The 144,179-nt window shown below is 39.6% G+C and overlaps 1 protein-coding gene across 4 annotated transcripts; it reads right to left on the bottom strand.

The window, feature by feature from the left end:
• Window positions 1–45,174: 45,174 nt before the first annotated feature.
• On the bottom strand, window positions 45,175–128,270 carry FBXW11 (F-box and WD repeat domain containing 11). 4 transcript variants are annotated; one of them, XM_070933043.1, is made up of 15 exons: window positions 128,022–128,270; window positions 113,343–113,422; window positions 103,227–103,328; window positions 75,765–75,827; window positions 73,980–74,205; window positions 60,387–60,573; window positions 59,503–59,593; window positions 55,080–55,217; window positions 54,462–54,580; window positions 53,570–53,819; window positions 52,109–52,227; window positions 50,826–50,936; window positions 50,644–50,722; window positions 49,998–50,185; window positions 45,175–47,603 (listed from the first exon to the last, which is right to left on the bottom strand). In XM_070933043.1, the coding sequence occupies exons 3-14, from the start codon at window positions 103,275–103,277 to the stop codon at window positions 50,024–50,026; spliced, it is 1,596 nt and encodes a 531-aa protein (XP_070789144.1). In that variant the 5' UTR covers window positions 103,278–103,328; window positions 113,343–113,422; window positions 128,022–128,270; the 3' UTR covers window positions 45,175–47,603; window positions 49,998–50,023. The 4 variants fall into 4 exon arrangements, with proteins under 4 accessions (XP_070789144.1, XP_070789143.1, XP_070789145.1 ...); XM_070933042.1 differs by lacking the exon at window positions 128,022–128,270 and having other exon boundaries at window positions 113,343–113,490; XM_070933044.1 differs by lacking the exons at window positions 103,227–103,328; window positions 113,343–113,422.
• Between the last annotated feature and the right edge of the window lie 15,909 nt (window positions 128,271–144,179).

The following is a 144,179-nucleotide window of genomic DNA, read 5'->3' as shown; positions in this document are numbered from 1 at the left end:
GTATATATTGTGTGCTCATGTATTGTTGTGGTTGAAGCTGAAGTAGTCATTGACAGGTAGGACATTGTAGCAGATGATTTTATGAGCTATGCTTAGATCATACCGAAGGCGGCATAGTTCTAATCCTTTTTTATTCAAGACTGTAAAAATAACCAGGATTTAGAATTATGTCAGTATTTTGGACTCTCCCGTGCACTCCATTCAATGCACCGATGGTAGTGTTTTCAACAGTTTAATTCACATATGGCCCGTTGAGTCATCGCCATCTTCCTTGGGCTAGCTTGGGTTCTATCCACCAACAAGGAATACTGACTGGCTCAGCTAAAGTTCCTGACAGGAAATATTGCCAGCCTTTTTCTTCTTTTTGTAATTTCAAGAACTTGAAATTCAGAAACTTTTTGATGGAGGAAAAAGCTCAAGTTCCTTATCTCCACTCTACAGAGTGCAAAATTGGTTTGCTGCAATCATGTCATCCCAAGGAAGGAAGGAAAGATTAAAGTTGTTATGCCAGATAGCTTAATAGCAGGGCGTAGAAGAAAGAAAGCCAAAATCTAAATTATTCTTTCACCAGCCCCAGATACAGTATCCCCAGCCTTGAAGTACACTATCTATTATTGTACTTCAGTTATTTAGCATCATAAAAAAGGGTACTTGTAATCATAATCCCATTGTAGACTTTGGCCCTGAAGTTTAAAATAGCTAGACTGAGGAGTCTGAGCAGTTACAATTCTGGCTTCAGTTACTTCTGTTGTAGAGAATGAGCTTTACTTGCCTACTGTTGTAGAGAATGAATTTTAGTTCGTGAAAACTCAGTTGTAGTGTCCTTTTTAAGATGACCTAGATTCTTTGCTGCAACCGTTTTAGAACAGCTCCCAGAGCTTGGGGCTACAAAAATCTGGACCATATTAGATGGTAGGAGAAAGATAAAGAAATCACTCACTCTTTGCTAACGTTTAGTGGTGATCATTTGCAGGAGCCTCATATCTTGCAGGCAAAACCAGTTCTTGATTGTTCTGCTTTCCTGTATAAAAAAGTGGGAAGGACCTTCAAATGAACATTTTGCCCCCAGGAACTGAGTCTTAAAAAAAAGATTCTGAAAGAAGATGAATGGATATTGCCACAAGAGTAAGACAACACAGAAATAAAACAACTGTCTATTTAAGATGTAAATGCTCAATATTTCCATTCACAGTTCAGAGAAATTAAAAGTGCAGTATGGGCAACCCATCATGTTCTGGACTATTTTAGTCACATTTTTATAGCTGCCATCTCACAATAAAGTGACTCTAGTGGTGTACAATAAAAGCAATTATAAAACCAAAATGTTAAAACAGCTACAATGAAGAGAGATCAACAATATTATCAATAACAACATAGTGAAGAAAATTGATATAAAAACAAGGCAGCCGTCTCATCAAATCATCAATTCCTTGAGATCACCAGACCTATTGGCACAGGCATGTTTAAGAGAGTCATTAAATCACCTGATAGAGTTGCCCCAAATGATTTGTGCTCTCTTAATCACTACAAAAACGATGATTCTCCCACATTTCAACTGCTAAAAGTATTGTACAGACATACTGTATATTCAGTCCAGGATCATATCTGATTTTTGAATAGAATGGTAGGGAGCATGAGCAAGGCAAAAGAGGTAATGAAGGGAAAAATATCAAGCTGCACTGATATTTTTTGTATGCAATATTTAAAGACAGATCCAGAAATTACTCTTCTTCGGAAGAAAATATAATGAAAGATACATTAGTGGAAGAGCATGTGTTTTGTGAGCAGTGACTCCCTTGATCAATTCCTGAAGAGTTGAGATAGAACTGGCAAAGTTTCCTCTGAAACTCTGGAGAGCTACAGAGTGTAGATGATACTGGAGGGAGCAATGTTCCTACTTGCTTTTAGACAGCTTCTACCTTAAGTACAAAAATAAAACTTAGGCATTTTGCTATTGTCAGCATAAAATCTCACACAACTTTATGGCACTTGAGTTCAGCGCATTGTGAAGAGTCAGAGTTGGATAAACGTGGACTAACACCCATCATCCTTTTTATTGGCCATTGCGTTTGGAGACTATTGGGAATTTGAGGTCAATAATGGAGGGCTACAGTTTGACAGTTTGGCAGTTTGGTGGGAAGGTAACAGCGTTCCGTGCGCCTTTGGCATTTAGTCATGCTGGCCACATGACCATGGAGACATCTTCGGACAGCGCTGGCTCTTCAGCTTTGAAACGGAGATGAGCACTGCCCTCTAGAGTCAGGAACGACTAGCACATATGTGAGAGGGGAACCTTTACCTTTACCTTACAGTTTGGCTACCTGTAATATAATGTTTTGTTAGCTGTTATGCAACAGTATACAGAGCAACCGCCTTTTCCTTCTTTAGTTTTGGATGTGGTTGCACTCCCCTAATAGAAAAACACTTTATATGTATGTGTGTACACACACACACACACACACACACTGTATAATAGTGCATTTCTTTGTTTGGACTATATAATTTTATTTTAAAAACATTTAGAGAGTTCACACATCATACGAATCGTATTGTGCTTTTTGATTTGACTTATTTCATCCAGCCTTTGTGGTTTGTAAATAGCGGTCTAGGACTTAACACAACACAAGATTCGAACTGATAGAGGTTTATTGATGGTTGCTATTCTGGCTCACCATGTTGCATGAACCTGACCCATTGTCTCGTACGTTCATCCCCCCTGCCCCCTCCCCAAGATGGAGTTTTACAGATCTGTGGCATATGGAACTATTTACCACAAAGCTGAACAATAAAAGAGAAGGCCAACATCTCAAGCTGATTCCAGGTAGATAACCACAGAATGCGCCTCGCAGTGATGCAAGCCAGGCCTAACAGAGATAATTTATGAACTGAGCCCTTTCCAAGAGATGCCCTCAGGAATACAAAAGGTCTGCACTATTCTTCACCTAGTTTCATTTTCTGAAGATTATTTATTATGCTCTTCCATCATTATGCTACACTTCTTCTCAACTTCATTGCTTAACATTTTACCATTTCCTTACTGTCTGTAAAGCAATCCGACAGGGGAAACAAACGGAATTTGCACGCGCTATTTCCTTCATATCTTTTCACAGTATGAACCTTTTCCTTTTTAAAAAAAAAATCCTACATATTATTCGGTTAAAAAAAGATATACCGAAATTCCACGCATATTCGGCCAAACTTTCTCTGCCTGTATGTGAGGCAGTGCTTACTTATGAGGCTGGAAGGGGACAGTATTTTAAGATGAGTCGCAGCAAAGCTTTCCTTTCACCAAATCACCAGGGATGTTGGCAGAGAAAGTCAAAAAAGACAGGGGGCTGGCTGTGACTGTGCAGTTGAAGCCCTGCCCTTTTTTGAAATGGAATGCTTTATTTGGCCAGGTGTGAAGAGACACACTAGGAATTTGTCTCCAGTGCAGAAGCTCTCAGGGAACATACAAAACAACACAAACATCATCATCATCATCATCATCATCATCATCATCATCATCATCATCATCATTATCATCATCATATCTATAGGAGGGGGAAGTAAAGAAGATAGTAAGAAGGATAAATAAAAATACCGCAGTTAGTCCTTGACTTATGACCATAAATAAGCCCCAAATTTCAGTTGTTACGTGAGACATGAGTTTTGGCCCATTTTATGACTTTTCTTGCCACAGTTGTTAAGTGAATCTGGCTTCCCCATTGATTTTGCTTGTTCAAAAGGTCGCAAAAGGTGATCACGTGACCTTAGGACACAGCAATGGTCATAAGTTTGAACCAGTTGCCAAGCCTCTGAATTTTGATCACATGATCATGGGGATGCTACAAGGATCACAAGTGTGAAAAATGGTTATAAGTCACTTTTTTCAGTGCCACTGTAACTTTGAACGGTTATAATTCCTTGTTTTTCTGACATGCCCCACACCCATCCCTGCTTGTCATGTTCATGCTGGTTTTTGGAATAATCATCTGTCTGAAAAATATTAACCAAAAGAGTAGTTTTACTCAGTGGACTTCATTAAGTAAACCTGAAAGAAAGGAGGGAGAGGAATTAGGGTTTCTTCATTTCAAAAGTGCCATAGATTTTGCCTACCCCTTGTTTTCTTACTGAAGATCAACCATAGGATCCCAGGATTGTGCAGTTGTAGAGAAATGGTCCTTGTATCCCAGATGTATTCAGTACCCGGAGAGATTGTTGGCAGAGTTTGGGATGTTTTAGTTCACTGGGCAAGGGGTTGCACTAAATAGCCCCTTCCAACTATGTGATTCTGTGTTTTGATAAACCCCCAAATCTGAGGAGAGATTGTTCAGTGAAACTGATCTGACTGCTCAGCTTCTGCATAGAGGGCTGAATTTTGTTTCTCCAGAACATTAACTTAATTCTTAAAACACATACTGTGAATATCCAGCATAGAACTCCCTTAAAACCTTGAAAGTTTTTAGGGGGGAAGAGGGGAAGAAAATTGAAATAACTAGGAAGATTTAAAAAAATCACTGCACCGCAAAAGAAGATAATGGTAAATTGCTTCCTTGATGCCAAGAAAGTGTTACCTGGATACGTCGGTGGAAATTATTAGGACTTGAAGAAAATTCCACCTTTTTGGAGTAGCACCTGGTGATCATAGACTTAAAATATTGGATGACTTGTTTAAGCTTCTTGGCTCACTTTGGACTGCTTCTCAGGGATCCATGTTTGTTTTATAGAAAAACGGTTTTGAAATAAAGCTGTACTTTTAAAATATGGAATACATCCAAATTGGGTGCACGCGTCTAGTGTAAAATACTAGAGTTCAACATTTATCTATATATTACTAAAAATCTTCTTGTCGTGACATTTAACTGAGTGCATCTTGGGGCAACAATTTTTAAACCAAGCTACCTCAACTGGGTTTACAAAATACAAGGGACCCATGACTTCTGAGGGAATGAATTTGAGGGAGGTTGTGAGTTCTTCAATGCTACCAGCTGCTGATGCACTGCTGCACTGCTGCTGTGGTCATGTGATCTTCATTTTCAATGTTCTGTGACCGTTTCCAAGCCAGTCTCATGATCTCTATGAGCCATGGTGGTGCAGTGGTTAGAATGCAGTATTGCAGGCTAACTTTGCTGATTGCCAGCAGTTCGATCCTGACTGGCTCAAGGTTGACTCATCCTTCCATCCTTCTAAGGCCAGTAAAATAAGGATCCAGATTGTTGGGAGCAATATGCTGACTGTGTAAACCGCTTACAGAGGGCTGTAAAGCACTATGAAGCAGTATATAAGTCTAAGTGCTATTGCTATTGCACTTACATACTGCCTCTCCAAACAGCACTAACTGCTTACCTGCGGGAAGGGAAGGGAAGGGAAGGGAAGGGAAGGGAAGGGAAGGGAAGGGAAGGGAAGGGAAGGGAAAATTTCTGATTCTCCCTGCCAGATTCCCACAAGGAAACTCAATTGGGAAGCCTCCAGGAAATCAGAAGCCTTAACAAATATTAACAAGCTCAGCTCTGTGATCTTAATTAGCCAAATAGAACCTTCTTGGTGCTGGCAGCTCCTTCTTGAAATTCACTCAGTTTCATATTGAAGGAATTGTTGTGCAAATGCACACATAGGTTAGGAAATGAACTCTTTATTATCACTTATTACTAATTTGAGAACAGTCACTATCCAAAGCCGTTGCTAAACGAGAACTACCTATTTTATACAGATCTCTATTCCTCCTAAACCTTTTTATAGTAAAGAATTTCATGGTATCTTTAACTTGAGTCTCCTAATTTAAAAGTTTGAGCGCTTCATGTTTATTGTTGCTTTTATTGTATTTTGATGAGATCTTTATTTGTGAGCCACCATAAAATGTCTGATAGCATGCAGCTTTAAAGAAATGAAATAAAGCCAAATTAAAAAAAAAATCCAAGAGTAAAACTTCTCACTGTATGAAAACCAGCAGGTTTTGTCTGCCAGCAATACTGCATCATTTGCTCTTGCCTCATACGATAACCTGTTATCCAGGGGCTTTCTGCTGCTGGAGATCTGCCAGGCCACCACTTCTTGAGACTCACATTATACGGCATGAGATGTATCTTTACATAAACAACAAAGTCATGGAATCGTGGAGTGACAGAAAGTAAATCCAACACTAATCCTCAACTATTAAAAATATCATTGTGGATCTATATGAAATCAGCCTAACATCTGGAGATCAAGTTGTAAGAGATGTTGTGTCAAAGCCGTATCATTTCACGAGAAACAGCCAGGACGTTTGCCAGTGAGTGAGTGAGTGAGTGTGTGTGTGTGTGTGTGTGTGTGTGTGTGTGTGTGTATGCACACGCGCTGAAGAAGCATTAAAAATATTACAGATTTTGGCCTCTTCCAAGGGCCAGGAAAGTCACCCCCTCCTGTCAGCTCCCATTAACCACCCTTCTTCTTCCAGCTCTCAGCTATGTGTTCTAGCTGGGTTTCAGAGGAACCCTTGAAATGGTGAGTCCTTGGGGAATTCTAATTGAAAATTCACATCTGCCAACAATTACACTAATTCACCAATGCATAGAGAAATTTTGCTAGCTTGTACAAAATTGCAAATGTAACATGGCATTGGGATTTCAAGTACACAGATAAGTCTGTTGTTATTTCAGTCACACATTATGTATTGCCAACTATATTGTCAAGAGGCAGCAGGCTGTTATCCAGCATGGCTTGGTATCCGTCTATATCCTCCATATTGCCTATATATTTTCAGTGGGGCTATAACTTAGTGGCCTCAGGATGTTTTTGGCTTGTGGAACCCCTCCATAGGTTTAACTTCTGGCATTACCCCCGAAAACACCACCATCTTATGTAGTAAAACTGTGGGAAGTAGTAAGTACAAAACTTTAAAAATTATAGATTACTCAGACATAAGTTCAAAAGTAGCTTCCTATCCTATTTTAATGTAGGAGGAAAACATTTAACAATATTAAAAGTTTTCTCACACGCAGAATAAAAGCCCTTCTATGAAGTGCTCTGGAAAAGTTTATTGAAACATTATGAAATAAATAAATGTCCATCAGGGAACCACATGGGAACCTGTGGTTGGGAATCCACAGGCAGAATTTTTGAACTTGAAGCCTAACAAATTCAAAGGTAACTGTGTCAAGGATCAAAAGTAGTCTACTTCTTGAAGATAAGCAAGGCGAACCTTGGAGGAGCCATGTTTCACATGTCTGCCGACTTTTCTGTGGGAGAGGACCATTCTCACCCAACATGCAACTTTTACTGTAGATTTTCTAAAAGGAATAATGGGACTTATTTTACTTTACTCCAGATTATTCCGTCCACACATCCTGATGTGAGAACTACTTGTAATCTTGAGGATACGAATGTCTACTGTCATCCTCAGCCAAATGCATCTCTTCTCATCTTTTCTAGTTTGCGATGTCAAAACTTGAGCTTTCCCATTTCTGCCAGCACAAGCTAAGCCAAATGGCCCACCTGCTAAACTTCATTTGTTAAAGGCAATGCCCTTTGTCAGCCCTCCTGGCTAAACCAGACAGGCACGTGACCAGACAAGCTAATTCTACTTTATTGTAAGGCTACGTTAACAGAGTCTTGCAAGTCTGAAAATACAAATCTTCCGCTGTTTCCTTTTTACAGCCTGACCAATTTAGAGCTGGTCCTTCTTAAGGTTCTTTCTCTGACCATTAAACATCTGTAGATTCCTTTGCTTTTTAGCTGATCGTTCCCCAGGAAGCATCTCTTCCCCTTGTCCTTCAAGCTCATTCCCACATACGATTATACCCTTGCTCTGATTGGCTAGTGAGTGTGGTGGCAAGCATGCTCCTTCCCTTGTGGTCACCAGACATTAACTTCCATGCCCATTTCATCCTGGGCTGTCGAGCTGTTAGTCCCCACTTTAGAAAGAAACTTCACATGGTAAAACGGTCATCCCCATCCATGAAATAGTGGACTTTTTTTTTAACCAGTCTACCAGTGGGCCATTTAAATGCAGACCTTTTGTTCATTTTTTTAAAAAAATGAATTATACATCAAAGCAGTGAGGGAGTGCTCCTTTTCTATATTGTAATATAATTGTGTGTGTTTCTATGCACCCACTTGCCCGCAACATTGCCTTGCAACAGTTGTCCATCTGGGATTGGAATTCAAATTGGCATATGTTGATCAATTTCTCCCTCTATTTCAAGTGTCAGCAAGAATGGGAAAATGATAGCAATGTGTGTTATTTTTCCACTGGTACAACTCCAACAGAGTTTGGACTAGATGATCTCTGCAGTCCCTTCTAGCCCTATCATTTTGATTGCTAGATGTTATTTCTTCATGCAAATGAAAACCATATGTCCTCAAAGACTCACCCAACCCCCAAAAGGAAAGCAATTCAACTTGCCTTCCTGGAAAGAAGCCAATGGTGAAGAAGTAGGGGGATCCACCAATTGGGAGCTGTGCTAAACTCTGTCTGAGCAAAATACTTGGCCAGTTTCATTCCTGAAGCTTGAAATCCAGACAGTGATTTCATAGGCTGGCTTCATTTCCAGCTGGTATCTGCTTGGGAGACAAGCAGCTTAAAGGCTGCCATATGGGAGAGCCTCTTAGTCCAGAAGCATCTGCAGAATCGACAAGTGTCATCGGAGTGACAAAACGTATGTCATGACATTGGGATGCAGGCATCCATGCAATGTTGCCACGCAACTTTATGATGCATGTTTTATCATTTTATCCCTCTTGGTCTCTTTCCTCCCCACAAATGCCCATCCTAGTCTATTAACCAAGCCTCCTTCTTTGGCCTGCCACGCATTAACCTTCCCACTCTTAATGTCAGTAGAGGTGGACAGTATGTACTGTATGTATGTATGTAAGTGGTATGTATATATTTATAAAGTTTATTGGCCACCCACAAGGGTGTGGTTTACAATCATATAAGATAAAAATATGTATGTATGTATGTATGTATGTATGTATGTACCGTGTTTCCCCGAAAATAAGACACTGTCATACATTTTTTTTGAACCCTGAAATAAGCACTTGGCCTTATTGCCATGCGCTCAAAAGCCCGATTGGGCTTATTATCAGGGGATGTCTTATTTTGGGGGAAACAGGGTATGTATGTACATATAAATATACATACACACAAACACATATGTATACAGGTAATCCTCAACTTAAGGATAGGGTGTATAAATTCTTTGATAAATAATAATCAAATAAAAATAATGGATATCTATGTAAAGCCTATCTCTTTTACCCAAGAGATGAGTACCTGTCACTTCCACCTTTTCAAGCCTGATAATATACAACATTTTTCAGCTCATAGAGTAAGAACAATCGGCCAGTCAAAAATGATGGATGTAAAGCAAGCAATAGCAGAAAAAAGTAGGTCTCCAATATCTAGAATCATCCAAACAACCATCTTCCAGATATGAGAATCTCTTCAAAATGTTCACATCTACTTCTGGGGGTGGGGGTGGGGGGAGGGAGTGTCATATCAGGAGAACAACCATATTTATTGTTGCTCCAACCAAATCCACTACATTCCACAACATTAGTAGAATGGAGTATTTCAATATTCCTTCCCCAAAGGACAAGGAATGGAGAGTTCTGCTAAAATAATTTGCTCTTAAATAGAAATTAGAGCTACAACTCTCTTTTCCTTCCCTTCTCATTCCAGCATTTTCATTATACAGGGGAGAAACATATTGATTTTCTGCAAATGCACACCGTTTCATTCTAGAGTGGGACCATCAGGAGTCCAAGAATCTCAATGACCATCAGACAGTAGCAAGGAATTTGTCTTCTGAGCCACATTGCTGACTTCTAATGGTGGACCAGATGAGGTAGTTTTTTTTTTTCCCCATTCAATCATGTTCAATTCTTTGGTGATTACCTGGAGAATTCCCTGTAGTTTTCTTGGCAAGGTTTTCCAGAAGTGGTTTGCCATTGCCTTCTTTCTGGCTCTCCTGGTGGCTTTATTTCACTCCAAATATGGACTCATCAGCACATCTTTGGGAGGGTCCATCTTTGTATTAATTTGTATCAGAGGAACTCTGGTTTGCTTGAATGACTCCCAAATCCAACTACACCAGCTTAATTCAGTTTGAGATTGTGTGTAATCAGTGCACAGATTTAGTTTCACCATATACTTGTACTTGGAGGCCTAAGGTATTGGATGATGGCTGCCTCAGCAACTGAGCTTGACAGCACTGAGAAATGCGCTTAAGGATATGTCCCCATCCTTGCTTGGTCACTGAGTCATTCATATTGCCATGGTTGCCAGGATGAGTCTGCTTATTTATAAAATTCTATTAGGATTTATCTTTCTCTTCTTCTTCAGCCCTGAAAATACATTGAATATAGTGACCATTTTACCAGCATGACATTATTATCTCTCCTTCCCTTCCCCACCATCATATTATACAAAGGAAAAGATGCCTAGTTATATTTCTGTACAAGATCTTAGTCCCACTTCAGAAATACTTTTGGTTCTGCTTGATAGCTGTGTCAGAGGGTTGCACTGATTTATTGCTGGCTCAACTACAGTGTCCCTGGAATTGTTCGAGAACTTAGAAGGGGAGAAGAGTGCTAGCCAGCAGCCCTCTATATGAAGTTCTTCCATTGCCGTTTTGCACTTCCATTTTCCACTTGCCCTAACCTCACTGGAGAGCAAAGGGCCATAGCAATGAAAAGCTCTTCCTTTCATAGCAATTCCTCTTCATTCTCCCAAATCCTTCCTTTTTTTGCTGTAAGGATAAAGCTTGGGGCCATTTGGAACACAAAATCAGCAACTGCTCACATGGAGGTGTTCCACCAAACATCATTCCTTGTCTGCATATCAATAATAATTGGGGAAACTCTCCGAGCTATAGAAATATGTGTCTCTGCTCTGGCAGGGCTGAGAAAATATTCTAAGGAGAACAAGCAGGCTATTAGTTGGGTTGTGGTGGTGTTATCTCCTCATTATATTTACTAAGACCAAAAGGAATGTTGAGCTCCTCTTCACTGAATGTTCAAAGCAGAGGAAGGACAACAATTATTGGGGATGATTTAATTTGAATTCTGCATTGAACAAGGAGTTGGAAGGATGGTCTGCCTAAACCCCTTCCAATAAAACGATTTGATTAACAGATACAATATGTCTGTCCCCATCCAAATAAAGGGGATGTATCCATTATTTGCTGAGAATTACATCCACCGAAACAACTGAAGTGCTCAGAAGTGTCCCCTCTTAAGAGAAGATCCATGTACATAGGAGGAGGGACAGAAGAACGAAGGAATGGGGTATTTCTGATTACTCTTACCCAGCCTTGGCCAAGAAAGGATTAGTCCTGAAAGGCATTTTATAGAAATGCTAGCTGAGCATTAATAATGTGGCTGAATTAGAAGCACATGTGGCGGAGAAGAAGTGTGATATAATTGGCATGACAGAGACTTGATTAAAGCAAGACATTGACTGAGAGATTAAATTACGAATATGAGTGTTGAGTACAGAGGAGGGATGAGGGAAAAAGCAGGAAGAGGAAATAGAGAACATTGTGTCAGCAGAAGCAACAAAACAAGTGAAGAGAAAGAAATAAAAAGAAGGAAAGAAAGAAGGAAGGAAAGAAAGAAAGAAAGAAAGAAAGAAAGAAAGAAAGAAAGAAAGAAAGACAGACAGACAGACAGAAAGAAAGAAAGAAAGAAAGAAAGAAAGAAAGAAAGAAAGAAAGAAAGAAAGAAAGAAAGATGAAAGGAAGCCTAGGGATGGCAAAGTTTTCGTCAGATGAAACCACTTCATCTGCAATGTACAACCTATACGGAGGCACAGAACCTGAGACTCTATATAAAATGTGAGGTACCGTCCCATTTCAAATTGAAGTGTTTCTGTTCTGGAAATCCAAATAGCCCTAACTGATGAATCAACTTGACTGTTCTTCTGGCTTTGTTGAGAATCAGTCTGCTCTCCTCAATTAAATGCAAACTCAAAAGTAGAAGGGGCCAAGAGACAGACTTGCAGTAATACTATATGGCCTGCAATTCTTCCCTTGCCTGTGTTTAGTCATTCATTTATTCATTATGTCCATTGTTTGTTTTAAATCAAGAATGAGATCAGAGGAAAATCCATCCATTGAGTTTGCTACACTTAAAATTAAAATGCCATTTCTCTGCTCATATACCAAGTGCAATAAGGGAAGGCAATAACAAGCTATTTATTTTATACACTTCTGCCAAAACTGATGCATTCATAACTATATCATGAAACATAAAAGCAATCATTTTAGATTTATGAACCCCCACATGAAATCTTGCATCTATTATACATCTCATTCTAGGGGTGGATTAGCATAATAAATGTCCCGCATTGGATGTTTAATTGTTCAAAAACTGCTCCAACGAGAGGATTTCTCTTCCCCGTTGCACCCTACTTCATCTCCACAATTTGCACTGGAGGTTTTAAGGGTACTTGTGGGCTGCCTGAGTGTCCTGCAGACATTGTTTCTTATTTTGGCAAATATGCACAACGTATTTCATCCACAGGATTTGATCCACCAGAGAAAGAGCCTTTCTGTGGGAAGAATTTGTTTCTACTAAGGGATAAAGATCTCTGCAGGGTTGGATGTCACGAATGTTAGTAGAAATGAAGCCGCTATAAAAGCTGAGCCTGTTTCAACTCAGTTAATCAGACTTGGTGTCATGTACAGCCAGATCCTGCCACCCACCGTACAATAAATAGAAATTCCAAAAAACGCAAACTGGGAGGATCTGATCCATTAGAGAAGTTATCTTTCTTCAGAACTAATTAATCATCTCCCTCCAAGGGACCTTCTCCTGGTAAGGAGACTAAAAACGTTTCGTGCCATCCGGCTTTTTATCACAAAGGCACATCAGCGCCTTCATATATATTTTTCTCTCTCCTGAAATAGCTGTCTTCATTTAATCTATAGAGTTATAAATCAGCGAGCTCAGTTGCTAAGTGACAATGATGCATTTACAATGTCCAAGCACTTATAAGCGAGGAAATGAATAATTACCAGTGTCATCATCAATCTTTCACAAGCCAGAGAGTAAGTCACAGACTCATTATTTTTAAAACCAAGAGCAAAGAAAAAGCCCTACTTTTACCATCCTTCTAAAGCTGCCCTTGAAAGGCCCTCATCAAGGGAAGGCTACACTTCAGTGCAATGCTAAAGCAGCTGCCTTTGACCTGGGAATGCAATGCATGCAGATTCCGAAAGTCCCAAACATGCCCTGAACTGCTTTTGCATGAGTCTGTGCCGATTCACATGTAGGTTTCAAGAATTCTGAAAATCAAGCTACAAATAATCGAATGTTGACTGTTCATTAACACTAGAGTTTTGTGGGGGGGGGGTTGATTCCACAGAGTCTAATGTCCTTAGGTGATCTTGTCCCACAAAATACATGGATATCCTAGTTTATGGTATCGTCTCAGATTGAAACTACTAGTAAATGCAATTCATGAAAGTGCAGCTCAATGGCTAAATCCGTGCTTTACATGAAAAAGATTCCCCTGGTTCGCTCCTGATCATCTCCACTTCAATGATCAGATAGCAAGTGATGGGGAAAAAAATCTTCTCCCTGGATTACCTGGAAAATTGTTGCCACTCAAAGGATCGTGGGATCTATATGGTCCAATAGTCTAATTCAAAATATAGCAATTTCTTCAGTCTTTGTCTTTCTTTCTTTCTTCAGTTTTCACATTAGACAGGTAATCCTCAACTTGCAACCATTTGTCTAGTGATCATTCAGAGTTACAATAGCATGTTTTCACATGACCATTGCAGCATCCCCATGGTCATGTGATCACAATGGTCATGGTCATGTGCTCATAATCCAGGCACTTGGCAACTGGCATGTATCTATGACAGTTGCACTGTCCCTGGGGTCATGCGATCATCATTTGTGACCTTGCCAGCCAGTTTCTAACAAGGGGGAAAGCCACATTCACTTAATAACTGCAGGGATTCACTTAGCAACTGTGGCAAGATACTAAAATGGAGGCACAACTCAATCAACGAGTGCCTTCCTTAGTAACAGAAATGTTGGGCTCTATTGTGGTCATAATACGAGGATTATCTGTATCAGGTCTGGAAGGAGTATTACATAACCTGAATAATAGGCTCTTAAGAAAACATGCCAAAGGTTTGAAGGGGGTGGGTGGGAATCATTTCAGATGTAAATAAAGCAATAACACAATTTCACTCTAGACAACAGCTAAAGTTGCTGTTTAAAAAAGTGACAACCAGAAAGCAACAGAGACTAGAGTAATCTGTTAAATTTTCAGAAGATGAACCTCAACCAAGGTATCTTAGCTCTCTAACAGCCTGCTTATAAACCTTTTTAAAGACTTTTTAAAAAAAAGATTTCTTGTGATAATTCTTTAAGCTCAGCAACCTAACAGGAGTGGTTACAGTGGCCTTTCATTTCCAAGAGGAGCACCTGTCTCAATGGCTTCTCTCTCCGTTTTTATAAAGTCTGCAGTCCTGATGTTTGTAGCTGCGTTCTCATCTTGTCCTTATTCAGCAGTTTCCAGATACAGAGAGGCTTCTTAAAATGCCAACTCCTCTACTCAGCCAGGGAAAAATATATGGCCAATTTAGAGGTTGACACCATAGCGGATCTCAAAACCTCCTCTTGCTATGCCAAGCTCATTCGCCTCCCCCTGTAGCACAGCCGTGTCTTCGCCTGTTTTGTTTTGGGATTATAGCTTCAGCTTGAGAAAACACTGCTTTGAATCAACCAAAGAAAAACATATCACTCATTGGAGAACAACTGATAAAATAAATAGAACTATGCTAAGCTAAAATAACCAATTACTTCTTTAACCATAATCACTGCTAGACGTGAAACGTGTAAGATTTCCATGCACATTAAAAGACGAGTATGCTGGGATTCTCCCCAACATATGGATTATGCAAAAATAACTTGGAGACCACCTGGAGTTTACATACCTCATTTTCTTTCTTTCTTTCTTTCTTTCTTTCTTTCTTTCTTTCTTTCTTTCTTTCTTTCTTTCTTTCTTTCTTTCTTTCTTTCTTTCTTTCTTTTTTAAAAAAAGAGCTAATAATGTCTGGAGCTTTGTGAAGCATTTAGGGTTCCATCCAACAGAAAAATCTTCTCCATATGGGTAATTGTATCCATGTACTTGATGATTATGCTTCAATTTATGACCATTCACTTAGCAACAGCACCAAAAAAAGGTGACTTACAACTGGTCTTCGTGCTTACAACTTTTGGAGTGTCCCCACGGTTACGTGATTGTGATTTGGGTGCTTGGTAATCGACGTGCAGTTAACCACGATTGCAGCATCCTGGGCCACGTGATACCTCTGGTCCCAGATTGGATCTTGCAACATTATCCTGGGGCACGTATATTTGTCTTCATTCACATGTCTATCATTTACAGTCTTTCCAGCAGGCTTCCAATAAGCAAAGTTAATAAGAGAAACTGGGTTCGCTTAACAACTGCAGGATTAATGGCCCTGGCAAAAAAAAGCTTGTAAAGTTGGGCGAGTTCACACAGTGGCTCAAATAATGATTACTTTGCTTAGTAATGGAAGTTCTGGTCCCAATTACGGTTGTAAGTTGGGGACTACTTATACCACCAATTAGGTCAGTGGTGAAATCTAAAATTTGTTACTACTGGTTCTGTGGGCGTGGCTTGGTTGTGGGGGTAATGTGACTGGGTGGGCGTGGCCAACTTTTTTTTTTTTAACTTTTAAAACCATTTTTTCTACCACCTCTTCGGCCGAAGAGCTTGTAAAAAAAATGCTTTTAAAAGCCTCTGACGATCCCAGCTGAGTTGCCTGATCGGCAGAGGCTTTTAAAAGAAAAAAAGCCTCTGCTGATCAGACAACTCAGCTGGGATCGTCAGTGGCTTTTAAAAGAAAAAAAGCCTTTGACGATCCCAGCTGAGCCACGCGATCATCAGAGGCTTTTTTTTTTTTTTTTACTTTTAAAAGCATTTTTTTTGGCCAAAGAGGTTGTAGAAAAAATGCTTTTAAAAATAATTTTAAAAAGCCTCTGATGATCGTGCGGCTCAGCTGGGCATGTGGGGGGGGGGCAAGGATTTTTGCTACCGGTTCTCCGAACCACCCGCCTCCATCACTACCGGATCAGGCGATCCAGTCCGAACTGGGAGCATTTCACCCCTGAATTAGGTGTTGATTCCAGACAGTCACATAGAATTTTCTCCAGGATAATCTGTCCTAAATCTGGTCTACCAGGTCATCTAAAAGTTCACCCACTGCTACTGTAGTGGAGTCCTTCCATCTTGTTGCTGTTTGTCATCTTCTCCTCCCTCCTTTTCCCTTTCTCACATTATAGACTTCTCAAGAGAGCTGGATATGCATACCATATCCAAACTAAGGTAATTTGAGCCTGATAATCTGTGTGTTAAAGAGCTTCAGGTAGATTTCTTCAGTGCTCTACCATGTGTTTGTTTTCTTGGCTATACATGTTATTTTCAGGAGCCTTTCCAAGATGAAAATTCAAAAGCATTAATTTTCTTGTATCCAAATTTTACTTCCATATAGCCACAGGAAAAAACAATGCCTGCACAATTTTGACCTTTGTACTGTAGGTAGGTAGGTAGGTAGGTAGGTAGGTATTATAACATCTGAATGTCTTTTCCAAGGCCATCATTGCTACTCCACCAAGTGCTAGTCTGTGATGTGCTGATTCCTTTATTGTTGATGGTCAATCCAAAATTTCAAAGCTGTCCATCCCTTCAATAGCTTCATTGCCATTTGTTAAGCTGTTTGCTCTACCAGTTGTCATTACTTTGTCAAGTCATGCGTCTTGACTTTCATTACTATAGCTTCCAGATCATATATATTTTTAACTATCAGAGTAGTGTCAGCAGAATAGCACAGCTGACTAATGTCCTTTCCTCCAATTTTAAAACCAACTTGGTAATGACTGGAGGGCTGATTTAAGTTCAGTACTAGAGGCGCTTGTAGGTAGAGATACAGTATATTTTGGATGCTGACATTTCAATATTTCAGTATACTTACATTGTTGATTTTCTTAGAATCAGTTACTATATATCCACTTGTGTACTTCTGCATATTAATTTGAAGTTGGAATATCCTTCTGAATTTGGACATATTTTGGAAGACTTCCCTTATTTTTTCATGTCTTTTTCTATTTTTGATATATTTACAGATGTTGTAATGCTGCAACTTATCTCTTCCAAGAGGTCTCTGAAATTCTTTGTTAAGTTCTATCTATTTATCTATTAATATATTATATATTATATATATTTTATATTAAGTTCTATCTATCTATACATCTTTCTATTTCTTGCCTTTGGCTTCTCTTCTCCTCGGCATTTGTTCTGAAACCCAGTTTTCTTATGTTTCTTGATCTTTGGCAATCTTTTTTTTTCATATTCATCCTTGACTTCTTCAATTTTATTCCACAATTTATTTATGTATGTATTTATTTATGTATTTATCCAATTTATTGGCTGCCCATCTTACCCCAGGGTAATAATTCCTTTGGTGAGCCAGTACTTCAATTCTTGATGTTCACCTTGAAAATGGTGGGCATCTGCTCAAGATTGTACCATGGCTTCCTTCTTCTGCTTTAGGCTGACATGGAACATGCACATGAGCAGTTAGTGTTCTATTCCATAGTCAGACCCTGGCCATTTTTTGCTGTTAAGGTTAGGATCTTACACTAATAATAAAGTCAATTTGATTTGTTTGTGTGTCATTTGGTGATGTCCATGTATAAAATACCAGCAAAGATGAATTTGCTGATGTCTATATATAGAAATATTCTTAAATGTTTTTAAGAAGAGACTGGACAACCACTTGTCTGAAATAATATAGGGTTTCCTGATTGAGTAGGGGGTTGGACTAGAAGATCTCCAAGGTGCCTTTCACCTCTGTTATTCTGAAATAATAACTGGATTGGCAAAAAAACCCCAATAAGTCATTATTTTGATTCATTTCACTTTCCTAGCTCATACAACTTAGCTACATTTTCTTCCTTAATACTCCAAACTTTGGCATTCCAGCCTCCAACCACAAGTACTGTAGCATATATTGCATATTATTCAGTTGATTTCAGATTAAACTCAATCATAAAATTTGCGAACCTACTCTTTTGCATGAGTGGTTGGAGCACAAACATGGAATAATAGAGTTGTTCGTGGTCTAATTGATATTATTTGGTTATTTATTTCATTATATCCTTATACTGTCCATATCCTTCCAGACTATGAAAGCAACACTGTTTTTCTTTGTTGTTGTTTTGTGTGTGTGTGTGTGTGTGTGTGTGTGTATGTGTGTGTGTGTGTGTGTGTCCTGAGTGGCAAACAGATGATCTTCCAACTGAAAGTTATGGTCCAACTCAATTCAATATTCAATGTGTAGTGTCACTATTTTGAGCTTTTCCATGTTCATACAACTGATGTATGGGGGCATGACGGCTCAGGGGTTAAAGATACTGAGCTTGTTGGCTGGAAAGCTGACAGCCAGCGTTCAAGACCCAAGCCCTGCACAATGGGTGAGCTCCCATCACTTGCCCCAGCTCCTGACCACCTAGCAGTTCGAAAGCATGCAAATGCAAGTGGATAAATAGGTACCATTTCAGTGGGAAGGTGCTAGAGGCCTTGGTGTATAGTCATGCTGGCCACATGAGCACGGAAGTGTCTTCGGACAACACTGGCTCCCTTGGCTAAGAAACCGCTCTAGTTGCATGAACATACATATGGGGTTTATCTTGCAAGCAGTCCTATCCCTGTTAGTCTGATGCCAGGGCATGGAGAGAAGCAGAAGGTGGGGAGAGTGATAGTGTTTTAAATCCCAATCTCTGACCCTCCAATTAGAGACTGGTGGATTCAGGGGAGAGACTGGGATGAAAGAACCAGATTCTCCCACTGCTGAAAGCAAAATGTCTCTGGAAGACAATGACCAGGGATGAGGCTTGTTCACCTCAGACTAAAGCTGCTGGGCAGAATCCAGACTCTGCCCACATCCCCAACAGCATCATCAAGGAGGCATCATAGATCATACGCAGAGAAACATGTGTGCCAAGAGGAGAAGCTTTGATCTGCGTGCTACTACCAGACACCCTGCCAAAGTCAGCACAGCATAGCACAAGCTTTTGCTGGGGAAATGCAGAATGCCAACGTGCAAGGGAAGTCGCTCTGCCAGGAGGCTAAGGGATTAAGCTGCTTTGGCATTCTCATGGGCTCAACAAGAGTAATGTTAGAAGCCTTCTTTGGTTGCCATCTGTCAGACTCAAGAACCAAAAAAGACATATGGTGATTCTTCCAAGCAGAGTTCTTTATTGTTCCTATAGACAGAATCTTGCCAAATCGAAGCTATTATCCACATCAAGAATATACTCTGAGAACTGTTAGGGAAAGACTGTATACACCAGTGGTGAAATGTAAAATTTGTTACTACCAGTTCTGTGGGAGTGGCTTGGTGGGGGGGATAATGTGACTGGGTGGGCATGGCCAACTTTTTTTTTTTACTTTTAAAAGCATTTTTTCTACAACCTCTTCGGCCAAAGAGGTTGTAAAAAAATGCTTTTAAAAGAAAAAAAAGCCTCTGATGATCGCGCAGCTTAGCTGGGATGTCAGAGCCTTTTAAAAGCATTTTTTCTACAAAGAGGTTGTAGAAAAAATGCTTTTAAAAGGCTCTGACAATCCCAGCTGAGCCGCATGATCATCAGAGGCTTTTTTTTTTTACTTTTAAAAGCATTTTTTCGGCCAAAGAAAAAAATGCTTTTAAAAGTTAAAAAAAAAAGCCTCTGATGATCGCACCGCTCAGCTGGGTAACGGGGGTGGGCAGGGATTTTTGCTACCAGTTCTCCGAACCACCCACCGTCATCACTACCAGATCGGGCAATCCGGTCTGAACCGGGAGCATTTCACCCCTGATATTCACCCTCTTTCTCTCACACAACATATCTGCACTGAGTTGTCTCTTATTTCTCTGGAATTCATCCCCTCCCTCCTGGGGATCCAGACTACTATTACATGTCCTCTTTGGGATGTAGAAAGATTGCCTTACAGGTAGTCCTCAATTTACAACCATTCATTTAATGACTGTTCAAAGTTACAATGGCACTGAAAAAATGACTTACGACTGATCCTCATACTTATGACAGTTGCATCATCCCCACAGTCACATGATCAACATTTGGGTACTTGGCAACTGGTGTCAAGCTTCAAAAGCCGCTTTTTTTTTTTTTTTTTTTAATTTGATTTATATGCCGCCCTTCTCCGAAGACTCAGGGCGGCTTACAATGTGCTCAGCAATATTTTTGCTGTTGCAACTATTATCGCTTCTCAGCTTGCCAACGAACTATGGGGGGAAGGAAGAGGGAGATAGAACTTAGGTTTCAGACACCAAGATGCCAGGCGTGAGAACCAAGGGCATTTCGGCAGGTGTTTATCAGAGCCAGAAAGACTTTCTCACAACAATACCAGGAGACTCAATTTGACAATGTGACCTGCTCTAATTGGAAGGAGGCAGAAGCTGAACTTTGACTATGTAGGTTTGCGGGGGAAATAGCCAAATCTGGTTTTTCCCTCGTCAGTGCCAAAATGATGTACTCAATAAAGTTTTGCATTAAGAGATTGGATCGTCTCAGCCGTGCTTACTTTGGTTGGGTTCGTCAGTTGGAACTTTGACAACTGGCATGTATTATCACAGTTGGAGCATCCCAGGCTCATATGATCACCATTTGCAACCTTCTCAGTTAACTTCTGACAATGGGGTAGCCAGATTTGCTTAACAACCACTTGATTTACTTAACTACTGCTGTGATTCATTTACAACCATGGTTAAAACAAAATATTGTAAAATCAGGTGCCACTCACCTGACAACCACCTTGCTTGCAATGGAGATCCAGTCCCAATTATGGCTGTAAATTGAGGACTTCCTGTATTTCCTACTGTTTTGTGACCAAATCCCAAACAAATATGGCTAGTTATGCTAAAGTTAAAAAAAAATTACTTTCCACACTGCTGCTGAAAATCATGCTTGGATAGTTATGTTAACTTACATGCACCCAATGAAAGAAATCTTAAAGCTTTTAATCAAATAATTCATCCATTCAAATAACACTGATTTGTGTAGGAATACCTACCTTGCTATTAAATTATGTTTGTAACACAAACCCCATTCTCCCTTCTTACAAGAAGAAAACTTCTTAAGCCATAGTGCAGTTTTATGGAGTTGTCTTAGCACCATTTGGGACTTGTAAATTATGGTTTATGAGCAAGGACAATTGTGCTTAAATAAGATGCTGTATCATGTTTTAATCAACAATTGGTTATTAAATAATGGGCTTGGTACCTACAACACCCATATTACTGACAAACCAACACTATTACTGCTTTGCATGCCATGCAAACAAAGTTTGTATCTTCAAAGATGATCCAATCAGGGTTAAAACAAATTCCTCTGGATCCAGGCTCCTATAATTGTACGCAAGGGAAATACAGTGAACATAAAAGTGAAGTTGAGTTTTTTTCCCCTATTGCATAAGGCAAAGCTTCTGTGAAATAGTTTTGTGCAAAATAGTTTCCTTCAATTAGCCGAGGACAACTTTTTATACATTCACCTGAAGAAGCTAAAAATATTTGCCGGGTTATAACATTTCCCATTGCTCATTTCCATCATTTGCTTTTTTTAAAAAAATTCCTGAATGCAGCAAAAGAGCACACCAGGGAAAAAGCTCATCTGCACCGGACTGCTTACTTGTCTAAAGATGGGGATTTACTCATCCTGAAAGGAGCAGGGGAAGAAGAAAGAGAGAGAGAGAGAGAGAGAGAGAGAGAGAAGGAGAGGAAGAGGGAGAGGGAGAGGGAGAGGGAAAAGGAGGGAGAAAGAAAGAAAGAAAGAAAGAAAGAAAGAAAGAGAGAGAGAGAGAGAGAGAGAGAGAGAGAGAGAGAGAGAGAGAGAGAGAGAGAGAGAGAGAGAGAAAGAAAGAAAGAAAGAAAGAAAGAAAGAAAGAAAGAAAGAAAGAAAGAAAGAAAGAAAGAAAGAAAGGGTGCAGAGAAGAGCAACAAAAATGATTAGGGGACTGTAGCCTAAAATATATGAAAAACAGTTGCTGGAATTGGGTATGTCTAGTCTAGTGAAGAGAAGGACCAGGGGAGACATGACAGCAGTGTTGCAATATTTGAGGGGCTGTCACAGAGAGGAGAGGAGTCAACCAATTTTCCAAAGCACCAGAAGGCCAGACAAGGAATAATGGATGGAAACTGATCAAAGAGAGATTCAGCCTAGAAATAAGGAGAAATTTCCTGAGAGTGAGAACAACCAACCAATGGAACAGCTTGCCTTCCGAAGTTCTGGGTGCTTCATCCCTGGAAGCTTTCAAGAAGAGATTGGACAGCCATCTGTCAGAAATAGTGTAGTAGGGTTTCCTGCTTTTTTTGGGGGGGGGGCTGGACTAGATGACCTACAAGATCCCTTCCAACTCTTGTTATTCTGAGCGTTCCAACATGATCTCTCTGCTTGCTTCTGGCTGTTTGAAGGGTGGCACCTTCTAGGAGGAGCCTCGCCCCACGGTTGCCCCGAAGGCATCACGTCCAATCCCGAGAAGCAAAATAAGGTGGGAAGTCCGTGTGCCAAGGGGGCTTACAGGGAACGTATGGCATATGGCAGGAGAGAGAGGGAGAGAGAGAGACAGTCAGTCATGCGCCAGGAAGGAACAGGGTGGAGGCGACGCCTGTTTCCACCAGGAGCGGAAGGAACAGACGTGGCGCGGTGCAATGTTTCTCTCTGGCACAAACTGGCGGCAGCTGCAGCAGCCCCCGTCGTCCCCCGTCCCCCTCCCCGGTTGGCTTTCCACCTGCTGAAGTTGGGGGCCAAAAAGAGTGCCCGCCTTTCCCGCCCTGAGCAAACAAGAAGTCCGAGCGGCTCCCCTCCGCCGCTTCGAGCAAGGTGCCAAGCGTGCCTTGCCTGAGGCGAGCTCAGCAGATGGCTTCCTCCTGCGACCAAAAACCCAAGGGCGGGCGGGGGGGGGGGGGAGAGGGGGGAAATAAAATAAAAATAAGCCGCGACCTTTTTTTTTTCCCGTAGGGAAACAATGACATCCAGCGGAAAGTTCGGTTAAACACAGTGGGGAGGGGGGGGGAAATGGAGGAAGATTTTTCACATTTGGAAAACGAAAACGGATCCTCCCTTCTTTCTTTAGGACTTAAAACTCTTCGTCCCTTGCAAGAGAGGGTGGCAGGCTGGTTTTTCTTTTAAAGTGCTCCGTTGCACTTTCCCCGTAGAGCCGGTGCAGTTGGCTATATTGACGATGAGAAGTGGAGATGATTTGTGAATGTTGTTTTGAGATTTTAGATTGTCTTTCTGATAGTTTTTAGTTATGGTATTGGTTTGCTATTTTTCATACTGATTTTTTGGTTATTTCTAAGGCAGCCAGGTAGGTAGATTAGATTAGATTAGATTAGATTAGATTAGAGTAGAGTAGAGTAGAGTAGAGTAGAGTAGAGTAGAGTAGAGAAGAAGGAACATTTTATCGTATGTGATGGTCATGTAAAAAATAAAGAACAAATAAAAACACTAGAAAGAAATGTATCAGAATATTCAGAAAATTCTAAAATCAAAAAATAAATTGAAATTTGTACTAGGTATAATTCCAGAAAATATAACTGAAAAATAACACTATTTAGTAAGATATGTGATGACAACTACAAGGACAAATTGGGCGGGGACATGATGACTTTCCACAATAGTAGACTGGGAGGTCCAAATTGGAGAGTATATATACAGTATATCCTTATGATTTATACTGATATTGTTCCTGATTGCTTATTTGTACCCTATGACTATCATTAAGTGTTGTACCTTATGATTCTTGATGAACATATCTTTTATTTTATGTACACTGAGGGCATATGCACCAAGACAAATTCCTTGTGTGTCCAATCACACTTGGCCAATAAAAAATCCTGTTCTATTCTATTCTATTCTATTCTATTCTATTCTATTCTATTCTATTCTATTCTATTCTATTCTATTCTATTCTATTCTATTCTATTATTTCCATAATCCTGTAAAACCTAACCAAATTTAAGCAGAAATGGTTCCCTTATGTATTACACACCGTATAGCAAGGCAGAAATAGACATTTGAAATGTAGTATTAAGGAAAAGATGTAGGAGATCTGATCAAAAATACCCAGTGAGATAACATGAACTAATATCAACAATAGCCCTCAACGTGCAATGTAAAATACAAGTATTTAGATCAGCCATTGGAAAAAGGGAAAGGGAAAGGGAGAAAGCATTACTAACAATCTTTATATGATGTTTTCTTTTACTCTATTTTAATTCAGTAGCTGTTTGTTCTGTGTTTCATATTTTTAATGTAAAAAAAACTTAAATACATTTTAAAAATGATAAAAAAGTTTTTCTCTGAATCAGATCTATTTTCTATTCAAGGAACAGTACATAAATAACCACTGCCCTATGTTGTGGCATAAATTCCATTAGTTAACATTACATAGGATTGGGGGGACACATTTATTTTTGGTTGTATAAAACAGCTCAGTAATTTTTTATCATAAGTGGGCAAGATTCCTAATAGAGAACCTGTTTGAATTTCCTTCCCTTGGAGGTGTTTTAGGAAGTTTGGAATTGATGCTTAGACATCAGACTGAGTTTTTACTACATACGTATTTCAAATACTTTCACAGGCATTCTAGCTGCATCTTGATCCTTCTTCCTTGCTTTCTTCCTAGTGGTGCTTTTAAATTTTGTTTTACTGCATCCGTGGCTATTTCAATGTGACTTTGGACCCCATGTATACATTCAGAGGTTACGGTGAAATGAGTCAAAGGGTTTTCCTCTAGAAAACACTACAATAAAATAAAACAGACTTCTTCTGGTATTGGAGCATCTGTGACCTTTCAGATGTATCCTGAATTGTAAGGGCCAGATTGACAACCTTGCTCGTAGTTAGCTAAGCTGACAGCTCCATTAAGGTTGTCAAAATAGAGCACAGGGTCTCCTTAATTACCCTTCCACATATGAAGTAAGATCCTTCATCTTTCTGTGAAGTTGCTGCATTTGGTTAAGTGTTAAGGATCTTAACCAAAGATCCTTAACACTTAACCAAGCCACAAGCAGCATGGATACACATAGAAATGTTGGGAGTTGTAGTTCAACAACACATAAAGAACCTCCTCTGTTCGTTCTTGTAACTCTGACAGTAAATGGCCTAAGCAAAGCTCCTGAAGGAAGGGGCAACGGTTCTCCCATTCTGCCCTAAAGCAGCTGCAGGAATGGGCTGTTCTGCTGTAAATCAAATTCCTGGACTGGGAGCAAAAATATGGAAGAAGACTTTTGGCTTCCTAGTCACAACCATACAGCAGAATCACCAGGTGAAAATCCTGAGGCCAGTTTTACAACAGAAGAGATGTTCTTTTTGGGTTTTTTTTTAACCTTACTGTTTACCTTATGCTCTCTTAAACAAGCCCAAAGCCAAAATAAATGGGAACCAAATAACCATTTCATTAACTATATTCCAAAGGTACTAATAACAGATAAGGGAGCTATTTGTTCAGGATGGGTGAGAGCAGGAATAGAGAAACACAAGCAATCCATGACCTGATGAAAATATTTAGTGGTGTAAAGGTGTATTTTGTGCGTGGCCTGGTTTATTCTAAAAAGATGATTATCAGCAATGAACATTTTATCCATGGACAGTGATAGGATGCTATCTGGTTATTTCTCAGTTTTCAAATGTGTTTTCTGTCAGAGCTTAAGAAACACGGTGGTCCTTTAACAGTAAGGAACAAGCAGAGAAACAGGGAGGGAGGAAGGAAGGCTGATTTTAGAATTGCAATTTGACTGAAAGAATTTGCTGTGTCTGTTTGCTTTCACTATTATATTTGCAAGCCCATATCACAATGTCATCATAAGCCTTCAAAGTTGTGTCATTCAAAGAATCCAAACACAATAGCATTTCTTCTACATTATTTGCAGAGAACACATAATGCAAATCTTGTGGTGGTGCAAGACTTTCAGTCTTCCTTACTCCACCCCAACTTTTTGTATCTCTCAAAAGCACCCAGGCATGCACATTCACAGACAACTTTTTTTTTCCTGCTGGGTCCCCACAATCTTGACTACATCTCATTTTAGCACCAATGTGTGCATAAGGGACATGATACCAATACGAATCCACTTCTAAACATAGTGATATCAAAACAATATGTGGTGTTATCATGTGTGACAATTAGGGTATAAGCTGCACAAATACATAATGAGTGGAGTTGGCATTGCAATGTATGCTTTGTCATTTGTCCTTCTTCCTCAAGAATGCTTATGAATAATCTATGGCTATATTGATGTGATAGCAAGGTTTTCTTCTTCATTCAGACATTATTCAAGATTTCTCAAAGCTGTTAGGTTTTTGTTGCCAATTAACTGGGGGAGAGGAGTCAAGTGACTGCAGTAAAATAAAACAGAGGCAATAGAAAAATTATTGTATTAGGTAATTAAAATAAGGGGGTTTAGTGGCTTTCATGTTATCTCAGCTAGTTTTAAATATTCCACTACTTCCATTTAAGTCTCTGTTCCCAAGTAAAACAGTGTTTAGCTTTTGCAATCAACCTCGCCCAGACCTCTAACCATCCTGTGGCAAACTTCTGTCCAATTTCCAAGCCAAAAAAGGTTTCCAGAACAAACCTCCAAAATGTCTGAGGTTTCCCCATCTCTGCAAAAGCCTCTTTCCAAGAGCACACTCCCAGTAATTTTGCATGCAGCCTTATAAATTAACCATCATGTAGTCAGAAACATGTCTGGTTATTATATTTTATAATTAACTTCTGTGTTCTTGGGAAGTATTAAAACTGTGATGGAACAAAGCTTCAAACACATTCAGGGTTTGTTTGTTTTTTTTCTGCCCTGATCTAAACAATTCACAAAATGGCAGTTAGGTGGTGATTTCTTACATGCAACATGGTTTTTCACTTGGTAAAACTGAAATACTATATTCAGGAAAATCTGTCCTTTCCACATCTGGCTAGTGCCATCTCTTAAAACAGTGCAGGAGCACAAAATGCTTTCCTAGTTAACCTTTTTTAAAAAAAGATGTGAATGTATTTTTATGTGACTTCCCATAGAATGTTCTTCCTGTAGCTTTCCAAGCATGATTTTGTGCCAGACATTGTTATTTGACCTTTGACCTTGCAGACCAACCTAACTTTTGTTCTTGAAGAGTCTTCCATTTCAAATGTCAAAAGGGTGAGTAAAGAGATTTCATTCAAAAATGAAATTCATTGGAGCATGGAAAGCCATATTCAGCATCAAATTATGAATAACTATCCAGCACCTGTATATTCCGTATGCCTGAATCTTTGTTGGAGATGAATGAACAAACCTATCTTGTTCGTAATTACGTACCCCATGGCTTGTTTTGATTTTAAGTCATTAATAAAATGTATTGGTGACACTCATGAAAAATCAGTTGTTTTTCTAATTGAAGCGATTGAAGGTTAGGACTTAGAAGTTCTATTGCTATGCAAATACAATTTAATGCAGTAAGGAGAGTTTTCCAAAAAGAAGAAAAATAAACATTGCAAAATCAGGACCAAACTCTTTGATGAGGATCCAGATTGTTGGGGGCAATATGCTGACTTTGTAAACCACTTAGAGAGGGCCATAAAGTACCATGAAGCGCTATATAAGTGTAAGTACTATTGCTATTGCTATTAGAAAAGTCTTGATACATCCAATAATTTGCTTTACCTCCAATACAGCTCTGACATTCTACAGAACCAAAAGATTTCTCGCTGCCCATATGGTTGGAAATGAAAACGGGCTATTATCCTCAGAAAGGTTAATCAAGATGCATTTAAATATACCCTTTCTGATATACTTTTATTCTTCTCTAGGGTTCACAGAGAGGCCTGTGGCTAATTATTTTCTTATTTTAGCTTCTTCTTCACCAAATCTGTTATGGCAACTGCTGGCTTAGACATAAATGCAACCACCAACAGTCTTGTTAAAGGATTGTGAGTGGATTACAAATCCCATTGTTCCTTGTCATTGGCCATGTTGACTGGTGCTGGTGGAATCTGCAGTGCTAAACTCTGATTGGAGGCGGATATAAGGCAGATCAGGATTTAACAACTTATCTAAGAGTGCCTGGTAAATTAAATAGAAGGAGGCGCTTCTTTAATAATGACATCTCTCTTCTTACAGCTCTGCCTAAAATGCCTCCTGAGTCTTAGGTACCAATTTTTGGCTCATGTGAGACCATTCATTTCAGTTGCAACATTTCCAGGGAACATTCTGAGTTCAGAGCACAGTTATTCTTTCTACATCTACACATAAGCATGTTTTTTTCCAAGTAAAAACTAATTTACAGATAAATATTTTTCCTATTTCAGCTAAACAATATATGGTCTAACATCTATACTATTAGGATTGGTCTAGATGGACTGATATTGGCCTAAAACAGTTGGTGGTAACGTTAATATGTCAGGAATTCAGGTGGCATTCCACAGCCTTCTGAAGCTGGTGAGGATTTATTGTTTCTCGGTGAACTCGCTCTTCTCCTGTCTGTCTCCAAAGATGGCCTAAAGGAAGGTGAAAGACAGGAGGCTTCCAAGGTCAACAGGTGGCACATTATGGAATGAATGTTGTTATGCATGTCTCTTCAGGTGAAGTTGAGGTCAATCCAGAGGGTTGTTAAATGGGTAGTGTCATATTGTTTATTTTTCTGTCAGAAGTCAGGCAAATGTTATTTGAAATTTTACAGAACTCATACTGAACTTCTCTCTCAGGGAGGTGAAATATCAAGGCCAGGGATGGGAGGGTTCCACTATTTTATCGAAGAATCCCAAGTTACAATCGTACAACCCATACTCTTGAGCTAAATTCAAGAAGAACTGTTTACGATAACCTTCCCTACTTTGACGCTCTGCAGATACATTATGAAAAGTTGTAGTCTGACTTACCTATAGGGAATCAGTGTGGAGAAAGCTGCATAGATTATGATTTTCCTGTATGAAATAAGCACACAGGAAAATTGTGGTAGGAAACCCCAATCAAATGAAGAATAATTAAATGAACAAATATTTACAGATGTGATAATTGCCACAGGAGATGTTAACTCTCAATTATCAAACTTTAAAAGGGTTCAGATGGGTTATGCATCACTATGAATACCTTATTTCTCATCATAAAATTTCCACTGCTTTTATCCCTATTCTAACTTAATCTCTACCCCTACCGAGGGTGGGGTATTATTAGGGTGAGGGTGTTATAGTCTGGCTTTAAGACAAAGAGGTAAGATATATGGCCAGGGATATGTCTCTTAAAAACTCTGCTTCTCTTCAAGGAGATGTGAACATCAATATTTAAAAGGCACTTCTAGTAATTGTTAGGACTTAGATGTAAGGCAGTATCTGCTATTGGGTTGCGAGCCCAAACTTATAAAAAGGCAATCTGATGTTAGATCAATGAGTACTTCCAAATACTAATCTGATTTTTTTATGCTACCTAGTCCCCCAAACATTAAATATTACATGTCCAATCTGTCCCAAAAAGATTATCCCTACCTTCTTTGGACTTAGAGTCAATTTATTGTTTGCCATTCAATCTGTCTATTCCTGCATCCACACACTGGTTTGGAGAGTATCTGTTGTATCTACTAGATTCAGTGCAGTAGCTCTGGGAATCATCTTATCTTTTTCCAAATTGCTGGATAATCTCATCCAATGCAGTGCTCTAATTCAGATGCTAAATGACACAGGAAAGAGAGCTGTAGGATCTTGAAGTACAATTGCGTGGCGTGAAGCAATCATTCCCCAACACAACCATATGGGCATGGCTAGTAAAAAGAGAACGAAACAGGGAAACCACTTCAAAGAAATAATCCAAGCTCCGAACTGGGAGAGCCTGCCCAGAAAGACATCATAATTTATCAAAGGCACCAAAAGCTGTTGAAAAGTCTAAGAGGATCAAAAAGAGTAATATTTCCCTGTCTTCTTCTCTGTTCCAGAGTCAGACCTGGATCCAGATTGAACTGAGAATAGAAAATCAGCTTCCAAGAATATTTGAATTTTCCTAGAATAACCAACACAAACACCTTGCCTAAGAAGAAAAAGTAAACAAGTGGCCATAATTAAGTATGAAGAAATACAGATCACAGTAGAGTATTGAAAACCCAGAACTTTGGGTGACTTTTGATCAATATTTCAAGCTTTCTTTCTCATGATTCAATATACACCATTGTTAACATCTCAATACTGAGGTCTTCCATCCGTCCCCTTCCATGAAATATTTCCTCTCCTGCTTTCCAAAATTCAGCAATTCCAGGATAGCTTCTATTGTAAAACTTGCAATATTTATGTGGGAAGGGAACATATTTGCACAATAAACATTTACACAAAACGATCTTGAAAACGACCATGACTTGAAATTGGCTCTGACACTTTGGGATGGGAAGATCTGTGTGATGATCATCGGCAACCTCTGGCTGACACGTCTTTCCTAGATCAGATTGTCATCTTCGGCTGGAGGATATTACAAGCTCCTTCCTTGAACTGAAAATTCTGCTGAAATAGACAAGATATCCAACTGAGAGGGAACAAGCATGAAAACAAGAAAGAGGACAGAAAGTGATTGGGCAGGTGAATTATCAAAAAGAGGAAGGCAGGTGATTTCAGAAGGGATTAAAGAAACAGGCTAGCTTCTTGTAGGTGTCTCAATTTTTCCAAGTTTATCTTCTGATATTTTATCCACCATTAGCATAGTTCTGGAAAAGCATCTGAAGCTGAGAGGTCATTACAGATTCAGGAAATATTAAATCCAACTACTGAGGAGAAACTGTTTAATCAACAAGGGAAAAAATCCATTTGATTTATCATGTAGACGGAGCCCAGACTAAGGCAGTGAGCAGTGCTATCATCTTATGTGGTCAGACATGGCCTTCTGTCTGGGCAATTACTCACAATGTTTGCTTTTCCTCCTTTGCTGCCTTACTCATTTGACCCCTCCCTTGTCATGATTGCTTTAGTCTCCTTGATACACCATAATTTATGTATTCTAGGGTGAGGCTTTCATGCCTTTGTCTGTAACCTGAACTAAGGAACTGGGTTATTTTTGCCTGCTGTTTCTTGCCCATCTGGTGCTCACATCAGCTGGAATCTCACCTACCTGTAGAACTTACAAACTACAAAGCCACAGCTGGTAACTAAGCAGAGGTCATTTATCAATCTGCTCAGCTTCCTTCCTTTGACTTAGTATGAATGTTGTTGGCAATGGAATCTTTTCATCAGCCTGGCTTTTTAACTCTTCCACAATGAAAGGCACAACTTTTACATTTAGCTTTTCTCCACTTACCAGGGAGTTGCATCCAGATTTATCTGCAAGTATAGAACTAAATTGTGAAAGGCATGAGGCTAGAAAACAGAAGATCATGAGTTTTAGTTCTGCCATAGGTACAAAGCTAATAAGGTGAATTTGGCCCAGTCTTTCAGCCTAGGAAGCAAGTAATGGCAAACCACTGAAAATGTTACCAAGAAAACTAAAGGGACTTGTCCAGGCAGACACCAGGAGCCACTCTATATTTATGTACACGACAGAGGTGGGTTTCAGCAGGTTCTGACCAGTTCTGGAGAACCGGTAGCAGAAAGTTTGAGTAGTTCAGAGAACCGGTAAATACCATCTCTGACTGGCCCTGCCCCCATCTATTCTCTGCCTCCTGAGTCCCAGCTGTTAAGTTGGGTGAATGAGGATGCAGCAAGCCAGGCAGTGAGTGACAACAGCTCTGTTTATTAGGGTGAGAACCCAGTGACTAACCTAGGGAAACAGCTCCCTTTATATACCTTGCAGCTGTGGTGGTCAGCCAATCAGCTGAGGGTCAGTTAATTCAAACTGCCCGCCAAACAAACCTATTTACATAACACTCCTCCCCTCCCAGAAGTCACTTTGGGTGTTATTTACATACAAAGTCTTTCAGGTGACCAGGCCGTGTACGTAGCCTTGTCGACCTGCGCAGTTCAGTCGGAGGGGCGGCGTCGAGCAGTTTTGAGGGACTCCCTGTTTCTCCCTGCTCCGCCAATGGAACCTCCGAGATCTCCTCGTGGGCGGTGACTTCTTCAGCTGGCGGGAACTCCTTGCTGGGCTGGCTCCGGATGCCATGATCGTCAGCTAAGTCTTCTGCTGCACTCGGGCTTGACTTAGTTTGTTGTTGTGGCTGGTAGTCAGGGGGTGGCTCGTTGAAGTTTTCCTCGGCATCAATTGCGATTCGCCTTTGCAGTTGGTCTATGTGCCTCGGCCAAAAGCTCCCATCCCCCATGTCTACCCTCTACGATTTGGGCCCCGTAATCTCCGTGATTGTCCCTGTTTCCCAGAGTGGGCCCTTCCCGTAGTTTCTGGCGTGGACTGGAGTCCCTATGGTGAATTCCCTGAGTTTCTTCTCCCCCCCCCCCCTTTGAATACCTTGGGGGAATAATTGGGATTCAGCCTATCCAGTACCCCTTGGAGCTTCCTCCCCATGAGTAGCTCTGCCGGGCTTCGGCCTGTGGCTGTGCAAGGCGTGGAATGCTGGGCTGTTAGGAACCTATCTATCCTTTCCTGCCAGTCTCCGGGGCCTAGGTGTGAGAGGGCCTCCTTGGCCGTTCTTACGAATCTCTCAGCCTGTCCATTACTAGCCGGATGGAACGGGGCCGAGAGGATGTGTCTGACCCCCAATTCTGCTAAATACCCTTCGAACTGTGTGGCCGTGAACTGGGGCCCATTATCTGACACTAAGATGTCCGGTAACCCATGCGTCGTGAATAACTGCCTCAGTTCCCTAATAACTGCGTCGGTGGTAGGGGCCTTCATGAGCTTAATTTCCAGCCACTTGGTAAAGGCATGTACTATGACCACGAATGTCTGCCCGTGAAACAGCCCCGCAAAATTTATGTGGATTCTGGACCAGGGTCCCTTAGGTCTTTCCCACTCCCTCACCGGTGCCGTTGGTGGATCTGGCCTAGACTCTTGGCAGGGCTGACACTTCCCCACCCACTCGGTAATGTCTGCGTCCATGTTGGGCCACTAGGCGTAGCTCCTGGCTAGCCCTTTCATCCGTACAATTCCTGGGTGCGCCTCATGCAACAGTGTTAAGACCTTTTCCCTTAGGCACAAGGGAACAACAACCCATTCGCCCCATAGCAAACACCCCCCTTGCATTGTTAGTTCGTCCCGTTTGCCGGCATACTGTTTGAATTCTCTGCTCCCAGTTTTTTCCGGCCACCCCCTCGTCACCCAACTTGCGACTGTCCGGATCACGTGGTCTTTGTTGGAGACTCTGGCTACCTCTGCTGATGTAATGGGCCCCGAGTCCAAAATGTCTATCAGCAGGATGGGGATGCCAGGTGTGGGGTCGTCCAGCTTGTCTGGTAGTGGGCAGCGGCTGAGTGCGTCGGTGTTCCCCATGTCCACCCCTAGTCGATGTACCAGGCGATAGGAGTAGGCTGGAACAAATTTGTTAAAATTTTAATTCCAGATATAATTTTCTTAGGGAAGACAATTGAAAATTGGCCGATTAAAACTAATATAAGTCGTGATAGGGTAATGGAAGATGAAAATATACAAACTATAATAGATTGGTTAAAAACTTCAGAAAATGAAAGGAGGAAAAAAGAAATCATTGAAAAATTGGGTTTAGGCTGGTTTGAAAAAATACAGATAGAAAAATGGACTAAGAAGGTAAGGGACAATTGTTCGATAAGTAGAAGTAAAACTGAATTTGAATATTTAGTATTCCAAATTATGAAAGATGAAATTGGGCTAAAGGGACTCGTTAGTAAGATATATAAGATTATAAATTTTGATGGAAAACCACAAAGGGTGATGAAGATGAATTGGGAAAAAGAACTTAATATTAAAATATCAGATTTAGATTGGAACGTGAATTGGAAGAGTAGAATTATGAAGACTTTATCTGTGAGGATTAAAGAGCATAATTATAAGGTTGTTTGGAAATGGTATTTGACTCCATTAAGATTGTCATTGATGGATAAAAAAAATTAGTAAACAATGTTGGAGATGTGACATGGAATTAGGGACTTATGAACATATGTGGTACAAATGTGATAAAGTTAAAAAGTTTTGGCAACAATTGGAGGAAATGATATTTGAAATGATGGGGAAAGCAATAATATTGAGACCAGAAACTATATTACTGTTGATAATTAAGGAAATAGAACCAACAAAATATGAGAAAGAATTGATTAGAATTATGATTATAATGGGTAGAATTATAATAGCCAGATATTGGAAATTAGATGTGAATTTTAGAATAGAAGAATGGTATTGTGAAATGTGGAAATTAGCTTTAAATGATAAAATGACATGTGATATTAAAATTAGAAATGGTGACTATAAAGAAGATATTTTCTGGAAAATTTGGAAACCATTTGTGGACTATGCGCTGGGAAAATTGGATGCTTCAGTACCTGTACCCCGAGAACGTGGATTTTGGCGATCATGAGGATATATCCGAAGAACCAAATCTTCCTTTCTTATGTATAGCACAGGGTGAAATATTGTATATGTTGTTTGTAATGTTAGTAATTTAAAATATAAAATGAATAAAAAAATTTAAAAAAAAAAAAAGGAGTAGGCTGCGAGGAAGATGGCCCAGCATGTCATCCTGGGCGATAGGGCTGCCGGTGTGGGTCGGTCTCCTGCGAGGAGACCCAGGAGCGGACGATGGTCAGTGATCAGGTTGAAATCCCTCCCGAACAGCTATTCGTGGAACTTCTTGACTCCCAAGATGGCGGCGAGGGCCTCTTTGTCAAGCTGACTGTAATTCCTCTCAGCGCTTGACAGAGTTTGGGAGTAGTAGGCGATGGGCGCCTCTAAGCCATTCGGGAGTCTATGGCTCAGGACAGCTCCCACGCCGAAAGGGGATGCATCACAGGCTAAAACAAGGGGAAGCGTTGAGTTGTATTGAATCAAAAAACTCTCGGCTGATAGCAATTTCTTGATATTTGCAAACGCCCTGTCCTCGGCCTTCCCCCAGGTCCATGTGGACTTTTTTGCTAACAGTCTGTGTAGGGGTTCAGCCACTGTTGCCTTGTCCTTTAAGAAGATCGCATAAAAGTTAAGCAGTCCCAGGAACGCTTGTAGTTCTGCCTTGTCTTTAGGGGTGGGGGCTTCTTGGATTGCCCTGATTTTACTCTCGGTGGGGTGTATGCCGGTGCCATCTACTCGGTTTCCCAGGAACTCTACGGAGGGGACAGCGATCATGCATTTGTTGCGTTTAACCCGGAGTCCAGCCTTTCTGAATTTTTCTAACACCATCCTCAGCCTCCCCCCCAGTTGTTGCTCATCTTCCGCCATGATGAGTACATCATCGAAATAGGGGACTACCCCGGGGATCCCTTGCAGTAGCCGCTCCATCGTACTTTGAAAAAGTCCAGGGGCTATGCTGACTCCGAATTGTAGGCGCGTGCACTTGAAGGCGCCTCTATGTGTTACGATAGTCTGTGCTTCCACAGTAGCGCCATCTACCGGTAGCTGCTGGTACGCCTGCGCAAGATCTAATTTGGCGAAGATCTTGCCGGGGCCCAGGGAATGCAGGAGATGGTGCACAATTGGGACCGGATAAGCGCTTTGTTGCAGGGCCTTATTAATTGTGCATTTATAATCGGCGCATATGTGCACTGACCCATCCGGTTTCACGGGCGTCACAATCGGGGTCTCCCATTTGGCGTGGTCAACTGGCATGAGCACCCCTTGCTTTATTAGCTTGTCCAATTCAATGTCTATTTTGGGCTTTAGGGCGAATGGCACCCTCCTAGGCTTTAAACGGATTGGGGCAATGTTAGGGTCGAGGTTGAATGAAATAGGGGTCCCCACATACTTGTTAAGCCTTTCGTCGAACACGTCCTGGAACTCTTGCATCAGGTCGTCCCTCAGGGTGCTCTGGATGTTCCTCACTCCGGTGAATCCCATGCCCAGGGCTCGAAACCAGTCCATGCCCAGGAGGTTGGGAAGCTTGCCGCTGACGATGGTGAGAGGGAGCCTCTCGCTGATCTCCCCGTATCGTACTTGGAACTCACCTATTCCTTCGACTGGGATGCAGTTCCCTTGGTAGTCCTTAAACCGGCGTCGCTGTGGTTGAAGCTGCCACTTGTGTGCACTGGGGATGGCTTGCTTGAGGTTGGCCCACAACATGATGGATATAGGGGATCCTGTGTCGATCTCCATCTGGCACTCGCGACCCTCAATCTTGACCATGGTGTATTTATTAATTTATTTATTTATTTATTTATTAATTTAATTTGTATACCGCCCTTCTCCCAGAAGGGACTCAGGGCGGTGAACAGCCAAAATTAAAAAACATACAAATGCAAAAGTTTGTATTTATGTAGGTCTTCTCGCCGGGTGATGTGCAGGTCTGGCCGATGTGGATGGTGTAGGCCTCGATGTCTTCGACTTTCGCGCCCCTCCAGTTTCTGCCATCTTTATTGGATCTCTGGCGCGGCACCATTTCGGATTGGCTGGTTAGGCCACATGGTTTGTGGCCCTTCACTTGCTTGGCTCTGCAGACTCGAGTGATGTGCCCCTTTTTCTCGCAGAACTGGGAGATCGCATCCCGGAACTTGCAGTTCTGCCAGAGGTGGGGGCCTCCGCAGCTGGCGCAGTCGTCTCTGGGTCCCCGTCGGTCCGGTCTGGACTGCTCGGTGCGGTAGACTTCTCCCTCGGACTCCTCTTCGCTCTCGGTACTCACGGCCTCACGGTGCACAGTTGCCGACCTCTGTGCTGTCCGGCCATGGATGGTCCCCTGCAGTCTCTTGGCGGCCTTCACGGACGACTCTTGAGCTCTTGCCTCATCAAGGGCGATGTGCAGGGTCAGGTTCGACCTCGCAAGTAGCCTCCGTTGTAGCCGGCCATCTCTCACTCCGCACATTAGTTGCTCTAGGAGCATCTCATCCAGGTCTCGGTATTCGCACTGGTTTGCGGCCTTATGCAGGGCGGCGACGTACTCGCTGATCGACTCGGCATCCTGCTGTAGCCTCTGCCGGAACTCATAGCGTTGGACGTATTTGGAAGGCGTTGTGGCATAGTGGTCTTTCAGCAGGGTCTGCAGCGTCGACCATGATATGGTGTGGAGTGAATTCAGCTCCGCCAGGGCTTCGGCTGTGTCGAACACTCGTGGTCCGCAGTGGCTCAGGAACAGGGCCTTCTTCCTTATGTCCGGTAGTCCTTGTAGGTCGTTGGCCACCACGAAGCACTCGAACCGGGACATGTAGGATCCCCACTTCTCCTCCTTGGGGTTGAAAGGCGCTGGCGGGGTGTAGGCAGACATCCTTCGCAATTCGCCCATGCTCCGCTCGCTCGCCTGGCTGGATTCTGCGGTCGGTCGTTCCGCTTCTCTCTCGGAACGTGATTTTGGCTCTTTTTGGTTGTGGCTTCAGCTCTTCCCTTGGCTGCTGGCCTCAAAATCCCATCCTCGTCGCCAATGTTAAGTTGGGTGAATGAGGATGCAGCAAGCCAGGCAGTGAGTGACAACAGCTCTGTTTATTAAGGTGAGAACCCAGCAACTGACCTAGGGAAACAGCTCCCTTTATATACCTTGCAGCTGTGGTGGTCAGCCAATCAGCTGAGGGTCAGTTAATTCAAACTGCCCGCCAAACAAACCTATTTACATAACACCAGCTGATCGGGAGGAAATGGGGATTTTGCAGTAACCTTCCCCTGGAGTGGGGAGGGAATGGAGATTTTACAGTATCCTTCCCCTGGAGTGGGGTGGGAATGGAGATTTTACAGTATCCTTCTCCTGCCATGCCCACCAAGCCATGCCCACCAAGCCCCGCCCACAGAACCGGTAGTAAAAATGTTTGAAACCCACCACTGGTACACGACATATGACTGAATTATGTGTCCTTGCCCAGAGAGCACAGTGCAATGGCATCATCCTCCGCAAACTGGACCAACATACACATTAACTCCTCCTAGTTAATGTCACACATTTAGGATCTTACTAGAGATCCCTCAGTGCCCAAGGATAAAAATGTATTCCTGCCCTGTCCTGCCCTGCCCTGTATACAAATCCGTTCTCTCATTATTTTGCATGCAGGAAAGTATCCACTTTGCTGGTTTTCCTAGTAGGCATTGTTACATGAGAATATTTATTCCAAAGTTTAAGTTCAGCCTTAAACTCAAGACTGCCCCCCCAAAAAAAGTGAAATCCAAATATATACCCAAAGATATCAGATAAGAAGAACTAGAAAGAAATATAGTAAACCTACTTAACATTTATAAACTTGATAAACAAAGACAACATTTTGGAAATTCAGGGAAGTTGTAGAATAAATTCTGCAACAGCACAAAGAAGACAGCCAGAGGTCATAATTGCAAAATACATGTATCTTTATTCATAGAGGCAGTTTAAATATAGGCAGATCATAACCCAATATTGGTAAGACTAAACAGGAATTCCTTGATCAAGTAGGTGGAGACTTAATGAACAGTTAGGACTACATGAGGATCTCAAACTGAAGTATCCTCAGAAATTGAATGGTTTCTTCTGGATTAATTTTACTTCTAGCACCTCTTAGCTAGAGTATGGGAGGCTAGTAAAACAAGTCATGAGGTATTTCTTTATCTCTCTAGCATCAAACAGGAAAAAAAAATCTTGGCAAGAGCAGAGAGAATTATCTGGAACAATTGGGAATAAGCCATAAATACAAACCACTTTTAGATTTAGAGCAAAACATAAAAGCAATACAAAACCACTTTGAGATTGGTTTATCTGCCAAAGCTAAAAGAAAGAACTGAATCGTCTTCTAGGTGCTACATTTTTATGTTAGATGGCCAAGATGCATCATTTCCTATTCTTCATTTTGATATTTGAATAAACACAAAGGCAGCATAGGGTGTATGTGAACGTGCTCTATCTCGCTCTCCAAGGCTAAGGGATGGACACCAGATAAGACAATTCCTGGAAGATAGGTGGTGAAAGGTGGTGAAAGCAGAAATGATCAAGTTGATACTCCAAAATAGGAGATAAAACCAGAAACATGAAATGCTGGAAGGCTTTTAAGAGAGGAGTTTCAGACTTTTATTCCATAGACATTAGTATTTACTACAGGTTTCTGGCCATGTTTTCCATTTCTATGAGTTTTAGCCAAGAAATATTTGTAAATGTTAGAGTTTCCTTGAGTCTGTTGGTATCTCCTTCATTGTGTAGCTAGGACTATTTGGACAATCCGAAATGAATGTGTTTGTGATTGGCGTGAACGAGGCAGAGTAGAGCAATGGTTCTGAAAAAGCAAACATGATTATTATAAGAGCTATCTTAACATTACACACATAAAGCCTTTTGTAGTGTTTAACTGGACTGAACCGCTAGTTCCATGATGGCGAACCTATGGCATGGGTGTCACAGGTGGCACACGGAGCCATATCTGTGGGCACGTGAGCGTTGCCCTACCTCAGTCCAGCACGCATGTGTGTGCTGGCCAGCTGATTTTTGGGCCTTCCGGGCCCACTGGAAGTCAGGAAACGAGCTGTTTCAGGGCCTCCGGAGGGCCTCTGGGGGGTGGGGAAGACCATTTTCGCCTTCCCCAGGCTCCTAGAAAGGCTCTGGAGTCTGGGGAGGGCAAAAAAATGGACTGTGCCATTGCATGCCAAAAGCAGGGGGAGAGCGGGGGGGGGGGGTCATGCACGCATGCGTGGGGGGACGGGGCACATTGAATTATGGATGTGGGCTCACACACGTGCAACACCCCCCCACACTATCCCCACTTTTGGCACGTGACGGCAAAAAGGTTAGCCATCGTTGCGCTAGTTGGTTAATCATTAAGGCTAGGAAAAATTAGTTGACCAATGACAAATGGTATTTTTAACACTTACAACTAAACAATATATAAACTAAAACTTCAAAAAGATTATGGAATTATATCCCTTAACTTTTAAACTGCACTTTTTTCAGCTGTGTGTACGTGTGTGCTTTAATTCTCCACTTAAGGACAAATAGAGTGTTTTTGTTTCAGTGCAACTATTTGAAGACTTTTAGTTCCATATTACCTATGGATTATTTGGGAGATGAGGGTGAAGCCCTTCTACTCCAGGTGTATGGAAAGTGGGTAAAACAGTGTAGTACAGGTAGTCCTTGACTTACAACAGTTCATTTAGTGACCGTTACGATGACACTGAAAAAAGTGACTGATGACCATTTTTCACACTTATGACCGTTGCAGCATCCACATGGTCACATGATCAAAATCCGGATGCTTGACAACTGATTCACATTTATGACGGTTGTGGTGCCCTAGGGTTATGTGATCCCCTTTTGCAACCTTCTGACAAGCAAAGTCAATGGGGAAGCCAGATTCACTTACCCATCGTGTTATTAATTTAGCAAGTACAGTGATTCATTTAACAAATGCAGCAAGAAAAGTCGTAAAATGGGTCAAAACTCCCTTAACAAATTTCTCACGTCACAACATAAATTTTGGGCTCAGCTGTGGTCGTAAGTCAAGGACCACTTGTACTGGAGATTTGTTTACTTGTTTATTTTATGGACTGGGAAAGAAAGAAGCTTAGGAGCAAACAGCACTTCAAAAAAAGAGCCCGTCAGAAGTTTAGTGTCAGCACGTCAAGATGCATTTATCCTAGTGCTGACATAAGAAGGAGAACGCAGGCGTCTGCAACAAGACGATTGCCTTTCACCTACTTATTTCTTCTGGAGATAATGTCCCCTAGGAGATGGATGGGAGGGGGGAAATTCTTTGAATTGGAGCAGTAGATTAGGGGTGAATGATTGGGAAGATGGCCAATGAATTTAGAGGAGTGGGGGAAGGAAGAGGAGGGGTTTTGGGTCGGCACATCAGTGCCGGCTGCAATGAGTCGGTGTAAAAAAGTGCTGTGCTTAATAAAATGGGAATTTGTTTTATAAAAGACTTTGTTTGTGATGCAATTTATTTGAAGACAGCCTGAAAACCTGACATTTAGTGTCCATGTCTGTCACTAAGTGTTGTATCTAATATTTTATGATGAATGTATTTTTACAATGATTATGATAACGATCTATCGCTATTGTTGTATGTACACTGAGAGCTTATGCACCAGAGACAAATTCCTTGTGTGTGTATGTATTTTTCTTCAACCGGGTATTTTCCTACGTAAACCAAGTTTCTCAAATTGCAGCCATAGCTCAGTGAAATCACATCCACTATCCTAGGCTTCTTCAGACTGCAAGCATGCATTTTGCTGCCTATTGGGAGACTAATATAGATCTATTTCGGACTGATTGGTCCTCATCAGTTAGCCACACCCTTACCATATGTTCCCTCCTGGTAGAGGCTAAGTATTTGCTTTCTTCTCTTATTGTAGGTTTTTGTATGTGAATACATACATACAAAACCTACGATAAGAGAAGAAAGCAAATATATATATATATACTGTATTTCTGCTAGTTAGAAAGAAGAGTATATTGGAATCGCAGAAGAAAACTAACATGATACCCAGCTTCTTTGACTACGATTAGAAACAGAAGCTTAGGCTGAATGAACCCTCAATCTCGATCCAACAGAACCCAAATTCAGCTTTGAACTCGATGTTCCTGCATTCATTCGTTTTTGCAATACGGTTTCACATCAGTAATATTTTATTTAATTATTTTATGCTGTTGTGTGTGTGTGGGGGAGTCTGAATATTTTTAAAAAGAATGCTATATACACATTTGTTAATTTGTTGGAACATTTCACTTTTAAAGACTCAAAGCCTGGTATGTGTTCTTAAAAATATTTCCATATGCTAAAGGTATGCAAGCTTTATGCCAAAAATACTGGCTATTAGAGCACCAAGCCGATGCCTTTTTTTTTTTTTAAAGATCTGAGGAGGGGGCAACTGCTGCAGAAACTAGGTATTCACAGAGGAACTAAACTATCCTTAACTACAGTCACCTCGCAATGACCTACAACTCCTCAAATTACAAGAATGAAAAAAAAGAAAAGGTTATTAGTAAATCTGAGGCCAATTATGGTGGGTTTTTTTTTTCCTGGAGACATGATGAAATTTCCTGAAACAAAACACTTTTGCAACCTCTCTAACATATTTCTAACTTTGGTGGAAAAATAAATAATCTCCTTTTTTTTATCTTCTCATTCCTGAGGTGCAAAGCTAGCCCATTTCTGTTTATGCAGATGGAGGGGAAACACCCCAAGAAACAGCCAAGCAGCAGGAGTCCTGGCATAAGCGAATTGAAATGGAAAGTTATTTTCAGGGCTGCTGATTTGTCATCGAAGGAGAAAGAGAATGGGGGTGCTGGGAGTAATGAAAACTAAAAGAAAGCTGTTTTTTTTTTAAAGAAAAAAAACCCTGGATCGTTATCCATACAAACTGTTGTATTTAGACCTTTATTTTGCTCCATTTATCTCCCCCGACCCTCCTCCCCGCCAATAATCATGTAAGGATACTTGGAGTGTCATAGAATTGCTGTGAAAATGGCACTGTCTTTATTTGCCATCAGTATTTTAAAAATGAAATTGCCAATACTGTTAATTATTTTGCACAAGGGTAAGGGGTGATCAGTTGGCATACTCTGTACAATTCTGTTCATGGCATCATTTACTGAAGGAAATGCAGACAAGGGTTTTTTAAAATGACCAGGGGTCACTCTGAAAAGTGGTGTTCAATAGTTAGGAGAAGATATTTATAATGTATGCTCTGGAGAAAATTGATGTATTGTTCTCCTTTATGCCCTGATGCTAAAATCCATGATCATCCAATAGGTTAAACGATGGAATGAGTGGAGATTTCAATCCAATCCTACAACAACCATCTAGTTGCTTAGTAAAAGTGCTCCCAGATGTTGGAAGGGTATAGAATCTGGGACCTCTCAGATCAACTCATACGTAACTTGTATCCAGTATGACCAAACAGTGAGGCCAAACATTGTGGTTCAGCAATATGCAGAGAGCCACTAGCTCTCCACCATGGTCTAGCTGGAACATGATGTAATATTTAAATTACATGCCTTTCACATAATAGCTGGTTGCCGTACGATGCTGATCTGAATTCAGTCTGAATTCAGGTCTTTATTTTTGTTTCAGCACAACCTGGTCTTGATTTCTTGTTTCAACAGAGCTTACGCGACTGCCTGGTTTTCTCCAATTCCCCTTTCTTAATGCATCCACCCACAAACCAATTCTGCATACAAGTCCCACAGCCCCTCAGGAGAGGCTTCCATATGCTTCTGCAGCTCTTAGGAAGCTAAGAGCTGGGACTAGCCCTGTGGCTGATATGTTGCATTAAATATGCCACACCTCTCAATTCTTATCAATTTCATTATCAAAATTTGATAACAAGCACATTTAGCAGAATCATATTAACTATAGAATGTAAAGATCAGAAGGGACCAGATACAGTATCACTCAGTTCATCCCACTCTCCAGTGCTGCGGTCCTGACAGTTAGAACAATTAGTGCTATTTTTCCTGACAGTTAGAACAATTATTCAGTGGAACAACTTGCCTCCAGAAGTTGTAAATGCTCCAACACTGGAAGTTTTTAAGAGGAGATTAGATAACCATTTGTCTGAAGTGCTGTAGGGTTTCCTGCCTAAGCAGGGAGTTGGACTAGAACAGCGGTCACCAAATGGTAGTCCGTGGACCACTGGTGGTTCATGAGAAAATGTTGGTGGTCCGCAGAAAAATTATTTGCATTTTTTTATATTGCAGTAAATCAGGGGTCCTCAAACTACAGCCCCTGGGCTGGATACATGCAATGAACATTTGTGTTGTTGCAGTCTCCCCCTTCGGGAGTTTTTTGTATGGGTCAGAGGGGGGAAGAAATTCCGACTTGGGGTTTGCTTCAGCCTCCTGGCATGGGGCTTTGGGCGAAGGCTGGAGGGAAGTGCCACTGGTGGCGAAGAGCCAAAGGGTCTTGTTCCAATGGGACTGCATCATGGCCTAGAACTGGCTGGCTATCTCAGCCAGCTGAGCCTCCAGGTGCTGGCACCTGGCCTTGCACCCCCGCAGGGCTTCCCTCTGCTTGGAAAGTCTATGCTCATAGTCCTCAGTGAGGTGCTTCGGCTGAGCTTCCTTCTCATTCAGATCCAATTTGAACTGAGCCAGCTGTTTTGCCAACTCTTTCTCATGGTGGCTGCTTAGCTCCAACAACTGCTTCCTATTGGGGACCTAAGAAGCCCAGGCAGGCAGGTGAGGAGTAGCTGGGAGGGGAAGGGTGAGTAGAGGCCGGCGAGGTGCCCCTCAAAATGACATCGAGTTGGCCACGCCCATCGTCACATGACCACCTAGCCACACCCACCCAGCCAGTCATTAGGCAGATCATATTAGTGGTCCACAGGTTTTAAAATTATGAATTTAGTGGTCCCTGAGGTCCAAAAGGTTGGGGACCCCTGGACTAGAAGACCTCCAAGGTCCTTTCCAACTCTGTTATTCTATTCTATTCTATTCTATTCTATTCTATTCTATTCTATTCTATTCTATTCTATTCTATTCTATTCTATCCAATGACAAATAGTGATCCAGCCTTTGTTGAACAGCTGTTAGAATTTTTTATTGTCCTACCAAAATTAATTTAAAACAAATTTTAATTGATTCTGAAACAATTCTGCCCAGAATTCTACATAGCAGCCCTTCAGATACAATCAGATACTATCTCAGTATTCATTGTTAATTGGTTCTGGGAGGCCCAATGAGTACCAAACGATGAGGACCAGGACAAAAATCCAGCATTGGAATGCGTCAAGTACCAAATTCAATGTTTCAAAGCAGTTGAGCACCAAGGTACCACTGTACTTGGAAGATAGCTGCCACACCTCCCTACAGTTTTCTCCAGGTTAAACATCCTTAATGCACCCAATCCCTTCTCAAGTTTTTTCCTTGTAAGCTCTTTATTGTTTTTCCTTGGACATGCTTGTTTGTCAATCTCCTCCCTAAATCTCAGTGCCCAGAACTGAAACCCTATATTCTAGATATGGTCTAACCAATGAAGGGGAAAAAATTTTTTTTGATGCAGTCTAGGATTGCTTAGGATTTTTTTGTTGTTTTTGCTTCATTTACACTGTTGGCTTGTGTTCAATTTGGGGATTACCAAGACGTCCAGTTTTTTTCTGTATGAGTATTTGCTGTTTCCCAAACTATACATCATTTGTAAATTTGATAGCTGTGTTTGGAAACCTCTTATCTAAATCCTTTACAAATGTGTTGAATAGCATAGGTTACATGTATAGAAAGATGTAAATTTAGAGGGTTTTTTTTATTAAGCACATTCCACAGTACAAAGCCTTATATCATGAACAATATCTGTACATTTCAACAGTTGTCCGATAAGCTGTTCATACACAAACTTTCCAAACAGGTAACTGGCAAACATAATTACAAGTTAGAATAAGACTATCCCAGTGCTTTGAAACATTAATCTAGCAGTAACATACAGCTGTTCAGTAATGATTAGCAAAACAAAGTCCAGAGTACAGCCGGTACTATCATTCATCCCAGGAGTCAAACTCCTCGGGTGTCAGTTACAAATTCCACGGCTACGTTACACCAAGCACAATCAAAAGTACTTTAGGCTGCATCTTCAAATACCATCATTTCCCATGGAAAAACATGAATTTCATCTTACACATGCATTAAAAATGGATGGTTGTCCGTAAATACCCTTTTGTTTTCAGCGCTGCAGTATCAAGTCTTTCGTGTTGCAGCTATTAGGTGACATGGGGATGAGGGGGGAGGGGAGGGGCGAAGGGGCAAAACCGTTTCTGTAAAAGTGGCCCATCTCGACATCTGATATGGGAAAGTGTCCTCTTAAGCATTTTTGTAGATTGGATCAGATCCGTGTAATATATCTTTTTTCCCCCTCCGTGTTCGGAAGAAGAACTTAGGAGCCCAACAGAATTGACTGGGAGGTGAAGGCTGGAAACCAGAAGCAGCTCAAGTTGTACCTTTCTCACATCCGGCGTGTGCTTTCGTTTTTTTATTCGACAGACAAACTAGATGGTGTGCAAGTGAAATAGCCAACCATAAGCTGTTCCACTAAATAAGCAAAATTCATTCATTGGTCATTTATATTGGTTATTAACATTCCTTGACCCCTCAACAAAAAAAAAAAAGAAAAAAAAAGAAAAAAGAAAAGAAAAAAAGGAGGGGGGGGAATAAGAGAAGGAGGGTATCAGCAGTGGCAGCAAAAGGAAAGCAGACAGAATACCACATGATATCACCCACATCCATGCCAACAATTGCTCCTGGACCAACCAGTATTTTTATTTATTAATATCTTCTAAAGAACATTAAGAGAAGCTATTGAACAATGTTGCTGAGCAATAATTTAAAAACATGGAGACAATAATTTCGAATGAGTTGTTTTTGTAATCGGGAGATACTGAATCAATAGCCATGGCCAGTCATAGTTAGAAAAAAATCCACGGTGCCATTTACTGCTAGGTTACTCCAAATAAATGGTAAGGTGCACCAATCATCTCCTCTAAGGTCTCAGTGGAATAGCAATTCATCTTCCAATTCAGCATACTGGCCTGGAAATCACGGACAATTCAAACAGATATTAAAAGGGTTGATGTCTCTTCAACTTTAGACAGTGGTTTCAAGATGATTTGCAAATATTGCATTGTGGAATAGTGAAAGAAATTTCAACTTTTTTTTTTTAATAAAAAATGCTTCTTATGTTTAGAAGTTAACATTAAGATATGCCCTCCCAATTAAAAAGGAAGAAGAAAATCCTAATGAATGCCAACGCTCTCCCTTTCACAGAAAAATGTTTCTAATACATCCCAACTCCATATGGCGCCAGTAGTAAGAATGCCTGGGTACTTAAAAGCACCTCCCTTGGCATCTGTATACAGCATCAGAAGGCCCCGACTCCCAGCCCTTGGAGGTTACAATGTTTTATGTACATTATATCTACATGCTTATACAGGTACAGTATTGTAAAGAATGAGGCAAGCACACAGGAAGGATCTGACTATACCAAACATTAGGAGGAAGAGAAAGACAGTTGTAGTATAGAGTACAATTTAAAGAAAAGACAATGCTGTACATCTAGTTTTGATAATCTAGCCCAATTTACAATCTTTAAATTAAAGCAAATTACAGGTGCAGAAATAAGTAAATTATTGTCCAAAAGGTTGCTGAACCATTCCAAAGTATTTCTACCAGTCCAACTGAGACTCTGAGCAAACACAGCAGGATCCGCATTAATCGTGAAATGTAAAAGCTGCGGGATGAGGCGATTTTGAAAGCAAGCTCTGTACATTCTGGGTTATGCGTTTGGCACCCACGTTTCACTGAGAATGTTTTTCTTCTTCAGAGTCAGACAAAAAGTGCAAAGCAAATATAAATTAGGTCAAGTCCATCCTTGACATCTGATTTACTCCTGGAAAAACAAGCCATAAGTTCAGTGTATATGGGCAAATTACTCATGAAGCTTTGGATCTTGCACTGTGGTGAGGGAGAGGCCGAACTCAGTGAATTCCTAGTCAATTCCTTAAGAGACCACCGAGTGGAGGAGGACTGGAAAAAGTTACATTGAGATAAAGAATTGTGCCGCTTTACATCTACACAGCACCTAAAACCACTTCCAACTTTAGCTGTGGCTATTGTCTTCAGATGTGTGATAGCCAAATGTCCAGTAGTTCAAAGACTGTGGAATCCTACAAAAAAAAAAAAAATCACTGGTTTAAAATTAAGTTAAAACAATTATGTCTTATAGGGAGATAGAAGACTATGAACTAGAAATCTAATAACAATGAAGGACAGGTCATCAGCTTCTGTAGTTGAATTGAGTCAGAAGGACCACCTGCACTAGAGGTCTCTTTGATGCACCCACTGGAGATACTTGCCACCATTTAAAGACAATGATTTTAAATTCAATTTGGCTTACTCTGCTTTCCGCCCACTTATAACAAATAAGATTGTTTGATTCCCTTAAACTTTGATTGAAATTTGTTAGCTGCTGTAGGATGCCAGGCCCAACACAAAAAGACTTGGATCAAACAAAATAAAGTGCCTAGCAAGAATGTTACTGTTTAGAGTTGGGAAAATAAGATCAACATCGATGTATGTTTGATCATACCAGGGTCATGTTATGCCTAATAGGTAATTGGAGACATAAAGAGTTCCATACCAATAAAGAATTATTTTCTCTACCAAGATGCTCAATTTCTACTCTGAGCATGGAGTAGGAAAGTCAGCCCTGCCCACATCATGCCACAGCACTGCCAAAGCAATTAGTTTCTTCATTAGCCTGCTAAGAGGTTTTCACCTTAAATATCTTCTTCATTCATGCAGAAGCACAAGGAACTAGCACTGTGTATAAAACTTTCCCTTGATCATTAGTACTATTTATTGTCATTTTATATGATGTGTTATTTTACACGTTTATAATGCCTGGCTTAAGAGTAATGGTATGATATCAGTGCATCCTTCTGACAATGAAGGCAATAGCAGAGAGTGAAGTAGTTGTAACAGAGGAAGAGTAATAAGACAATCAAAACTTATTCACTCTTCTGAACATCTCTTCAATTAAAAGAATTTGAATTCTTACATCCAGTCAATACTCTTGCCATGTCCATAATAATTATAACGAAGATTTTATGAACAATTTAATTGTGATTAAAGAATTCAAACATTAGATTGTCTTAGGTCTGATCTATCTGGGCTGCATAAATCACTAGATGGTGGAAAACTTCAACTCTTTGCTGCCATCTAGTAGTCATCTGGATGTTTGCACTCTAGATATGTTTAGATCGGGGCAGTGGTGAAATGTAAATTTTGTTACTACCGGTTCTGTGGGCATGGCTTGGGGGCTAATATGATTGAGTGGGCATGGCCAATTTTTTTTTTTTACTTTTAAAACCATTTTTCTACAACCTCTTCAGCTCGAAGAGGTTGTTAAAAAAATGCTTTTAAAGCCTCTGCTGATCCCAGCTGCCTTGCCTGATCGGCAGAGCTTTTTCTTTTTTTTAAAGCCTCTGACAATCGCAGCTGACTTGCCTGATCGGCAGAGGCTTTATTTTTACTTTTAAAAGCATTTTTTCTATAACCTCTTCGGCTGAAGAGGTTGTAGAAAAAATGCTTTTAAAAATAAGAAAGCCTCTGATGATTGCGCGGCTCAGCTGGGCAATGGGGCGGGGGGAGGACAGGGATTTTTGCTACTGGTTTTCTGAACCACCCGCCTCCATCGCTACCAGATCGGGCGATCTGGTCCGAACCGGGAGCATTTCACCCTTGGACCAGGGGTGTCAAAACTCAAGGCCCAGGGGCTGGATCTGGCTTGCGGGGTGCTAAGATGGGGCTGCCCTGGAAACAGCAAAGGACTGGCCCACAGTGAAAATGGAGCTTGAGAGGGCTGTGTGTAGCCCCCTCAAGCTCTGTTTTCGCTGGCAGAGGGTTGCAGGAGGCCATCGCAGCTGCAAACGGAGCTCAGGAGCCCATTTTTGCTGGCAGAGCGCTTGGGTCTCCACAGGCGCCCCTGACACGAGTGATGTCAAGCTGACCATGCCCACCCTGACCCACCCTGGCCCCCCCGAGGTCAAACACAACCCTGATGTGGCCCTCAATGAAATAGAGTTTGACATCCCTGGTTTAAACCTACAAAAAAGATTATAATCCTTCAAAATTAATTAGGGTCTAAGTAGTTAATAGGATGTACTGGATCACCACTTCTACAATGCCTGATTACTGTTCACATTAATGTAATCTGCTAGGAATAGTACTCCTAAAATATCTGGGGTGTATCGATTTGTTTCACTTTGTTCATGTAAAATGGCATTCCTTGAAGGCCTTCCTTCAGAGATATTTTGATGCTGGTAAATTGAGATAGACACCATGGTACAAACCTGGAACATCCTATTTCAAAATATATGTATATATCTTAAAATTTGCCAATTATTGCTTTTAAAATAATAGAACAGTTTGCATCTATTTTTTTTCTTTTCTTTTTTGAGAAGTGAATTCACAAATATCAATGACAATTCTTTGGGAGTACAAGGGCCATAATCAAAAATGGAAATTGCAGCAAAAGAAAGAGCAAGATAAATGCTTACCTTGGAGAACTGTCAATTGCAGAGTGTTATCTGGAGATGTAGGTGTACGTTCTGGATGGAGAGCGGGTCTCATTTTGTGCATTGGGAGGCACATTTAAAAAATCCCAAATCAAAATGGTATCATCATGGGAACTACTAATAATTTGAAATTCATCAAATTGGAGTCTAAACACGCGTCCAGAATGTTCCTGAAATATGCAGTGGTTTATAGTTAATAGGGCAGATACTCAAGTTAAACATTACTTTTGGGAATAGCGCAAAGTTTATTTTTTGGGGGGGGGGCAATCATATTTGCTGCAATGTAATAGTTTACTTCATAGAAAAAGTGTATATAAAGAGCAGATGACATAAAAGTACATTTCCTTAAAAAAAGGATACGATTTGGAAGATTGAATGCCTGGAGTAACATTCCATAACAATAACATTTTAGGACATTAAGTTCATAGGCATGAATATTGGGATATCCTCCCTCCCAGATCCCTCTCCTCCCAGTGTACAATTCTCAGGCTCTTACCACAGCGGTTTCAAAAGAAAAGGCTCAGAATTTCCACTTATATCTAGTACTTTTATAACAAAACATCCAGTACATAAATACACACAATTGTTATATAACTATAAATGAAGGGTTTTAACAAAATCTACATACCACCAATGTACGTAAGCACAGCGTACTTGCTGGAGCTCGAGGATCAAGAGCAGCTTGCAGGTCCCAAACTTTGATTTTGCTACAAAATTGAAAGAAAATTTTATAAGGCAACTTTCTTACACATATATAGTGGCAAACACAAAACAAAACAACAGCCTAGGAAAAAGCTTTGAAACACATACCCATCATAGGCTCCACTTACAATCCTTTTGTTATCAAATCGTATACATCTAACCAACTCTTCATGTCCTTCTAGCACTCTTAAACACGCTCCGCATTCAATATCCCAAAGTCTGGGGGGGAGGGGGGGGGGAGAAAAAAGAACCACAATACAGTTTGTTTTAAAAAATACAGTGGACATATATGAAGTGTTTACTTATCTCTTGTAGAGAAGAGTTCACTCGCTACAGCTATAGCTAAACAGCTACAAGGCTAACTGCCACTTAATCAAATGTAGTTCACAAAGCCCCACTTATACTAAAAGTCTGGAGGGGGGGGAGGGAACCCTGCAGTGGACAAATTCAATTCAATTCAATTCAATATAATCCCATCGCTTATTCAAACATAGCATAATATCTGAATCAACTGATTAATTTGGTAGGCATCAACTTATTCTGAAAAGCTACATTTTTTACTTCTATATTTTAGTATTTAATCAACTAAGTTGCATCAGTATCAACATATTGGCTTGTTTCAAATGCATTGTTTTTGCACATCCTTTCCACCAAGTTTCCCTTCTCTGCAGACAAACCAATAAGATCACCTAAGAGTTTTGAATAAGATGGCCAAGGACTTATAATAGCATAAGGGAGGACATCTAGGGAAGCATGCAGGAATTATCCTGGAAGTGAGTAAAGAGCATCTGGAGGAATTCGGCTTAAAAATATGAAGGAATGATGGTTAACTCCCCCCCCCACTCTGCCAAAAAACCTGGAGAACGGCCTTTTCCATTTCTCTCAAGACTTTTCTTCATTTTTTTTTCTACTTAGAAGAATTAAGAAATTTTGGAAACACTGAAATGTAACATAAGTTGCATTTATTGTATATAGAGTAATCTGAATTCAGTATTGGCATAACTCTATAAAATGTCTGAAATCCAATATGACACAAAGATAAATCTGCTCTTCAAAATTTCTTCCCACTCCCACTGTGTAGACCCACATATCTGATCCTGATTTGTCTCCAGGCATCTGTGGTAAATAGCCGTGAGGGATATGTTGGAGTGTCATGGGACAGGGGGAATTTCTCTGTCCTATTGTCAGAAGTCCTATCAACAAAGAATGAACTGGGTACCATCTACACTTCTCTAAAAATATTGCTATTTTTTCTTTTATTTTTTCCTACTTTCCACATGGCTTTTCCCCCCAACTCTCAGATATTTAGCATGTACAAAACTAAGGCTGCTCTTGTGCATCAGAACATGTCCCACTTACATTGTCCAAATAAAATAAATTCTACTACCTACCTAATGGTATTGTCTGATGATCCACTCACAACAAGTCGATCCCTATACTGGAGGCAGGCAATACCCCTTTTGTGCCCATTAAGAGTGCGAACAAATTCACATGTGCTTGTACTCCAGACCTGTGTGGAAAATAAAGGGTAAGGCAATTTGGATTTTCTGTCATTTAAGGATGAAAAGCCCTGGGTCAAAATTTTTGGAGAGCTTAACATGAATCCTGATGAAATTTTCATTCTGTGAATCTAATTCTCAATGCTGAAAAAATGTCCTTAGTATATATAAGTCACAAGGGCATTTTTGTTATATTAACATAAAACAGTGTCAATTGCCAACAGCATCAGACAATATCCTGCATTAAATGTGGAGGAGTATTTTTGAATAGCAGGTTTTTTTTCTATTCTTCCTCACAGCTATGCCCCCAATCTGCTAAATATTCCTTCCCAAATATCAATCAGCATTAAAATCCATTCATATGACAACTCTGGGTTTTGACCTAATTATTTATTGCACCATAGATGTTGTTTTGCTGGTGAAACAGAACCTTAATGTTCTTCATCACCAACTCCATGACACCCATTTTCTCCACCACCATAACCAATATTTTGTTGGTTTGGAAGACTTTCAAAGCATATTTGGTGATGGAGGAAGATATAGGAATCTGTGCAAGCAGAAGTATGTTTGCGTAACATTGTGAAGCATTTATTGTCTTTCGGAAGTTTACCCCACTGACATCTCCTCATCTTCAAGCTTTCCAGGGATTATTATTTGGAGAAGACAAGCAATGAATCTTGACTGCACAACAGTATACCATCCATAGTTTGGAAAGATTCATTTGCCAGTGGTCTTTAACCAACTGAACTGTGGCTAAAACACAATATTATTTTTTAAAAGAAATTATAATCACAAATTAACTACTACTATGACGATGATATTTGTGTCGGTAGTGCTGATGTGCTTCTGGATTGAAAGGATTGAACAGTGACATCACTGTTGCCCAGGAGACACCCACTTGGGGACTCCTTTCATGTCCCCATTAAGTTGCCCACCAAAGTGGTGCCCATGTATCTATTCGCAGTCACCCATTTTCAAACTGCTGGGATGGCAGGAGTTGGAGATGTGATGGGAGCTCACTCCATCCCGTGGTCATGAACATGAGCCTGCCAACTGCACCCCGGCATCCTAACCAATGAGCCATCATGCTCCTCAAACAAATTAACCAATACAAATGTATCTTATTTAATATGTTGGAAATATTATATACGAATCAAAATATCCTCCAAGGACATTATGAAAACAGTATGATAGAAGTCGAAAGCCATAAAAATGAATTTAAAAATCTAGGTAATATTTTAAAAGCAAAAGTAATTGAACAAATAGCTATAGAAATTAATTTAGAGAGATTTCAGAAGTTAGACGTGTGCTAAACACATTCATCACTGCTTTAGAAAAGTATTGCTAACTTACTTTAATGGTCCTATCTCCAGAAGCAGATACAATATATTTATCATCAAAGTCCACAACATTAACAGCAGCCCGATGGCCAACTAATACTCGGCGCAAAGTGATGTCAGTTGCTGAAGCCATGTCCCAAACAGCAATAGAGCGGTCCTTTGAACAGGTCACCATTAAACCATTACTAAACCGCAAGTGAAGCACTGCTTCATTATGATGAATTAAAGTGTTCAAGACTTCGCCTGTGTTCACATCCCAGACTCTGAGGAAAGAAAACTTGGGTCAAGTGTTATGAAGCTGAAAGTTAGTGGAGAGTTTTTGTCTTTTAGGCTATTTTCAGAGTGCTATGACTACTGATTAAATATTGAATGATGTACACCAGCAGCCCCCAACCTTTTGGATATCAGGGACCGGTTCTGTGGAAAGAAGATTTTCTGTGGGATGGAGGGGTGTGTGGCATCTGCACTGCCTGCATTCTGATGGGGCTTCGCTCGTTTGGGCGGCCTGGTTTCTGGCACACCACAATCAGTATCGGTCTGGGCCCAGGGGTTGGGGAACCCAATGTACACAATTATACAAAATTTATCTATGAAATAAGATGCTACTGGCATTGGAAACAAACTTCTTGTACATCAACATTACTTCCATTTTCATGCCCAGATAGTCAATGAAACAGTTTTAACAGAAAAGCCATTCTTTATATAATTTTGTTTTTATGATTGACTCTGGCACAAGTCAGTTTTGCACAGGGCAGGATAGATCCATTTGTGCCTACAACAGTAATGAAGGAAGCCAAATTAATTGAAATAAAATATTAAAGTGTTTCTTAAATATGGAAAGGCAGTCCTCCATTTTCTTTACTCCATTCCTCTTTCTGCCATATTTTTGACTATAAAATGCTCACCTAACAGTAGAATCAGACGATCCAGTTACAATTACTCTTTCATCATACTGTAGACAAAGAACGGAGCCAGTATGTCCTGTTAATACTTTCAAACATTCCAATCCGGTTTTATCCCATATCTACCATGTAACACAAAAAAAAAAAAAAAAAAAAAAAAAAAACCATAAAGGAATTATTTAAATCCTGAGTTGGTGTGAGAAAGATTGCAGTTATTCTTCCAGGGCAGGACACAGACATTTCTGTTTCCCCCACCCCACCCATCTGTGCAATTTTGGAAGGGCATAAAAAAAAAACTGAGCAAAGATTTAAAAACATTCAATTAGATGCCTCTGTGCCACAGTCTGGCATTTAACTATCCTGAATTTATAGGCTTATAAAAAGATGTTTAAATAGAAATAACACATCTCCCTCTACTGCAATGTCTCCACTAATTTAAACCCCTCCCAGTTGGGTGTGTGTGTGGATGCTTAATATTTCAATTTTTTTAATTATTAGTCCTCTGTTTCATATATTTTTGGAAGGATACAGGTAGATTCTGCAATAGGATAGCAGGCTAGATAAAATGATGAAAAACGATCTACCTCTCTTGTCTCTGCTAACATCAAAAAATCCCTTTACCTTAATGGAGTTATCCCTTAGGCCGCTTATAATCTTCTCATCATCATATTGTAGACAGTAAACACCTTTACTATTCTCAGAGCGGCACTGAATTCTTTGCAAGTTGTGCCTTCCACATCGCCAGTTAGATTCTATTGTCTGCAAGAGAGCAGAAAATGTTTGGGTGATACAGAATCCTACCAGATGCCACTGAAATTTCATCACAATGGTATTTTAAGCAAGCCTTTGCCAGCTACGTGGATTCATTCTTGCCTCCTTCTTGTTAGAATCCTCTGAAGTGGCTCCTTCTGAAGCTGCTTTTGGAACAACATAGAACAGCCCACACATTAATATGTGGGACCCACTACTCAGAGATAACCTTTGCATCTGTAGGTTTTCTGGTACAATTCAAAGTACCATCATCCTATGAAGCCTTACAGTGCTTGGCACCTGCAGGCCATACTCTTCTAATGCACTTTGTCCCAAGCACACAAGTTGCAGTTCCTGTTGTATGAAAGAGGCACGATTCATAGTGACAGACTTCAACCTTAGGAACCCCACAAAAGAGCTGGCTGTGCCTTCACTTTCAAATTTTAAACAAGGTCTTAAAAAACAGAACTATTCAGAAGGGCATAGATGCTTATTACCAGGTTTTTAATGCTGATATGCATATGCTTTCTCTAATTTAATTTTTTATTTAAAAACATTTGAGTTAACATTTATTTTATTCCATTTAGAGGTGTTAAATTTCTTGCACTTACTTAAACAGAATAGAGGGAATAACAAACCTTGGCTATGGCATTTCTCTATAGAGAGTCCAGCACTCATTTTTGAACCAAATGATATACTTGATGATACAATCAATAATAAAGCTATACAAAATTTTCTCTGCACAGAACAGATGATTTTGGATGGCCCATGGTTTAACTCCATTCATGGAACAAAATGAAGCAGTTTTGAGTTAGGCCGAATTATCTTGGGACTACAGAGAAAAACCAAGACCATAGGTGACTAAGGGTGATAAAGGAAATAAGATACTGGGGATGGGGCAGGTGGTTAGCAACCATGTTGTGCTGCAACATCAGTGAAGGGAGGGAAGGCAGGTGCTGGAAAAACTGAGAGCAAGGGCTGGTGGGTTATGCTGACCTGGAAGCTGCTCCAGGGAGAAAGTAAGGGAGGCATATGAGTCTTGCTCTACTCCTCTGAACAGTTCATCTGAAACTCAGCACAACCGAGTTATCTAGATTTTGTTTTTGCCTGATCATGGCTGCTCTGATTAAAATGGTTGGCATAACATGACAATCTGACTTGGCTTTGAAATATAAACTGTTTTTTTCCCCTGTGACGGACACCTCATTTACTACTGTGGCAAATTAACATTATTTGTCATTTCAAATAATGACAGTGACTACAAATAGTGACTACGTTCACTATTTTCCTCATTTATAATTATTGCTCACAACTGCATATTAAGCATACATAAATCTGTAAGGCAGAGCTGAGAAATATGTAGTTTGCTAGCTGTTTTTGGAATTTCAATTAATATCCTACCTGACTGTTTGCCCTACTAGCTTAGTGTATTTCTTTCTTAATGTATAGGATGTGAACACAGAATTAAATAGAACTTTCACAGTGTGAAGTATTATATGTGTTATACTCTTAGGTAAAAAATACTGAATGTGGGAAACCTCATTTAATTTGCTTCCTCTCATCCCAAAATTTAAACTGATTAAATCTCTATTAGTGCCATATACCGTATTTTTTGGAGTATAAGACGCACCTTTTCCCCCCTAAAAGGGAGTAAAAATTTAGGTGTGTCTTATACACCGAATGTAGCCCTGCCCACCCACTGGCCCCACCCTTTGGTCTCTGCCTCCCAGTAATTTACCTCCTTGCAGCAAGCAGCAAGAAGAAACAGCCCATTTCAGCGTCAGCACAGCCTAATTAGCACAAGTTGATTGTCTGTTGGACCAGCCTCCCGACTCTCAGCTGTTTCAGGCTGCAGGGATTGCCATTGCCTATTGCTGCGCAGGCCTCTGCTGCTTGCTGCAAGGAGGTAAATTGCTGGGAGCAGATTTTTTTTTTTCTTGTGCTAATCAAGCTATGCTGAAAACGAAAATGAAAGTAAAGTAGGCTATTTGCTGTTTGCTGCAATGAGGCAAAATTGCTGGAAGGCAGAGGCAGATTTCTTTTTCTTGTTTTCCTCACCAAAAAAGGTAGGTGCATCTTATAGTCTGGAGCGTCTTATACTCCAAAAAATATGGTACATTAGATGGGTCTTTCATGATTAAGCTGTAAGGCCCCAATTAATTAATTTTTAAACTAATTAAAATTTCTGTTTACAGTTCATCACATTTGTCATGTGGGCAATAGCTGAAGTGATCCAAATATTTTGGAAGGTCACTAATTCTTGAGATGCAGCATGTAAGAGGCTGTTCATTAATCCTAGTCAAATCAATTCTATCAAAATGTTTAGTAGAGAGAATTTGCTTTCCATGTGTAGATTGAACATCAAAGCAACAGGAATGTGTTATTCCTCCCTAAACCAAAGAGCTAAGAATAAAGTCTAGGCAGGTGCACCATTCCATTCTCTGGGTATATGTGATTTCAGACAAACAGCAATGTGGTACTGCTGCTATGGGAAAAAGTTTAATATTTTTGAGAATTTCTAAAATCCTTTTCACTGTGACAGTTGCCAATATACTGGGAATATAGCCACAATCCACAGAAACATTATAGCTGCAAAGAAATTGGCAGGAATAAATATATTTGAAAATACAAAGAGGAAAACATCTGAAAGAATTAAATAATAGTCCAGTGGATAGATACATGGATGACCAGCAGTACAGGGTTCTATTTGCTATCAGGATTCATCTATACCCAAATCAAATACTGTATTTGATGATACAACACATACAGTGTAACATGGCCCATTACAGAATCCAGGTTGGCAATCAAGAGCACTGGCTATTTCAGGCACTCCTTGCCTCTTACATAGCTATCACTATTTTCCTAATTCAAAGGATAACTACCATTACTCTGTTACATCTGTGCTAATGCTTTCATAAGCAGTAAAAGAGGGAAGGTGGACTCCTTCTAACACTTTGCAGGGTATATCTAGTAGTTATACAGGTAAGCGCTTTAGTCTGGCAAGATTTCTGTCTATAGGCAACAAAGCAACTACTCAGAAGTAACTGCTCTTGGTTTCTTGGTCCTGACAGCAGGTTAGGAAAAAAGTTAGAATGTATGATGTTTTAATTCAATCAAACTTTGATTTTGAAAGAGAGGAACTACGGTATCCTAAAAAGACCTGTTTTGACTTGACCTGGAGATATCAGAGAACTGAAGCCTTCAAGTTCTAAAGGTGATGGAGGTTAAGGTGTGGATGGAAATCTGTCCCTGACGAATGGAGAAGTTGAGTCAGCTTGAAATTGGGAGTTATTCCTAATAAGTGAACAAGACAAAAAGGGCAGTCTAGCTACCAAGATCACCAAAACAGGTAACAATCACCTCTAGGCGAGATGGGCAGCATACAAGTCTAATTACGAACACAAACAATGTAGTGGGTCACATCCTGAGTTTTATCAGAACTCTTGGGAGACCCTTCTAAAGTTCCACATACAACTAGGATTGAGCAGGCTGGATATATCATTATCTGGTATTATATTTATTATTTATTAGACAAATTTGTAACTATTTGAAACAAATATTTCAGGAGGCTTGACTTGTTTTTACTGCAGGTTTAGAGACTGTTGGACAACTGTTCTGCTTTACTGCAGGGAAATAGCCCTAAAGGATGCATTCAGGTCTCTGGGATCTTAATATGTGAATTATTTTTCTATTTCTTTAGTTCTATAGTGTATTCTTATTTGTTGTTAGTTTCCCAAAATGTTTATGACAGTATTGTATGTGGGGGGGGGGAGGAGTGGGGAGGGGGAAAGAGAGTGATCAAACAAACCGACAAGGAAGGATCTGGTAGACACCTACGGTGCATTTAGAAAGTATTCAGACTCCTTCACTTTGGTCAATTTTGTTATAGCGCAGCCCGATTCTACAGTTGTTGGAATTCATGCCAATGTCATATTTCAGTTTTTTTAAAAAAAATAAATTCACAGACATTTTAAGGTTCTGTTTTCACTTTGTCATTATGCAGTACTGAGTGTAGATTAATGAGAAAGAAAAAAAAAGAATTTCAACAACTGAAGAATCAGGCTGTAGCATAATAAAATTGACCGAAGTGAAGGGGGTCTGAATACTTTCTGAATGCACTGTATGTCTCATTATTTGCATATCTCATTTTGTCTTCAGGGAATCTACATTTTAATTTTCAAAAATCCTTTAAAGTAAATTGTAACTTCCAGAAATAGTGGGTTTCTATTTTTTTCCTCTTGCCTTTTACAACATCAAGTACATTTTAAACAAAGTAATATTTGAAAAAACATACCTCTATATCTTGTATTATCTTTGGATACAGTGACCTATAAAATGAATTAGGAGGGCCATCTGTGGGCCTGTTTTTAAACAGGTACTGATCCCTGTAAAACAGTAAGAAGAAAGAGAGGTGTAAATTTTTCATACAGAAATAAAAATGTTTGAAATGACTCTATGGATATCAGCAACATACTGACGTTGTAAAGCCATCTCCAAATTTTGAATAGCACTAACTTAACTAATTCTGTTACGCTGCTTGAAAATTTAAACACACTGACTGCCCTCCGATGAACCTACCACATTCATACCTTATTTTGTGCTTTTTGTTCTTATTTTATAAAAAGCAACATCGAAAGAGCCAAAGTGAGAATTCAATGATCCATATTATTCTTTTAGTTAAATCCACACATAGAATTAAAAGTTCTACTTTTGATTCTATTCCTATACCTGTAAAAAAAAAACAACTATTACTGCCCTAGAAAGAAATTGGCTTGGGTAGCTGAATGCAACCAGAGATGTATTCTTCTCTTCCTGAGGTTTAGACACTAGTTTCCATGTCTTTATCACACAGAATAGTGAGGAAGGCTATGAATGTTCTTTCTGTAATTAAACACCAATAGGTTTGTTCCCTACAAAATACAAAGGCTTCCCTGCATTGACTTTATTAGGTGACCTCAATGAAATACACTTTCAAAGAGGACAATCAGAGCCAAGTCAAGAAGCAGAAAGATAGAGAAAGAACTGGAGTAAATAACTCTTAACTAAGAAATGCACTGCATTTTCTTCTACATTTACCACAATTACTGCCCAATCAGGCCAGATGTGCTCAGTACATTAAGGGAAGTATTTCCATTCCAAAGGAGGAAGGATGTTTATTCCTTTTGCACAGATACATACCAGCACCTCCTTTCTGAGAGCCCCTTCCAGAGTGGATCAGTTCGTACCATTCTCTCAATAAGCTTCTTCCAAAGCATTCCTTCTGAAATAACCCGCTGCCATTCCTTACAAACCAATTCAGCTGCACAAAGGGATCTGGCATCTAGGTAGGAGAGGATGTTTTCTGCTATGTGATCTAAGCCTTGTTCTATCAAAGAGAGAGGGGGGGAGAGAGAGAAGAATTGTCAATCTTTGTGAAACAAACACTGTGAAATGTGTAAAACTTTTGAAACTGTGAAACTTTGAATTCAGAACTGCAGATAAATGCCATGTATTGCACACAAAATGCTCCACAGAATGCTATGATTCAATATAAAGAACTGAAGGTGCCCCCCCACCCCAAATAAGGTCTTTTGGACCCCTGCATGTTAACCTGAAATATATGTCTAGCTGGGAACCAGAGAGCTGCTTTAAACATGATCAAAGGAAACATTTTCATTATTTTTTTCTGACTGCATTTTTCTGCACCGGCGCAACAAGCCACATTGCATCTGGCTGCAAGCAGCTGCAGAAAAAGTCAGGCAGCAGCGCAACAGGTGTTGGGCCATGGGAGGACTGGCTGCAGTGGTCCTAAAGTAAGCGGGTAAGACATCCCCCAAAAATTAGATCTAGTGCTTAATTTGGGGCCCATAAGAAAATAAGACCGGGTCTTATTTTCGGGGAAACATGGTACCAAAAATGAACCCAATTATATATTATAAAAAACCATATCTTTATTTATAACTAGAATAATCTGTGATATAGACTCTTAATTTATGTTATACAAAGAGGTTTAGTACATCATGGTTTTCCTACAGAATTGATGATCATCTTATTTGATAACAAGCCTTTAGAACAAAATTCAAGGAATCTCTACTAGAAGGACTTGCAATGCAAATACTAACATTTCGGAGTTTCAATGGCTGTGTGCACACACACTGCAACCAAGTGATTGCATTTTGAATTGCTCTGTGTGGTTCAATCCAATACTAAGCATGCCAATCTCAAACATTAATTGGGCAAGGGCACTGATCTAACAAAAAGCAGCTCCTGAAATGCTGTTTCTGATTTGACAGGAACCATCTATTCTAGAAATAGTAAGGCATGATTCCAACTCCATTCAATGAAGGTAAGGGTGAATGTTTGTCTTACAGCATTAAGTACTATTCCCTGACCAAATTTGCCAGGACAAATGAATCCTGCCTTAGTCTTGGCCAGCATAAAACAGCTCTTGGGAGCTTTGCTTCTTTTCACCTGGCTGTGAAGATCATTTAAAGCAGAGCAATTTGGCTGCTGGTTCAAAAGGGATTTCTAGCTTTGGCTGCTTGAAAATTAGAACCCCGTGTTATTATCTTGGGCTCCAAAACATGCATTTGATCAAAGAATTATATCTCCCTTTAAAAAATGGTGGCCAATTTATGATTCACAGGGCCCCATAGAAACCTTAGATCACACAGTCAACATCTGGCAGCAAAATGTCAAATTTTCAGCAGTGCCATTCTCTCTATTACATCATCTTATTCTATAGGCTGAGAATGGAAGCCTCTAGCTCCCATTCCCATTCTCAACCACTCTCCAAATTACAGTTGTGACGCTTCAGGAGTTATCTTCATAGATTTCTGTGGTCCTCAAAAGCTGGAAGTATAATGTTGGCCCTTCATTTCCTCAAACATTTGGGGTGGGGGGAAGGCAACAAAAACACTTTTGATACTTGTAGACTTTAGTCAAGAAGTGTCATGTGGGGTGAGAAGGGCAAGGCTAATGTACTGTGAGAGTTAAATCTCACACAGTTATTGAAAAACAAGATCAGCACAAATCGAGCTACTGTTAGAAAAAGGAGAGAAGATAACAATCCAGCCTGCTCAAAAACAAACAATCTATTAGATTGGGTGGGAAGAAAAAAATGAAACAACAACAAGAGCATACATATATATTTGAACATGTATATGTATGCTCTTGGGAGGTATTGAATCGAAGTTCTTGATTCAAGGTAATTGGTGAAATTCCTTGGTAGGGGTTCTAACTTTCTTCAGTAAACATTACTTAGGTTCTTAAATATTTTTTTTATGAACTTGTCTAAGAATGGTTCATTTCTTCCTGTGGTATGAAGCCTGACAGCTTCAGCAATTAAGCATAATGTATGTTCTTATACACAAACATTTTCTCATGTTTCCACAAAATTTAGATCCTCACAACAGACCATGTGCTAAGCATTTTCTTTATATCTGCATTGCATGTACTGTAAGTTTTTCCATCCACTTTCTTTTTTTAAAATCATCTCTCCCCCTTATTAACACCACAGGAATTGACGAGAGAAAGAATCACTGCAATATGGAATGTGCATGCATGCACACACACACGTATGATTTATGTTATCTCCATCCTATATGCAGGTTTGCAACCCAGCTGAAAGATTCACATACTGTAATCTGGTTTCTCCAGAGGCCGCTGGAGCCCCACCGTCTTTTCTATACCGTCCCAAAAGAGAAGGTTGAAGACCATTAGAAAATTCAGTGACAACTTCTTGATGTGGGAGGGGAACACCACCAGTAGGACCATCCTGGATAGTCGTCCTCATTTAATGACCTTAACTGGAACTATAATTTCCATTGCTAAGTGATACTTTCATTAGGCAAAACTTCATAGAACTGCATCACTTAAGAGACAGCAGTTTTGGTAGTCCTGGTAGAAGTTGTTAGGCCAGCACTGTGCCAAGGTTAAATGAGGATCTCATGCTTCTCCCTCTTGCTTCTGCTTCAATTCCACCCCGCCATTTGTCTCTTTCCATCTCTGCCCTTCTAGCCACCCTGAACTCCACTGCCTCCAGCTAACCTTTGTGTCTTCTTCCTCCTGCTACTGATGAGGCAACGCCCAGCCTGGCCCTCTGCAAGGCAGTTACTGGCTGTGTGCAAGACCTTCCAAAATATACCAATCTCATCACATTCAGCAACCAAACTTTAATGCCACATTCCTGGAAAATTCTATAATTCAGGCCTATTCATTTTATCATGGTTTTTTTTTCTAAATTGATAAAATGGTTTCTCACATTCACCATTCATTCAGTCTTGGGGGCCCAAATGGCCCAGTCACTTACCTTCATTTGTTAAATTCATTATTTTATACAAGACCCACAAAGAAGAATTAGTGATCAGTTAAAACATATGATTTGATAATTAACAATTAAACAGCCCATACAATCATTTATGTCAGTTTATATCTGATTATATAGGAAAAGACTGGGTGGAGGAAATCTGTGACTATATTCGAATAGTACATTGGAAAAAATATACTCGGTAACCCCCCTTTTTCTCTGTAACCAAGAGACCAAACCCAAACTTGACACTTATAGCTCTAGGAACAGCCTCTACTCTAGCAACATCATCTAAATCATGTGACGCTGTAGTTTGCCTGAAGTTTGAAACAAATGCCTTCACCACTACATGCTAACCGCAACTAACTTGACAAGAACAGTCTATGCAGACTAAACATCCTACTACAATTTTTGAAAAAGTTCATATTGTAATTATCACTTTTTTCCATTAAAAAGAAGCCAGAAACCACAAATATTTTCCATTTTATGTATATGTAGACAGGTGCACATTTCAGAAAGGATGGTAGCAAGAGGAAACTAGCTGAACATTCTAAGTTTATATAAAACTATCTTTTTTCAGAACGTTTTGTTTTTATGTCACAGTAGCCAATTATAAGATTAATTCAGAACAGCTGACAGAATAAACTGTTATGGCCATTTATATATCTTTCAGGATTATGCAAACACCATTTCCCCCCTCCCTATTTCTTTACTGGTGAGATTGTAAAACTACATTTGAACGTAACTTTTTCTATAAAGATTAGTGCTTGCTATTTGGGCTAGTAACGTAATGCTAAGATTACAAATTTAACCAAGTAAGCCACAGAAGCTCTTCAAGCATAATGCATCTTTGTTTTGACCTGCAAATGGATTCCTCAAACAATGCACCCTTTTAATTGCTCTAGAATACAGAAAGCAAAGCTTCTGTGGAAAGGCTATGGGGGTTCCTTTTCTATCCCCTTCCTGAAAAACCACTTAAGGTATGTGGTATGGTATGCAGGAATCCAAAAGTAAAATGGTAACAAGAAAAACATCAAAGCTTGGACTTCTGTTAATAAAAGCACTATCAGGGAAAAAATTCTTTCACATAAAACATGACTTTTAGCAATTTGCTGGATAGCTTCCTTGGCAGCAATACACAAGTAGTCTCCCACGGCTTTCTATAGTCTGGTCTTCCATCCTGACCCAGCTTAGCTTCTGAGCCCAGCAAGATAGTCCTGTGCTGCAATCTGTTTTAGTCAAAAGCAGCATTCAAACCAAAACAAGCTACCGTATTTTTCGGAGTATAAAACGCACCTTTTTCCCCTCTAAAAGGGGGTGAAAATTTAGGTGCATCTTATACACCAAATGTAGCCCCGCCCACCCACTGACCCCCACCCTTTGGCCTCTGCCTCGCAGCAGTTACCTCCTTGCAAGCAAACAGCAAGAAAAAAACAGCTCCTTTCAGCTTCAGCACAGCCTAATTAGCACAAGTTGATTGGATCAGCCTCCCGACTCTCAGCTGATTTGCTCTCAGATGTTTTGCTCAGGGCTCTGCTGCTTGCTGCAAAGAGGTAAATTGCTGGAGCAGATTTTTTTTCCCCTTGTGCTAATCAAGCTATGCTGAAAACGAAAATGAAAGTAAAGCAGGCTGTTTGCTGTAACGAGGCAAAATTGCTTAGAGGCAGAAGCAGATTTCTTTTTCTTCTTTTCCTCACCAAAAAAGGTAGGTGCGTCTTATACTCTGGTGTGTCTTATACTCCGAAAAATATGTTACTTCTTGACAACTTTTCTAAAAACATGTATGTTCTACAGTTTGGGAGTAACACCGAGGAGACAATTTTCAGTGTGCCCAGTAAGGATTTTTATATTTGCCCCAAAGGCCAAAAAAAACAAAAATAAAAATAGAATAAAATCATATGAGAATGATTAACAGAAAATGTTTGTGATCAATGTATTCCAAATACTTTAATTGGGAAATTAAACATTTAAGTAAATAAAAATTAAATGATGCTAATAGCAACACAGGCACAATGGCCCCCAAACTATCAAGAGTTGACGTGTGTGTGTGTGTGTGTGTGTGTGTGTGTGTGTGTGCACGCGCATGTTTTTTTCAATTGTTAACTTAAATTTTCCATTGCATCTCTAGTGAAGATGTAGGAAAGCAAACACATTTATGGCAATCTTAGCAGAATTTCCCAGATACTTAACTTGGCACAGCTTGATTGGGTCTGGGGTTGGACTGGACTTAAAGCTCATAGACTCAACATGGCTAATAAAAATTCTAGGCGCAAGATGCTAAAACAGTTAATATTTTCTTTGTCAACATGAAGGTCCAATTCTTACTTTATATGCAGTTTAATTTCAATATTTCTTTCTTCTACTTTTCCCATTTTTTAAGTGCCCATCTACAGCTACCTGAAAGAGCTGTGGTGGCGCAGTGGTTAGAATGTAGTATTGCAGGCTACTTCTGCTGCCTGCCAGCTGCCTGCATTTTGGCAGTTCAAATCTCACTGGCTCAAGTTGACTCAACCTTCCATCCTTCCGAGGTCGGTAAAACGAGGACCCAGATTTTGGGGGGCAATATACTGACTTTGTAAAACTGCTTAGAGAGAGCTGTGAAGCGGTATATAAGTATAAGTGCTAATGCTATATTTTGTTACGACAAAGCTAGGAGACCACTAGCTGTTGCTACAATTAACTTCTGTGCCTTGAGCAACTATGGCTCTTGGGCTCCCACATTATCACCTTCTCCATTCTCTTTCTTTCCCCTTCTATGTATCTGGAACCATCCCTCTTTTTTTCCTGCTTCAGACCAGTAAAGGGGGATGTGGTATGTGGCATAGTGAGAAATGTCTGGCAGTTTCCACCCTCCACTCCTTTCAGTTTCATTGCCCGAATGTGTTTTCTTTTTTTTAAAGTACAACTGATGAGATACTTCTCTCTCTTCTACCAAATACTATACCCCTTTCCCTCAGTGTCAGAAACCCTGGCGATTGGCAAAGCTCTATTGTGTGACATGGCTTAAAACACGTTACAAATGGAAATGAGGAAGGAGACTGGTGTGCTGCCTCTTAAGGCCATTCAATATTTGAGGAGTCCTTGCCATTCTTTTTTTTTTTTTAATAAATAAAGTCATATTTCTTTCTTAAGCGGCCAGAATGTGCCCTACTTCAAATCCCTTCAGCTTGCTGATACTGGAAAGAATGATAAGAGGTAGAGAAATCTTCTTGAAAGAGACAAACCATTCCCACCATTTTTAGTGTGGTCAAAAGCAATATAAGTGATTTGTGCTGTTACGGGGAATGGTCCAATAAACTTGCTAAATCTTAACATGGTTGGGGGGGGGGAGAGATTCACTTGGCAGAAAGGCAATGGCAATGGAGCATTCTGATGATGATGGCCAGCTGAGCATTTGCTTAAGGCTATTCCCTAGGAGATGTAGAGTTGTCTGAAGCTCCTGGGTGGTTTGAACTCATTGTCTGAACAAATGAGTTCTCTTGATGTAGGGAGGAAATCACAGTAAGGAACAAAGGAGGACTTTTTTTGGAAAAAAGAACACTAAAATAGTGTTGAAATCTTGACAAAGCAGGTCAGTAAAACAGCCCTCAGGAGGAGCAACTATGGGAGATTTGTAGGTTTGCCAATCAGAGGCTTGGTGACAGATACTTCTATTCTGACCCAAGGCCACCACAAGTCATGAGGAGGATTATAAAAGCATAGTTCCCAAGGCACAATTAGAGATAACTATCTGTAAAGTAGTAGACAGGAACTGGATGGAGGTGGACTGAAATGGATTGTCAGTTTGGATTGAAAGCTCACTTAAAGGGGATATATCTTTCTTGATTAAAGAAAAAAATCCAATAGTATGGTCAAAATCATAAAATAATGAATTAGCTTATGGTAAATGTGGGAAAAACTCAGAAAATGCTATATGTCTTTGACAGTGTAAAAAGTCACTGCCAAAGCAACACTAAGTATATTTTAACTGGCTATATAAAAAACCTCCAGGGGAAATGATAGCTCTATTATATCTAATACAGTTAATATAGGTAAGTGAAAGGCATATTTCTCTAGCTTAGCATAGAGAATGTTGTCATGAAGGCATTAAAAAAACCACTCAAACTTGATTATGGAGAGAATGAGCCTCTAAGTAAATCCGCAAATAATCTAAATATGCTATCAACAACTCATCCAGAAAATCATAGCAAGCATGATTCATATGTCTTTCAAAGACCGACAGATTGTTTACCAATCCTAAAAGCATTACTGCATACTGCAAACTTTCACAGGAGGACATTTTTGTATAAACCAGACTGTAAGCTTTTCTGAAATACTCCATAGTAAAAATTAATACTAAGAGTTCAGAAATTTGGAGAAAGAGATAATAACCCCCATGAATTACCTGAAGGAACTATTACTTCTTGTCAAGAAAAGGTGAGTGCATAACTAAGGAAATCAGAAAGAGAGATAAAGCCTTCCTTTCCTGTAAAGTCTTAATATCTTAAGAAAGGTAACTCTCTATTTGATAACAATTGTAGGTATTTCATAGGAATTTGGGCTCCAGGAAGGAATACGATTGAAACCATCATGGTCCCAAATCCCAATAAATATGGTATGAGTGGTAGACAGCCCATTCTCAGAACAACCAGCAAATATAAGTTGTTGTAGGAGTTCTTGATGTTAGCCAACAGTGAGATGGAAAAATTGTGTATAATATGTGATAGTAACTGAGCATAGATGCCAACCTGCAGTTGTTTCATCTGTAATAAGGAGGTTGACAAAGTAAATTGGAAGCATGGTCATGTGACCAGCCAGAATTGTTAAAGTATGAGAGCTGGTCATCACATTGGTAGAAGTCTAGTAGTCACTTCACACAGCCAGCAGGCGCAGTCTGTCTCACCCGCATTAAAAAGCACAAACCTTATCCCCTCTACACGGGAACTGTGTAAAGAAAAATAGCACAATCTTCCTTTCTTAATCTGAGTGTGTAAGTTTCTCTTTTGAAAGTAGAATAACTTGCATGGAATTCTTCTGCCATTTCTGTAATTTCATTCTGAATAAACCTTGCTGTTCAGAACTCAGAGAAATGTGTTCTTGGGAATAATTGCTTCCAGGCAAGGCTTGCCAGAAGAACGAACATTTAGTACTCTGGTACTAGTCTGAGTAGGCAGTGCAACTAGAATGACTTGATGTCAATGTATTCTTTCTGAGTTTGGGCTCCACTTGGCTTCTAGTCGCCCTAGGCAGAGAGACCCCAGGAGTGGAGACTGCATTAATTCCCAACAATCCAGCTCTAAAGCATTTAAAGAATCTACTGGTGAAATTCACATTCCCTGAAATATTTCAGGTAAGGGGAATTAGCAAGGCACCCTTGGGCAGAAGGGCCAGGCTCTCCTTAGTGTAAACATTGGCCTCATATATAAGGCTGAAATTACTCTCTAGCAGTGAAGTACAACTCTGCTTGCTTCCAGTTTCACGGAGTGGGTGGGGGAGGAAAAAGAAAGGAAAAGGAACAGTGCTGCCTTTCCTTCCCAACTTGCAGTTTTATAAATATTTGAAAAATGTACATGGAAAAGAAAATCAAATTCATTTTCAAAAAATGCAGATACATCATGGCTTTAAAGAAAATTAAATGCATTCCATGCAAGAGATTATGGGTATACACATTGCAAAGTGGAACCATTTTAAATAAAAAGTACTGTATCACGTTTCAACTTTGAAACCCATTTTTCAAATTCAGAACAGTTCTTCTGCATTCGAAACAAGCTTTTTAAATCATTTTGAATGACTCCCAAATTCGAAACAGAACCATTCTGAAGTTGAAATACTTCCAGAGTGACCAAACCCTTAGACAGTATTTTGAATTCAGGACATGCATTTTGAGTGTAAGATAAACATCAAATGGCGTGTACTCGGTATTGAATTTAAAATATTTTGCACAACCCTACCAGACAGCTAATAATACAGAGAGGAAAAAATAGAGAAGGCCAAAGAAAAGAAAAGTAAGAAGTTTAAAGACGGATAGCGGGGATGAATCTGGGGAACATCAAGCAGCAGCAGGTCAGGAAAAATGTTTAATAAAAAATTATAGACTGAGAAGGAAATGGATCATTAAGAAAGTACTGAAAATAAAAGAAATGGCTCTTGTTCCAAGTGATGGAAAGAGCACTAGGGTGGGGGAAAGAAAATTAAGAGTCAAATATTGCAACAGTGAACTAGCTAGCTTATATACAATAGGGAGAAAAAAGATAAACAAGGCAAGAAGATAGCATGAAGAGACCTAAAAGTCAGAATCAAAAGCTAATGGCAACCATCATGAAAAGCCAGCACACAGGTGGAGAGAATGAATCACTAGTATAGTCTTCATCCAATTATCATTCTTATATAATTGGCTGAATATTACAGAAAGTCAATAAAAACAAGGTTTTCTTCAGTTCATTCTCTCTTTTTGAAGCATCATTGAAGGAGTGACAACAATATTAATGATAAACTGATATTTCAGGGGACATAGAAAAGCCAGTTACTTAAAATCATTTCAACGAATATAATCAAAGAATGTCAAACTGCCCTGACTGATTTGATTATATGCCATCAAGTCAGTGTTGAACCACACAGATATTCTCCAAGATGACCTGTCCCTAATCACCTGTCCTTCAGGTCTTTTAATGCTGGTTTTAGGATGGTTGACTCCCAAAAGCAGAAATTGTCTATCATTACAATATCCTCACTGATAATTCTAGGCTTGCTTGTTGTGCCTATTATGATTAGTTTGGCCTTCTTTGCGTTTAATTTTAGTCCCATTTTTACTATGCTTCTTGATACTATTTTATGGTTCATTGCATAGTCAGCCAGATGTTCAGATTGCATTTGGCATTTTATCCACCTATTGAGTCCTTTCCAAGGACCTACGATAGGCAGATGTGGATGTTGATGGTGTTAGAGACATTCTCGCAGGATGTAAGCTGCTCCGAGTAAAGTTGCTTTTTACAACTGACTGATGGTGAATTTATCAATGCTAATGGACTTCAAGTGGTGCTCCAGTTGTTTTGAGATTGCATCCAAGGTGCCTATTTATCTGAAATGGTATAGGATTTTCTGCTTGAGCAGGAATTGGATTAGGAGACTCCAAGGACCCTTCTAATCCTGTTATTACTATTGGTATTACCTTTGCTGTCTTTTGCCACAATCATTCTATTTCTATTTGCAAGTGGTATCATTATTAATCTCTTTTATTCATTAAAAATGAATAAAACATGAATAAGAGCCTTGGTGGCGCAGCAGACTAAAGTGCTGTTAACTAGCACGAGCTGCCTGCAATTACTGCAAGTTCAAATCTCACCAGGCTCAAGGTTGACTCAGCCTTCCATCCTTTTGAGGTAGGTAAAATGAAGACCCGGATTGTGGGGGCAATAAGCTGACTTTGTATAAAAAAGAACACCACTTAGGGGCCCCCGAAAGCCCTACGAAGCAGGTATATTCAAAAGTATGAAGGCTATTGCTTAACGCACTGTAAGCCACCCTGAGTCTCCAGAGAAGGGCGGCATATAAATTGAACCAATAAATAAATAAATAAATGAAACTCAGGCAACTGAACATTTAAAAATGTGTCACAAATACGATTGACTGGTGCTAATGGTTGATACGGTTTGCTGCCAGCATCCTAGGTATCGACCAAGTATCTTCTTAAAATGTATGATGTTCCGAGTAGCAGAATTTTTTGCAGTTCCACTGGTGTTATTGCAGGAAGCTGTAATTTCTTGATGTATTTTGTAAAATTCTTGGACATGGTGCCAAGTTCCCCGATGACAATGGATATCACTGTCACATATTTCATCCATAACTGTGTAGTTTCGATGTCCAGGTCGCAATATTTCATGATTTTTTTCTAGTTCTTTTTAGTCAATTCTGGCATCTCCTGGTACAGCGATATCAATAAATTGTACGCTTTGGTTTTCGACGACTGTGATATCTGGCGGGTTGTGTTCTATATGACCATCTGTATTCCAAAGTCCCAGACGGATCGTCATTTAGAACACAACATGCCAGATGATGATGATGATTGACTGATTTATTTAATCTTCAATTCAATTCACAGTCTGGGACTGGTAAGAAGTTAACAAGTCCTAACTAAGGACCTAAGAGCTGTTAAGATAACGTCCGAATATATAGGCAGCTCCAAGTAAGGTGGGTTTTTTTTTTTTTTTTTTTTTTTGCAAAGTCAGTATATTCAGGTCTAAAAAGTTCAAAATTTCCATGTATCTAGGCAACCCTTTGGTGTATGCTCCAAGGGCTCCTATTACTATTGGTACAACCATTGATTTCTTCCTCCACAATTGCTCAACTTCAATTTGCAGATTGTGATATTTCATTATTTTCCCCAGCTGTTTCTCTTCAATTTGTGCATCACCTGGTATTGCAATATCAATGAACCAGGCTTTTTCTTTTCTACAATAGTGATATCAGGTGTGTTGTGTGCCAGATGTTTATCTGTTTGGATTCGAAAGTTCCACAAGTTCTTGACCTCTTCATTTTCAAGAACTTTCTCAACTTGATGTTCCCAGTAATTTTTGCTGCATTCCAACCCAAACTTCTGGCAAAATTTCCAATGTATAATTTTGACAGCTCAGTCATGACATTGTAGATAATCAGTCTGTGAGACTTTGCTGCAGCCACTGATAATATATCCACTGTTTCATCTTTCTCATTGCATAAGGAACACTTGCTGTTGTTATTGGCGTGTTGAATTTTTGCTTTCACAGAATTAGTCTGCAAGGCTTGTTTGTTCTTATACTGATAATTATTATCATCATTATTATTATTATTAATCATCGCACAGTCAGCCAGATGTTCAGACTGGGTTTGGCATTTTTACTACCTTTTGAGTCCTTATCAAGGAGTTGGGATAGGCAAATCTGGATATTTGACGGTGTTACAGATATCATTGCAGGATGGAAGCTGTTCCAAGTAAAGCCGCCTTCTGTAATTGACTGATGGCAAATTTGTCAATGCAAATGTTCAAGTGTTGCTCCAGTTGTTTTGGGATTGCACCCAAAGCGCCTATTACTATTGGTATTACCCTGGCTTGCCTTTGCCACAGTTATTTTATTTCTATTTGTAGGTGTTTGTATTTTGTTATCTTCTCCAATTCTTTCTCTTCTCTTCTACCGTCTCCAGGCACTGCCACATCCACTATCCAGACTTTTTTGTCTTTCTTATCGACAATTGTTAAGTCCGGGGTGTTATGTGGCAGATGCCTCTCTGTTTGAATTCTAAAGTCCCAGAGCAATTTAACTTCTTCATTTTCTATTACTTTCTCTATTTCATGGTCCCACCAGTTCTTGCTTACAGGCAAATGGTATTTCTTGCAAATCTTCCAATGCATCTTTTGTTGCTACTTTGCCATGCCACTGCTTGTAGTCAATCTGTGCAATCATCTTGCAGCAGCTTACCAGGTGGTCCACTGTTTCTTCAGCTTCTTTGCATAGGTGGCACTTACTTTCTGTTGTTATTATTATTGTTGTCATCATCATCGATTTAATCTTCAATTTGATTCACAGTCTGGTAAAAACTTAACAGTTATTATTATTATTATTATTGTTATTATTATTAGTAGTCGTCGTCGTCGCCCACAGCTCACAGTTTGAGACAACTTTATTACTAGAGCTTGTATTTTTCAGCTAGCAGAATAGTGTCATCAATATACCACAGGATATTGATGTTTCTTTCTCCATTTTGAAAACATGCTCATCTTCTTCCAATCTAGTTTCTCTTAATATAAAGTCAGCATATAGGTTTAATAATTAAGGGGAGAGTATACAGTGAGAGTATGACTCACTCTTCTGCAACCTGGAACCAGTCTGTTTCACCATATTTTGTTTGTAATGTGTCTTCTTGATTTGTTTATAGGTTTCATATGAGGACAATGACATGTTTTGGGATTCCCCTTTTCTAAATACATTTCACAGCTTGACTGAGTTGGAGGGTCTACAATGAACTTATTTTCATGTAACTATTTAGAATCTGGGTGTTAGGGTGTTCTGAACAACTAATCCCACACACACCATTTTTGTCTTCAAAAGTGCAGAACAGAATACTAACGACAACAGATGTAAAATTTTAAAGTCAGAGAGGGGGATCAAAAAACCCTGAGTAGAACAGCTGAAAGAGCAGAGAGATTGCCTTACTTCCAAACGAGATTACAATAGCAGCTAAGAAAAGCACAGGTAAGTACAATAGAGTACAATCCTCTATAAACCAAATCCTTTGTCAAGGTTCAAAATTAGAGAAAGCCTTAATGTAGTAGTTTGCAACAACTCCATTTAAAACACACAGTTCAAAATCTATTTTTAAATGGAACAATACTGGCATCCAGTGGCCATCATAATTATTCAGACTGGAGTACAAAGCATATAATAGTTCCTTTAGTGATAAAATTTGTTAAATTTGTAATGTAATCTAACCACTTTATTTTACATTTCATTACAACATGCAACAAAACCTACCTGGTAAAGCAGTGATAAAATCCCTTTGCAGCATGGGCTTTAAATAGGAATTAATATGTCCATGCTGATAGTGACACATTCGTGAAATGAGGTGTTCCACAAATTCAACCTGATCTGATTCAGACCACTGGTCAAAATACTTAATACACAAGTCTTTTTCCTTTTCGTAATTTCCTTCAGATGGTCGTTTCCTTGAGACTATTACAGATGAAGTTCCATTGCTTATCTGTTTTATGAAAAACACAAAAAAATTATGTTTCCTCTTTAACTTTTAGAATACTGTATTGCAGATATTAATCAAGCTTAGTTATTCACACTTTGCATGTGATACGTTTAGTCTAAACAGTTTGATTCACTTCCAAGAAACACCAACTTGTAGCCTTGTTTTCCCAATCCTGAATGAGAAATTTCTTATCACCTGATACATTCTTTATATATTTGTTTCCATCTGGTTTTCATTAGAAAAGTTAGCAACTGAAATAGTCATTAGATTTATTCTACCCCCCCTCCCCCAAATACAGAATAAATACTTTATTCTTAATAAAATCTTTGACAGTAATTAAAAACCTTATGTATTCATCACAGTAACTGTGGCTAAACAAGTTGTTACTAACGTTCACTATGTACTAAAGTACAAACTTCAGACTTTTTATGCAAAGTCAGTTTTGACACACTGTGCAAAGTTTCATACACATTATGTGAAGATGCAGCTTTCTGGAAAAAGGCTCTGATGCTGAGAAAGGTGGGAAGAATGCAAAGAAGAGGACAACCAACAGCAAAATAGATGGACTCAGTTATGATGAAGATGAGGGCACCATTGGGAGATTTGAAAGAACAGGTTAAGGATGGCTCTGTTGGTTGATAGGAAATGAAAACGACTTGATGGCAGATAATCAATCATTCAAAATACAAATATTTGCCAGAATATTTTACAATTTTATACAAGCAAACTGTTGCTAAGAACTTACAAAAAAAAAAAACTCTGATTAAAAAAACAACCACCCAGGCCTGAAAGGATTAGATCAGGGGTGTCAAACTCGCGGCTTCACACTTCACTAAACTGAGCGTGGGCGTGGCCAGTGCATGATGCATCTGGCCCATGGGCCATGAGTTTGACAGCCCTGGATTAGATCATGTACCAAATCAATAAATGTTTGTTTGTATGACGTATATAAAGTCAAGGACTAATTAAGCATCCTTGTTTGGTATTGTACAGTCTGGGTAGACAATTCCAATCTCTACAATGTGAATACAAAATAAAATAAAAATCAAGTGTCAAGTGAATGTTTATCTCCACAGCTATTAATCTTCATGTTGGAACATGAATAATGGCAGCAATGCTCATGGTCTCTCATATAGGCAGTACACATCTCTATTTCTGTACCTATAGCACCATCTAGTGACTATAGAGAACTATGAGATCAGCTACAAAAGAAAAAGGATCAAAGAAAGTGAAGGGAATTCAGAATATGTAAGCAGAGAATCTGGAATGTAAGGAAGGTGGGCATAAAAATGAGGAACCCATAGTATGGATCAACGTATCAGTTAGAACAGACTAATAAACAACTATAAAGAACTTTGCATGAGCTTCTTGGGGCCTCAGTGATCAAGAAAATATTTTTAGCAATTCTGTCTTGTTTAGTATTAGCAAAATAAAAGCTCTTACAGCTGCTCCTTATTCAATAGTATATTAAATAAAACCAGCATCAAAGAGAATGTTTCTACAGTAACTGTGTAAATTATTAAAAATAATATTAAATATAAGGAAATCTGAATCAAGCCTACCTGCCACAATGTGTTTTTCTTTGGAGACTCATCTTCATTCTGATCCTCCATTACTGATGTGTTCTGGGGAAAAAGAAGAAATACAAGTATATTTTCTTCTGTGAAGCTTTCAATGCCTTTCACATATTTTCTGAGACACACCTGCACATTATACAATTCTACTTAATAGCTATACATAGCAGCAGAATTGCTAGCCATTACTTAACTTCATCACAAATACAAATGTTTATTAAGGGGGGGGGGGGGAGACATTCTTTTTAATAGCTGAAATGCAGCATTTCAGTAGTCCATCTTAAATGAGAGCCTAAAATAAAGTCATTAATGTATAATAAAAGCTACTAAACTGCTTGCCTGCAGCACTATCTCATTTATCTAACCTTCTTACCAGGCTTAAGACTTGAATTTCAAGTCAAACTTCTCAAAATATATCTACAGCAATCATTAGTACATGAAGATATACACCAAAGCAAGGAAAAAATACCGTATTTTGGAGGAACAAGAGAACAAGAAACACCGAAAAAGCAACAGCAGAAAATAATTCAGACATAGTCGCGTGAAAAAGTAGCCCTGTTTAGAGTTTTTTTTCAAACACATGTGGATATAGTAATATTTTATCTTTATTCAAACAGTATATAAAAATAAAAGTGATTTAATTGGACAAAAAAACTATGAAGAATAGTTGTTGCAATCATTTATTTAACAACAAATTAATAGACGTATCATTTCCTTCTGTGGAAAAAGAAAGACACCCCTTGGCAGAAACAGTACGTGGTACTGTTCCCTCTGACACTTCATATCTTATACCAGGGGTGGGCAATTAATTTTCCCAAGGGGCCACATAAGAAACTGGGACTGTTGTGGAAGGGTGAACCAATAGGGCTCTGAAGGTGCATAGGTACATACACATGCACATACGTAAACTGGAAAAAAAGCAGTTGCCTTCAAAATAAAAGTAATGCAGTTGTATTGCATGCATGATATTTACTTATTTACATTTGATTTCTAACTTCCAACTGCCCTCAGGCAGGTCGGACAGGGACAGCCAAAGGGCCGGATGTGGCCTGGGAGCTATAAAATGTCCAGATATGTCTTACACTGCAACTGTCTATCAGTCTCTGACATTGATTAAGAGGGATTTTTTCCCCTCCACTCCACTATATAGGATCTTTTCAGCTATACAATCCATTTCTAGAAATCCTTCATTTCCTCCCCCCCCGCCCCCAGCCATTTCTTGGGGAATTTACCACAGATTAGTGGTAAAATTGTTTAATAAACATTTTATAATGTTTAATAAACAATGTTTAATAAACATGTTGCAAGGTCCACTTCCGGCTGAATTTCAGTCTTCTGGCAGTTGTTCTCACACTACCCTCAAGCACCCTCTGATACAATGAAGAATTAATAGTGGAGTCTGTGATGGACAGACGCCCAAGTCCCGATGCAGCCAAATAGCCCCAAACCATAACATCTCTACCACATGCTTTTGGGTTGGTATCAGGTTCTTCTAGGGAAATGTGCTGTCTTTGGTTTTCACCGAACATGTAGCCAAATAAGTTTATCTTTGCCTCATCTGCCCAGAGCAGACTGTTCCAGAAGATATGATCTTTCATAAAGTGTTCATGAACTTGCCTTGCCCTGTTCTTCTTTTTGGACAGCAATGGTTCCTTCCTGGCACACCTCCCATGTGGATCTAATTTCTGCAACTTCTTTATAATGGTAGAATCATACATTTTGATAAGACCAGTCCTCACACTTTCAACTGCTGCAGCATCCCTGCAATCATGTAATCAAAATTTGGGTATTTGGCAACCAGCATGTACTTATGAGGGTTGCAGCACTCCGAGGTCATGCAATCGCCATTTTCAACCTTTTCAGGAGACTTCCAACAAGCAAAATCAATGAAGGAAGCCAGATTCTCTTAACCAACCATGTGCTTCACTGAATGACTATGGAGATTCATTTAACAATTGCAGCAAAAAAAAAAAGTGTGTGATTCACTTAATGACTGCATTGCTTAATGACAACCATTCAACTGTAGCCATAAATTGAGGACTGCCTGTAGAAGTTTTACTTATTCTTTTTACACAAAAAATCTGCATCTAGATTTACTTAAGTTACACAATGGACTACGAAATGTAAGTGGTGCATGATATTTATTATATCTCCCTTATCTATCAATATTGCTGAAGATCAAACATCTATATCTATACAGTATGTTGAAAAAGTCAAAAAGTTTTGACTAACCGTTTCACATGACAAGTGTTTAAATATGTTTCTACAGTGCAATGGCTCAATTATGCCTCACTTGCAATCCCCTCCTGGACATTGAGACCCCAATATGAATGGGAACAAGAATGCTTGCTTTTGCTTTGCTTGCTTTTTTAATTTATATGCCGCCCTTCTCCAGAGACTCAAGGCGGCTTACAATGCGTTAAGCAATAGCCTTCATACTTTTGTATATTTAAACAAAGTCAGCTTATTGCCCCCACAATCTGGGTCCTCATTTTACCTATCTTTGAAAGGAAGGAAGGCTGAGTCAACCTTGAGCCTGGTGAGATCTGAACTTGCAGTAATTGCAAGCAGCAAATGTTAATAACAGTGCTTTAGTCCACTGTACTATCAGGCTGTGTCCACAGCTGCTTCCTCCCTCCCCTATCTCCAAAGAGAAGCAATAGGTTATAAACAGTTGCTTGAATCTATGCTGAACATCACATGCAGAATGGCACCAAAGGATTTGAAAGACAGTGGGGAATCAGTGAAATATGAAGTTATTTGAAGTTATCACGGTATAACTGAATGTTGATTGCATTCCTATTTCCAACAGCATAACAAGAGTCCCAGAACGTCAGCCCTCCCATGTAAACCAGACAGAAAAAAGGGCTAAATGAATAAATTCTACTTTATTATAAGACTAGAGTACCAGAATCTTTCAAATATGGAAGTATCAACTTCCTGCCTCTGGTTTCAACTGCTTGATCCATTAGGGCAGGTCCTTCCTAAATTTCTTTCTCTGACTGTTAAGCCACTGGGAGGTGGGGGGGTGTCGAGGGTCCAGTCTCTCATCTGAATGATTCCTAGGCTGCATCTCTTCCCCTTATTCTCCAATGTAATCCACACGTTCCATTATATAGAAATATACACAAAACTGAAGGAAATTATTATTAAAATTGGTTTGCTAGTTGCTCCCCCCTCCAAGACATACCAGTCTGTTCCCCAAAACCTGTGGGCATGTTTTTTAAAATATTTGCACCCAATTAGTCCAAACTGAAATTTCTAACTATGCAAACAAAGAACCATTTACCTCTACCTATGTAACAAATAATATATTCATAATTAGTATATAGGAAGAGCTATGAGATATGAAACCTCTATTCTCCAAGTCATCAGAACTCACACCAACTTTGACACAGCAAACATTATCCACACTTCCAAATTGATTTTCATATGCAGTCCCTTTTTGTATGTGACAATTGTTTGACACCTAGTGAGAAACTTGTATGTGGAAAGTGACAACTCTAAGCCTAGCCTTTGAGTTAGACCCATGCAACACAATTTCTTCTGCACTGCTATTCCCATCTTGAGGTTTCTTCATGAGAAGCAACCAACTGGGACATCTGTGGGTGATCTTAAGACCTCTCTTTGTCTGGAAAGAAATTATGAAGAGCCAGTCTACTCATCAGCTCATCATTTCACCAGAGTCATTGGCTTCACTTTTAGCAAGCTGTCTTTAGTTCGCTATTTCTTGCCCAGAAATTATAAATGACTACTTTACTCTGGATTCTGAACTCCAGCTTCAGTTGAGCAGTCTCTTTCTAATGAACCTGACTGCCAATAAATTATTTTTATAAGTCAGTTATTAACATCATCAACAAACCCCCAAAATAAAAAATAATTAAATATCGCAATTTGCAGAGAGGGAGAGAAAGAACATACAAAAACATTAGCAAATGGAAATCTAGCTAAATATCATTTATACTGTATTATTATAGTCAAATATTAGGAGGAGCAGCTAAAGCCATCTAGAAGAAATCACAAAGGTATTATTGCAGGTATCTTTTACAAGTGATTGCAAAAATCCAGCTACAATAAATGTTAATGTAAGAAAACTTGCTGAATGTCTTCCAGGACTATGGAGAGTAAGATGTCAAAGCACAGTGACATGAAGATTCAATTGTATTTAGGTATTGTAAGCTTAAGACTATTAACTGTGAGACAACTCGCCCCACACCAGCAGGAGCAGCCCAGCAGGACGGCCGAAAGCAGCGCTGCCAGGAAGGCGAAGAGCCCGTATGAGGCCAGAAGCAGCATAGGCAGCTGCTCGGCTGCCAGTGGCCAAAAGTGGCCCAGCAGTAGCAGGGCCAACAAGCAAGCCAGGCAGAGGCTGGCGCACGCCAAGAACTTAGGCCATTGCAGCTGATTGAGGCAAGACTGTTCTTGAAGGGGGCATAAGGCGCGTGGGGCCTCAATCGGCTGCAAGAGCGGCCGGGATTCTTTGAGGCGGCGGCAGAAGGTCACCCGCCAATCAACTGTTCCGCGGACCAAGCTGCCGGTAAGAGGGGCAGCTTCCCCCCCTGCCCCCCACCTCCTGGTACATGGAGAAAAAGTAAGACCTCCCCGAAAATAAGGCCAAGCGCTTATTTTGGGGGTCAAAAGAAAATAAGACCCGGTCTTATTTTCAGGAAAACATGATAGTTTGGGGGTGGAAATTTCATTAGTCTTGTATTATGCCTTCTATATAGCATTCATATAAAAATTAAATATCCTTATTGTGTCCATCAGGTGTTCTACATTTATTCTCAAGCAAGTATTGACACATCATCTATAGATGAAAAAAATTGAGATGCTGATTACCAACAAAAGCAGTGCTAAAAAGTTGCCCAATATAAGCATTTTAGATGGCTCATGCCTGCTTCTTGAGCAGCTTTCATCCCCAGAACGATGTTGTATTCATTAGCTCCCTTTTTAATTCTTTGAACCACTCAGAAGAGTAGAACTTAAGATTTCTTCAGGCATTTGTCTAAGAGTACAAACTTTGAAAACTGAGTAGAAAGAATGGATGGTCCCTTATTTTCCTTACACTTCCACATAAACGACAGAACTGCATTCACTCCACTTAAAGAAGAATTCTGCACCTGATCCAAGATTTACTAAAGGACGACCCTGGACCAGACTGAGATATATGTGAATGAGAACAGTTCTTTTAAGATTTTTCATATGAATGCAGTACATAAATGTTGAGAATTGTAAATCAATAAAACATAAATACACAGAGAGAATGAAAGCAGCCACTTAATTTGAATTTTGCTTTTAAAAATTGTGAACTAACAATTCCATCACTATAAATATTTCAGTGGCTTCTTTTAGAACTTGTATTCTATTTCCCTCTCCTTTTTTTCTATTCAGTCCACCTGTTCTTTCAAGATAAAATGTGGTTTTTCAAGTGACTGGTACATTGTTTCTTAGATTAGCTTTCTTACATTAGCCTGTAACATGTAGTGACTTGAAATTGAGTAAAAAGTGGCACATGTACATTGATTCCACCTATTGTTATTCTCAACATTTATGTACTGCATTCATATGAAAAATCTTAAAAGAAATCAATAAAACATAAATACACAGAGAGAATGAAAGCAGCCACTTAATTTGAATTTTGCTTTTAAAAATTGTGAACTAACAATTCCATCACTATAAATATTTCAGTGGCTTCTTTTAGAACTTGTATTCTATTTCCCTCTCCTTTTTTTCTATTCAGTCCACCTGTTCTTTCAAGATAAAATGTGGTTTTTCAAGTGACTGGTACATTGTTTCTTAGATTAGCTTTCTTACATTAGCCTGTAACATGTAGTGACTTGAAATTGAGTAAAAAGTGGCACATGTACATTGATTCCACCTATTGTTAATCTCCATTCCTTTATCCTATGCTGGAATACATTGGGAATGGCTATATCTACTGTTGTGGCATTTTACACAACCATTCGAACCAAGTCACCTGCAAAGAGAAAAAGAGACACTGAGAAATCTTATTGGCACAGGAATCAGAGATAGATATAGGCTCATAATAAATTGTGGTATGAGAATAACCAAGACACCATCCCCTCCCCAATCTTCTATACTAAAATTCATGAAGGACTGGGAATTGTTTATTCTGCTTCCTCCATAATTATTATCATGTGCCTGACAGGGGAAGGAATTCAATTGCTCAACATCTTGTTCTATAGGGTAATAATAAAGAGAGTGCTATTTTAGTTTTGAATTTAAGGTTGAACTAGTGCTGACAAAAAGTATTCACGACCCCTTTAAAAAGCAACTTCAACTTCAAACAGACTTTAAGAAAAGCTCTGGACTAACCATGGCATCTTTGCACCTCAGAGAGCATCTAAGATTTCCCATCAGTCAAAACACATGTAATACAAATCCTGATATTAGCATGCTGTGTATATCAAAGTCATACTATTAAAATATAAAAATCAGTATTTGGTCATGTACTATGGAGACATTTATTTGAGGCTGCAGAAAACAGGATATAGTACAGATGCCACTTCAATTATGAGTCAATTTATCGCAGCAGTGAAGATCACAGCACACTAAAATAACCACATCAACTACAGAGAAGTTCCCCCCGTGAGAGCTCTGTGTAAGAGTAAATTACAAAGTAAACTGTTCAAAAGCAAATTAACTGAAAGAGCAACAAAAACGATTCCCATGGTCGGGATCTGAGTACAGTGCTGACGTACCATTTTCAAATGCATATTCTTTAGACCCCAGGTATCTACTAAGTATGTGGACATCTGCAATATTTCTAAATGGTATTTTTGGAACCATGAAACAAAATGACACACTTTGCTGCTCTTTTTTAATTAATTCATTACATTCAGACAATAATGCTGACTTGGGTCAAAAACATATTTATGCTACATAGTGACATTCTGAACAATGAGAACTGCAATGAGAGAACACTCTCACACTCAACACTTTTAAATTATATTCTTTAAGCAGGTCAATACCCTGTTTCCCCCAAAATAAGACATCCCCTGATAATAAGCCCAATTGGGCTTTTGAGCGCATGTGCTAAAATAAGCCTCCCCCTGAAAATAAGCCCTCCCTGAAAATATTTAAATGCAGAGCTGGAAATCAGATAAGAGGGCAAGAGGAGCCCCATCTTGCTCCACGCATCCCAAAATAATAAGACCTCCTCGAAAATAAGGCCAAGCACTTATTTCGGGGTTCAAAAAAATATAAAACAGGGTCTTATTTTTGGAGAAACACAGTATATGTGTGATGTTATAATGACGATCAAGAATTCTCCACTCAACAGCTTTCTGAAATATAAGCAGTTGACTATGGAATGCACTACCTTTCCCCCAAAAAATGAAGGGGGGGATCCAAAAGCAAGAATAGGAATGGCTCTTAGCTAGCTAAAGGAAATATTTGAAGCTGTTATTTTTGCCATTGGTGCTAAAAAGGATTACCTGAATGGGTGTCCAAACTACTGCATTTCCCATATTCACTGTAATGAATATGGGTAATAAACATGAAGCATGCAGCCAAATTTGCAGAAAGATGTTGGGTTTAACTTAGTACCAAAGTTTCAGCTAGCTTCTGTTCTCCACTGTAGTGGGAACAGCATCCAAGAATGGGTTGTCCTTGTCTGTCAGCCAATTAGACTGAGTCTGTCAAAGCTGCAAGGACACGCCCTCTGCTAATCGTCCCAGCTTTTGACTCAGTCTTGGTCAGAGACAGACGTAGTTCTTTTAGCTAAACCTATTCTCGGATCATTCTCCCATTACAATTCAATCAACATCTTGAATCCACATTGGACTGTCAGCCGGCTCCCAGCCTCGGCTGGTGGAGCCGGGTTTTTCCAGCGCGAAGGGCTTTAGCCCGACCCTGCTGAAGGCTGCATGGCGGCGAGCCAGACGAAAGGACATTCCTGGCAGGGCAGCGAGCAGCAGGATTGCTCAATGCCACTGACTTTTGGGCTGCGCTGGACATCAGCGATCGGCGCTCCTCTCTCTCTGGCTCACAGTGAGTTATTTGCTAGCAGCTGAGGGAGCGCCAGCTAGCAAGAGCGGCCCGGATCATTGGAATGTGAGTTCAGCGCCGGATGGCTGTCCGATAGCCCAGCCTTAGCCTCTGGGCTCAGAAGTCACCTGAGTCCCTGCCAGGGTCCCGGGCAATCTCCTGAGCAAGCGCCAGGCTTTAGCCGCCCTCGATAGCAGCAGGGCCCAATTCGGGCTACCTGCTTGGCCAGAAAATGGCCCAGGACACCATGGCTGCTGCCATTAGTGCGGAGACTGCCCTTTGCGACAAGGATCCGGCTCTCTTGGCCCCTGAAGGTGGAGGTTCAGCGGGACCCTCTGGACAGAGGCTGGCGGGCAAGAGAGCTGTGGCAAAGCTATCCCGGCACTGCAGAGCCTCCAAAAAAGCCTCTAAGGCCTTGGAGATAGACGGGGTTCGGCAGCAGAAAGCTATCGATCGGGAGATTGAAAAAGCCTTAAAGAGAGCTGACCATTGGAGGGAATCACTTCAGAAGGTCATGGATCAGGCAGCAAGTTCATACCTTTTTGCCTCGCAGCCGTTAGAGCTGCTGGGGGAGTTTGACAGCCTCCCAGCCTTGCAATGGTCACTAGATGACACTAGCGAGCAGGCCCTTACTAATCTGCCTGGCAACAGGGAGCCTTTGCTAAGCTTAGCTCCACAGGCTTCTCACACAAGTTCTGCCTGGCAACAGCCTGTCAGGCATAGAGGCCACCTTCACTCCTATGGCCGCAGGTCTCTGTCCAGATCAAGTGCCTGCAAACAAGGGAGAACTAATATCAGAGGTATCAAACAGGGAATAGCAGCTGGCTTACAGTAGAGCCACAGACCTACTTCCCTTCACTCTGATTATCCCTTGCCTCATGCTTTATTCCCAGTGACTCATACTTCAGGGGAGTTTTCTGCATCGCATGGGCCCTACTCCCCTAGCCCTTCACACCGTTCTTCGGTGTCTGAAGAATAGACAGACAGGGATCTGGATTTATCAGAGGATGAGGGGTTACAGTCAGATCAGACTGAATTTGTAGGTCTGTTCAGGCCAGCTTTGTTTAAGTCGTTATTTTTCAAAGCAAAAAAATCCACCAACATGGCATCTACTCCATCATCTTTGATCCTGTACCAGGACCCTCTGATTCTGCAGGCTCCTTATTTTCTGAGCCAACCAATAAGGCGGAAGTGGTGCCATCTTCCTGCCTATTTTTAGATGCTGTATGACAGTGGAGGGTTAGACAAGGCCTAACCCTGGTTCACTGGACAAAAGATTATACAACATCAGGCCTGAGATCTCAAAGGAGCTTATGGTGCCTACGGTGGACACCCCGGTGGACGCATTAATGGCGCAGGCCAGGATACCAGAGGCCCCAGAGGAAGCAATCCTTGAAGAATATACACCAGGTGGCCTCCTGGGCCGTCAAGGCTTCCATTATGGCTTCGTTCTTTAATAGAGCCTCTCTCCTCTGGCTAAAGCAGCTACAGGATTGGATCCCGCTGGAAGATACCAGAAGCCATCAGGACTTAAACAAATTGCAGGCGGCTCTGGAATTCTCTGCGGATGCGACACTAAATGCTGCAAGGTTTGCATCAAAGGCCATTGCCCCAAATGTGACTTCCAGGCGACTTCTGTGGCTCTGCCAGTGGCAGGTGGTTGCCAAAGACAAGTGGACACTGGCCTCCGCTCCATTCTCAGGAGAGCGGCTCTTTGGAGATTCCCTTGATCCAATCCTGGTGGAGGCACATGATAAACGTAAGGTCCTCCCATCTCTCTCCCGGCGAGCAGAGTCCCGCCCTGCCCCTTACTTCTGATGCCAAACCTTTTGGGGGTCGGACACCGGGTTTGGGCCACCGCATCCGCAGCGCCCATTTTTTCAATGGCAGGAACAACCCCAAGATAGGGCAGGGGGTTATAGACAGTTTCCTCCCAAATGGCCCTTTCGAGGGGGAGGAAGCTGTTCTTTCAAGCGACAGAAGTAGCTGCACCATCAATCCTCCCATTGGTGGCCTATTTGGCCAGGCGTTGCCAGGTGCTGATGCATGGATCTTGGAGATGGTCCAGTCGGGCCTCTCCTTAGAGTTCCTCTCCACACCACCGAGGTTTTTCATTTGCTGCCCTGTTTCAGGGCTCAAGGCGAAGCAGGCCCTCATGGAAACTGCTATTCAACATCTACTGGATATCCAAGCGATTCAGCAGGTTCCAGAGGACTAGCAGGGGTTGGGATTTTATTCCATCCTCTTTGTAATTCCGAAGCTCTTTGGGGGGGGGTATAGAGCAATCTAGACCTAAAACGATTGAACTGCCTTATCATCTACAAGCGGTTCAAGATGCAGTTTCTTCAGTCCATTTTGGATGGCATTAGGGAGGGCGACTTCCTCACTTCCATTGATCTTACCGAAGCTTATCTTCATGTCACCATTTTACCGGAACATAGGCAGTATCTTAGGTTTTATTACACAGACTGGTATTATCAATATAAGGCATTGCCATTCGGCCTATCGTCAGCGCCCAGGGCGTTTATGAAAGTGTTGGCTGCCTTAACGGCACACCTCCGGACTCTTCCCATGCGTGTCCAGTGCTATCTGGGCGATATCTTTATCCAGTCCGCCTCTGTCCCCCAGGTGTGTGAGGATCTCAGATGCACCATACAGGTGCTTCAGGATCACGGGTTTTCAATAAACACCACCAAGAGCTACTTCACACCAACTACCAGGTTGCTGCATTTAGGGGCGGAAATAGATACCTTGGCGTGCAAGATACACCTCTCCCAGAAATGCCAGGCGATTATTAAGGAATTGGCAGGTAGTCAGCAGGGACCGTACTGGTCCCCTGGCCATCCTCTCACAACTCCTGGACAAGATGGTATCCTGCATTTCTATTGTGCCTGGGCACGCCTTCATGCCAGGTCACTCCAGTGGTTCCTTCTCCCTTATCAAAGGGCAGGAAGGAGCAATTCCCATTCCAGAGTCAGGGTACTACCAAGGGTGATACGCTCCCTGAGATGGTGGGCTTCCCTGGCGATTACTAGGGGAAGTCTCTTCAAGGAACCTGAACGACTAGCACTTACGACAGATGCCAGACTTTTGGCTGGGGAGCACACCTCCAGGGTAGGATGACCCAAGGACAGTGGTCACAGGCAGACCTAGGCCACAATATTAATTGGCTAGAACTCAGGGCAGTCAATCTAGCCCTTCGACAGTTCCAGGACATAGTGTCGGGCAGACATGTTCTCATTCTGACCAACAATGTGGCCATTAAGGCACACATTAACTGGCAAGGGGGTAAGCATTCTAAGGCCTTTATGAGGGAGGCAGAAAGGCTGTGCCTATGGGCTGAAAGACGTCATTTGTCCCTGCGGCTGGAGCACATTTCAGGGGCCACAAAAGTACAAGGAGATTGGCTTAGCAGGGCCACAGTCGATCATGCAGAGTGGCGCCTGCATCTGACTTTGTTTCAGGAGCTGACGGACCGCTTCAGCCAGCCAGCTGTGGACCTCTTCTCGCCACTCCGGACAACGCCCATATGGCAAGGTTTTTTGTGAGGTTTGCGGTTCTGGGTGCGGAAGGGGTCGATGCGCTTCTCAGCCCTTGGCCACGAGAGTTCCTGTATGCCTTTCCCCCTCTTCCTCACATCCCGATGATAAGAAAATTCTGATGGAACAGGCAGAGGTATTGCTGCTGGCCCCACACTGACCAGGTGGCCATGGTTTGCTGACTTAGTTGCTCTCTTGGTGACCAGCCCTTGAAGGATACCGCTGGACAGTGACTCCCTCAGCCAGGGGGTATTGGTCCACCCAGACCAACAGCTGGACAAGGGTCTTTCGTCCAACACAATCCATTGCCAGGTAGCAGCCCTGTCATAGGTCCTGTCTTGCAGGGGGCTGGATTCCCTTGCTCAACACCCAACTGTCTGCAGGTTCATCAGGGGCACATTGGAGCTGACCACGTCCCTTCATCTTCTCCAAAAGCTGGGACTGTTAGCGGAGGACGTGTCCTTGCAGCTTTGACAGACTCAGTCTCATTGGCTGGCAGACAAGGACAACCCATTCCTGGATGCTGTTCCCACTCAACGAGAAGGGTATCAGGTAAGACCAACGCCTCCTCTCTTAGGAATTTATTTAAACATATTATTTGGCAAGGGATGTGTGATTTATTTTATATACATTCTGATATCAATAAGGTTCACAGGATGGTTGTTGTGAGAAAAATAGGAGAACAATATTTTGGATAGGTTCACTACCTTGAGTTTTTTTTTTTTTAAATGGGAAATGTGGGATACAAACAAACCAAACAAATGCACTCCAGATAAACATTTTTTTAAAAAATCGGTTCCATAAGAATATGGTATCTGGTCTAGTGGTTAAAAAGTGAAAGATTTGTTAAGTGAATTTATCCCATTTTACGACTTTTCTTGTCACATTTGTTTAGTAAATGATTGCAATTGTTAAATTAATAACATGGTTGTTAAGTGAATCTGGGATATCCATTGACTTTGTTTGTCAGAAGGTGGCAAAATGATTCCTGAACACTGCAACCATCATAAATATGAGTCAGTTGTCAAGCATCTGAATGTAAATCATGTGACTACTGGGATGCTGCAGAGGTCGTAAGTATGAAAAATGGTCATAAGTCACTATTTTCAGTGCCATAACTTCAAATGGTCACTAAATGAAGTGTTGTAAGTCAAGGACTACTTGTATAAGATTCCCAATAGGCAATTTATCTAACGTGTGGTCCAAGATACTGTTCTCTCTCTTTCTTATACAATGCATATAATTCAAATAATATATATACTACAGGTAGCCCCACAACTGGGATTGGCATTTGCATCATAAATCGATAAAGTGAGTCATCATGTGACCAAAACTGAATTTATGACGATTTTACTGGGTTCATTAAGTGAATCATATAGTCGTTAAGCAAATCCGGCTAGCCTAATTAATCCGGCTAGCAAATCAGGCTAGCTAATCTGACTAGCCTTTGCTTGTCAGAAGTTGGTTGATTGCAAATTGTAACATGACCACAAGATGCTGCAAAGGTTGTAAGTGTGAGACAGATGCCAGGTGTCCAAACTGCGATATGACCATGAGAATGATGCGACAGTCACAACTTCAAGGATGAGTCATAAGTCGCTTTTTCAAAGCCCATGGAACTTCAAACTGTCATTAAACCCTCTAGTCAAGGACTACCTTTATGTCGTCTATATTTGGGGCTCCACAAATACAAGTAGAGCCACAACAATTGCACTAGCACTGATGACGTTACCTAGTTTGGATAATGAAATGTCTGCAAGAAAACAAGCAAGCTCAGAGAGCATCAAGGACCCCTCAAATACAAGTGCCCTAAGGAACTCATTTAAACCTTCCATATTATCTCTCTTGATAAATACCATGCGAAAATGCTTGAGTATTTCTGTGTTTCAGTATTTCACAATTTGGAAGGTGTGCTTATAGTGACTCATCCATTTCAATGTGCCAACCTTACTAAAGGTAACTCTTAACTCTTGAGTTTCTATATCCAAAATTCTTTTTGTAGCAACCTTTTTAACTTGGGTTAGAGACTGTTGGACAAGAAACAAGGGAGACCACAGCTCCTGATATACCGTATTTTTTGGAGTATAAGACGCACTTCCCCCTCCTAGAAGAGGGTAAAAATTTGGGTGCATCTTATACACCGAATGTAGCCCCGCTCACCCCCGGAAAATGGGGCACGCAGAGGTGGCAATAGGCTACGGCAATCCCTACAGCTGATCTTTGGGAGGCCGATCAAACTGACAATCAGCTGCTTGTGCTAATCAGGCTGTGCTGAAGGCAAAACGGGCTGTTTGCTACAAGGAGGCAAATTGCTGGGAGGCAGATTTTTTTTTCTTGTGCTAATCAGACTGTGCTGAAAATGAAAATGGCTGTTTACTGTTTGCTGCAAGGAGGCAAATTGCTGGGAGGCAGATTTTTTTTTCTTGTGCTAATCAGACTGTGCTGAAAATGAAAATGGCTGTTTACTGTTTGCTACAAGGAGGCAAATTGCTGGGAGGCAGAGGCAGATTTTTTCCTCCTTGTTTTCCTCCCCAAAAAAGATAGGTGCGTCTTATAGTCTGAACCATCTTATACTCCGAAAAATACGGTAAGTTGTCAATTGTGCAATCCAAGAGGTCTCCTGAGATTTAATGTTAAACAAAATTTTGGGAGTCTGTCAGATTCCATAGCATTGATTTTGCAGCAATAATTGTACATCCTAATTTTAGACTAAGACCAAATTGTATTAATTCCCAATTCAGCTCCAATTGCAGCAACAGAAATCTTTTTATCCACACCTAAACTACTTGTCAGATGCTGTTTATATTTGTTTTAGTAATGGTATGTGTTTTAAGTCTCAAACTCAGCTTCATAGAAGAGCATAGTGGTAACCCTCCTTATAATGTCTGACAATAGTTTCCATTCATGCTGAAAGGTCAGGAAATGGAATGAAAGACTGCATTTTATTCAGTCCTAACAATAATATTCAATAAAATGTATTGAAATGTAAAATGTATTATTGTTAGGAATTTATTCAATTCCTAACAATAATACATTTTACAGTTAGAAAGAACAATTTTAACACAATTCTGGAAAATATTTAGATCTGCAAAAGTATAAGTATCACCTACTTTTTTCAGGTTCTCTCATATTTGTTCATTTTTACCTTGCAAAGTTTTGTAACCATTAGCACCTCCTGTCACACACATTTCATTTCATACATATACATGACAGAAAGCAGAGGCTGTAAGTGGAAATCTATTCTATTAAAGTTTCAAAAGCACTGATTAGTCCCTTCCAGAGTCGATAGATATGAATATACAGATTTGAATATATTGAGACAATGAGGGTTTTTTAGCATATGGCCTTTGTATACTACCATTAGAAATTAAACACTCAAGATGAGAGTGAAGATTTGCAGCTTTAATTCAATTGGTGGCATTAACCATTGAGGAATTACAGTCATTTTAATACACTCACCCCCATTTTTGGTGGCTCATAAATGATGGGACAGATGGCTGATAAGATGCTTCATGGCCAGATACGGTCTGTTCCATTGTTATTATTCCATGACAAATCAAACAGATAAAGGTAGAGTTTCTTCTGAGCGTTACATGTCTATGGAGATTCTCAGTCATCCAGGTCATGGTTGTCCCAAAGGTGTTTTTTCAAGAGGCAATTGGGCTTTCTTGTTGTTCTGAGTGTTCCATTTGCATTTGATAGCTGTTCACTGGAACAGTCAAAATGAGGTCCAAAGAGGAGACTATTCAAGTGAAAGAGGCCATCATTAGGCTGGAAAAATAAAATATCCCATCGGAAAGATAGCAAAACATTGGGAGTGGCCAAAACAACACTGGAACATTCTTAAAAAGAAAGGAATTAACTCCACAACGCCAAAAAGGTCTGGAAGCCCAAGGAAGACAACTAAATTGATGACCGCAGAATTCTGTCATTGGTGAAGAAAAACTCTTTGACAACAGCTAGCCAAGACAAGAACACTCTTGAGAAGGTAGGCGTGTCAAAGTCTACAGTCAAAATACAGCTTCATGAATGTAAATACAGAGGCTTCACAACAAGGTCCAAACCTCTGGTAACGCTCAGCAACCGAAAGACGAGGTTAGGACTTTGCAGAAAATACCAAAAAAGCTTGCCCAGTTCTGGAAAAGCCTTCTTTTGACTCATGAAACCAAGATTAACTTTTACCAGAGTGACGGGAAGAGGAAAAGTATGGAGAAGGAAAGGAACAGCTCATGATCCAAAGCATACCACAACATTTGTCAACATTATTGATGACTGGCTACTGATAAAAACAGCAGGATGAATTCTAAAGTGTAGAGGACTATACTCTCTGCTCAGATTGTTAAATGAAACATCTCAAGACCACGTTCTATTTATGTCAGTTTTGCTGCAGTTATTAAGTAAATCATGTTTAACAACCAGTCATACATCTTTTTCAGCAACATCTTAAATTCAAAGTTACTGAACAAGGTAAGCAAGGACTACCTGTATATACTTACACCCTCGTGGCAGCCCCCACTCCTTACCTGAAATTCCTGCTATTTCCTGCTTAACTACTTGTGTCTTGAGGTTATGCTGGCAACCTGGTCCCAATTGCTGTTGCAATTGCTGTTGCAACCTGAGAAGTACCTCTATCTGTACAGGTAGTCCTCGACTTAAAACAGTTTGTTTAGTGATCATTCCAAGTTACAATGGCACTGAAAACAGTGACTTATGACCATTGTTCACACTTACGACTTTTGCAGCATCCCAGTGATCACATGATTTACGTTCATGTGCTTGACAATTGACTCATATTTATGACGGTTGCAGTGTTCAGGAGTCATTTTGTGACCTTTTGACAAGCAAAGTCAGTGGATAACCCAGATTCACTTAACAACCATGTTATTAATTTCACAACTGCAATCATTCACTTAATAAATGTGGCAAGAATAGTTGTAAAATGGGACAAAACTCACTTAACAAATTGCTCACTTGACGACATAAATTTTGGGCTCAATTGTGGTTGTAAATTGAGGACTACCTGTAGTCTGAAAATGGAGGAAGGATTATCATAAATTGTCTCTTTTCAACTACAATCTGTATCATACTTCCCCAGGGAAGTACTTTTATACTACCATATTTTCTGGCGTATAAGACGACTTTTTAACACATGAAAATCTTCTCAAAAGTCGGGGGTCGTCTTATACGCCAGGTGTCGTTCTCCTGTAACCAGGCAGACGAGCCCAAAAGGCTCTGACGAGCCTTAAATGGCTCTGACAAGCCAAGCTCTGATCATCCCAGCTGAGTTGCCTGCTAATCAGGCAACTCAGCTTGGATCGCCAGAGCCATGTAAAAGGAAAAAAGTTTTTTCCTTTTACATGGCTCTGGCGATCCAAGCTCTGACGATCCCAGCTGAGTTGCCTGCTAATCAGAGTTTTTCCTGCTAATTGGAGTTTTTTTTAGTTGTTCTTTTTTAGACCAAGCCATTTAAAGTTTAGGAAGTTTTAAATTTAGCTTTCATATAAAAATAAAAATAAAAATAAAAATAAAAATAAAATAAAATTTGTGCAGCTTTCTGAGATTTAGTGTGTTTCTGTAGTGTTTCACTCTAACTACACAAATACACAAAATCTCACAAAGCTGTATGTGGAATTTTGTGTGTGTAAAGTGTGAAAGTTGGGTTTTGGGGCTTTTTGTGGCTGTGTGAGGTTTGTGGTTATGTGAGGTTTCTGTGTGAGATTTTGTGGCTGTGTGAGGTTTTTGTGGCTGTGTGAAGTTTCTGTGCTAGACCCAAATGGCAGGGGCCATTTTGGGTCTAGCACAGATGCTTTTACATTGTGGGTGAGCCTGTTGTGTTGTGTTGTGTTGTGTTGTGTTGTGTTGTGTGTGTGTAAAGTGTGAAAATTGGTTTTTTGGGCTTTTTGTGGCTGTGTGAGGTTCCTGCTTGTTGCAGGGGCCATTTTGGGTCTAGCACAGCTGCTTTTACATTGTGGATGAGCCAGTTGATGTTTTTTCATTTTTATTTGGTGTGCGTTGGAAGAGGGGTAGTCTTATATGGCCAGTATAGCCCAAACCCTATATTTTAACAGGAAAAGTCGGGGGTCGTCTTATACGCCCAGTCGTCTTATACGCCGGAAAATACGGTATCTTCAAGATGACAGATAGCAGCCAACCATTTTTAGTAGGAATTTTATTTCCCCGCATGACTTCAATTCTATACTAGCTTAATAATGACAACAAAGTAACTAAATACCATTTAGGAATATTTTCATTCATCCTGAGTTTGAAAACGATCACATTTTTTAAAATTAAAAGCTAACTATAGTAGATTTTCTTGTGCTGATTGTTACACTTTCTAATTTGTCTGAATTCAGAAAACAAGAGCCAAATCAACTTAGAAACAGATATAAAACAACAACCAGTCCTACAGAACTATCGCAACCTTACTGCTTTTGCACTGCACTGGAAAATCCTCTCAAATTCAAGGAAAAGCCTGTGAGATGGGACACGCTTGTTATGTTGTAGTCAAAACTTGGCATTGGATTCTGAAAGGGGGGAAATCCAGTTTTTATATCTGTAGATTCTGTATTGTTGTGTATTGAACTATGCTTTTGTAATGTTAGAGATTACGTAAGGAAAAAAAAAAACACCAAAGGAAGATTCACACAAGTCTGTTCACTTTCATGGGATCTAAAGGGGATAAGACATAGTACAGAACTAAAACAGAAGTTGACCTAGTTTTGTCACGCAATGACTATGGGCAAATGTAGGTCAGTGGAGCAACTACCAGTCATTACACCATAATATTCTGGCAGTCATACATTTCAAACAAAGTATTTTCTTCAGATTTGATTCACCCACTATTTAGTTATTTAACATTTATTAGAGTGCTGTTTATTTAGCAACTTCTAAAGTCTAATTTTAAAAGATGGAAGAAGGGAAAATTAGATCGGGAGAGGAGAAAAACAACATTATGAGAAAAACAAAAAGTAAAATTAATACAGTGCCAATGTTGTGTACAAGAATCTTTTTTCTAATATTGAAATCACTTGTCTAATTTAATGTTTCATCAATCAGGCACCTTTCTCGACTTTCCACCAATGTGCATTATCAGAGTTCAGAATATATTTCCTGTTCTAAAGTTAATTACCATGCTAGAAAAGATATCTCTTCCTCTATTCCCAATAACAAATGCAAATGCAAATGCAGACTGGATTGATGGAATACCTCAGTTCTTACTCTAGTTTATTCCACTGACATTTTCAGTTACCTCTCTAATCTACTTTGCTGATGTTTCTATTCTTTGATGAAAGTATGGAAATTAAGGAGGAAAACACTAAGTTTCATCAACATCTTCTCAAATATTTTCTTTTTAAAGGCTAGTATTCAGCAGTGAAGAGTTAAAACAGAATCTATATCCATTGCTCAATAGTTACAAAGCAAGAAGTGATTGGAGGAATTTTTGCTGACGTCAATGAAACTGATTGTTGCCAGCAAATTTAGTTTTACACTAAAACCGATTTAGTTGTAGCACTATAACTGAGTCAGTTTAGTATAGTGGTTAAATTTAGTGTAGTGCCTTGAAACTGGGAGATTGTGAATTCTAGTTCCACCTCAGGCGCAAAACTGGGTGATCTTGGGCTAGTCTCTCCCTAGGAAGAAGGAAAGGGCAAACCATTTTTGATAAATGTTTCCAAGAAAACGGCAGAGACTTGTCTAGGCCAGGGGTCCTCAAACTACAGCCCGCAGGCCGTATATGGCCCACTGAAGCTAATAATCCAGCCTGTGCAGGACCGCTGCCCTGCCCACATTGCCCCACCTACCTGCCAGCCCCCACCCGCCTTCTGGAGGCTGAGGAGGCCAAAAATGGGCCCATTTTGGGGCAGCAGAGTGGTTCTGGAGGCTGGAGAGATCACAAACGGGCCCGTTTTTGGCTTCCCTGGCCTCCAGAGAGAGGGAGAAGCAGAGAGAAAGACACACAAAGAGAGACACACAAACAGAAGTCCCTCACACACACCCCAAGGCAGCTACATCCCTTCACTAACCTGGTTTCTACTCCCAGGAGCATAACAAATTAAGGTTTAATTTGTGTGTATTGTTTAATACACTGCTAAATTGGCCATGCCCACCTAGTCACATGACCACCTAGCCAGTCTGGCCCCCCAACAGTCTGAGGGGCCATGAATTGGCCCCCCGTTTAAAAAGTTTGAGGACCCCTGGTCTAGGCAATCACCAGGAATCAAAAACTGACTCACAGACCGTAGTTTCACTGGTGAAATTGGTAACTGCTATATAGAGAGATTAAGCCTATGAAAAACAGTGTTCAAACTTCTCTAGGGAAACATTATGGATATTTGAAGTAATGGGACTCAATTCACCCCTAAGATGGCACACAAATTCACACATATAAAACATAGAACACGTCAAGAACCCACTTGTCAGTCTTCAATACATCCTTGTAACAGCATGGGAGATAGATTCAAAAGCATTTTAATTGGCATAAATGATTTGTTTACCTGATATGAAATTATACTTTGTAGCTTATTGTTCAGTTTGGATGGAAGAGTGGATATTGGTGAGAAAAAGAAGGCTTTTTTAGTTAAAAGGTCCTGACTTGAGATTCAGGCAACATGGATATTTATGGAACAGCAAACATTTTAAACTTTTTATTTATTTAGTTACTCTTATTTATTAAATTTCTAGGCAGCCCATCCCACTGATCCCAGTGAATTCAGACACAAAGCCAGGTTATATCTGAAAATACCTTTGCGGTGCTCAACTCAAAAAGCATTTTATAGATAAGAAATTATAAGCAAACACAAAGCTCTCTCTTATTGTGATATATTAGAATTTTGTCAGGGAGAATATAAAATTAAGAAAAGATATGGTGGCAGGACATACTTGTCAAAGGTTCTCTAATGTACAATTATTAGAAAGATTTTAGGTAGACAAAAGAACTTTTGATTTTGAGCAATATAAAGCTGAGTTTGAAATAGAACTGAGTAAAAATTAACATGTTATTGCTAAAATGTATAAACTTCTACTGAAATTTGAAACAGAAGGAGTGAAAGAATGATGCAGTGGTCTAAATTTTTTGGAAATAATATACCCGTGATGGTGAACCTATGGCATGCAGTGCCCTCTCTGTGGGCACATGAGCCATCGCTCCAGTTCAGTTCCACCACGCATGCACATGCATCTCTTGTCGGCCAGCTGGTCGTTGGGTCTCTGCCACACTTGCGCGGGGAGTGGGACGTGTGTGGGGTGCTGCGCACACATGCATGGTGTGCCAGGGGCCACATGTAGAGGGGTGGGGTGCATGTGCATTGCATTTTGGGGATTCGGGCGCACTTTGAGCACTCGGTCTGGAAAGGGTTTGCCATCACGGTGATATACAAATGCAACAGTAGGAGAATATAGCTGAAAGGATCAAAATTTAAGATTTATAATGTTAAAGAGAATTTTTATAAAATGATGTATTATTGATAAATGTTACCAGAAAAGCTTTCTAGAATTTATAAAGATATTTGAAAATGTGAACAATTTTATCATACTTGGTAGACATGCAAATCAGCCAGAAAATTTTGGATTGAAATATATACCTAATTCAAGAAAACTTTAAAAGATCAGAATACAATTGACACCAGCTTTTCTTTTGGAACAAATCAATAAACATTTGGAAAAAAAAGTCACGGAACTTTGTTTTTATGTATGATAACTGCAGCAAGAAATAGGCGTAATATTGAAAAGATTGAACATTGCCCACAATGGAGGAGGCTGAAGTTTATGGAACTTGCTGAGATAGCACAATTAACTTAACATCTTTATTCAGAGAAAAGACATATCTAAGTTTATTGCTGACTGGAAACCCCTTATAAAATTTTGCATGAAACAGAAACAAAATGAACTTACGATATACGGTTTTGATTAGAAATAAATCAATTGAAGAAAAAATGAAAGAGGTAAGAAGTAACTTTATACATGTAACTGCTGTAAAGAAAATCACAAGCCACTTCTTTGCATTTTTTTTTCTGCACATTTGTCCTTCTCTTTTTTCCTTTTTTTCTGTTTTATTCTAAAGATTGGTTTTTATTAATTTTTAATGTTTTTCAATATTTTTCAAATAATTTTATTGATTACGATAGGAAAAGTTAAAAATGCAACTACATAAATATAAAAAGTGCTGGAAAAATGAAAAGAAAATTAGAAAGAAAAAAAATAAAATGACCAATACAAGCTACAAAAATATAAAAACAAAAAATATAAAAAGTGAAAAAAGTAAAAAATATATATAGAAAAAGTAAAAAGCAACTTTAACCTCCATCATGACAAATACAATTTTAGTAAATTATCACCATATCTTAATGTACAAATGCACTCTTCTTCACATAAATTATCATTTAACTATGGTATTAACAAATATCTTAAAGCCTTGTAATTCCTAATTAGCAAAACCCTATTAATTATATCATTTTTGCATATCATTCTTATAGCATTTCATATTTAAATCTACATTCAATTTGATTTCAATTTTATCTGGTATAAATTGTTTTTCCATGCCAGTTTGTTTGCCCATCATCTATCCAGGTTGTTCTTAAAATTAATTTCTCAGTCTATGATTCCCAAATCTCCAAAAAACATCCACTGTTAAAAGTATTTTGTTCCATTTTGGATTGTGTCTAATCTGTGTATTTGTCTCCTTTAAGTAATCCTTTGTTTCTGCAGTTCCCTCTAGAGTCCAATAAAGTACTATATTTTTTGGGTTATAAGATGCACTTCCCCCCCCCCCCCAAAAAAAATGGGTGGAAATGTCTGTGCGTCTTATAGAGCAAATGTTGCTGAAGCCCACCCACCAGCCCCCACCCTTTGGCCTCTACCTCCCAGCAATTTGCCCCCTTGCAGCAAACAGCAAACAGCCTGGTCAGCTTCAGCACAGCCTGATTTAGCACGAGCAGCTTATTGGCGGTTGGATCGGCCTCCCAGAATACCGCTGATCAGCTGTTCCAGGCTGCGGGGATCGCTGCAGGCCATTGATGCTGCCATCTATTGAGAACAGCAGCGGTGGTCCCCACTGCCTGCAATGGGCTGAAAACGGGATGCATGGAGGCAGAAAATGGAATGCATGGAGGTAGCGATGAGCGGCAGTGGCAATGAGCGGCATTTATCCCCACAGCTTGGAACGAACTGATAGGTGGTATTCTGAGAGGCTGCTCCAACCACCAATCATCTGCCTGTGCTAAATCAGGCTGTGCTGAAGCTGACTAGGCTGTTTGCTGCAAGGAGGCAATTGCTGGGAGGCAGAGGCAGATTTTTTTTTCTTGTTTCCCTCCCCAAAAGCTAGGTGCGTCTTATAGTCTGGAGCATTTTATAGTCTGAAAAATACAGTACCTTCTACCAAACCAAAACAACCAGAATTTTCCCAAGGGAAGAGTATTATATTAAATAACTAATTCCCATTTCAAAACCATCTAGAACCTTAGTTCATTTTTAACTTTTCAAAATCATCACTTTAAACTTTCTATTGCTGTTTATTAAAAAACAACAACCCTATTTGTCTAATTCCTTAAACTCAAATGTCAAACCTCTTTTGCAAGGAGGAATTCATCCTGTGAATGCAATGAAACTTGTTGTCCTGAAGTTTCTTAAGGTTTCAAAAATAGTAAAAAAAATAATTTCAAAGGTGATTAAGAAATGAGTCTTGGTTAGACATTTTGGACATTAAAAAGGCTGTGTTATGATTGTGAGATAATACAGAATCCCTGACTCCTACTCACTCAACTCAGAAGCTGATTACATGTTTCTGCAATCTACTCACTCACAGAGTACACATGAAATAGCTCACACTCTCCTCTTGCTCCGGAAAGACTTCATCAATCCAGATCCTATATCCATTCACAATCTCCATTCAAGGGACATCTAATTTGCCATTAATCTTCACTGGAAGAGTTTTTAATCTGTCTTTATTAAAATCTTAATCTGCCTTCCCCACACCATACAATTTTAAAAGCATTTAACTTTTGTATCTGTGTGTGAGCATGCCTTTGTATAAGGCTTGACTCTGATAGTTTCCTGGACTAATCCCTGCAGTTTTGTTGGCAAGATTTTCAGGATTAGGCTTGACATCCCTTAATAGAGATAACTTCCAATTTAACTGGAAGTTATCATTTGACAAAAGCTGCATTCTAACTTCTTTAACACATGAAACACCACCAAGCAAAAAGATCACTGAAGACAATCCTTGATACAGGCTGGTTTACTAAGGTTTACCACTAAACTAGCTGATTATTGTCAGTCTCTAATCAACAATAGACATTACAAAGCATTTGTTCTCACTAAAGTCAACCCATTCCCTTCCCTTATTGATAGTAAATATAAAAAAATTCCCTTCCACAGCTTGGGACTCCCATGACCATCACCCATCACCCATTATGTTGCCAAATTCTGTCTTGCTTCTGCAAGAGTGAAGCAACCGAAACCATATTTCTGTGATACATTTACAACTCTTCCCCTTTCTTTTTAACTTATATAACTTATTTAGATTGCCATTTTTAATGTGCATTTTATTTTATCGAGTGTGTGTCTGTGTGTACACATGTTAGTCAAAGATTGTAATGTTTATCTTAGCTTTATTACTATCTCCATCCTAGGGCTGAGAAAGAGGAACAAAGTCACCCAGCTGGCTTCATGCCTGAGGCGCAACTAGAACTCAGTCTCCTGGTTTCTAGCCCATTGCCTTAACCATTACTCCAAACTGGCTCCCTTATTCATACTTTTCTGCATTATACAATAGATTCATTCATTTCATTTATTTAATATCTATGGACTACATCCCATCTTTTAGTTAACAACCTTCTCTCAAAGTAACTTTCAAGCATATAAACAATAAACATTTTTGAAAAATAAAGCTGACTAATTACTAGGCTTCTTCTCAGAGGCTGATAGTAGCTATGTGATACTCAAACGAAGGATTAGCCGAGCGGGATTTTATGATGAATGTTACCACCTTTCCCTATGGTGAGCAATCCCTCCAGGACAATTAATAGTAATATAACTTTAGGTCAATAACCAAACTCTCAAAAACCTCTAGGTCAATATTGCTCTTTTTCATTACCACATTCATATGGAGATGAAAGTTTTGGTAAACTCTGCACCACAATCCTGAGGTCTTCCTTTTCACAGTTCAATTAAGAATATGTTATACTTCACCTCCCGTAAATTATAGCCAGTAAGAGATTAAATTAGAGAATACCAACATGTAGATTTAGGAATAATGATCCCAAGTGAATTTGATTTATCCAATCAATTCTTCACAACATGTAACTTCTGAAACATATGAATTAGGCCCCAGAGTCCATCTGAAATTTGTTGGTTAGAACCAAGGTCCATCCACAAATTTCGTATTTTGAAAAGTATTTCCCCTGACTTTGAAAAACACAATCCTCAGTATCTCTGAAATGTAGCATACCAGTTTAAAATGTCATTTTATTTCTGATAATTATTTGCTCAATCATTCATTTTGAAGCAATTCTACTTTGAATTTTATGTGAAAAATTTATGTGAATTTTATTTGAAAATACTGCCCATTTTACAATTTCTGATTCTACAGTCCATTTGTGTTTAAGCCCAGACAAAAAAGATTGGGAAGTTTTCTATACTATACCAAAAAAAGAAGCTGTCAATGTAGGGTTTTTTTTTTTTTTTAAAAAACTGATATTATTCTCAGACTCATTTATCACAGAATCACATTTCTTCAGAGGTTATATTTGCTTCTGCCAATATGTCATATGAATTTGCAGATACCGTGTTTCCCTGAAAATAAGACCCTGTCTTATATTTTTTGAACCCTGAAATAAGCGCTTGGCCTTATTGCCATGCACTCAAAAGCCTGATTGGGTTTATTATCAGGGGATGTCTTATTTTGGGGAAAACAGGGTACTACAGTAATGAAAGCTAAAGTTTAGCCACAAAATTAAAAAGGACAAATCATTTATAAGCAAAACTACAGAAAATAGTTTTCATGCATATATTTTCACACTGCAAGCCAATTCTGTGTTTGCCATCCACAGCATTCCAAGCATATATCACACTTCCATTGATTTAACTACACATATTTCAAGAACAGCCTCATGCAGTATTTAAAAGTGATGGACTCTGCTCACTGTAAGAATCTATAATGTATACTCCAATATACCAACTATCTACACTAACATAAAGCAATATGATGGAAACTTTTACAAACTGTTTTAACATGCCTTTCAAGATAGTTGAAAAACAGAATTTATTTTTCATTTAGAATCAAGAACAACATAAAAAGAAATATTTGGGCTATGCAAAATGTTATATAGGGGCACTTAAATTACATTGATTAAACAGAACCCCTGTGCTTTAAGTGTCAAAATACTTGCACCTTTTGGAAAGTTCATGTAACTTTTGCAAAGGAATTCTTTGGCTGTCTGCACACGTGTGTGCTGCTTAACTGGATAACAGTATTTATTACAACATTGGGGATGAACTGCTAATATGTATCCTTTCAGATGAGAATGGAGAGCTTTAACAAGGTTATAAATTTACAGAAGAAAATGAGTATTAACTGAGAGGGTTTGCTTTGGTTAAGAATACCTGGATGAAATTCAACTGATGAGATAGAAAAACTCTCCTACTATTACTAGTCTCTTTATTATCTGCAAAAAACAGTTACAGCCAGCTCAGAGAATTTCAGTTCACTTTATGAATCAAATCCCATACTTTCCTGAAAGAAGTGATGAATTTTCAGATGACTTCAGGGAAATAATTTTTGAGATAAATTTTTGGGAAAACTAATTCTTTTCAATAATGGAGGAGGAGGAAGGAGTTCTTCCTCAAATTTAAGCATACCTATAGGCTACATTCACAAATTCACAGTTGACTTTCAAGATTCACAATATCTTTGCCTACTTAAATAATGTTTAATTCTTTGGCACAATGTGGAAAGACTCAATCAATGCAGTGAAATCTCAACAAATGAGATCTATGCAATCAGCAGCAGATAATGCTTACTAGACATATTTTAAAATAGCCCATTATTACATAAAATGATCAAGCATTTTCAGTTCTTTGCAGAATTGTTTAATAAAGATCAACCAGGGATGACTGTAATGAATCATGGCTTCAGTTTACTGAAACATGAATGTCTGTAAATGCGTGTTTTGTATGTCTCTATTTTTTAGCTTTCCCCCTTTCTTTAGAATTTTAGGAAACTTGTTTTTTATATTTAGTTAACTAAAAACATTTCTATGTTCCCCTATCATTAATTCCATTGATAAAATTACAAGATGTCAAATCTCTGAATAAGACTAAACATTTTACTAATTCAGCTCTTTTTATAAATAACCTAACTCTAAACAAACCTTAATTTGCAACTTAAAGCAAAATATCTAATAATTTTACTTAAAAACAATTTCCTATTTTAAAGGAATTCAGACCGATCAAGCAGATTTCATGTTATCATTGTTTAAATGATTTAACATTTAGAAGAAACAGCCACTTATTCCCTTTCTTTAATATATGTGTGTGCGTGTACCGTTGGGGAGCATATTGTCAAAAGCAGTATATGTTAAATTGATGTATAGAAATAATTACCTGCTTATTTCTATGTAAGGATTTTGATACTACCTTTCATCCATTGTTCCAATAATTGCAGCATGTAACACACAAAATGAACACAGGCAACATGCATTCTTCATTTGTATTGAAGGAACAGGTAGAGCAAAATGCTTACCGTTTTAAGTTAAGAGTTAGTGTGTGTTATACAGAGCCCTCTTAAGGAAGACTCCTGCATAAACTAATGAGAATCATACAGAAAACATTCAGAAGACTTAATACAATTTAAATTGAATCCACAGCATACGCATAACACATTTACAACAAGAAAGAAGAAAGGCACCTGGAGACATCTGACACTGGGCATGCTCTGCAGGCATCTCAGTGCGCACATGCTCTCTACCAGGTTGGAGCAGCCTAGCCACAAAGACCTTGGCACAGAACACTGCAGGATGACAAAAAGGAAGGAAGAGAAGAAGCAGTTAGAGGCCACAAGTTACTGAACACGCAGGTAACTTATTAGTATGTTAAAATGCATACGTAATTAACCAACGGTATGCAACTGGCAATGTTAAATCCCAGATTGTCAAAAGATCCTAGCCACAGAACGCTGCAGCTATATTGCATACATGAACTACATATTCCAAACCGTATTCTAAATTGGAGTTGGATTTTAAGTCAGTCACACTCAGAGATCAATATATCTTCAGTTAATCATAATTAGGGGTGTGAAAAACTTTTTTTTTTTCAAGGAATGGTGATCTATTCTGAGTCTAGAATCTCCCATTTGGGGCTTAGAAATTTCATGAGAGAAAGTTCTTCATCCTTCCAGTCTTGATTAGCTTTTCAAATGGACTTTGCTGAGGCTTATATCTAATTTATACCATGCAGGGAGCCCGTTGATGTTTCTTGGCAAAATAGAAAATGCCAAACAGCAGCTTCTTAGTAAATGAGGCTCCAAGACACCTAATTGTTTTTCCACTGGCTTAATCCCTTCAATTCATAAGTGGAAGTCTAACTTTGGAAAATGGAATTCAATGCATTCTTTTGAATTCTAACTTTTTATACCAAGCGATTGCCACCCTTCTACCCTTCCAATATGTCTAGTTAAGGATCCGATTCAATGTTTTGTTGATTAAATATCTTTTTAAAATTTAATACTAAAAATTATTTGCTGGTGAATCAAAAGTTCAGTTGAGCATGACTCTTTAACCATTTCTATTAATACATTTCAAATTTAATACACTTAAATCATAAATGCTTGACTACTGCAAATATTTATGATTACTGGATCACATAGGTGCTATTAAAGGTGGTAAAATGACCTTTGGAAAACACCTTTAAATAACTCTAGTGGATGTCTGGTAGTCTCATTATGAGGAAGTGATTTTTTTCATTTAAAGAAAACAAGTTACTGCAACTGACAATTAGATCTGAAATATCCAGAAATATTAGCAATTTATGGTGTACTGACTTCTTATCTACTGTGTATGAGCAAAACAATTTTAATGCTTTATTTTTATCTGTCAGTTTTAAAGCTCTATAGTGAATTTAAAAAAAGGTATTTGATAAGACTTGTATTACCCAACCATCATATTCAAGTTCTACAAGCAATTTATCAAGAGCATAATCTAAGATTTCAAATCATAATAAGATGGTTTATGGGTTTCCTAAAGACAACATGTTTGCAGTGATAAATAGCAATGGCTCCTTAATTCCAGTTCTATGCTGAACTTTTACAACATCTGAAATTAAGGTGTACTAAAGAAAACTATTTAAATTTGAGTTTCTTCCCAAAACAAGTTGCCTGTTTTTCCTGTTTTTAAACCACTTGGGTTTCCAAAAAAACCCCAAGTGTTTGTGCTAATGCAAGTTGCAGCTTGAGTAGCATAAATCAAAAGCTGCTTTGCAAATGAAGAGGCAAGCTCAAAGATGGTTACAGCTGTAATGCACAGAAACAGAGCTGGAGTCAAACTTACTGCACACAATCCTCTACAATGCATGCCAACATGTGCTCCCAAAATTCTGTAGGCTTAATCTCTAGGGCTCTCCTGAGGTACATACATACTAATGCATGAAACAAAGGAAATCAGTTCCAATTTAGTTATGGGAGCATTTTTTTCAGTTGAAGGGCTTAGCTAAAATGCATCTATTCAATTTTGAATATCATCCCCCAGCTCAGTCATCATATAGGTCCTAGAGTGATAGCGTGCCATTGCGTGCCAGGAAGGGGCGGGGCGGGGAGGGCCACGTTGCACGTGCCGACGCGCGCAACACCCCCCCTCGGCACATGATGGCCTAGTAGGTCCGTTTTTCTTTCTTACCTGGTTCCAGATCCTCTCTATTTATCTGGGAAGGTCGAAAACAGCCTTTCTCACTCCCTTGGAGGCCTTCCAAATGCCTGAAATGGCCCATTTCCCAACTCCCGGTGGGACAGGAAGTGACTTTTTTGCTGTCCCCAGCCTCCAGAGCCTCTCTAGGAGTCTCTCTAGGAGTCTCTGGAGGCTGGGGACAGCAAAAAACGTCACTTCCTGTCCCACCGGGAGTCAGGAAATGGGCCCTTTCAGCTTCCGTAGGGCCTCCAAGGGAGTGGGAAAGGCTGTTTTTGCCCTTCCCAGATTGGATCTGGAGCCAGGTAAGAAAGAAAAACAGGCCTTCCCCACCACCCGGCCCTCCAGAGGCAGGAAACAGCCTGTTTCCCTACTTCTGGTGGGCGCAGAAGGCCTGAAAATCAGCTGGCCGGCGCGCGCATGCGCCTCAGAGCTGAGCTGGCGTGCCCATTAATATGGCTCCGCGTGCCACCTGTGGCACATATGCCATAGGTTCGCCATCATGGTCCTAGAACTTGAATTTGAAAAAAGGAGATTGATGGTTTGTTACTGGTAAAAAAAAAAGGGGGGGGGCATCCTGGCTCTATACAGGAAATAGTAGCATACGAATATAACTTTTTCTAAGTTCAATAAATGTATGTATAAAAACAATGAAGGATGGAGTACAAATGACAAGATAATCAGGATAAAAATGAGAAAGCATTAATACAGCATCAATGTTGTGTAAGGGTTTTGCCTCAATAAGCCCCCAAAATATCAACAAACTGGCTCTAAAACTGCATTTCCAAAATTGTTACAGTGAAAATTACCATACTGACTGAATTTATTTGAAGGTTTGATGCAACAATTTACACTTCACTGATAAAGAATATTCTCTATGTTCAGAAGATCCCAGGTTGTGCTGAAAAGCCTTTCACAGACTCTTTTAGCTATGAAAAACTTTATTAATCAGTGTACAAAATACTAGTGAGACAGGCCAATATTTTAAATCAGAATAGAGAAATTGTAGAGGGTTGAAGTAAAAAAAAACCTTTTTCTTTTACAACTGGCACTGCAATTTGATGAAAGGGATCAAAATGAAGCAATAGGTGTCCATATAGGACTGGGAGCAGGGGGAATATTTGCCGGTTTCTCATTTTCTCTCCGCTGCAACTTCACACAGCTCTTTCAAAAGGCCTCTCAAACCTTCATAGCAGGTTTAGGAGGGGGGACATAGGGAGAATGCAGGTGGTAGAAGAACTGACTGAAAGAACATTTCCTTTTTCCAGTAGAATCTGGCAATTTGAATCCAATCCAATGGTTTTATATACACATATATAACATAGTACTATCACAATCTATAGGAATGCTTGTTTTCAAATCATGGCAGTTAAATGGAGTTTATCTTAATCTAAAGCCAAATAATAGTTGTGCTATCACATATTCAGTTGCTATCGTGTAGTTGGTAATATCTAAGTATTCAAGAAGAGAGAACAAAGTCTCTTTTAAATCCCAGTCCAACTTCATTCTGTCCTCACTATAAAAACAGGGATCTAAAGAAATCAAACATCTTCCCTTAAAGAGCTGCAACTGGAGCAGCATAATCTAATTATAGAAAAAAGTTCAAGTTTATCCACATAACTTTTGATACCCAAGTATCTATTTTAATTACTCTTTAAAATATTCTAGATAATTAACTGAAAATGTCCAATCCTTCTTCAATAGGGCAGGGCCAATCGCCCACCTGTCCAATCTTTCTCAAATTGCTATCTTTGGTAGTATTAAACTAAAATACTAAAAATACACTTGGAGTATCACAGCTGTAATCCTGCCCCAAAAAATACCAGGTTGGTGGAGCCTGCACCAATCCTTCCTTCAGATCACAATGGGCCCAAAAAAATGGGTAAAACTTGTCAAGGCAACGTAGATCAAATACATACAATGAAAAGGAAGAAGGAAGCCATGTCTTTGCTAGTCTGACCTAGGAGAAAATTCCAGATCCAAATACAAAAACCAACCTCTGTGTGTGTGAGTGTACACATGCTATTAAAATGGCAAAAAGTATCACCCCTTGGTAACAATAAAGTGTTCTTATAAGCACTAGAAGCATTGTTGATGAAAAAAATTAAACATTAAAGTTCTAGAATCAAGCTTCCCCAATCTAATTCTATCAGGGGGAAAAAAATCTATAAACAGCAGATGAATGCAATAGCATCTACCTACTTACCGGTATATTCTAGGGATCAGTATAGAGAGGATATTATGTGAAGTTCATCCTCTCTCTCAAAAAAAAACTCTCAATGCTGACCTTTATTATGTGTTAAGCTTTACTGCAAACAGATAATCCTCAATTTACAACCATTCGTTTAGCAACTGTTGAAAGTTACAAAAGCACTGAAAACAGTGACTCATGATCAGTCCTCACACTTACAACGGTTGCACTGTCCCTGCGGTCACATGATCAAAATTTGGGCTTTTGGCAACCGGCATGTATATATTGCAACATTCCAGGGTCATGTGATTGCCATTGGCAACCTTCCAAGCCAGCTTCGGACAACAAAAGTTAATGGTGCAAGTTAGATTCATTTAATAACTGGCTGATTCACTTAACTGTGACAAAAAAAAAATCATAACATTGGTCACTACTCATTTAGCAAACACCTTGCTTAGCAATGTAAATTCTGGTCCCAACTGTGATCATAAGTCAAGGACTATCTGTATCTAAATCTGGTTGATTACTTTTTTTGCCATGAGTTTATAAGCTTCTATAATTCCTCACTGATTTATATTTTATCTTGTTTTTAAGATTTCCCAATTGTATTATTTCCACATCTGATGACTGTTTCAGATTTCTGGTTGCTTTAGTAGCAATTTTCTGTCCCTCTTCTAGTTCTGTAACAACATTCAATGTTTCCAGCATGGTAGCTTATTCTTTTCTTTCCTGGATGACACCTCATTAGTATGAAAGTCATGTTTTTTAAGAATATGCACGATGAGCAAATGTTTTTACAGGTAGTCCTCACCTTACAACCACAATTGAGCCAGTGATAAAATCTAAAATTTGTTACTACCGGTTCTGTGGGCGTGGCTTGGTGGTGGTGGGGGGTAATGTGACTGGGTGTGTTTGGCCAATTTTTTTTTTTTTACTTTTAAAAGCATTTTTTCTACAACCTCTTTGGCGAAGAGGTTGTTAAAAAATGCTTTCAAAAGGCTCTGATGATCACAGCTGAGTTGCTTGATCGGCAGAGGCTTTTTAAAAAAGCCTCTGCTGATCAGGCAACTCAGCTGGGATTGTCAGAGGCATTTAAAAGAAAAAAAGGGTTTTTTTTCTTTTAAAAGCCTTTGACGATCCCAGCTGAGCTGCGTGATAATCAGAGGCTTTTTTTTACTTTTAAAAGCATTTTTTCTGCCAAAGAGATTGTAGAAAAAATGCTTTTAAAAGTAAAAAAAAAGCCTCTGATGATTGTGCGGCTCAGCTGGGAATGGGGTGGGGGGGGCAGCAGGGTGGATTTGATTTAAATAGAGTTGATTTAAATCACAATTTAAATCATGATTTAAATCACTAGTAAAAAGGCTTGATTTAAATCAACTCGATTTAAATCATAATTTTTAAAGAGCAACTGTCATCTCTGCTACTCCTTTGACCCACTGTTGACTCACCGATAGTCCCAGTGTTGCAGAATATACAGCCTCGTGCTACATAACTAAGCTCCATTTCATGCTGAATAAACTAAATTATTTATGTATCTTAAATAGAAAACTATCTTATGATAGATTTTTACCCCAAAAGTTTTTTATTAAAATAAATTCGATAAAAATAAAAAAAAACCGATTTAAATCAAAAAATCCGATTTAAATTAAAAAAAATCTGATTTTTTTGGATTTTTTTTAAAAAAAATCATTGATTTTTATCCACACTGGGGGGCAGGGATTTTTGCTACCAGTTCTTCAAACCACCCGCCTCCACCCCTACCGGATCGGGCGATCCGGTCCGAACCGGGAGCATTTCACTCCTGAATTGAGCCCAAATTTCTGTTGCTAAACGAGACATTTGTTAAGTAAATTTTGCCCCATTTTCCCACCTTTCTTGCTTCAGTTGTTAAGTGAATCACTGCAGTTGTTAAGTTAGTAACACAGCTCTTAAGTGAATTTGGTTTCCCCATTGACTTTGCTTGTCAGAAGGTCACAAAAGGGGATCACCTGATCCCAGGACACTACAACCATCATAAGTATGAACCACTTGTCAAGCATCTGAATTTTGATAATCTAATCATGGGGATACTGAAACGGTCCTAAGTGTGAATAACGGTCATAAGTCACTTTTTTCAGTGTCATTGTGACTTTGGTCACTAAATGACCTGTTGTAACTTGAGGACTACCTGTATTTAGCTATTCATCCTACCTTCCAAGATCCTTTATCTAGTTAGCAGTGCATAACTGTTTGTGTTGCACCCACATGAGTGTGGATAAATGTATTTTTGCCTAAATCTGCTTATAAGGAAATGCATTTGCCATTTTAATTTCATTCTCCTAGCCTGGAGAGATCCTTCTGGAATTACCTATAGTCCTTTTTTATTTTAATTCTGTATAATTTGGAATCAAATTCTTTGGCCATTCAACTATTCAAATAATCTACGAATTGTTATATATTAAAAATAGAACATATTATGATACAGCAGTCAACCTATAGTATCTATTGTACAAATGTTTTATGGACTGCTGTGTCCTCTGGTGTACAATAATGTATATCTTTATTTCACATTAATTAGCCAATACAATGGTTAAATATAACTACAGTTAGTAGGAACAGCCCAATTTCAAGCCTTATATACAGGTTGGGCTCAGTAAACCTAATCAACTGTAGTTAATTTAAATGCAAGGTTCTGATCCACATGTGAGTTAAGGTATAGCTATATAAATCGTATGCTGTGGTTTAGTGTTATTTCCAAATACTGCTACTTCACTCCTTTTACATACTTACATCATTAAATTTTAAAAGACACTTATACCTGCTGCCACAAATACTTCAATATGAATATTTTAGGCTATTTCCTGCAAAAAGCATTTTAAGCAGTATATTTCAATATCTGTCTTGTGTTTAGCTTCCAGGGTGAAAAATCCAAGTATATCTATCAATTTTAAAGTGTACTTAGACTATAAGAAAAATACATAAAGTCAACAATGTACTTTATTCTATTTTCAATTTTCACCTAAACTTTTGCAACATGGATACTGTATACAAAGAGCTGTATTAATCTATGGTAGCCAAAAATCTGATGCCTGGTAGCACCGTTTTTTGACTGACAAAGGGGGTTCTAGACCCTTTATTTATAAAAAGGCATAAGCTTTTGTGAACTTAAAGTAACTATATCAGATGCATAGAATGATTTTAAAGAGGCTGAGGCAAGGCCAGGGAAGAAAGCAGTGTTTTGTAAATGCAGGTGACATGCGAGATAGATTATAAATACACCAATTAGCAAGTGCAATTTGTTTAAAAACCTATCATTTTTCATAATTTCTACTCACTTCTATCACTTCCCATTGAGTAACTATAAGTTAGCATAGTTGCCTTTAGTATAAAAACACCAGGTCTCACTGACAAAGGAATTTCTTGCAGGGTTCATGAGTCAAATTAAGCTATATTTGGTTTCAATTTTAATGTAATTTATGAAACCAGCAACTGTCGGTATCCATAATTTGTATTTAGTCAATGCACAACCAGATTTATGCAACTAATTACTTAAGCTTCTGAGGACCCAAGTTATTCATTCAACAAATTGTATTTTAAACAAACCACAGCTGCATATACGTGAACCTAGCCAGTGGGTTTCCAGCCCTTTTATTTGCAGTTCTTAATCAACACAGAGCTAATTCTAAAGGAAAGAGTATGAGTATCATTCATTTGTCTAAACCAGGTTTTTATCAACTCCTCAGGAATCCAACGGCACAATTATAGCCGATCCATTTGTTTCATCAATAAGTCTCTATCAGTTTCTTTGAAATGCTATTTATTGTTCTTCACCTACTCAGTTCTCTTCTTCTATCTTAGGGGTGGGCAAATGTGGCTCTTTTACAACCTGTGGACTTCAACTCCCAGAATTCCTGAGACAGCCAAGCTGTCTCAAGAATTCTGGGAGTTGAAGTCCACAGGTTATAAAAAAACCACATTTGCCCACCCGTCCTAGCTAAACTCATTTTCAGTGTAACTGTTTCCTGAACAAAATAGTTAAAATAAATAAACTGCACTGACACAAAGTTATAGGAAGCTCTAACCCTATGCACGCGCGCACACACACACACACACACACACACACATATAAATATATTTGACTCTAATGGTCAGATCTGTCATTACTAAGCAATGGTAAGATTTGTAGATTTGGGCTTAATTTGTTGTGTGCTATCTAGATATAAACTGAATAAATTAGCATTTCAGGAAAGTTGGCCTCCGTGATTTGATTTCCAATAGGGCCAGGAAGGCAATAATAATCTTAGAAATTTTATTTTGAAAAATGTATGTAAATAAGCGCAGGGGAAGAGTAACTTTGGTATTATTCAAGGATTAGAATGGAAGGAGTCCTGCTGTCAACACCAATTATTCATACAGGATAAAAGTCAATTGCTGGAATACTACTCTTATTAGTTCAATGATATGAAGAAGGCGCATCCATACAAGCAATGGTATATCCAAAATTCATAGCAGAGATTGACCAAAGCACATCTTTATGACTTCAAAACTTGGCTGTCAACCATTATACTTGATAGAAATACTGCTCTACTGAAAGTATGACACAGCAATTGTGTTTTTTGTTTTTAATATACCCAGTTATGAGGTATTTGTATTCGGTAAACCAGTATGAGAAAAATATTTTTTTAAAAAATATATAATGTATATACACTGCCTTGTTCAATTTTCCTTTCCTCAAAAAGAAGTGCCTACATTTTAGATTCAACAGTGTTCTTAAATTTCAACTAGAGAGCAACAGAAAAGCCATATGCTGTACTAACATCAATACCAAGTATGTAAGTAATCCAGATGATCCTTGTAAAATACTTTCAATACAGGTAGCAGTTTCTCCTGTAAGCAGTAAAATGAGATTAGGAGTAAATCTTCTAAACGTTGTAACTGAGTTAGCCCATTTAAACAAAAGAACTGTCATTTTTAAATAATGAAAGGTGCCATCTTTCTTATATATTAGAGCTCCCAACCTTTCGTTTATACGGTCTACTACATGAATATCACATAAGAACACTAACTCTGTGGACACTGAGATGTATTTGATCCTCTTCTACCTACCAGAGATAAAATTCCCTAGCACTTTAACAATGTTTAGAGATCTATTTTTGATAACTGAAATCTAATGAGATCATCAATCTCTGTAAGATTGTATTTTTTCTAAGCGAAATATTGTGAGATTTTTTTGGAAGAATGCCAAAACTTCATGAATATTGAAACAAGAAAAGCTTCAGCTGTTAAACAACTGTCTAGTCCATGGACTATGTGCAATATTGAAACTACCAGTGAAAATAAAACTGGTAGTAAATAAAATTTAATTATAGTGGAAGATCTTTCAAGAGAGCAAGATAATGTAAAAATGCTGTGTGGTATGAATTTTGGGTTTTTTTTTTTATAAACTTGTATTAAATCAGACTTGTTAATGTTCACAAAATGATTAACCACAAGTATTTATTTAAAAGTTTTTCCCCCTCACTTCCTTCAGTTCCTACAGAACCACGCAACCCTGACTTGGAATTCATTTACATACATATAAAAATTGCTTATGTTTCCACCAGTAAATAAAGATATAGAAAGAGCACTTATTATGCACATTAAGTTTGTAAATATTATTATTCTTTTACTATAAATTCAGCTCAATCTTTATACTACAAAGCCAAAAAGTAGAGCTTTCTGGCAAATTTTCTTTTGATCATTTAAAAAAGTGATATACTGTATTTTACTCACAGCCCACAAATGATTTTCATTTGTCATGACATGTTAACTGATAAACTCCACCCATACTGGGAAAGTGCATACTGGGAACACCTGTCATCATATAAGTTGTCATGTTCTGAGAACTTGATGCAGAACAACATATTTGATTAACCACAAAAGACATTTGTAACACTATTTAGTACAGAGAATTTCTTACCTGAAACTCTGTTTCTGTGCTTCAGATCCACCAATCCAGAATGAATGGGAAATCGAATGGGTTTTCCTTTTCACACTTGTCTGTCAAAAAAGAGCAGCCAATCATCTTCAGCTTGGTGTATCTACTTCTTTTCTTGAACGAAATCCCAATATGCACACCTAATGCTGTTAGAAAGACAAGGAAACCTGTACAGCTAGCAGGATTCCAGTAGTCATTAGATCAGACGAAACAACGGATTGGTGGATCTAAGACAAGAAACTAAATTAAAGACAAGAAATTGCATTGTCCCACAACTGAATCAACCAATCCAAAGCAAACAATTTTGTTTTTTTCACCATCCACATGAACTGAAACAAACAACTAACATAATCCTATTATCTGGGCTGGTAGAATAAACAAATCTAGTACTACATTTGAGACTAAAAATATACACGTAACTCTTCAAAACTATCAGTTGGTGATACAATAATGGAACTATTATAGCAAATCTGTAGAACATGTCCAGGATTCAAAGAGTTAACTTGAATGTGATCATAAAGATTTTCTGAGGGAAGAAACTCTCTGAGTTTCAAAAGAGATCTGCTATAACTGAAAAAGCCAAGGAGGAAAGATGCTGCTTTTTGGACTCATGGAACTAATTCATATCGTTCTGAAATGGTACAAAGACATTTAACCCCTATGTGTTATAAAAGAAAGCCTTAAAAAACAGAAAAGTCTTATTTAAATCAAGATTGGACAGTAGAGAGAACTGGAAGCTACTAGTAAATGTATACATAATTTACAGTAATTAACATAGTTAATTACGCCAATTTAGTAGGTGTTACTCTGTACGCCATAGTTAAGATGGGACTGGGCTTCTAGCTAGTGTCCTGATCATCTGGAAAGTTACAAATGGCCATATACGGATGCAGAGATATCATCAACTATGGTTTTCTTTTTTAACCATTTTGGTATTTTTAAAGGCTGAAATGCCAAATCACCTTTCTGTATTTAATACAATAAAAAAAAGTACTATCCAAAATTCATCTAATTCTGATTTCAGAATGTTAGAGAGGCCATAAATTTCTCACACCTGCTATATACATAATCAATAATTTGCTAAATTCTAAAGTTAACACAGGCACAGTCCTTGCCTTCTGTTGTGACTAAAGCAATTAAGAGAAATGAATATAATAGCAAAATTTCTCATAATCTCAACATTTGGCTCTGAGAGACAGAACAGGAAAAAGAATGTACACAGAAAAACATATTTTTCATGGATGGATTTTACTATAATTTAAATTATAGAACTATATGGACTTTTTGAAAATCTTTCTCCAGTAGGATTTATATGTAGCAGATAAACCAGACTGCCAGATGCTTTCTTCTCATGAAACAGGTCTGTTAGCATTTGTGGAGAACATTTACTAGGATACAAGGCTACATAAATAGTACTAGTGTCCAGCTCAGCCACAGAGCCTGTTCTAAACCAAACTCGCTTTCTTCTCATAGGGAAGCCTATCATTTGTTTTTCAGCAGTGTTGCTCCAGAGCCTGACATTGATTTGGTCTGAGAGGAAGCGATTAGCCCAGGGGTCTGCAACCTTAAACACTCAAAGAGCAACCTGGGCCCGTTTCCCACAAAAAGAAAAACACCGGGAGCCACAAAACCTGGGTGGGCGTGGCCAACTCAACATCACTCACTCCCACCCAGTCACATAACACTCCCAGCCACGCCTACCCAGGTTTTGTGGCTCCAGGTATTTTCTTTTAAACAGCTCTCTTTCCTCCCCTCACATCTTTCCCTCTCTCCCTTTCTCCTTTCTTTCTCCCTCTCCCTCTCCCCCCTCATCTTTCTCCCTCCCTCCCTCTCATCTTTTTTTCCTTTCTCCCTCCATCTTTCTCCCTTTCTCTCCCTCCCTTTCTTTCTCCCTCTCTCATCTTTTTCTTCCTCCCTCATCTCTTTCTCCCTTTCTCATCTTTCTCCCTCCCTCATATCTCTTTCCCCTTCTCATCTTTCTCCCTCATATCATCTTTCTCTTTCCCTCTCTCATCTTTCTCTCTCCCTCTTTCTCATCTTTTTCATCTCCCTCCCTCCCTTTTTCTTTCCCCCCTTCTCATCTCTCTCTCTCTCTCTCTCTGTGTGTGTGTGTGTGTGTGTGTGTGTGCGCGTGCACGCGCGAGCGGGTTCCCTCTTGAACCATTTGCAAAAACAGGCGGAGGTTGGGTTTTTTTTTCTGATGTTGTTCTTTCTTCTTCTTTGGGTGCTTTTTACTATATGATTTAATTTTAAATCAAGAGTCATTTCAGGTTCCCAGATAAATGAAGCTCTTTCATCCCCTGCTGTGGTTCCCTGTCTGCTGGCTGGCCCACCCGCCACTCGCCCTCCCCTCAACTGCCCTGAGAAGGGCGGCGGATGCGGATGGAGACTCGCTCCGTATTTCAGAGTAGAAAACGCCCCTCTACTTGCCTCTGGCATGGGAGACATGTCACTTTCTCCACCCCGAGACACCAAATGGGCCGCCCCAGCCGATGCTCTGCGTCATAATGGGCTCCAGGAGGAGGAGGGGACGCCGTCTCCATTGTGCAGCACACTAAGTTTAAATGCAAAAGCATTTCCCCATATTCCTCTCACCACCTCCGTGGCTGCTTGCTGCTCCTGCACTTAAACTTAGCACGCTGCACAATGGGGGAGATTGCGCTCCCTCCTCCTCCTCCTCCTGGAGCCCATTATGACGTGGAGCATTGGTTGCAGCCGGGCGACCCAGTCAATGTTTCGGTGCAGAGCAAAGTCATGCGTCTCCCCCAGCAGCCGAGGTGCGTGCAGCACCAACAAGGGCTAGAAAAAGAGGCAAGTAGAGGGGTGCTTCGCTCCCGCTCTGGAATATGGACCCAGCCTCCATCTGCCGCAGTCGCCCTTCTCTTCTCAGGGCAGGCGAAGAGTGAGGGGGAGAGGTGAGGCCACCCAGTGGTGGGATCATCTGACAGGGAGTCGCAGGAGAGGGCCCAAAGAGCCGCATGTTGCTGACCCCCGGATTAGCCCATCATCATCAAGCTGGCCTCCATGCCCAAGGGAGGACATAAAATCTCTCTGCTCTTACTCCAGCCCCATAACTACTAAAGCTTGCTGGCTCTCATAGCAACAGTATAGTAAAACATCAATTTAACAGCAAACAAAATCTTCAATCAGACATCTGCCTGAAATAATGTGTAAGTCCTTAGTACCCAAAGTAGTCCAGATGATTCATGAAAATCAATGTTAAATTACATCGTATGTATATACAAGTGATGGTAATTGCTGCAAATGATGTGTTTTCAGATGTAATTGGGATTAACAGACAACTCCACTCCCTACTAAATGATCCATTAAATCAAGATTTCACCATGCATGTATTTACCTGGGATAGTCAAAGTTAGATAATGTGCTACTGTATAACTTTTTTCTTTCTTGCGTTCTGGGCTTTCCATGAATAAAAAGTAGGCCAAAGTTAAAATAAAATTGGGGGAGGGGGAACTTTATGGTCTTTTTTAATTTTTAAATTATAAGCTACCCAGATTCATTAGAGGTAAATGTGGCCATTTGATAAACAGATTCAAAGAAACTGAAGGAACTAGAGACCTTTTAAGAAGCAAGATAGAGGGGAAACAAAGAAACAGAACCCAGCACAAAACTTCATTTGACTTTATTTACACTTAGATAGAAATAAATACCATAATATTAGAACAATAATTTCCTCCTCATTTAATAATTTCTCTGGTAGTCACATTAAAATAGCCTTTTGCAGAATGTTTTAGAGGGCTCTATTCAATAACTTTCCTGGATGCAGACAATCCAAGTACAGGTAGTCTTTGACTTATGATCACAATTGAGCCCAGAATTTAGTTAAGTGAGTTTTGCCCCCTTTTACGTCTTTTCTTGCCACATTTGTTAAGTGAATTGTTGCAGTTGTTTAGTTAGTAACAGGGCTGTTAAGTGAATCTAGCTTCTATATTGACTTCACTTGACAAAGGATGCAAAAGATGCTCACATGATCCCAAGACCCTGCACTGCATATTAAGTACACATCGTAAATATGAACCAGGTGTGAAACATCTGAATGTAAATCATGTGACCATGGGATTGCTGCAATGGTCATAAGTGTGAAAATGGTCATGTCACTTTTTCCAGTGCCATAACTTCGAATGGTCACTAAATTAACTGTTGTAATTCAAGGACTACCTATATAGCCAATGAGAGTACTATTTTAACTGTGCAGTGTTAAATCATTGGAATTCCAGTAATCATTGGAAAAAATACAGAAAGAAGCAGCAATATATTTCTCTTCCTTTTTTATTTCAGACTAGCAGGTTAATGATAAGGCTGCATTTAATTAAGAGCTAAATTTGCTGAACAGCAATGTTTCTATTCATTGAAGAAATATTATGGGGGGAAGAGGAAGAAGGAAGAGGTAAAAGGAAATTTCACTTGCATAGCATTGGTTATCTATAGCATGCTTTAATATTAAATTAAATATACACATTCAGAAGACCACTGAATCTGACAGAGCTTATCCATATAAAAAAACCTAATAAAAATAACTCATAAACAACTCATAACAAAAATATTCACAAATAACACTAAACAAGTTTACAAAGCCACATACAAAAATTAGAGCTCTACTTCTTTTTACGTGTGTAAATATTCACTTATGAATTGATTTTTTTCTCTCTCTTCACTCCCACTGCATGTCCTGCAAATATTGCCTGGAACATCCCAACAATCAACAACTGTTTTTATTATTCTTACATAAAGGCTTTATTGTTATTTATTGCTAGGTACATTTAACTGGATGAATGTGGTACAGATTATAAATAAATAAAACAAATAAAGCAGACCCGGGAAACATGCAAAGGTGTAGATTGTCCTTTCCACTGATAGATGCAATTACAACATTGGACATTTACTATTACTTTAATAGTAGAAACACCTTAGGAAAGTAGTACAAATTTTAATAGCTAGCATCAAAATTATCAGGTTTGCATTTGAACCTGATAACTAGAAATTGGCACTTCAAACCTGAATTTACAGTATGTTTGTTCTTCTTGTAAAAGTAGAAGAACCTTAAATATCTGAAACTGTTTCAGAAATATCTGAAGAATTTCAGAATTATCTAATGAGAAATACAATGGAATGAATCATAGGTTAAGAAATGAAAGGTGAAATATTGTTTTTCTTTAATGGTGAAGCATATAGAAGTTACCAAGCCTTGCTATAATTTGTAGACTATATCAGGGGTGAGTTCTACTTACCTTTACTACCAGTTTGCAATGGGGCCGCGCGTGCAAGTACAGAAGCATTTTCATGACATCATGGTCAGTGGGCAGAGCCTCCCGCCGGTTTTACTACCGGTTCTATAGAACCGGTGCGAACCAGGGGCAACCCACCACTGGACTATATGTTAATCAGATTTAACAGTGAATGTTCAAGTTTGAAGGGCCAAAATATTTTACAGACCTATAATCTGATCAGTAATGCTGGAAAAAATATTTAGAAATTGTTACCCTAAGTTGACACAGCTAGCACACCTGATTTTTATTAGGTAAAAAAGAAAAAGTATTAAAATATGCCATATCAGCTTAGTGTAGGCCAGTGAGGCTTACCTTTTTGCCGTCGCATGCCAAAAGTGGGTGGAGCATGGAGGGGTGTGTGTCGCACGTGTGAGCCCACGCCCGTAATTCAATGTGCCTCACACTCCCATGCATTTGCTTGCGACCCCCCCATGCTCCCCCTGCTTTTGGCCCGTGATTGCACAGTGGGCCCAGTAGGCCCGTTTTTCGCGAAGAGCAAAAACGGCCATCCCCACACCCCTGGAGGCCCTAAGCGGCCTGTTTGCTAAGTTCCGATGGGACTGGAAGGCCCATTTTTCTCTCTCTCGAGGCTCCAGAGCCTTTCTAGGCCCCTGGGGAGGGCGAAAACGGACTTCCCCAGCCCCGAGGCCCTCCGGAGGCCGGAAACAACCTGTTTCCTGACTTCCGGTGGGCCCTGAAGGCCCGAAAATCAGCTGGCCGGTGCACACATGCGCGCCGGAGCTGAGCTAGGGCAACATTCACGTGTCCATCGATATGGCTCTGTGTGCCACCTGTGGCACGCATACCATAGGTTCATCATTACGGGTGTAGGCTATAAATATTTGAAGATATAAAATATTTAATATGAAAGAAAAATTCAACAAAAAATATTCAAAAACATCCATTTATATTCAACATTGCAAAATACTTTTATGAAAATATTTGAAAATATTTTAAGATTTGATAATAGCAAAGGCATTTCCTATTGCTGGACTTTTAAAAGGAAGAATGAAAAGCTGTAAATCTACCACCAATATATCATTCTTAAAATTCTGCATAGATTTTATAACCATATATACATGTATATGTATGAATTACAATTTTTATTTTAGATAGTCATTCTAAATTGTCAAATTGAATAATATATCCCCAATGATATATTAATTATATGAATCTAGATGTATATACAAATGAAAATTTCAGAAACAACACTACAGAAGAATATTTTCTATCTTATATTAGATAGTATTTGAGTAAGTAATTCTGAAAAAGTATTCCACTTGTAAGTAAATCTAACTGATTTCATGGAAATATTTATCAAGGTAAACATTTAAATCTGTAGGCTAAGATGATGCTTGGCTTTCCTTCTCCTACAACTCCATATCACTACCAAAATCCCATGGGCTATATTAATGTAATAAAACAGTACCATATTTATAATTTGCTAAGGGACACACAGCTAAACCTGTTCACTTTTAGGGTCATGTAACATGAAAAATTACAAATATCCCCAATTTCTTTGCCAGAAAAGAGGCATTGTTTCATAATTAATATCTGTAATTTACCTATACAAAATGAGTACAAATGAATAAAATGAGATTTTTAAATAGCTGACAAATTGAATAGGAACCCGAGTGGAAAGAATTATACTCTAAGCTAGAAACTGGAGATAAAGATCCTTCATACTAGAACATTAATATCATTCCAGCATATTACGTAACCTGAGAATTTTTGCCCCTGCCCACTATATTGAAAATTATTACAAAATTCAAAGGAAAAAGCTATAGAACGCACTTAGCAGAAAATATATATTTCTTCATACTGCATTTTTCCATTGCACATTACTGTACATATGAATCTACTTTCAAAACTATTAGGTAAAGAAAAATGTGTGAATACAATTATAAATAATAATTGCAAATAAATATTGCTGAGCACATTGTAAGCCGCCCTGAGTCTTCGGAGAAGGGCGGCATATAAATCAAATTAAAAAAAAAAAAAAAATACTGTATGTAGCTTCTGAAAGGGTTCCAAAAAAATATGAACTCATTTGCTATCTCATTAATAAATATATTAACATCTTACTTTTATCTTCCAGATGTGATCATAATTAAAATATCTATATTTATGTTTTGCACTGCCCCCATTTGATTAGAATTGCGTTCTAGAACATAGAATAAATTAGACTTTTTGGCATGAGCATCAAATACAGCAGTACCCTGCATCCCAAGAAATGAAGAACTCTACAAAATACCAGTCCATTGACAAAATAAATCATCTCTCTCCTGACTAAATTTCTTATTGAACAGACAGGTCTATTCCTAAAATACTGTATAAAGATCAAGGCAATTGATTGGTCTGAAATCTAGCCTCCCTTTGGGTTTGGGGTTATGCTATTGTAATTGACAAAAGAAATTTCTCATAAATGTCAGATTTATGCACAGGACTTATACAGGGATGAAAACATTGCAATGATAATTCTTGGATGGTTGGTTGGTTGGTTTGGTGGTGAAACGTTGCACGTTACTGTTTACTTAATTTGTGCAATGCAAGAGAATTTAAGAGAAGAGGCATTGGTCTTACCTGATATGCTCCTTCTCGGTGTGCTGAGAGAGAATCCAAAGAATGGGTTAACTCCGCTTTTCTGCCTAGAGACTGAGTCCTTTTAAACTTTGCAGCCATGCCTCTCTTGACTGTGTCCCAGTTTTGATAAAAGGCATAGCGGTTGACTTGATGCATTATTGATCCTGTTATCCACTCCTGGACTCTGGACCAGACGGTCGCCAGGGTGGGGTTGGATTCTCTCTCAGCACATGGAGAAGGAGCGTATCAGATAAGACCCAACACTCCTTCTGCAGTGTGCTGAGCAGAGAATCCAAAGAATGGGACATACCAAAGCCAGCTTGTCCTAAAGGTGGGCCGCGGTCTGTTCCCAAGTCTCCAGGTCTGAGTGTACCTTTTGGAGAATCCGTATGCCGAAGGCCGCTTCAGTTGAAGCGAAAGTGTCCAGCTTGTAGTGTCTGATGAATGGGGACAGTGTGAATCAAGTTGCTGCCCTACAGACTTCCTGTCGCCCATGCCGCCTAGTGGCTGCACTCCTGGTAGAGTGGGTTGTCACTCGCCGGGCCAATGGAAGAGCATGAAGCTCATATGCTTTGACGATGCATGCCCTTATCCACTGACCCGCTGTTGATACTGTGACCTTGTTACCCAGTGTAGAAGGCTGGAATGACAAGAATAGAGACTCTGTTTTCCTGAAAGAAGCTGTTATTTTGATGTAGATGCGGAGGGCCCTCCTGATGTATACTACTTCTTTTCCAGGGCATGAGTTGGGTCCAGACAAAAGTCTGGCACAATGATTTCCTGTGCCCTGTGGAACAAGGAATTAACCTTGGGGAGAAAGGAGGGATCCAACCGCAGAACCACTCTGTTTGAATGGAATACACACAGGTCCCCCCTTATGGAGAGGGCCGCTAGCTCCAAAACTCATCTAGCCGAGGTAATAGCTACAAGGAAGGCTACCTTGCCCAAGTCCCAGAGAATTCTTTGGATTCTCTGCTCAGCACACTGGAGAAGTGGCTAATGTCAAATAAATATTTAACTGAATTTTGGAAGGGGTCATTTCCAAAGCTATTATTCCTTGTTTTATTTTTATAGTTGAGATGTTTAGGAAATTAATAAGATTTTGTACACCATAAAAAAAAAGTTAAGCTGTAAATATTGATTCATTCTATTAACATTCCTGGCAAAATGGAAGGCTCAGATTTCAAAATCATGAACCCTTGAAGTTAAAATTGATATATGTTCAATGTATATTTTATATTTATTTAACTATAATTATAAAACTTAGTAGTATTTCTATACAGTTAGAGAGCCTTCAAGAGGACATACAAACAGGAAGAAAATGAAAAATACATGTTATTATAAACAACTGCAAGAACAGAAAAGTGAACTGGTACTTTATTGATTAACAAAAAATAAACATAATATAGCTAAATATAATTCAAAATTCAGAATCTAGAAATCTATCTAATTTCTAGGTTCAGAAAGTAGAAAATAATGTAACATTTAGCAACACTTATCCAAAGTTTGGAGAAAGTCAGATGCACTAACTGCTCTGCTCTAGAAGTTCTAAGTCATTTCATATCAGTAGCAAAGCTAAAAAATTGTGTGTACACAAACATTTATACATATATTATATTTAAAACCTATGTATTCCCCCAGAGCTCAAGACCTACATACAAATGTCTTCCCCAATTATATCTCCACTGCATGCATGCCAAGATTGATTGGGTCAAAGTCACACAACCAATGAGTTTGCTTGAGTGGGAACTGAAACCTAGATCTTTTTCCTTCAAAATATTTTTGTAAGTAATAAAGTATAAAATGCTTTATATTTTGATAATCGTTTGAGAGATTATGCTAATTATCCAATTATAGAGGTGTATACACATACATAGATCCATAAGGAGGGTGGGTTTGGATTCTGATATATAAAAATAAGAACATTAAATTCAATCCATTCAAGAGCCTGACTCAATGAAAAGATACTTAACTCATTAATTAGTGTCTCTATAAATTTATCAATTGGCACGTCAACTCTGTATATTTCAGAACTTCTGTCTCTCTTTGTCTTGGCACTGTAACAGACATTCAGTGCTAGAAAGCAAGCATTCCTATGAGGTACAGATTATCAGAAAAGAGATTGGTATGTCATAACCGGTTGGGATCTTTCCTCTACAGCACTACTTCAATCAGAAATTAATGGATGATCCCAGAAATTCCCTGTAATGATACCAGGAGCCTTTTGAACAAACTTCTATGTGTTGTAAGAAGGAATCCCAAATAGAAACAGGGTGTGACTCATTTGCCCTAAAAGATATTTGATAAGATTGCCTTCATTCCTGTTGGTGTCTCTCACCATTTCAAACTGAATTCAAAAAGTTAATGAGATTTTCTCAGATAAGAACTATGCAAGACAGTTTGTAAAATTCAGGGGGGAGGGGGGGCTAGTCAATACTGAAATAAGATGTGATAAAAAAAATATATGGGCCAATTTTTTTTATTAAGGAGATATCTATCCTGTTTCCCCCAAAATAAGACATCCCGATATTTATTTATTTATTAGTCCAATTTATATGCCGCCCTTCTCTGTAGACTCAGGTTGGCTTACAATGCATTATAGCAATAGCCTGCATACTTTTTTTATGTATATACCTGTTTATTAGGGCTTCCCCCCCCAAGCAGTGTTGTTCTATACAAAGCTGGTTTATTGCCCCCACAATCCGGGTCCTCAATTTACTTACCTCGAAAGGATGGAAGGCTGAGTCAATCTTGAGCCTGGTGAGATTTGAACTCCCACTAATTGCAGGCAGCTGGCAGCTAAGCACTAACAGCACTTAGTCCGCTGCACCACCAAGGCTTTTGAGTGCATGGCAATAAGGCCAAGCGCTTATTTCAGGGTTCAAAAAAATATAAGATAGGGTCTTATTTTTGGGGAAACACGGTAACTAATCACACAAATTTAATGTTATCACACTCTCCATTGGGTAAATTCCTGTAATTGTTTTAAAGAGGAAATTAAATCTTCATGGATGAAACCACTGTATCTTCACATTTTCTGTATTTAGTTTGGCCAACAGCTTGGCCATCATTCTCAGTCAACAAATATATGGGTAAAAATGGCAGCTATATTTAAACGTTTTCTTGCATCTCCCACTTTTTTCAGCAGTAGTTCATGTTTTCTATGCTAGAAAAGGCTTTTAAAGGTTTTTCCTTTATTCCCTTGTAAAGTATATTTAACCAAAACAACAAAATAAACACACCCAACCCCCGGGCCATAGACCGCTACTGGGCTGCAGCCTGTTGGGAACCGGGCTGCCAAAGAGGAAGTGCACAAAGCTTCATTTGCACATGTGTGGGATTTAAGTTGCACGCAAAACCATTTCCTCCTGCCGCTGAAACTGCCACCACTGCCAGTCCGCAGAACCAAAAAGGTTGGGGACTCTGGTCTATATTACCCATATACTTATTTTAAACTTTCAGGTCTATTTTATAAGGCTAAATTTACATAATCTTTTTTATTTCTCAATGGGCTACAAAGCTTTTCCTCTCATGTCATAACCACTTTTAGAAAATCCCCCAAAATGGGAATAACATTCACAACACTTTTAGTATCATATGAATACAAGCATAGGCCTTCTTTATCCAAGCTGTGAAACCCAATTGTTTTGCAACTGAAATCCACAGAGCAGAAAGGAGTGTTGCATTTTATGACAGCTATTTCTCATCTTTCAGAATTGTGTATTATAACTTAGCTTTCCAAGGAGAAGGGGAGGAGGGGAAATTGAATAAAACTAGTCTCTGCAATATAGATGACTGAACAGGAGAAGGGAAGAAATCTGTTTATATCAATGACTGGTGCAGTAGTTGGCGTGTCCCTCCCAATGACCCTATCACAATCTTTTGGAAGATCCAGCAACTTTCTTCAAAGCTGCTTTCTAGCAACTTTCCCAGGTCTTCTATTAGTAACAGGGATTAGCTCGATTAACCTATAGTCTAGAATCACAGGGCTGAAAGGGACCTTGGAGGTCTTCTAGTCCAACCCCCTGCTCAAGGCAGGAATCCTAACACCATCCCTGACAAATTATCATCCATTTTTTTCTTGAAAACCTCCAGCAATAGAGCACCACAACTCCAGGAGGCAAGCTGTTCCATTGATTAATGGTTCTTTTTGTCAAAAAATTCCTTATTTCCAGGTTGAATCACCCTCTGACCAGCTTATCCATTACTGATAAGGCAGTTAGATTAAATACAGTTTATGAATACACTAGGGTCTCACACTATGCTCAATGAAAATAAACCAAGCTATATAATAATGTGAAAAAGTCCAATATATTTATGGATACTAAAAGCATATTTTTACTACAGACTTGTAAGTGCTGCACGAATATGCCATCATCTTATGGTATAAATCCTAAAATATGGTTGTTATTTGATTCGTGAAACTCATATTGACCAACAATAAGGGAGAAAGAAACACAAAAATAATACAAGAGAATAAGTTGAAGTACAATGAATAGCATTTTTGGAGAGTTCATGTTTGATAAGGTGGCAGTTTCTTTGATAGTTCAAATAACTCACATGAAATGTCATTATCTAGCAATACACATTGGCTTCAAACAATCATTCAAGGACATTTTTTTACATAAAAAGCTATATTAAAGATGTACCTTTAATTTCCACCTGAAAATCAATACATTGAAAATTTTAACAGTAGAAAAACACCTTCAATATTTGCTATAGCTATATCACCCTTTTCCATTTAATCTGTGGCCATTTATCTACTATGGCCTCCCCAACAATATAGAGTTCAGCCATACTGCATTTCACTAACATTATGCCAATGATAGCAAACAGCTGTGCTGAACAAATTCATTATATGCAGATTATAACAAGTATATTGCAATTAATTATATTTTTATGTGTATGTGCCCTTTAACCCACAAGATTGTTTTTGATCTAGTGACATTCAAAAACTTCAACAGAAAGAAGAATAAAGTTACAAATATAATAGTTTTAAAATTATAAATAGGATCTAGCCATATTAAAACTGGAAAACTATCAAATGTGTAATATTCAGTCTTTGCCCTGATTGCTCCAGTGCAATCATATGGATTATCATTCTCTACTGAAACAAACTGAAAATGCCATCATACAATACTGCCACCTATGAATCACTGCATTTTTGGCTTCCATTACTATAATTCATGATTTAGGGGGAAATACCGTTTTAAAAAAACCAAAGACCAGGATGATTGCAAAGAAAATGTCAGAAAGAAAATGCTGTGTGATAAACAATTTTTTTAAACATTTAAATTGTTCTCTCCTAAAAGTGCCATTTAAAGTCTGTTTGAAGGAAAAGTATCGCAGGCATTTTGTTTTCTCTATTCAACACTTTAATAAAAAATAACTGGGAACTATCACTAATGTTTGGATATGCAAATAGAATTAATCAGGGATATTTTGAACTCTGGAAGGCTAGAAACGTCTCTTTCATAGAACAGGCATTCCTTTTTCAGATCATGATACATCCACAGATGCATCCACAACAGATGCAATACTCCTTATGAAGAGGTCCAAATTTCAGACAATTTGCGGGTTAATCTAAAAGCATTCCCAAAGAGTTAAAACGATTTTAAAAACCACTACTAAATCTGGGGCAAAGAAAATTTCAGCTCGCAGTCGATGCTCCGAATTTTAAACTGAATTAAATCGAAAGGCAAGAGGGTTCTAGGTACATGTCCCAATAGCCGAAAGGGGGAACCTCTAAAAGAGGGGAGACACATTGGGTGAAAGAAATAGCTGGAAATTAATGAACACAATAAAAGCAAATTCCATCCTGAAGCAGAGCAATTTTTATTCTGGCAAGCCTGCAGGGCACTCAGCAGGACCAAGGCCTCAAATCTCTGCTTTTACCCACATCTAGTACCGAGCAGAAAGGAGGGGGAAAGGGGGGAGGGTGGGGGAAACAAATCCGATAGCTCCAAATGCAGTCAATGCTCGCTGACCCCTGATTGGGCTTTCTCAGCATTTGCAGCGAAGGATTTCGGCCCCTCCCCCCACCCCGCCCCCACCCAAACTCTTTTTTGAGGAAGTGGGCGCCTTATCACGTGGTAACTCCTCCCGCTCAAGGCATCTCTACGGGGAATGTCACCTTCAGTCCGCAGAGCGGGAAGATGGAGGGAGGGAGGGAGGGAGGGAGGGAGAGAAAGCGGGGGGAGGGGGGGGGGGAGAGCGACGCCCAGCCCCCGACACCGACAGGGGTCAAGACACCTGCACCGCTTTGTCTCGGTCGTTTAGGATGCGAGCAAAGCTAACCGGAGATAAACGGGAGAAGGAAGCCACTGAGGCCGGACCTTCCTCTCCGTCTCTGGGGCCCGAGGAACAGGAAACGACCGGAAGAGAGAGAGAGAGAAAAGGGGAGCCGGATCCAGCGCGGCTCCTTTATACTGTATGAGGGAAGGAGGCTCTTGTCCTTCAACCGGGGGGGGGGAGGGGGAGAGAGGGAGAAGTGCGCCTCAGAGCGAGACCCGCCCCCTCCCAGCAATGGAAGAGGGAGATGGGAAAGGCCCCTCTGTCGAAATCGAGGCCTACAAAGACCATCTCCCACCGCGCCGGCGCCTCCCCTTCCTTTCTCTCTCCTCCCTTCTCCTCCTGCCGCCGCCGCCGCCGCCGTTGTGGCGTCTCCCTCCCCTCCCTCCCCCCCCACCCCCCTCAGCGAAGGCCGCCCTGAGGGAAGAATAGGGTGGAGAGAGAGAGAGAGAGAGAGAGAGGATCCGCACCGGCTCTCCGGCGAGCCCCGCTCACTCACCATCAACTCGATGGTCTTATCCTCGATCACCGACTCCGGCTCCATCGCGCGCGGCAGCGGCGGCAGTTGTGGCGAAAATGGCTCCTCCTCGGCAAGGGGGAGAGAAAACCCCGTAATCGACCCCCTCGGCTCGGAGAGGAGGCGGAAAAGGAGGAGAGCCGTCGCCGGCTCCGACAGATCGACCGACTGACCCGCCGTCGTCGTCGTCTTCGTCGCCGCCACCACCACCAACGCCGCCTTCTCCTCCTCCTCCTCCTCCTCCTCCTGTTCCTCGGCCGCGCGCCCGGAAGAGGAAGTGAGGTAGCCAGGCGACGCGGTTGCAATAGCAGCAGCGGCAGCGGCAAACCGCCGCGGCCCTGATCGGCTGCGGGGATGCGACAACCCGCCGCCGCCGCAGGGGAACGAAGAACCACCGCACCCGACATGCTTTGCGGCCACCGGCGCGAAAAAGACTACAAAGGCCGATATGCAGGGGGGTGAAAGAAGCCCCCCCCGAAAAAAAAGCACCTGTTCTTGGATGGAGCGGCCTAAGAAAACTCCGTTTCCCAGCATGCATAGGTCTGCCACCCTTTCCCCCTCCCTCCCTCCCTCCCTCCTCCGGTGGGGGGGTTATTGGTGGGGGGGAAGTTCGTAACTTGCTGGAAGAATAAAGCATCTCCGCACTTCCTTCGAGGGCTCCGCGGGCCCACCCTTTCCTCCCTGGAGGCCTTTCCTGGAATTGGCGGCGAGAGATGACTAGGCCGCGGCAGCTGCCACATGCTGAGTCACTCCTCGGGCTCCGTCTCGCCTCTGAAGGCCTCAGCAGAAGTGCCAGTTTCGACGAGGCCTGGCGGGCTTCGGCCCCGCGGATTCCGGGGGTTGATGGTGATAGTGGAAATACCTGCTGTGAGGGAGGTCTCCTCCGCATCCAAGCCGTCAGCACCGCTCTGGCCGGCTCGCTTTGGAGCGGTCAAGTCGTCGGGATCGCGAGAAGGCAGCTCCAGCTTCAGAGATTGTAACGGCCGCGCTATATAAAGATGGCCCGGTTTATACGTCTTTGGAGATGGAGGTGCTTGCCTGAAGTTCCTATTGAGGATCGCTGATATCTTTTTTTTTTTTTTTTTTATAGAAGGCTACCTAAACGTGAAATATTGCTATTTTTTTTTAAACGACAGGCGGCTAGTGCACAACTTAAAGAAATTAAATAACAATGCCTACATTTATTTAAGTGCGCTTTAAATTTAATACTGTGTATACTGTATACCATTACATAGTTTTCAGAAGAGGAGTTTTCTTCCTCTGGCATTTGATAATATGCAAAGATCAAATGTTTAACGTTCTTACTATTAGTGAATCAAATCCTGGGGGTTTGATAATATGCAAAGATCAAATGCTTAACATTTTTCTTATTAGTGAATCAAATCCTGGGCGTTTGATAATATCCAAAGATCAAATGTTTAACGTTCTTACTATTAGTGAATCAAATCCTGGGCGTTTGATAATATGCAAAGATCAAATGCTTAACGTTCTTAGTGAATCAAATCGTATCCAGTATTAACTATCACTGTTTCTAAGATCTTTCTTTCTCTCTTTTCTTTTGCCGTTTGCTTTCACTTTTGGCTTGTAATCTGGGAGTTGGAGAATTGTGCCTTAGGGCTTTTTGAGAAGTATTGAAAAAATATTTTAAATGTCCTCAAATTCCAGCTAAAGTGATTTCTCGGAATATGTTGAATCAAAAACATCGTAAACAACAAAGTTGTCTTGGTTCCAGTTGGCTAAAGAAAATGGTGTGATTATTTTCATATAACAAAGAGTTGTTTGATAGATGGAATTGCTGGAAAACCACACTTAAAGGGGCTTCTCAAAGTCTAAATACAAAGAAGTGCTTCTGGAAATTTTGCATTTCTTGTGTGCCCAGGCTAAGACAAGCTTTATAAAAATTCATATTTATATGCTGACTATATAAGAATATAATCAGTATGAGTCACCTATTAGAAGAATTTTCACACTTATAGCATCTTCTCTGGAAATATCTACATTTCTTCTGAGCTGATATGGTTTCATGGGGGAAGCTGCCGAAAAGCCGACAGGTCTTTTGAAGGCAACCCAAAATGACTCCTGAAAGTATCTGTCCATTACTGAGCTGGGATATCGATTCAACTTTCAAAAGTGTTTTCTTGCAGTATAGTAGCATTGTTGAGTTTGTGCATCAACCATTGATAATAGGGATTTTATGATCCAGTATGGCTGTATTTGGATTTAATCATTTTTGGGCTCTTGTTTTTCTGTTTTATGAATATTGTAACCATTAACTCTCAACACATTTCACTTGATCTTTTTCCAAATTTTATATTTTAAAATGGCTGCTGCTTATTGTTTGCCTGGACTGATGACAATTGGAAAGGCAAGTTTCATTTTCTTTGAAAATAGAGTTCCATCCCTGAATAAACAAAAGACCTTCAGTTTCAAAAGAATGTAAGTAGTCCTTGACTTACAACACAATTGAGCCCAAAATTTCTGTTGTTAAGTGAGACATTTGTTAAGTGAGTTTTGCCCCACTTTACCTTTCTTGCCACAGTTAAGTGGATCACTACAGTTGGTAAATTAGTAACCCGGTTGTTAAGTGAATCTGGCTTCCCCATTGACTTTGCTTGTCAGAAGGCCAAGCATTTGAATTTTGATAATATCATGATGGAGATGTTGCAAATGTCATAACTGTGAAAAAAGGTCATAAGTCACATTTTTCAGTGCCATTGTAACTTTGAATGGTCACTAAACAAACTAAGTCGAGGATCACCTGTAGTTTGAGAAAAAACCATATAGAAAATATTTTAAAAGGAAAAATAAGATGTTATAAAAGTCTAAATGCTTGAAATATCACTTTGGAAATTTAAAACATTAGGTATGGTCTTTAAGAGATTCTTGTAATCGTTAAAAATTGGCAACCTATTTTTAAACTCAACATTAAATAACAATTATTGTTAATGTTGTTTAGCATCTGCAGTCATTCTTTACTGAATTAAACTCCTGAGGATGTCTAATGACATAGTTTGAATTGGTGAACTGCCTACCATTTGCCAATTTAAAATGTGAAATTAATGTTCATGTTTTAAAAACATACCAAAACATACCCTGCCCTGTGGGAATTCTAGAAGTTCTTCTGTGTAAAATTAACCATCTGTAGAGAATTCATTGTCATGTACCTATGATTGCCTTTATCTGTAAGTAACCATGTCTAAATAGCACTAGATCATGGAATCAATCCAGGAGTGGGAGAGGTTATGGGGAAGGGCTTGCTGAAAAGAAATGGTCTGAATGATTTAAGGGATTAGAGATTGGATTATTTTGGGATTCTCACTATCTGGAATTACTTTAAAGATACCGCATTTTTCGGAGTATAAGACGCTCCCGACTATAAGATGCAGCTACCTTTTTTGGGGAGGAAAACAAGAAAAAAAAAAAATCTGCCTTCCAGCAATTTTTCTCCTTGCAGCAAACAGCCTGTTTCAGTTTCAGCACAGCATGATTAGCACACAAAAAATCTGCCTCTGCCTCCCAGCAATTTGCCTCCTTGCAGCAAACAGCCCGTTTCAGCTTCAGGACAGCCTGATTAGCACAGGCAGCTGATTGTTGGTTGGATCGGCCTCCCAAGATCAGCTGTTTCAGGCTGCAGGTATTGCCATACCCTATTGCCGCCTCCGTGCGCCCCATTTTCCGGGGGGCCGGCAGGTAGACGGGGTTACATTCAGTGTATAAGACAAACCCAAATTTTCACCCTCTTTTATGGGGAAAATTAACATCTGCTTGCAATTACTGCAAGTTCAAATCTCACCAGGCTCAAGGTTGACTCAGCCTTCCATCCTTTCAAAGGTAGGTGAAATGAGGACCCAGATTGTGGGGGCAATAAACTGACTTTGTATAAATATATAAAAGTATGAAGGCTATTGCTTAACGCATTGTAAGCCGCCCTGAGTCTCCGGAGAAGGGCGGTATATAAATTAAAGCAAAAAAAAAAAAGTGCATCTTATACTCCGAAAAATTCGGTATGTCTCCAATTGTTCATCTCAATTTTTTACTTTATTTCTTTATAAAGGATGTACACAGCCTTGGCTTATTAATTTTTTAATTGTTCTTATTAGGCTGAAATATTCTAGCATCAGTGTCTGAGAAAATCTGGATCTTGTTTTACATGTTTATTTTTTCATTCTTTGATCAAAGCTAGTAGGGCTTATTCTCTTGTCAATGAATATCATCAGTGCTAGGACAAAATATAATTTAAATTAATTACATTTAAAGCATTTGCTTTCTCTTAGTTTTTGGCCAGCATTCCTGTTTTTTTAAAAATCTTCCTGCTTTATTAAACGTTCTTTGTCTAATCTCTTATTATAGTAAGATTCCTAGGAGTTTTGTAATATGGATCTTTGACTTTTACTCCAGTGTAATGCATGAGAAATACGGACTTTCCATAGTCAGATTTTTAGGGTGTTGATGTTCATCCCTTGGGAAATTAGTATCTAAATGTTATGCTCCCCATGGTTCATATTTTTAGTTTGGAGGAAAAATCATATTACATTGAAAAATGGCATTTTTAATGTAAATGTTAAAATGTGGGTTAATACTTCCAAACTACTATTTTAAACATTCATCATATTGCTGTTTTCTGTTGAACAGTAAGTATTACTTCTGAAAATTTCCGCAATGATCTCTGGATAATTATGTCTTAAATAACTACTTATAATCACAATTTAAATTCACTTAAAATAGGCAGTCATCTTGTAACTTCCACGAGTAAACTGGATTCCAAAAGTAAACCATGGGCTATGAGCGTAATTTCCTTTTGTCTACCCCATGGTTCTCAACCTGTGGTCCGCGGATTCCTGGGTGGAGCATGATGTCATCACAGGTGGTCCGCAAAGGCTTGAAGAAATGTTATGATTTAAATTTTAAGTTAAACAAGTTTTGGGGGTTCCATAGCCATAGTCCGTGATCACAAAAGGTATTTAAAGGGGGTCTGTGGTGTAGAAAAGGTTGAGAACTACTGGTTGGTCACTTTGTAAGTAATTTCTATTTTTTATTATAGGTTGAAACAAGGTGCACTTACAGCTTTTCTTACCCTGGTGTGTTATAAGCAGTGGTACAGGCTGCCTCTTTCTTTCTTTCTTTCTTTCTTTCTTTCTTTCTTTCTTTCTTTCTTTCTTTCTTTCTTTCTATCTATCTATCTATCTATCTATCTATCATATTTATTTATAGTATAAATTATGTTTTTGCCAGATGTGTTATAAACAGTGGTATAGGCTGCCATTTTTATTTATTTATAGTATATGAATATGATATGAACATACCAACTCATAACTGATATACTGTGTACAGGAGCCATGCGCTTTCATTGGCAGTCCTGTACGGCAAATATAAAAAGATAGCATTGACAGAGACTCTGTTCCTGTGGCTCAGGAGAGGTGGAGACCATTGGTCACATACTCCTTCGATGTTCCTTTTACACAGAGATGCGAAAAAACCACATCCAATAATTGCTAGGTATCCTGGCCGTTTCGATACTGCTTATCTCCAGTGGCTGCTTAAGGACGAACAGTCCATAACTACAGCACAGGTGGCTAGATTATGCGCAGCAGCACTGGGATTTGTCAGAAACACGTGTCTAATCCACCATAGCTATTTTATACAACAAATGTGGCAAACCCTTTGCACTGCTTATTACTTTCCCTTTTAGTATTAAACTGACTACGGTCCTCACAGTTAATGGATTGTAATTTTACAATCGTAGACCATGTGTTTACGATAGTAGACCATGTGTAATTGACGGACTGGATTTTATCATAGATTTTATCTGCTATTTATTTTATTCTAGAATTTTTAATTGTATATTTACTGGGTGTTTTTATTTGTTCTAGTCTCCTGTCTATGACTGTAATAAATTGAATTGATTGAGAACATATGTTGTCTATAGCAAGTTGCAGTTATGCTAAAAACAATAATTAGAATTTATTCAAAACTCAATGTTTATGAATATTCTCTCATGAAAAGATAATCTCTAACTATAATCCTTGTATTTATGAGACCCCACAGATAGTTATAACAGTGGCTACCTCAGCCTTTACATATAGTTGTTACACGTAGTTGTTTGTCCATCAATCAGCTTACTAAAAACTTTGCCAGAAATTATACCACTAGTTCATGAGAAATTGTACAATTTATAGTCTTTCTATTTATCCTCTGTATTTGGTCACCTTTTTAATGAGAACAATATTTAAGCTTAAAATATGGATTTGTAGGCAGCCAACAAACTCCCAGAAGCCTTTGCTTTAATATCACTACAGCAGGATGAAGTTTGACCGTTTCCCAATAAAAATGCTAGGAACTGTTTTGAAAGTCTCCAGCCATACCCCCATGAAAGGAAGGGTTCTGAAGCAAGTGGCATTTGGCAAGCAAGCTCCTCTGGTTCTTATCTTCTACCTAATTTACCTCTGGCATTTGTAGCCAAAATGCTTGCAAAGTCTTGAACAGATTTACCAGTGACTCTCAAACGTTAGGAGATCTTCATTTGTAAGTTTACCATTGCACTGCAATAGGTGGCTGATAATGGTCAAACCTATCTATAAAAGACATAATACACTAAAAGAAGATCCAAGACGTTGAAGGATATTCCTGCTGGAATCTCACCAAAGGCACCCTGTACAACTTTTACTGACGCCTAAAGCTGAATCTCAACCAGACCCTCAGGAATTCAGATCAGATGAAAGATCTAAACGACTGTATCTTGGACAAGATTAGAAAGTTCAGCCTCCCTCCCCATTTTTCCTGTTAATTACAGTTTGTTAATCTGGGATAACTGCCCCCCCCAAATCAAAATCATTTTTTTCTGTTTTATGTAAAAACTCCATAAGGGAGTTCCAGTCAGCCATAAATACAGATATTGTTTTTTCTGTAATCAAAGAAGTTAATTTAGGCATCTCAGTAAGTTCCATCATCTTCATCAACCGTTCCTCCATTGTGGGTAGTACCTGATCTTTATTTTTGTTCATATAATAATCTGACTACAATTATCTGGCACAAAAATAAAGATCCATGACTTTTTCCCAACTGTTTGTCCATTATTCCCAAAAGAAAGACCTTTGATCTCAATTGTATGTTAATCTCCAAAGTCCCCCTCTGTTGGTATACTGTATGTATTTGAATCCAAAATTTTCCAGCTTTTTTTCACTTCCACCAAACATGATATAGTAAAATGTCCCTTTACCTCCTCGATGCTCCGCCACTCCACTGTATGGGTTTCTTTCACCGTCATTAGATCGACTGGGTGCCAATCAAATCTTCCTCCACAGCTTTGTCCCGCCTACTCCAACTGCGCATGTCCAGTCTTTTCACTCAGTCGCTGGTGATCAGACTGGAGTGCCTATTTCTCTATTGTTTGAAGCGACTTATTTCGATCGAAAATTGAAAAGGGCTTTTAATTCAAACTGTTTTTCGCTGCGCAGACAGGCGTTCCCGGCCGGGGCGTCTTCCACTGCTTTTAATAGCGATAATTTAAGAGCTTGGGGAAGTTCGGACTTTCCCTCAGCTGATTGCCGCCGCGAGCGTGGAGTTGGTTAACCGGCGCGCCGGCAAAACCGCTCTCGCTATTTAAGTTCTCAAGTTAGCGGCAGTTTTAAAGTCCCTGCCTTGCCGGCAAACTTAAATCGTCAGCAGCTCGCTTCCGAAAGGGATATATTGGCGCTTCAGCAGCCAAAAGACGAGCGGTTATTTTGACAGCGGTCCGGCAGGATCAAACGGCAATAATTGGAAGCGGTTTTTTTCATAGCGTCATCACTTTGAACCGCCGTTACTGCGCCCAACCGTCATCTGGTCAGAGCAGTTAGAGGGCTATTTGGCTAACCAAGTCTGGTGGAAGCTGTGTGAGGGACAGTACCAACGTTTGGTCTGGGTCCTGACTCCTGACTGTGATAAGCAACTAATTATTACAGGAAAGTATATTTTATTTAAATTGTTTATTCTAATTTGGGGGCGTTGGGTGACTTATTATGGAAGAGGAGGCAATTTCTTCTGAGTTGGATCAAAGCCCATCCCCTATTAGAGTACCTTCTCCTAAGCCATCGAGACAAAAGAAGGTTAAATCCAAAGCTTCAGGGCATACTCAACATCATGAATCCATTCAAGCTGATGGGTCTTTGAGAATAACCAGACAAGATCAGCGCAGACATAATGCCTTGGAAAGGCAATTTGATAAAGCCAAGCGCTTGGCCCAGACAAATATTCAAACTGGGGAAAATGACATAATTATGCTTCATCCCCAGTTGGACCAAGGTCAACAGAGCATGACTCAGGATTCGGTCTCTAACCTAAAAAATCTTTCAGTCCCATTGGCGACTGTTCAGAACATGGACCAGAATCCAGAGGGATTCATATTACAAGAAGCAGTTCCATCAGGGCCCTTCATTAAAAATTTGACCCAGTCAGTCCCAGAGGCCACTTTTACGCCAACTGCGGCTGGACTTAGGCTTGGGGAGGATTCCTTAACTGACCAGGCTTCAGAATTTCAGGCCTTTTTGACCCAAACTTTTACCTGAATATTCCAAACAGGTTTACAACACTCAGGTTTACCTGTAGCACCTAAGGAACCGGTGGCAGTCCACTCTGGCCATTATCAAGTACCTAGAGCTGAGTATTCACATTCTGTGCAAGGTGGTAAATCAACAGAATTCATTGATCCAGAGGATAACCTGGAAGATTTTGATTTATCTGATGATGACGGGGAAGTGGTTGACAAACCGGCATTTCAAGGTTTATTTAATCCCGCTCTATTTAAATCACTTCTTCGCAAAGCAAAGATAGCTACAAATTTGGATAGTGATTCTAACCAATCTTCTACTTCTAATAATCTGGTTGATTCGATGAATAATCTTTTCCCAGTACCTACTTCTGATTGTGATTTTGTTCCATATCCTGATTTATTTGCCCAAGTTGTCCAGAAACCTTGGGAACGACCTGGTTCAATTTCAGTTCCAAATAATTTTGATAAAAAACTTTATTGTGCATCTCCGAAATTAGATACAATTTTACAAGTACCATCAGTTGATGAGCCAATAGCTAGTCTTTCCTCGTCATCTGTGTTAGTAGGAGATGCGGGAGATGGTTTAAGACAGGAAGATAAAAAAGCGGAGTTAACTTTCAAAAAAACACATCAAGCAGCAGCCTGGGCTATCAAGGCAGCTACATCTGCATCCTTTTTCAATAGAGCCTCACTAGTATGGCTCAGACAACTGAAGGATAGAGTATCGTTTCAAGATAATCGCACACAACATGATATGGCCAAATTGATAGCGGTAGCGGAATATGCCGCAGATGCTTCTTTAGACGCTGCAAAATTTGCTTCTAGAGCTCTTGCATCTACTGTTACTTCTAGACGTCTTTTATGGTTACGTCAATGGCGTGCAGATATGAGATCAAAATGGTGCTTGACAACAGCACCATATCAAGGTCATTCTTTGTTTGGAAAATCTTTGGATGCCGTTCTAGTGGAAGGACGGGACAAAAAAAAAGTATTACCTTTATCTTACAGACGTTCTGATCGTCGGTTCTCTCCGTTTCCACGTCAGCCATTTCGTTCTGAGCAGGGATTCGGAGGATCCTATTCTTCACGCCCATCTTACCAACAGTACAGTAGTGCCACAGAAAGATCTTCCTTTCGAGATAGAGGAAGACGTCAGACAGGGTTCAAACGGCCATTTAGAGGAACGAGTTATCATTCCTTCCGTCGTGGAAAATGACTCCTTGATGCATTTTCCCATTGGCGGCAAAATCCAATTGTTCTATCACCAATGGGAAATGTCAACAACAGACAATTGGATAATACAAACTGTGACCGACGGACTTCAGCTGGAGTTCATTTCATCTCCCCCTGCTTGTTATATTCAATGTCCCCTATCATTGATTCAGTCCAAACAGCATCTTATGAAAATGGAGATACAGCATTTATTGGAAATAAATGCCATAGAAAAGGTTCCTCAACTTCAGCAGACAAAGGGATTTTATTCGATCTTATTTCTTGTGCCCAAAAGCTCGGGTGGATGGCGCAGTATTCTAAATCTGAAACATTTGAACCTGCATGTGAGGTACCGCCGCTTCAAAATGCATTCCTTGAGGACATTACTCGGATGTGTTCGATCAAACGATCTCATGCAATCCATCGATCTGAAGGAGGCGTACCTTCATATTCCCATCCACCCTGCGCACCGCAAATTTCTCAGATTTGCTTACGGAACCTAACATTTTCAATACCGGGCGATGCCCTTTGGGCTGTCATCAGCTCCTCGGACGTTCACGAAACTGATGGCAGCAGTAGCGGCCACTCTCAGAGAGCAGTCGGTAAGAATTGTCTGTTATTTGGACGATATTCTGATACTGTCTTCGACAGTACAAAAGGCTCAACTGGACAGAGAGATGGTGATCAAATCACTACAAGATCATGGTCTCACGATAAATTGGGACAAGAGTCATCTAGTACCCACGACAAGGTTATTACACCTGGGAGCAATTATAGATTCAAAGCAAGGTCTGGTGTATCTTTCGAAAGACAGACAAAACAGCATAAGGAATTTGATTTCACAGGTTCTATCTCACAAAACAGTTTCCCTGTTAGTGTTGTCCCAACTTTTGGGAAAACTGATATCGTCTATCAACATTGTACCGTGGGCCAGACGCCATTCTCGTCAGCTGCAATGGCTTCTATTGCCATTTCAGAAACAAGGAATAGCCAATTCCTTAACGAAAATAAAAGTTCCTCCATCCGTGAGAATTTCGCTGAAATGGTGGCTATCCCCGGCCTTATACAAGGGGACTCTGTTTCTAGAACCAGCCAGAGTCATTTTGACAACAGATGCAAGTCTGCTAGGATGGGGGGCGCATCTGGACTCTCAATTAGCTCAAGGGACGTGGTCATTGGCAGAGAAACAACAGAGCATAAACTGGTTAGAACTGAGGATGCTCAGATTAGCACTTCGACATTTCCACAGGGAGGTAGCACAGAAACATGTTTTAATTCTCATGGACAACATGGCCACAAAGGCACACCTAAACAGGCAGGGAAGAACAAGGTCCAAGTCTCTCATGAGCGAGACAGAAAGATTGATGGCATGGGCAGAAAGAAATGTAAGCTCAATAAGAGCAGAACACATTTCAGGATCACTAAATCAACAAGCAGATTGGCTAAGCAGAGGAATAATAGATCAAGCAGAATGGAAGTTACATCCACGACTGTTCAACCTGATTGTAATCAAATATGGAACACCAATAGTGGACTTATTTGCAACAGAGAAGAACAAACAACTCCCAAGATTCTTCTCCAGGTTCCCGTCTCTGGGTGCAGAAGATCAGGATGAGCCCCCTGGCCGAAAGGGCTTCTTTACGCATTTCCACCTATTCCGATCATCCCACATGTAATCAGGAAGATGATGGGCGAAAAGGCAGATCTCATTTTGATAGCTCCGTACTGGCCACGTCGGGAGTGGTTTGCAGACCTCAAGGATCGATCAATAGACAAACCATGGAAGTTGCCACTGGACAGTACTTCTCTAAATCAAGGAGCAATATTTCATCCAAACCCGGAATGGCTGCAGTTGACCGTCTGGCGCTTGAACGGATTCATCTGATGAAGGACCATTTACCGAATGATGTTATTGCCACTATTCAAGCAGCCAGACGGCCAGCCACAATTCGCATTTACAACGCGACCTGGAAAAAGTTTGCTCTTTGGTGTTTAGAAAACCATACAGATCCCACGTCTGTGTCCATTCAAGATATTCTTAAATTCCTACAGTTAGGTTTTGATAAAGGATTGGCTCCAGCAACTCTGAGACGCCAGGTAGCAGCGTTAGCCACAGTACTATCAACAGATAGGAAACATTCTCTATCACATGATGAAAGAATCAGATCATTCTTACATGGTACAGTAAATTTAAGACCACCTGTGGTGCATAGATTTCTGAATTGGGATCCTAACTTGGTGTTACAATCTTTAACATCTGGACCCTATGAGCCCATCAAAGAATCATCTATAAGTCATTTGACAATTAAATTAGCGTTTTTGTTGGCTATAACATCAGCAAGGAGAGTGTCGGAATTGGCAGCATTGTCAATTCGGAAAGATTTGTGTGTGTTTTTTCCGGACAGAGTTGTCATGAAACTAGATCCAACGTTTATTCCTAAAATCAATACTATTTTTCATCGTGCTCAGGAGATTATATTACCAAACTTCTGCCCAGATCCGAAGCATCCGATGGAAAAGATGTGGCATACGTTAGATGTACGTAGAGCATTGAAATTAAGTTACATGAAGAACATAGAAGATGTGGATAGGGAGGACGAGGCTTCAGGTCCTGCAGTCACTAAGGGTAACAGTCTGATGATAGTTCGGGATGGACTTCGTGAAAAGACTGGACATGCGCAGTTGGAGTAGGCGGGACAAAGCTGTGGAGGAAGATTTGATTGGCACCCAGTCGATCTAATGACGGTGAAAGAAACCAATACAGTGGAGTGTCGGAGCATCGAGGACAAAATGGACGTTCAGGTAAGACAACGTCCCATTCTTCACATAAATTTGAAGTGTGTTTATACATTCTTAAGGCTTTCTCTGATGATAAAGCAACAGTACCATAATTTTACAAAAAATCTCTTTAAGCTTTCAGCCACATATTTTCCCTTTGTGCCATCTGCATATTACATATTACAACCAACATTTTTATCTGATTTTATCATACATTCTTTCACTTGTTCTTCGGCTTCAAATTTCAGGAAAAATGTATACATTTTAGCAATCACACGTCTATTGTTTGTACACAGTTCTATACTCTTGCAATGTTCAAACCCATAAACTATTTTGTCTTACTTTAAATCTCCCTAATACTTATAAATAACAGAGATTGACAACTACATCCCCTTGTCACCAGGTTTTCTCTTAATTTTGTTTTACATTCCCCTTGACAAAATTATAGTATCTCTGGATAAGATGGTCGTTTGTGTTTGTTTATTATTTGTCTGTAAAATGCTTGTTGTGCTGACAGCCAAAAGGATGGTTTCAGGCACAACCTGGGTTTTATCTGTTTCATTTTCCCAATATGTTCCATATTCTCTTAAAAATCCGCATTAACTTTATTATATTACAAATATCTATGCGAACCAAATCTCACATCATTTTCTTTTAACTCCCAAAGTGTTCTATTTCTTATCAGCACCCACTCTCATCTAAACCAAACAGCAAGATGCAGAATACAATTTCCTTTGTGTTTTGTAACACATTATATTTTAACTTATGGTTTGTTTCTCCTGAGACACAAATTCAGATATATCTTTCTGTCATTTGTCATAGTGATGTCCCAATCTTTTCCTTTCTTCTCAATCTTCAAGCCTATTTTATTGATCATTTGTTTTATCTATTTTCATATTTAACTTTCATCTTTTATTAATCTTGAAGCCAGCTAATGCACAAATTCTTTTAATTTGCCCCTTCATATTTCAATTCCCTTTAAAGGATCTTCCCCATTCAACACCAAGTCATCTGCAAAAGCTCTTATAAGTTTTTTTTTTGTCTTTACTTTCAGAATGTTTTCAACTTGTACTTCTATTCAGTATTTCAAAAACCAGAATAAAGAAAAGAGGTGACAGTGAGCAGCCCTGTCATGTTCCTTTTTGTATTTCATGGGGTTTGGTTGTATTTCCATTAACAATTATTTGTACTTTTAATGTAGGATATTTCTTCAAAACAACATGCCGTAGTATGTTGACAACTTGCTGCGCTACTTTGCTCATTAAAAAGAGTTGGTTTTATAATTATTGTCATTCATGTGAATTAGCCCACTCTCATCTTGGAGGCTGAATACTTCAGTCTGTTTTAGGAGTAAACTAGACCACAGACTGGACAAATTGACCACAAAACAGTTTTTAGAGTGTGAGAAGTTGCCTCATGTCTAATGATAGGGCTGACCTACATTTAGCTTATGCATATGCCTCTGGAAGCAGAAAAATACTACTTAAAATGTAATAAACAATGGGTTCCTGGAATAATTACACTTCTGACATGCAAATTGACAGGAAGATAGTAATGAGAGATCTCATTTGGTTTTAAGCATCAGTAAATTATACATTATCTGGTAACTTTTTCAAACAGCCATTAATATCTGTAGCTGTGATTCTTGCTCCCAGACTGTTTTTTTTTTTTTTAAATCACTTGAGTCACCTGGAGACAGATTCCACTTGCTCTTCTCAGAATATCAAAGAAAAACTGTTGGCAGAACAGAAAAAAGAACTGGAAGCATACTCAGCGTTTTTAAAAACTTACCCTTCGCTAATGACTTTACAGGGTGAGTGGAAGAGTCATGTTTGCATTCCTGTTCAGACATGACCATGGATTTATTAATTCTTACCCTAGCACCTCAGATAGGGAGTTCCTCAGAGATCTTGGTTACAAATAAAATCAATAAGGATAATTTTTTTAAACTACCCTCCTTATCGCTCCCCCTAACCTTCCGAAGAGATGATGAAAATACAGCATTTGAAGTGTGGATTCTTAATATTTTGCTCAGAAGCCCCGCTGACCTTAACTACTTGGCGCCTTTTTTTTTTTTTAACAACCTTTTTCTCCCCCTTTTAGACTTTAACAATGAATTCTATTATCCAATATACATGTATCTTTATAAGGGTTTGGTGGGTTCTTTAGTAGCTGCATAGTTAATTTTAAGGATAGGGGAAAGTCCACTTCCCAAACTTTCCACTGGTGTATAAACCATACGTGCCTCTCTTTCCAGGCTTAAACAAACAAAAAGACTTCAGGAAGTCACCCATGTGAGTAGCAAGAAAGAATACTCACATTCTCCCTCACTGATTAAGAGAGACACCAAATATGTGTAAGAAAGGGTACCTAATTTTGACACTTGCCTTTTAAGATATACTAGAACGACAACCCTATGCATTTATAGGTCATTATCAGCACCTTGAATTGAACCCAGAAGCAAACTGGCACATGTAACTGTCCGCATTGCTGTATTTTGTACCAGTTAAGCTCCTGATATTTAGAGTAGCCTCTTATAGAGAGCACATTAATCAATTCAGGTGACCAGGGCGTGAGTACAATCTGCCAATCAAGGACCTGGCCAATTAGTGCACAGCTCTAAATTGTGCAAAGGCCCTCCTATTCACAACTGCCACTGCTCATGAAGTTGAGCCCAGAATGCATCTACTGTTGAGGGATTTTAGTGTAGGGTGTTGGAAAAGGACTTGATTTTTTCCGTTTATACATTTTTGCTAACTTTTGCCATGCTTTACATAGATGTACTCTTTTGGCAGACCCACTAGCACAGATAGGCTGTAAAGTACCCAGGTTTCTGAATTCACTACTTAAAAGTTGGGATTCTCGCTTGGCCTCATAATCTATTGTAGCTCAAAGTTCTAAGTGCTGGCAAGCTCCAGATCAAAATAGTTATCCTTTGATCCCTCTTGGTTGATTTGGTAATGAAGAAGAGTTGTTCCAAAGTATCATTTTCCGAATCTGGTACCCCATTTGAAGGGGAGTCAGGATGAAATCATTAGAAATAGTTCTTTATAAGATCTTTACCAGCCGTCCATGAGAAAATTTTGGTGGTCTGCAGAAAAATTATTTGCATTTTTTATATTACACTAAATACTATTTATCTTTTTAAAAAAATGATATTGGTTGTCCATGGGATTTAAAATTATGAATTTAGTGGTCCCTGAGGTCCGACCCCTGCTTTATACAGCATTTTGGGTCTGACCAAGAAATTGGAAAAACAATAAATAATATTTAGGCAGCCAGAGAAGTACCCTACCATTGCAATGTGATGGGTATTTGGGAAAATTGTATTTGGCTCAATTTTCTTGTATTTTCCAGCATGTTTTATATTGTCCATCTCTCTCGTCAGAATATGGATTTTTTTCTGGAAAAAGATGCTTGAATTTCCTTTTAGAAAACAGGCCCAAATACTAATTTCCATTAACCTTTCTCCCAGAAACACCTCGGTTGAAGTTAATGATTTGGCCTTTCCTTCAAAAAGCACTCAGGAGCCAGCTTGGTGTGGTTAAAGTACCAAGCTAGAAGCTGGGAGTCCAGTTCTAGTCTTGTTATAGGCACAAGGCCAAATCTCTCAGTCCTAGGAA

The sequence above is a fragment of the Pituophis catenifer genome, unplaced genomic scaffold, assembly GCF_029215685.1.
Source record: "Pituophis catenifer annectens isolate HBS135680 unplaced genomic scaffold, rPitCat1.0.hap2 SCAF_1, whole genome shotgun sequence".
Taxonomy (NCBI): Eukaryota; Metazoa; Chordata; class Lepidosauria; order Squamata; family Colubridae; genus Pituophis; species Pituophis catenifer.
The sequence above is the reverse complement of the archived record's forward strand: the minus strand, read 5'-3'. Positions and strand labels throughout refer to the sequence as shown.

What these genes read in the sequence shown, in the direction of transcription:
- FBXW11 (XM_070933043.1), bottom strand. Translation starts at nt 103,277, where the DNA reads ATGTGCGCACTGAGATGCCTGCAGAGCATGCCCAGTGTCAGATGTCTC. An exon ending in TTTTATCACTGCTTTACCAG is followed by an intron (nt 60,574 to 73,979) that starts GTAGGTTTTGTT and finishes TCTCTTTGATAG; the next exon opens with AACAAGGCTTAGATCACATA. An exon ending in GTAAGTGGAGCCTATGATGG is followed by an intron (nt 50,723 to 50,825) that starts GTATGTGTTTCA and finishes TCAATTTTGTAG; the next exon opens with CAAAATCAAAGTTTGGGACC.